The sequence below is a fragment of the Hyperolius riggenbachi genome, chromosome 6 (assembly GCF_040937935.1).
Source record: "Hyperolius riggenbachi isolate aHypRig1 chromosome 6, aHypRig1.pri, whole genome shotgun sequence".
Taxonomy (NCBI): domain Eukaryota; kingdom Metazoa; phylum Chordata; class Amphibia; order Anura; family Hyperoliidae; genus Hyperolius; species Hyperolius riggenbachi.
The window spans coordinates 284852984-284997162 of record NC_090651.1 but is presented as its reverse complement, the minus strand read 5'-3'; the positions used below and the strand labels follow the sequence as shown (position 1 = coordinate 284997162).

Sequence of the window (144179 nt, the reverse complement as noted above, 5' to 3'; positions counted from 1 at the left end):
GCCAGGGAAACAGAGGTAGATCGACGCCCCACAATGTCACATTGTCACATTGTATCAAATAGCGTAACGCCACAGTTTGATAGGTTTTCAACTGATTTTATATTGAATCTATTGAAAATCTGTATTCAATGTGTGGATGGACACGATTCCTTTCTGATCAAATTCAGATCAGAGACGGATAGATCTGTTTGCTGTATTGGGTGGCAATCTATGCGTGCATGGCCATATTTAGTGTAAAGACTAAGGGGATTGGGGCATAGGGACGGAGATCTGCCAGGTAGGGCATTGTGCAGAGTTTTTGTTATTTATCTTAAAAGTTACAAATGAAAATGTAATATTCATTTAGAGCTTCACTTGTTAAACTTACTGGCAAGCTTTGTAAGTGTGAGAAAGGCCTTAATCAGTGGTCCTCAAACTAAGGCCCGCGGGCCGAATGAGGCCCCCTGATGCATTTTTACCGGCCCCCCACACACAAAATGTATTACTTATAGATGCGGTCAGCTACATCTTTATATATTGGTGGTCCGCATATAGAATAGCAGTGCTGGCACCACCCATCCACATGGAAGCCAGAAAGCCGTAATTAGTTGGTTTCCAATCAAATTTCACATCAGGTGACACTGCTTTCCGCTGCAGGTTGTCACCTAGGTATGCTTCACTGTGTGGGCCAGCAAGACTTCTACATCATTTTATGTATACTCCGGCCCCCCAGCAGTCTGAAGTATGTTTACCCGGCCCTCGACACAAAACGTTTGGGGACTCCTGGCCTTAATGCTGGGAATACACCAAGAGATTTTTTGGCATATACTGTATTTTCCTGCGTATAAGACTACTTTTTAACCCTCGAAAATCTTCTGGAAAGTTGGGGGTCGTCTTATACGCCGGGTGTCATTGATGCCGGGTGATACACCCTATCCTGTTACCGCCTCTCAGATCTCCCTGCTGAGGGAGCGCAATCTATTTTTCCATACCGCTCTGATAAACAGGTAGACAAGGAGAGCTGACCAGTCGGATCCACTTTAAGGAGATTTGACCAATGCAACAAGTCAAGTGACTATATACTGTTATATACTGGGTAACACATACAGTACAGCACCAGTATCTGTTCATACACAGCACCAGTACGTGATTTTTTAAATTTTTATTTTAATTTGGTGTGCGTTGGAAGAGGGGTAGTCTTATACGGCGAGTATATCCCAAACTCCATATTTTAACTGGAAAAGTTGGGGGGTCGTCTTATACGCCCAGTCGTCTTATACGCCGGAAAATACGGTAGATGGTTCGATAGATAATTTCTGACATGTCTGATCTGACTTTAGATTGTTTTTTGATCGATCTCTCATGGAAGTGAATGGAAATCGATCAGTAAATTTTAAAATCGATCATAAAAATGATCAGACAGTAAATCTGCTAAAAAATCTCATTGTGTATTCCCAGCATAAAGGATACCTGAAGTGAGAGGGATATGGAGGCTGCAATATTTACCGTACTTTTCGGACTATAAGACGCTCCTGACCATAAGACGCACCTAGGTTTACAGGACAGAAACCAGGAAAAAAATATATATTAAACCAGCACCTGGTTTAATATGCACCATCCACGGTGAAGGGGCATCTTGTGGATTATGCCCCCTTTGTACCTCATGCCCCCTTGTACTTCTGGTCTCTCCCTGTTGTCTTCTGTACCCCTTGTGTCCTCCTGTGTCCTTCTCTATGCCCCTTTGTCACCCTTATGTCCTCCTCTATGCCCCGTTGTGTCCCTATATCCTACATTTGTCCCCGTGTCCTCCTCTGCATGGGCACAGTACAGGGAGTCCTGACATTGCGGTGGGTTGGAGGTTCGTATTGGCAGACGTTCACAAGTCAGGAACTCCCTGTATTTGGCTATAAGATGCAGTGACTTTCTTCCCGACTTTTGGGGGAGAAAAAGTGAGTCTTATAGTCCAAAAAATACAGTATTTCTTTTTAAATAATACCAGTTGCCTGGCATTCTGCTGCTCTGTCATGGATCAGTAGTGTCTGAATCACACACACCTTAAATAGGCATGTTTGCATAAAATAAAATACTTTAAATAATCAATTTGCATTGTTTAAAAGTAAATAAATATGGCAGCCTCCTTATCCCTCTCACCTCAACTGTTCTTTAATGAGATTGATAATAATAGGAATATCAGTCCCCAAGTCCAGGGACTTTGCTTTGGCAATATTAGAAACTTAGTAACTGTAACAGTAACGCAATATACACTTCTGCTTACAAAACATTAACAAGCAGATGTGCAGAATAAACACCAAAGAGAATAAAAATGTATTTGTAATATACAATTCAGTTCTAATTAAAAAACAAAACAAAATTGGGGCAGTCTATAATTATTTTTTAATGATTAACACATTAGATAAACAAATATACAAAAAAGTGCATGCCTTTTAAGTACTTTATCAGTCTGACCATCTGAATATTTCTATGGAAGAACAAACAGAAAACAGCTTTAGGCACAAACCACAAAATATAAACAGTAAAATCATTTTAGAAAGTTAAAAGCTACAGCATATCTGCAGTAAGGAATAAGACATTTAAATATAGGAAAATTAACAAGGAATAAATAGTCCAGGAAACGGCCTCTAGCCCACTAATATGAAGCACATGGGAAACAGCAGCAATGAGAAAAATGCAGCTCGCCTCATCTTCCACACTGACTGAGCTGAAGACTTCCCTTTTGGAGTGAATTTATTACTGTCCATTAAACCACTGCTGTGACCTTCCCTGTAATCTTCAGGCTTTCCCACTCTTTGGGCCATTCAGGAAGGACCGAAGACTCCCCTGTTTAATGCTGTCACCAGAAGCAGCAAAGAAGCTGTTCCCATTGCACCCCCCATATTCTGGGATTTCGTATCACGTGACTAATAAAGCAGGATTCTTCCTTATAACAGTATGTGGGAAAGTGAGTCAGCAGTCAGCTACCAGTCTGCTGTGCGGTGAGGTCTGCTGTGACATCCTAGTAACAGACCACAGTAACATGCTTGTTAAATTATCAATATCCATTGTTTCTGGTAATATTTGTTAAGAAATAGCGGTAAAGAAACAACTACTAACTTTCACTTTGCTAACTTTGCAAAAAAGCAAAACTGATCCAGCCCAGCAGGGACAGGGGGCGTGGCTGAGAGAGGTAATCCACCTTTGTTACCGCCTTTCGCGGATGCACCACTGCTCTCCATCTTCCTGACACTTCAGTTTTTACAGTGGAACTTCGATGAGAGGTAAGCAGGGGCGTAACAATAGTCCAGGTGACCCTCGCCATCGCAGGGGGCCTGGGAGTGGGAGCTGGGGCATTATACATTACCTGCTCCCGTTGGCAATACAGGTTGTCTTTAATTCCTCTTCAGTTTACAAGTGCCGTGCAGCCAGCCAATCACCACACGGCCCCTGTCCCTGACATATGAGACATGATACAAAACTGTCCTCACTCATCCTTAAAGGGATCCTGTATGGAAAAAAAGTGCTCCTATGGGGTACTTACCTCAGGAGGAGGAAGCCTCTGGATCCTAATGAGGCTTTCCCCGTCCTCCTGTGTAGCCCCGATCCAGCGCTGGCATCCCCTAAAATCTGCCGACAAGCTTTTAGCGCCTGCAGCACACGACAATATTTACCTTTGACATCCAGCACAGGCGCAGCACCAGCTTTCTCCTCGGGTTTCGGCGGAAATAGTCAAGCCTGATTGGGTCTACTACGCAGGTGCGATACGCCTGCACAGCAGATTGCTTCCGATCAGGCTCAGCTATCTCCACGGAAGCACCAGGGTGAAGCATGCTGCGCTTGATCTCGGAGGTAAATATTGCCATCTGCTGTCCGGGGGTAACAGCCCTGGATTGGTGCTGCACAGGAGGACGGGGGAAGCCTCATTAGGGTCCAGAGCTTCCCCCTCCCAAGGTAAGTACGCCCCTTGGAGCACTTTTCTTTATTACAGGTTTGAAAGAAAGGATACAAAGATGATCACGCCCGGTAAATTCTATCTGTGCCACAGTGATTGACCAGGTGATGCTTCAGGTAAGGGTATGATCAGCAATCAGCAGTTATTTCCCGTGACGTTTCTGCCTCCAGCCATTCTCATTGGTACATCTGACTGCATATGATTAGCGTTCTTCATGGTGTTAACAGTTTGTTTCTCACTCATGCATTTTTCAGAGCTTTACTTTCCCTCCTCCCTTTCACAAAGTGCAGGAACTGCAGCTAAATAATTAATGAGCTTTTATTAGTGTTTCAGCTGTAGCAGCAGCCTGAATGGAGTGGGAAAAGCTGTTATTGACACAACTTCTCAACTAAATACACATTATTATTGACAAGGAGCACCGTGTTTTGTTTAGATTCTTTTTTTTCTACGCTAGAAACCGTTTTTGTTTTTTTTTTAAAATATGATCAAACTTAAAACATCTTTCATATCAGATCAATTTGAATTGAATCAAAAAGCATTCTGTCTTTTGCAAAAAAAACAAGTGAAACCTCATGTTTGCAAGTTTTCAGACTGGAGAAATATATATCAGGGCAACAACCTCTTTTTAGATGTACTGAAGGGCAATCAACATCCCAAATCCATCACTGCCCTGAGTGCCCTCCTGGCAATTTTTTCACTAATCAGCACTCTATGTAAGCAAAAGGGAACAGTCAGAGGTTAACATACCTCTAACTGGCTACCGCAATGACAACAAAAACAAAAGCCTGCAAATCAATATATTTTCTGTCGTCTAGGTGGTCAATCAAAGACTTTTTTTAAAGGAAACTTAAACCAAATGTTTCCACTTACCTGGGGCTTCTACCAGCCCCCTGCAGCCGTCCTGTGCCCACGCCACTCCTCAACGATCCTCCGTTCCCCCGCCACCACTGAGTTTTGTTTTCGCTCAACTAGGAGTTGGCGGGCCACTGCGCCTGCGCAGCCCTGGCCATCCGTTTACTTGTCTGCGTTGCCGCCCGCCATAGCGTCCTGCGTCTGTACAGGACGTTATAGCAGACTGCAACGCGGACAAATATACGGATGGCCAGAGCTGTGCAGGAGCAATGGCCCCGATGGCAAAAATGAAACTCAGCCGCGGCGGGGGGATGGAAAATCGTTGAGGAGCGGCGTGGGCACAGGACGGCTACAGGGGGCTGGTAGAAGCCCCAGGTAAGTGAAACTCATTTTTTTCCATTTGGTTTATGTACTGACCAACCACTTACTAGGGTTTATTCACAAAAGCTTTTCTTTTTTAAGGCAGGGCTCACATTGTTAAAATTTGTGTGCGTTCTGCGAATATGTACAAATGTGTGAAAATGCATTCATCACACATCTAATAAAAGTACAGAGGCGCTAAGCTTGTACTGAGAACGTATGAGTCAATTGTTCTCCAATTTTATTGCCTGAGGAAGTGGGATGTGCCCACGAAACGCGTTGCATCTATCCGGAGTATGTCAATAAATTGCTTTTGTTGAATGAAGCAACATTTTTCTGTGTCTATTTTGGGAGGTAAGTCCACCACTAACACCCCCATTGTTCTCTTTTAAAACATTTTATCCTACTTTTATACTTTTGGCGCCTCTGTACAACTGTACAATCTAATAAAAGTCAGTCGAGTCGCACCTCTTCTAAAATGTGCATGTTTTTTGCGTGCATGAAAAAAAACCTCTTTAAGCATACATGTGCACATCGCATGCAATTTCCTATTGACTTTCATTATCCGTCCCATTGACTTTCATTATATATGCATGCAAAAACTTTTAATGTGAAGAAATGTATGTGAAAAATGTGTACTGCAGTGATAAGAGTGATCCCTGCCTAATTCATTACCCCACCCAACTAAAGCCTGGTGAACACTTTCAATTAAGATTGGCCAATCACTAAGTTTACCCCCTCCATGTAGTATGAGGGTCAACAGATATTGAATACTATGAGCTGATTGTGTTAGTAAAAGCTCACACTACATGGAAGTGGCAAACTTGGTGAGTGATTGGTCAATCATAATTGAAAGTATGTACCAGGTTTTAAGGTACATACATGCATGCAATTTTAATTGGCCAATCACTGACCAATTTTACAACTTCCATGTAGTATGATGGACAGCAGGGCCGGCTTAAGGGGCTCCAGGGCTGCCGGAAGAGGTAATTGCTACTGCAGCTTGTTAGCAAGGGCCCCAGGGAGCAAAGCGAGCAGGGGTGTAGGCAGCATTTAGCAGGGCCGGCGGCGCGGGGCCTCTGCAGAGGTCGGAGGCCCGGGGCAATTTCCCCCTTTGCCTCTATGGGAGCGCCGGCCCCGATGGACAGATTTTGAATACTATGAACAGATTGTGCAGGTATATTGTTGCCTGACAGTCCTACTGATCTCTTTGCTTGCAGCAGTATCTGGATTACACACTTGAAACAAGCAAGTGGCTAATCCAGTCAGAATTCAGTCAGAAACATCTGATCTGCATGCTTGTTTGGGATCTATGGCTAAAAGTATTAGGGTTTATTTCCACTGGGAGCTGCAGGCATTTCCGATGAATCTGCGGCTCCCATTCTGCTGCGTAGCCGCAGCCCGATTCCCTAAACCATGGAAGTAATCGATTACTTGCTCTTATAATCTGTGCAGGAATAGCCTTCATAGTTGCATTTACAAGTCACACAGGGTGAGAGGGGGTCTGAAGGGGGTGAGAAGCGCTATCTATTTGAGTTTTGGTTTGCAGACTATTCAGATTGTTTTATTACTTTCGTATTTATATACTTCTTTGCAATCATTCTATATTTAAACCATGATGCTGCGGCTCTTTACTGCACTCATATCACAGATCTTTTATTAAAGGCTTACCCCATGCAGTTGTGCCAAATCTTATTTAAATACTGTACAATACATTTCTATGAACAAATTATGCTTTATTCAGCCCCAGAGTCAAACACATGCCAGACCACTATCACATTCCTTACAGTGATCTGTATGTGGCAGAAATAGTCTTTGCTTCTAAATTTGGCCTCTCTAATTTGGTCTGTGTAATGTTTCAAGCTGGACAGAGCTCCACATCCCCATTCCATGCCAGTGTATGTACTTTTTTTAGTTTACAGGGACCATCTCATTTATGACCCAAACTCCTCTTACTCTCACACAGAACCTTCCCCTGGTCGGGAAGTAACCCCCCCCCCCCCCAATTATTAACACACACACCCAGGCAACTAATAATCCCCCCAGTCAACTAATAACTCCTACCAACAAAAATTGGTTGCCCGCTATGGGAACTGTGGCTACAAATTGTTAGCCACAGGTCTCAGCAGGCAGCCCTGGCAACTGCTATTTAGCGGGCGTCCATTTTTGGTCGCGCTGCATCCCCCTATTGCTACTCCACTGTCATGGAGTTAACAAGGCAATAAGTACTGAAACAGAACTGGCTGCAATTCAAGGTCAAAGGTCTTGACCCTGCTCTTTATCAGTGTATACTTCAGGGAAAGATAGATCTTTGGTTTGAGTCATTCTCAAGTTGTGGTCCTAAGTGACACCCACCACTGGCCACTAGATATCTGGAATGGACTGTGTACATTAGGCAGAAGCTGGGGTTCAGCAAGATCTGGGACCCACTAGCAGTGATTTTCTTTTTTTTAACAAATCATTTTATTGATTTAATGCAACAAAACATTGCCAGAAGGCCACATCAGGAACAAAGATAAGCTTAAATACAATCAGAGGTCAACAATATATTTAGTCATAGTACAGGATACTTGGTGTACAATAGCTCCTTTCAAGGAATTTCTTTAAGTATTGTCCATAAAGTCCAGGGAGCCAAAATTGTATCAGAAGCCTTAATTATACTTTCTCTTAGTTTAATCATAATACATCGAGTATTATCTTCTGTATTAATGCAGTGTATTATAAAGCTTATAAGAGAGAAGGAAGCAGGAAGAAAAGAACTAGTTAGGTCGCCCCCACCCCTGCCCCCCATCACCACATCACCAGGCATCATAACCGGATTAAGGTTACTAATAGTAAAAATTATAGCTTTCTTAAGAAGGAAAGTCAGAGGTAATATCTGGGTTACCAGTCCCTGGAGACCAGATTTTTTCAAATTTATTTAGACAATTTCTGCTTAAATAAGTCAGTTTATATAGCAGTGATTTTCTAAAGGCTTGTGATTTGTAAAGCTCTTGCTAATGCAATGCTATGGGGGATATTTTAAAAAATCATATCCCTCAAGTGGGATCACACACATAGCATTATATAGGCAAGAGCTTTTCAAAGCACAAGCACCGCTAGTGTGTTCAAGGCCTAACAATGATGGTAAAGCAGATTATAGTCACAGGGAGTTGGTTATCATAAATTAAATCAGTACATGGCAGTAGTTAGAAACATAGTCAGAGAAGCTGTCTCAGGAACCACACAGCACTCAAGCAGAGTGTAGCTATGCAAGCTGGATTGGTTAAAAGGAGTCAGAGACGTTGAGTCAGCAACAGTCGTCAGGCTGAGTATTACCTTACTGGCCAGTTAATGATCACAAAGCAGAGCGTGTGCAAGGCATCAGACAGCAGAAGGTTAACAAGCCGGGTTACAACAAGACACAGCAGTAACAAGATCATGAAATCAGAGCACAGTTGTCAAGCAACCATCTATCAGCAGGAAATAGACAGACAGGGCTTTTCAAACTTAGTAACACGGGGCCTGATGCACTAAAGTATGGTAAAGTTGCTGTGTTCTGGGAGGGCAGAGCAATTTTACTGTTACTAGCACAGGGGGAGCACTGGCTGTTAACCCATTAACGACATTTGCATTACCACAGTAATGCGCTCGTTGCTGTGGTAACGCACCAAAATATGCACGGCAATGCTTAGTGTGAACGAGGCCTTAGCCTTGCACAGCAAATTAAAGGACAACTGAAGTGAGAGGGATATGCAGGCTGCCATAATTTATTTAATTTTGAAGGATACCAGAGCTCAAATCTTACTTTTACCTGTGCTGATGCCTACCGCTCCCCCCAATCTCCTCTCAGCCACCCGTAACTCACCAAAAAATTCCCCGGGATCAGAGCTGGGACAAGGTCCTCCAGCACCCAAGGCTGAGACACCAAAGTGCGCTGGTCCATCCCTGCCACCTCAGCCATCACACACTGATTGCTATTAGACTAAGAGGCGCCACAGGGCCCCCAACCTCCCCAGCACCTTAATATGTAGTTATCTGGCTTGCAGTCACTGCCATGTATCCCCTTTTCTTATTTCTTTCTGCTTCAGACACAATTAGGAATGACAGCTGAATGAATTCTGCGCCCCCTCTTACACTGCGCCCTGAGGCTGGAGCCTCTCCAGCCTATGCCTCGGTCCGGCCCTGCCCAGGATCCTCTCCCGGTCGGCTGGGTCAGGACTTACTGCGCAGGCGCTGGCCAGGCTGCTCGAGACCTACAGCGCACTGCACATGACATTATATATATATATGCCGAGGGATGAGCAACACAAACCGAATTTTATGCAATACTATGCAAAGCATGCACGCAGCACTGGAGAACCCCAATCTCCATAAGAAATATATAAATACAGAGGGTACTGCAGCACACAACAGGAAAACAGTGACAGGGGCTCTTGGTTATGCTTTAACGTGTTTAAGCTCATCAACTGCGCCAAAGTGTCCCCAATCTGGTGAGTCCTACTCTAACCAGGCAAAAATGCTAGTTTTTATCAGCGTTCTAGTGGGAACCATGCCAAAAGCCCAGGGGTTAGCTAAATGGGAGAAATGGAATTAAAAACACCTCACCTCCTACTAGCTACTAACTGAACTATGAGCACCGCTCATTTATATGCTTAACTGTGCTAGAGGTGGGTGTGGTTATGCACGCTCAGGCCTAGTGCACACCAGAGCGGTTCGGCAGCGTTTTTCGATCCTTTTGCGGATGTGGAAACGCTTGGGTAATGTATTTCAATGGGCTGGTACACACCAGAGCGGGAGGCGTTTTGCAGAAACGCATACTCCCGGGCTGCTGCAGATTTTGGATTGCGGGGGCGTTTCTGCCTGCAATGTTAAGTATAGGAAAAATGCAAACCGCTCTGAGAAACGGCAGTTCAGAGCGGTTTTGCAGGCGTTTTTGTTACAGAAGCTGTTCAGTAACAGCTTTACTGTAACAATATCTGAAATCTACTACACCAAAAACGCTTCACAAAAACGCAATATGCTAGCTGAAACGGAAAAATAACAAAAAGCGTTTCAAAATCTGCTAGCATTTTGCGGATCTGCTATCGGGTTTTGGTGTGCACTGGGCCTTACAGGGGAAAATAATATAAGCCGAGGGATGAGCAGCACAAACCGAATTTTATGCAATACTATGCAAAGCATGCACGCAGCACTGGAGAACCCCAATCTCCATAAGAAATATATAAATACAGAGGGTACTGCAGTACACAACAGGAAAACAGTGACAGGGGCTCTTGGTTACGCTATAACGCGTCTAAGCTCACCAACTGCGCCAAAGTGTCCCCGATCTGGTGAGTCCTACTCTAACCAGGCAAAAATGCTAGTTTTTATCAGCGTTCTAGTGGGAACCATGCCAAAAGCCCAGGGGTCAGCTAAATGGGAGAAATGGAATTAAAAACACCTCACCTCCTACTAGCTACTAACTGAACTATGAGCACCGCTCATTTATATGCTTAACTGTGCTAGAGATGGGTGTGGTTATGCACGCTCACAGGGGAAAATAATATAAGCCGAGGGATGAGCAGCACAAACCAAATTTTATGCAATACTATGCAAAGCATGCACGCAGCACTGGAGGTCCCCAGTCTACATAAGAAATATATAAATACAGAGGGTATTGCAGCACACAACAGGAAAGTGAGTTGGTGAGCTTAACCTCCTTGCCGGTTTTCCCGACCTGAGCTCGGGGTAGAAAAAAGAAGCTATTAGCGGTGATCCCGAGCTCAGGTCGGGGTAGGCATTGCAGAGCTTTACCTTTAGTTGTGGAGTCCCGCGCGCAATCTCGCTGCACAGCGGGACTCCAGCCTCTCTCCCCGCCAGTGTGGGGTCTTTCCCTGGCCGCCGGGATCCCCCATGAGCCCGCTATTCTTCCGGGGACCCGGCAGCCAGTTGGAGCAGCGGAGCCGTGGTGGTGGCAGCAGAGCGGTGGTGGCAGCGTGACGTCATCGGGGGCGGGGCTAATATTGAAAACGAACTTCTCTATATTAGAGAAATATAGAGAAGTTCGTTTATATGTATATTAGCGCCATCTTGTGGGCAAACAGAAAACTGCAGCACAGGAGCCCAGAATGGTAAAAAAAAAATTATTTTGCTGCAGATCTCCCTGCCAGAATGATTTTTTTCAGGTTTTAGGGTCTGAAAGAGTGGAAAAAATTGCACCGCTTTTAGACCCTAAAATCTGGAAAGAATCAGAACGGCAAGGAGGTTAAGCGCGTTAAAGCGTAACAAAGAGCCCCTGTCACTGTTTTCCTGTTGTGTGCTGCAGTACCCTCTGTATTTATATACATATATATATATATATATATATACAGGATCTTCTCAAAAAATTAGCATATTGTGATAAAGTTCATTATTTTCTGTAATGTACTGATAAACATTAGACTTTCATATATTTTAGATTCAAATACACACAACTGAAGTAGTTCAAGCCTTTTATTGTTTTAATATTGATGATTTTGGCATACAGCTAATGAAAACCCAAATTTCCTATATCAAAAAATTAGCATATTTCATCCGACCAATAAAAGAAAAGTGGTTTTAAAACAAAAAAAGAACCTTCAAATAATTATGTTCAGTTATGCACTCAATACTTGGTCGGGAATCCTTTTGCAGAAATGACTGCTTCAATGCGGCGTGGCATGGAGGCAATCAGCCTGTGGCACTGCTCAGGTGTTATGGAGGCCCAGGATGCTTCGATAGCGGCCTTAAGCTCATCCAGAGTGTTGGGTCTTGCGTCTCTCAACTTTCTCTTCACAATATCCCACAGATTCTCTATGGGGTTCAGGTCAGGAGAGTTGGCAGGCCAATTGAGCACAGTAATACCATGGTCAGTAAATCATTTACCAGTGGTTTTGGCACTGTGAGCAGGTGCCAGGTCGTACTGAAAAATGAAATCTTCATCTCCATAAAGCTTTTCAGCAGATGGAAGCATAAAGTGCTCCAAAATCTCCTCATAGCTAGCTGCATTGACCCTGCCCTTGATAAAACAGAGTGGACCAACACCAGCAGCTGACATGGCACCCCAGACCATCACTGACTATGGGTACTTGACACTGGACTTCAGGCATTTTGGCATTTCCCTCTCCCCAGTCTTCCTTCAGACTCTGGCACCTTGATTTCCGAATGACATGTAAAAGTTGCTTTCATCCGAAAAAAACTACTTTGGACCACTGAGCAACAGTCCAGTGCTGCTTCTCTGTAGCCCAGGTCAGGCGCTTCTGCCTCTGTTTCTGGTTCAAAAGTGGGTTCATGCTTCCATCTGCTGAAAAGCTTTATGGAGATGAAGATTTCATTTTTCAGCACGACCTGGCACCTGCTCACAGTGCCAAAACCACTGGTAAATGGTTTACTGACCATGGTATTACTGTGCTCAATTGGCCTGCCAACACTCCTGACCTGATCCCCATAGAGAATATGTGGGATATTGTGAAGAGAAAGTTGAGAGACGCAAGACCCAACACTCTGGATGAGCTTAAGGCCGCTATCGAAGCATCCTGGGCCTCCATAACACCTGAGCAGTGCCACAGGCTGATTGCCTCCATGCCACGCCGCATTAAAGCAGTCATTTCTGCAAAAGTATTCCCAACCAAGTATTGAGTGCATAACTGAACATAATTATTTGAAGGTTGAGTTTTTTTGTTTTAAAAACACTTTTCTTTTATTGGTCGGATGAAATATGCTAATTTTTTTAGATAGAAAATTTAGGTTTTCATGAGCTGTATGCCAAAATTATCAATATTAAAACAATAAAAGGCTTGAACTACTTCAGTTGTTTGTATTTGAATCTAAAATATATGAAAGTCTAATGTTTATCAGTACATTACAGAAAATAATGAACTTTATCACAATATGCTACTTTTTTGAGAAGATCCTGTATATATATATATATATATATATTTACATATACAGTATAGTTACTTATACGTTATCCTACACACTACAATTTTATATTGCACGATACATACATAGACATATGACTGTGGTAGGGATTAGATTGTGAGCCCCTCTGAGGGACAGCGCTCTGTACAGCGCTGTGTAATATGTCGGTGCTATATACTTAAATAACAAATATACATTACATGGTAGAGACATTTTGTTTCCATAGTATATATTTTTTAACCACTAGGTGGCACTTTATGATCACTCTTTCAAATTAGTCCTGCAGTAATATTTAGCCATTCATTGCAAATCTTTATATTGACGATGCTCCTTCACATCTTTAACTATAAATACCATATTCATATTTAGGACATTCCTTTACATGTTTTCACCAGCATTTTAAGCTAATTTGGTTATTACTTACAATTTACCTTTTTCAGATTTATAGAGGCTGGATAGTGTACTGGTTAAAGGACACCCAGGTAAAAATAAACTAATGAAATAAACAATTGTATCAATCCTCCTTCTCCTAAAAATGACTATTTAAGATATTCTACAGTTTTATTTTATATTTAAATGTAATTTATAAGTTTTTACTGTTTTAATGTTTTTGCTTAATGACACACTCATTGAAATATACCAAACACACAATTGGAGAAACTCACTCCCAAACAGTTCTCTGCTGCTTTATAAAGCCTGCAGGCTGCTTATAAGCCAATGAGAAATGCACACATATAATACACCTAGCTTGCAGTGATTAATCAAGCAGAAGCTGAGCAAGTCAGCCAGTCAGTTGGAGAGGGCTTCAGTTGCATATAGACAATGGCTATATGACCAGCAGGGGGCACCAGCGTGCAGGATATTCCCTCTCATCTGCCCCCCTCCTAACTAAACTGCATGGGATACTACAATAAAATTAAAAACAAAGGTGCATGAGCCAGCCTGGGGCCCCGAGATCTCTCACTGCCCGGGGCCCCAGAACCAGCATCTAACACCATATGTGAGCGCAGCCAAAACCTTGGAGCTTCCACCCCCAAGGCCCGTCTCCTACTGCTCTAAAACTTACCAAACACACAATTGGAGAAACTCACTCCCAAACAGTTCTCTGCTGCTTTATAAAGCCTGCAGGCTGCTTATAAGCCAATGAGAAATGCACACATATAATACACCTAGCTTGCAGTGATTAATCAAGCAGAAGCTGAGCAAGTCAGCCAGTCAGTTGGAGAGGGCTTCAGTTGCATATAGACAATGGCTATATGACCAGCAGGGGGCACCAGCGTGCAGGATATTCCCTCTCATCTGCCCCCCTCCTAACTAAACTGCATGGGATACTACAATAAAATTAAAAACAATGGTGCATGAGCCAGCCCGGGGCCCAAGGCTGGCTCATGCACCATTGTTTTTAATTTTACACTCATTGAAATATGCCAGAGCTAAAATCTCTGAACTACTGATCCTTTTTATCTCTTTCCTGCTCTCAGAAGCCATTTTCTGCTAGGAAAGTGTTTTATAGTTGTAATTTCTTATCGGTGAGGGTCACACTGTAGTCTGACCCAGTCCTGCCTCAGACCGGAACTGCCACTTACATACCTGATGTTTAACTCTTTCAGGCAGAGAAAGAAAAAAAGGTTATTGTGTGCTAGGCACTGTACATACACATGTCTATCTCATCATGTCACATGCAGTATCTCAACACAGTTCCCATTCATAAATCTGAGTCCCAGAGTCAATGAACGCTGGCATCTATTAGATGCCTGCCTCATTGTATCTTCCGGCTGTTACACTGCCACGCATTATTTCTGATTCACATCCTTTAGGCCAAATCTTGTGGCCAAATAGTAAAACTACATCACAACATATTTTATTTAATAAAAATACACTTATATTTAAAATTAACTACCTGTATTTTTCGGACTATAAGACACTCCGGACCATAAGACGCACCTAGATTTAGAACACAAAAATCAGGGAAAAAATATAAAACTAGGTGCATCTATGGTGCAGGGGTATCTTGTGGAGCTCCCCCCACCCAAGCAGTCTTAGTAATTCTGTTATCCTTTTCTTCTCAATGATTCCCTTCTCCGAGGTTACAGTTATACCCTAATTGAAGCAAGAACAGGAGGTTTGTGTTGCAATATAACTGCAACATAGCAGTACCCCGTTGAAGTGCAACACTCCAGTGGCCTGCACCTAGGACTACAACCTATGGAAATCCATCACAAGACCAAAAAGCTTACAAAGACAGCACATCAAAAACAGCCAGTGCACAGCTAGCACAAACAATCAGCATTCTTGACAGTACTCGCATCCATTTTGTGTCCTCCCATGGTAGTCCTTATAGTAATTATAGGTCTTCACCTGGCCATTCAATTGCAGCCAGCAGGCAGGGTTATGAAGATGGGCACCCCAGCTACTGTCTGTTAACTTTTATCCAGGAGGAAGCTGCATTTGGCAACAGCAGCAGGGGACCAAATAGAAACCCAAACACTGGTTCGCACGACAGCCAGGGGCCCGGTCTCTCTCACTGGCCGGGGGCCCCTAAACCACCATGCAATACCTAGAGGGAATTGCGGGCGAGCCCTGTAACTCTCACTATCAGGGACTTCACCCCCATTGCCTCTAAACTAAATGCTAACTGCAACACACACAATTGCTCATTACCAGTTCAAGCAACCTACTTTTATCTGGTCAGCAGGCACCAGTCAGCCAATCAGGTGTACGGTCATACACCCTTTGCCTGCCGTACCAAATCTAGCAGGAATTGCATAAATTAGCATAGAGGTGGGAGGCTTCGGTTGGACATAATCATTGATTACATCTTTTACAGGGACCGCTGCATGTAGGCATCTCCCACACAGTCCCCTCCCTAACCATTCACCTGTCAACCACATCCTGGAAGCTGCAAAAAAGAAATTTAAAATCAAATCAAATAGAAATCCCTCAGCTCACATATGGAGACTTGGAGAGCCATTAGCGGCAGCCACGAGAGCGGTATTCAACAGTGGTGCCGCTGTTCACCTCCGCCATGCAGCTCCGCCCTCCACTTCCTGGTAGGTCCGGGCACGGGATCCTGAGCCCAGCTCACACTCTGCTACAAGCAGCCTGAACTTGCTATACATCTCGCCACAGACACAGCTCACAGCCTCTCCTCTATGCTCCTATACAGGCACGACCTTCATTCAGCTCCCTCTCACCCATTCACTCGGAATATCAGCAGCAGGCAATTCTTGATAACAGCCTCAGCGCTATGCAACTACACTAGCTGCCCAGCTTCCTGTCTCCCTTCGATCGGCATTATAGCAGTAGATAGGCAGTGGGCATCGGGCATGCAATTAAAACTTGTCATAGTACTCTCAGCCTCGCAGCTATCCTCAGGCTCCTCCACATGCTGTTAAATTACTGCGGGGATTACTGGGGGAAGGTGGAAGAGATAGCTGCGCTGGGCAAAATATGTAGCATTCGGACTATAAGACGCACTCACTTTTCACCCAAAAATTTGGGAGAGAAAAAGTGTGTCTTATAGTCCAAAAAATATGGTATTTCCCTCACACACTCCCCCATGGTACCCAAACATTTTCTTTATATATACCGTATATACTCGAGTATAAGCCGACTCGAGTATAGGCCGACCCCCCAACTTTTACCAAAAAATCCTGGAAAAAATGATTGATCCGAGTATAGGCCGAGGGTAGGAAATGCAGCAGCATTAATAATAAAAATAATTCCTCCTCCTCATCTGTCTAATCACAAATTGTAATTTGAACTCTCCTGTGTCACCTGTCAAGGTAAATAAGCTCATTTGAAAGCACAGGATGTTAATATGTCTGCTTCCATGAAAGCAGGAAGTAGACGCACTGCAGATGTATTGCAGGATTTTGTATCAGCTGTAACAAAGAATTGTTTTTCTTTACTATCTTAAGGTGCGTATCTTATAGAGCAGAGAGAAAGTACTGAGTTCTGCGTTAAAAGCTATCACTAATGGCAGCGTGCCCCCCTGCACTCCCCCACCGCAATGTGTAAAAAAAGGGAAAAAAAGCTGAGCAGCACTAATGATCACATAACTCCCCCCTCCCCTCCTGCTCGTGGCTATGTGTACAGTAATCTGTGCCCCCTTCCCGTTTGCCGCAATGAGTACAGTAACCCACATGCCCCTCTCCCCCGCTATGTGTAACTTGAGTGCCCACCTCCCCGAGTGCACCTTCCTTCCGCAGAGTGTAAAAAAAAAAAAAAAAAAAAGCTGAGCAGCGCTAATGGTTGATTAACTTCCCCCTCCCGCTCGCCGCAATGTATACAGTAACCCGCATGTCCTCCTCCCCGCTATGTGTAAAGTGCTGTAATCCATGTGACAGTCTCTCCCTGGCAGACTGGAGTGTGTTGCCAACCTTGGAATTGTCCTCCGTGTCCCCCAAGTGTCACCATATGCAGCGCAGCTTTGAGTAACTCACAGTGATCCGCGCTGTGTTCGGATGCCTCTTCCTGCCTGTCGCAGGCTCGTTGCTATGACGCCGCACGTGGTGCACGTGATTGAGTCATAGCAACGAGCCTGCGACAGGCAGGAAGAGGCATCCGAACACAGCGCGGATCAAAGTTACTCAAAGCTGCGCTGCATATGGTGACACTCGGGGGACACGGAGGACAATTCCAAGGTTGGCAACACACTCCAGTCTGCCAGGGAGAGACTGTCACATGGATTACAGCACTTTACACATAGCGGGGAGGAGGACATGCGGGTTACTGTACACATTGCGGCGAGCGGGAGGGGGAAGTTAATCAACCATTAGCGCTGCTCAGCTTTTTTTTTTTTTACACTCTGCGGAAGGAAGGTGCACTCGGGGAGGTGGGCACTCGAGTATAAGCCGAGACCCCCACTTTTGGGCCACTTTTTTGGCCTCAAAAACTCGGCTTATACTCGAGGATATACGGTATATATATATATATATATATATATATATATATATATATATATATATATATATATATATATGTATATGTATTTATTTATGGTATTTATAAAGCGCTAACACATTACGCAGCGCTGAACATTAGTTTACGTTACAGACAATATTTAGGGGTGACATACAGCAAAATGACAATACATGAATACAAGAAAGACCAGATCATGCAGTACAGTAGGAGTACAAGGTAATGCTCAGTCACTGGATGGGAGCATGGAGATTAGGCAAGTTAGGTACACTCAGATGCATAGCATGGGTTCACAGTAATGGAGGTGCCAGATCAGGTAGGACACAAAAGGAGGAGGACCCTGCCCAAAGGCTTACAATCTAGAGGTATAATATATATTATACCTCTATATATATATATTACATTAAAAAATACATAAATTCAGTAGTTGCCTTAGGGACTGAACTTTTTTTCATATTTATTTCAGAGGGGTATATAACTGTTATTTTTTAAATTTGTGGGCTTATAAATAGTGATGGATGCAAAACTGAAAAAAAATATTGGCACCATACATTGTACTAGGGAAAAATTGTAAATGGTGTAATAACTGGGGCAAATAAATTGTGTGGGTTTTATCCACAGTAGAACGTTTTATTTTAACACTATAATGGCGAAAACTGAGAAATAATTAATTTATTTCATTTTTTGTATTATTCAAATTAAAATGTGTTTATAATAAAATAATTCTTAGCATATTGTACCTCCCAAAGAAAGCCTCATTGGTGTAAAAAAAACCAAGACATAGATCATGTCGTTGTTATTAGTTGTGATTAAGTTATTGGCGAAAGAATGGGAGGAGCGCTGACAGGTGAAAATTGCTTTGGTCCTAAAGGAGAAAAACCCCTCAGTGGTCAAGGGCTCTGCCTCTGATAGACCAGGGCCCAAAACTAGGCTCTTCCTGTTTAGTAAGCCAGCATCTATTCAGTAGGAGACCTTGGGCAAGTCTCCCTAACACTGCTACTGCCTATAATGTCCTGTTCTGTGTCATATATTTACAGAATATTTAGTGTGTCATCATCATGTTAAATTCCCACTGACCAAAGTATTTTACAAATCATTTGTATGTTTGACAAATACATTTAAATTAAATGGTAGGTAAATGTACAACTTTCTCTTTGCAGGTAGTGTACAGTATGCGTCACTGCATGCGTCGCACCGCACATATAACACATGATGCAACTTTTCCTCTCTGTTGCAATCTTGCTTTTTCAGAATGTTCAATGTAACGCCCACTGTGAATGTAGCCTAACAGAGATGTATTTATTGGGAACCACTCTAGCAGGGGCACATTAATGAGGGTAAAGCGTTCACACTTCCTCCACCTTGTACGTCTAACCTTAGACCTTCGTGCTGGTGCCTGACTCCTGCAGGTACACCACTCCTGCAAACCATGAGTATACAACAAAATGGAAACAGCACACAAATGGCTTCAGCAATTCAACTGTATAAGCAGCATACAGAGGCACACGACATGTTTCGGGCAGAGCCCTTCCTCAAATGTGCACACTAATGAGGGGCCATTATAAGAACGGCATTAGCAGGGGATCATTATAATTGGGTATACCTGTGCAGGACCACTAAAAAGATGTCTTAAAGCGATCTGCAGTATTTTTTTTTATACTGTCAAACAAACCATACCGAGGGAGGTATGTAAAATGTGTGCACTTTTGGAGATAAAAAAGGCATTTACTTACCTATGGGGGTTGTCTATTTGGATGCCTCCCTCTTCTATCCCCCATGCCAGAGAGCCGCAGGTTCCCGCTGGTTATTCCCAAAGTCCCAGCAATACATGCCGGGAGATGAAGTCCCATTGATGTGGTTATAGATTTAAAGGGATACTGTAGGGGGCTTGGGGGAAAATGAGTTGAACTTACCCAGGGCTTCTAATGGTCCCCCGCAGACATCCTGTGCCCACGCAGCCACTCACCGATGCTCCGGTCCTGCCTCTGGTCCACTTCTGGAATTTCAGACTTTAAAGTCTGAAAACCACTGCGCCTGCGTTGCCGTGTCCTCAATCCCGCTGATGTCACCAGGAGCGTACTGCGCAGGCACAGACCATACTGGGCCTGCGCAGTACGCTCCTGGTGACATCAGCGGGATCGAGGACACGGCATTGCAGGCACAGTCATTTTCAGACTTTAAAGTCTGAAATTCCAGAAGTGAACTGGAGACGGGGCCGGAGCATTGGTGAGTGGCTGCGCAGGCACAGGATGTCTGCGGGGGACCATTAGAAGCACCCGGTAAGTTCAACTCATTTTCTCCCGACCCCCTACAGTACCCCTTTAACTACATCAACAGGAACTACCTCTCCTGCCATGCATTTCCTGTACCCAGCATGCATTGCAGCTGCCGGGGACATAGGATATGTGCCGTGGGAAACTGCAACATGCATCATTTTTTGCCCCCGCACACGATTCAGCCTATTGATTTCAATAGGCTGTGATTCTGCATCCGAAATCGCTTTGCAGAAAATGACTGTGATTCACAGCTAGTGGAAATACGCTCTTAATATACAAACGTGCTGCTCACCTATAGAGAGGGTAAGGAGACGGGTGAACAGAAGGGGCCATATGCAATTCACTTTTTCTCCCAAGTTTTCTCCATGTTGATATTTTCACAACTTGTCAAAAAATGCCTTTTAATCCACCAGTAAATAGGAAAACACTAAAAATAAATTTGATAGTACTTTTTTACCAAGTTTTGAGGGACTTTTTGAGTTGTAAAATGCTGAAAAATTAGTTTGAAGCGAAGATGAAAGTTACCAACAAGGAGATAAGACAGGTGAAAACGTTAATTGCACGTGTCACTTTTTCTCCTGAGTTTTCTCCTAGGAGATCATTTTTCATCTTTAAATTAAAATAACTTTCCAGCATTTTTCAACTAAAAAAGTACAAAAAAAGTCAACGATAAAGTACAATCAAAATTATTCTGAGCACTTTCTTGGTTTCTGATGGCTTAAAATGCATTTTATTGACAAAATTAAAAATATCACCCAGGAGAAAACTCAAGTGAAAAAATGAATTGCACATGGCCCCAGGTATTCAAACAGTGCTCAGGTTGGCATAAATCAGAAATGGAATAAAATTTAATGGGGCTGTAAGCAAGGTAGTAGATTTGGGGCTCTCTTATGGTCCTTTTGATAAGCTGAAGTGGAGTAAGGTCAAAGAAGGTGGCAGCAGGTGGGCCCCTTGACATCCACTAGGCCCCAAGCACCTGCTTAGGTTGCCTGGTGGATGATCCTGCTCTAGTATTAATCAACAAATCTTTGAAGTGGAGGCTATTGACATCAGGGTACTCCTGTACAGATGAACAATTGCCATCTGAAACCATCACAAATAATCAGGTGATACAAATCTAATGTATGTAGCTAGCTTTACAAAATGAGGCCCAGTTATTGTTACAATGCATTTTTTTTATTTTTTGTGAATTCAGTTTTCCGGTGCTATAGTCTGCTTGTCTTGTTTCCTTCTCTTTGCTGAGTTCTCTTATTTCACTTTTTTGCCTGCAGTTATTGAGAAATTCCTTATTTTGCTAAAGTTCCCTTTTCCTTTCACGATTCTCTGCCTTCAATGGCTGCTTTGTCTTGTGGTTGTTTCCTGTTTTGGAGTCTTTCACTTCAGCTGCTTGACGTATTTGCCTCATTTGCATTTACTTTTACAAGTATTACTAACTGCAATTGTCCTAGATTCTATTTATTTCTCATCACCATTGTTTCATTTGCACTAGCCTACATCATATTGTCTTCACAGTAACATCTCACACCTACCGCAAACCAATTCTAGACGTGTTATTTCCTTTCATCATCTCAAGCCTAAGATACACTTTTAAAGGGTGCCTGGAGTCATTTTCAACTTTGCAAAATGAGCTTAAATAGGTGCACAGCACTAAATGCAGATATTCACATGTGGTACCTGTATTGTTTTAGTCCCTCTATTTCTCTGCCTTCTGCTCAGAAGGGTATGGCAAGCATAGGCTGTGCCCAGCACTACAGATAATTGGGGGCACAGGGCACCAGCCATGCTCTATTATTCAGTCCCCAGACTAGCTGCTGTGGTGCAGGGAGCAAGCTGTCACAAGATGGTGTAAGGTGTAAGGCATTCTTCAGCTCAGCCAGGGTTCATTTCCAACATGTGGCATCTCAAGAATTCTTCCTTTTGATCTTCCCCTTTGTTCAATCAGTGAGAACGTGGGCAGGACGTTGGAGGTGCAGGAGACATAGCATGGCAAGGATGTCCAGTTATGCAAGTGAACTCCTGCAGCAATACTTTGGACTGATTTGTATATTGAAGGACTCTTGTTTAAATGTATGCAAGTTCTGTTACTGGGGGTGTGGCTATCATGCAATGTTGCTATTACTATTTCCCCTCCGAGTTGTTGCAACTCGGAGGGAGATGTAATTTGTGGTCTGGCAGCCACCAGAGCCCTGAATTACTTCTAGGCAGGGTGCGCATTGCGCATCATAGCATTGCTGCTATGACGGTTGTCACGGACGGTTGCAGGGCCGCAGGCGCATCCTGTTACCGCCCGTGAAGAAAAGCGATCGCACTCGATTCTCTGCATCGATTGCGCTTCAAATCGATACAATCTGGGTTGAGTGTGTAGGGGCAGCTGAAGTCTTTTTCTCAGCAGAGAGATAGCACCAGCCCAACTGCTGGATGGCTCTTTTGATATGCTAATGAGCCTGGGCCCAGAGAGTCCCTGGCTTCAAGCTGTGCTGATGGCCCATCCATCAGGTATAGACCATGACAGAAGCAATCTAGTTAGGAGAAAAGCCAGACCCTCCGGCTCCCTCCCAGCAGGGGAGCTGACACCTAGCTAGCTGCCCCAAACTTCAAAGAGCCTTTGCCTGGGAATGACCTGCCATAAATCCCAGGGGTATCTCATATTCCATAAACTGCTATATGTATCATATCTTCTGTGTTGCCAGGCTGGCAGACCCTCCAAACTAACAGAGCATGCTTGGCCCTATCTGGCGCTGGTTCTGAAGAAATTTCAGACCATTCTGAGGGAAAGACTGCCAGTTAGGCAGTTCGAAAGTGCCCTGCTGATACCACAAGGATCCCACCGCTGCCACCACTGTCACAGGAGCCCTAGTGGCTGACCGCACTTAGCCTTCTAAACGGTGCCAGCGCACAGATCGTGCGAACTCAGGTCGCAGTCAATGCGCAGGAACCGTTAAGAATTAGCCGCAGACAACCCAGAAGGGAGCCTGTGAGACACGGGTAATTACAACGTACACACGATTCCACGGTATCTGCCACCACCACTGGTATGGGCCAGTGGACCTGATTTACTGACTCACTAGTCCTGCGAATAAAACGGTTAAACACACGGTATTCTGTCTAGCCAACAACAAACAAACAGTAGCGTATCTTCAGAGACCCGGGATCAGTTCTGTGTGTGCTGATAAGCAGGGTAGCGGACAGTGAATGACTTGGAGAAAGTCGTTTATTCACGCAATATAAATAATTAATATATACAGACAATTATTAAAATCAACAATTATTAAAACAGTAATAGCCAGTATAAAAAATAAAAGAAGGGAGAAAAATACTTAGTTCCTGGAAAGATGTCCTTTTTTGTGGGAAAAATCAGAGTTCTGGGTTTCAATCAAAGTTCAGAGTTCAGACCAGGTGGATGCCAGCATATCCTCAAGCTGGCACCGATGAGTTCAAGATGTTTTCAGGGTGGAGGACACTGAGTTTGGCTCCTCTGCCATTCTTATGCCCCTGATTCAGTAGGAGGGAGTGAGGGCGGGCCCACACACCCCCTTAGAACATGAGATGAGTCCTCCCCTTGTCCTGGAGACCAGAAATCATGCCTTAACCATATATGGGCTCTATCTCACAGAACCGTACAGGTCAGGGCAGATTTACTAATATTTTCAGGTCTGCCTCGATGTACCCAGCAGCCTGATACCAAACATGAGGGGTGGGACCCTTGTGGTATCAGCAGGGCACTTTCGAACTGCCTAACTGGCAGTCTTTCCCTCAGAATGGTCTGAAATTTCTTCAGAACCAGCGCCAGATAGGGCCAAGCATGCTCTGTTAGTTTGGAGGGTCTGCCAGCCTGGCAACACAGAAAATATGATACATATAGCAGTTTATGGAATATGAGATACCCCTGGGATTTATGGCAGGTCATTCCCAGGCAAAGGCTCTTTGAAGTTTGGGGCAGCTAGCTAGGTGTCAGCTCCCCTGCTGGGAGGGAGTCGGAGGGTCTGGCTTTTCTCCCAACTAGATTGCTTCTGTCATGGTCTATACCTGATGGATGGGCCATCAGCACAGCTTGAAGCCAGGGACTCTCTGGGCCCAGGCTCATTAGCATATCAAAAGAGCCATCCAGCAGTTGGGCTGGTGCTATCTCTCTGCTGAGAAAAAGACTTCAGCTGCCCCTACACACTCAACCCAGATTGTATCGATTTGAAGCGCAATCAATGCAGAGAATCGAGTGCGATCGCTTTTCTTCACGGGCGGTTACAGGACGCGCCTGCGGCCCTGCAACCGTCCGTGACAACGGTGCCCAGTTTCAGTGCTCGGCTCTCAGAGCCAAGTGCCGAAATTAATTGATCCGTACTGATACTGACCCAACACTATGGAACTCCCTACCTCCACCCATTAGGGCAGCCTCCTCCTCCACAACAAATAGGACAAAATAACTGAAAACATCAGCATGCATAACTATTCAACCCCCCCCCCCCCTCCCCATCAAGTCAGTACATTACATAGTTACATAGTTATTTTGGTTGAAAAAAGACATACGTCTTTTGATCCAGAGGAAGGCGAAAAAACCCTTACAAGGCATGGTCCAATTAGCCCCAAAAGGGAAAAATTCCTTCCCGACTCCAGATGGCAATCAGATAAAATCCCTGGATCAACATCATTAGGCATTACCTAGTAATTGTAGCCATGGATGTCTTTCAACGCAAGGAAAACATCTAAGCCCCCTTTAAATGCAGGTATAGAGTTTGCCATAACGACTTCCTGTGGCAATGCATTCCACATCTTAATCACTCTTACTGTAAAGAACCCTTTCCTAAATAAATGGCTAAAACGTTTTTCCTCCATGCGCAGATCATGTCCTCTAGTCCTTTGAGAAGGCCTAGGGACAAAAAGCCCATCTGCCAAGCTATTATATTGCCCTCTGATGTATTTATACATGTTAATTAGATCTCCTCTAAGGCGTCTGTTCTCTAGACTAAATAAACCCAGTTTATCTAACCTTTCTTGGTAAGCGAGACCTTCCATCCCACGTATCAATTTTGTTGCTCATCTCTGCACCTGCTCTAAAACTGCAATATCTTTTTTGTAATGTGATGCCCAGAACTGAATTCCATATTCCAGATGTGGCCTTACTAGAGAGTTAAACAGGGACAATATTATGCTAGCATCTCGAGTTTTTATTTCCCTTTTAATGCATCCCAAAATTTTGTTAGCTTTAGCTGCAGCGGCTTGGCATTGAGTACGATTATTTAACTTGTTGTCGATGAGTACTTCTAAGTCCTTCTCCAAGTTTGATGTCCCCAACTGTATCCCATTTATTTTGTATGGTGCTAGACCATTGGTACGACCAAAATGCATGACTTAACATTTTTCAACATTGAATTTCATCTGCCATTTATGTGCCCATATAGCCATCCTATCCAGATCCTGTTGCAATATGACACTATCTTCCTGAGAGTTGATGATTCTGCACAATTTTGGATCATCTGCAAAAATAGCAACATTGCTCACTACTGCATCTACTAGGTCATTAAAGAGTAACTGTTAGCCCCAAAATTGAAATTTAAATCTCTATTGCAATGTTTTATTTACTGTTTAACCTCCTTGGCGGTATGAAAAATACCGCCAGGAGGGAGCGCAGCAGTTTTTTAAAAAAAATTTTTTTTTTTAATCATGTAGCGAGCCGAGGGCTCGCTACATGATAGCCGCTGCTGAGCGGCATCCCCCCGCCCGCTTCGATCGCCTTCGGCGATCTCCGATCAGGAAATCCCGTTCATAGAACGGGATTTCCTGGAGGGCTTCCCCCGTCGCCATGGCGACGGGGCGGGATGACGTCACCGACGTCACTGACGTCGGGACGTCATTGGGAGTCCCGGGCCACCCCTCGGCGCTGCCTGGCACTGATTGGCCAGGCAGCGCTGGGGTCTGGGGGGGGGGGGCCGCGCGCCGCAGCAAATAGCGGCGATCGGGCGGGGGCCGGCGGCGATCAGAGTGCTGGCGCAGCTAGCAAAGTGCTAGCTGCGTCCAGCAAAAAAAAAATTATGAAAATCGGCCCAGCAGGGCCTGAGCGGCACCCTCCGGCGGCTTACCCCGTGTCACACACGGGGTTACCGCCAGGGAGGTTAACTGAGCCAAAAAGGCAATGCAGAAGTTAAAAATCAATCTAATTTTTTTACTATGTAGCCTTTTCCCCAGGACGCAAAGCCGCATAACAGATACTGCTGAGCATGCAGAGCATGCCCATGTCTGCCCGATCCCCCCTCTCCCCCCAGGACCTGGTGCCGATATATTCTCACCCCAAACAGCTGACACGGAGAGAGAGCGGGAGCGGAGTACATCTACACACTTCCAGCGCCGCCACCTCAGAGCAGCCGCCGCCGAGTCACATGTGAGAGAATCACGAGCAGGAGAGAGATGCACGGCGGCGGCTGCTCTGCGGTGCTGGAAGTGTGTAGATGTACTCCGCTCCCGCTCTCTCTCCGTGTCAGCTGTTTGGGGTGAGAATATATCGGCACCTGGTCCTGGGGGGGAGAGGGGGGATCGGGCAGACATGGGCATGCTCTGCATGCTGAAGCAGTATCTGTTATGCGGCTTTGCGTCCTATGGAAAAGGCTACATAGTAAAAAAATTAGATTGATTTTTAACTTCTGCATTGCCTTTTTAGCTCAGTTAAACAGTAAATAAAACATTGCAATAGAGATTTCAATTTCAATTTTGGGGCTAACAGTTACTCTTTAATAAATAAATTGAAGAACACTGGACCCAGTACAGACCCCTGTGGGACCCCACTGCTAACAGTCTCCCATTTTGAGTACGATCCATTGACCACAACTCTTTGTTTTCTGTCCATTAGCCAGTTCCCTATCCATGCACACATACTCTTCCCCAGTCCTTGCATCCTCAACTTTTGCACCAGACTTTTGTGGGGAACAGTGTCGAAGGCCTTTGCAAAGTCCAAGTATATCATCTACAGCATTCCCAATATCCATATTAGCATTCACTACCTCATAAAAGCTGAGCATGTTAGTCAAACAGGACCTGTCTTTAGTAAACCCATTGCGGGGCCATCTTTTGCAGCAATTACAGTTGCAAGTAATTTTGGATAAGTTTGTAGAAGCTTGCCGCATTTTGCCACTATGCTTTTTGTCCATCCCTCCAGGCAAAACTGCTTCAGCTACTTCATGCCAAAATCCAATCTGCCTGATTTTTTTATACAGCGGATGCATTTCCCACAGAAGCCTGTGATGGAAAAATGCACCTGCTCTAGACTCTGACGAGACCACAATGCATCACCTTAGTGTACACTACACTGTCTGCTATGGTTGGCCACTGGTGATCTGGCTTGATGTGAATACATACGCAATTATGATTGGCCAATCACTAACCACTGAAAAACTGACCACTTTTACCACCTCCATGTAGTATGAGGAAGCGTCAAATGACGTGAAACGTGTAGGTGGAGGAGCTACCGTCAATCCATGCATACCTGCTCCTTGACCCCATGAGCCCGCTGGCAAGTGTAAGATGCAGGGCAAGGGGAATCACTAAGTACGCCATCGCTGCAAAGCAGTGATTGGCCAATCATAATTGAAAGTGTGTACCAGGCATTAGAGTCTCAATGTCACACTTATAAAAATGCACATGAATACCGGTGTCAGTGGGCATCTTATGATATATAAAATATCACCTATGCAGTGGGGAGACAGTGTGTAAATATATGCAAAGTCCAAAGCAGGTTAGCACACCAAGTAGCGTTATGTAGCTTTTATTCATCAGTGTTGTCATTGCTGTGAGGCAGACAATTGTTTCGGGGAACAGTAGGATCCTCTTTATCAAAGCACAGTAAAAGACAATGCGTGTAAATGTGTGTAATTTATATTTACAAAAGTGTGTAAATATAAACTTACAAAATGCATAAAAATCTTAACCACTTCGGGACCGGCCGCCTAACCTCCCCCCTTAAGGACCAGGGCATTTTGCGGTGGAGAGGGGTGTTTGGGGGGGCGGGCGGCCGGATCCCGTCTATGGCTGGCTGGGCAGTGTCCCCCCATGGTGGCAGGTGTCCCCCATGTAGCTGGCAGCCATCACTCACCTTCCAGGCACCAGCGATGAGCCGCAGTAGCCCCCTTCTTCTCCAGCCGGCATCTCCGCTCCAAATGACGCTCAGGTCGGGTCGCGGCTTGATGACGTCATCAAGCCGGGACCCGGCGCTGACGTCAGACGGAGCAGCGATGCCGGCCAGAGCAGAGGGGGCGGCGATCGTCGCTGGAACAGCAGGGAGTTGAGTGGATCCTCTTCTTTTCCCCCCTGCCGCCGCCGCCGCTGTCAAAGTGATCACTACGATCGCACAGCGATCGTAGTGATCACGTGATCAGCAGCCATACGCGATGGCTGCTGATCACTGAGGGGAGATGCCAGCTGTCATATGACAGCTTAATCTCCCCTCTTGGGTGCACACGATCGCGTCGGGAGCGGTTCTTTAGCGCGGACGTTGAATCAACGTCCGGCAGGTGGTGGTACCGTTCTGACCGGATGTTGATTCAACCTACGGCGGTCCCCAATAGGTTAAGGCCAGTTTAAGTCTACAGATTGGCGGCAGTGGTGCGGTGCAGCCACCGCCAAAAACAGGCCTTTGAGGATTACCGTGTTAATATGCGGTAATCACCTTACATTAACATTAAACATTAAAGAGCAGCTGTAGTGAGAAATAACGTAATAAATAAAATTGTTTTTGTTTTTTTTTACAATATTAATTTATAAATTATTTACTCAGTGTTTGGCCATTGTAAAATCTTCCTTTCCGAGTTACATTCTGACATTTATCACTGGTGGTGACATCTTTAGTTCTGCCAGATGATCTGTACGTAATGTTCATTACTGAGAGTTCTATGCACAGAGGGAGATACCACTGGCTTGGCAGTTGGAAACAGTCATATTTCCCACAATGCAATGAGGTTCACAGACAAAAAACAGTCAGGACCATGGTCATGACATCACACTGTCAAAGGGGGTTCACCACATTATCAGCCATACAGACCCCCTGATGATCTTTTTAAGAAAAGGTAAACATTTCTCATGGGAAAGGGGGTATCAGCTACTGATTGGGATGAAGTTCAATCCTTGGTTAAAGTTCCTCTTTAAAATGTGGACTAACCCATTGATTAAAGCGGAATAAAACGCATTTCTTCTAATAGATTATTTACAGCATATTATATACAACCAGCATTTTTTTTTAATAGAACAGCAATCAAAGGGTTACACACAGGACTAATGCTGGGTACACACTATGAGATTTTCTGGCCGATTTACTGTCAAATCAATTATTTCCAACATGTCCAATTTGCTTTCCGATCGATTTCCAAGCATTTTCCGATCGATTTCTGTGCACTGTAATGCTTGGAAATCGATCGGAAAGCAAATCGGACATGTTGGAAATAATTGATTTGACAGTAAATCGGCCAGAAAATCTCATAGTGTGTACCCAGCATTAGAAGCTCCCCTGCAGGGAAAGCTGGATGCATCCGAACTAGAGATGTTATCTTGTGTTTAATTGTATCAAGTGAGGAATGTAAATAAACACTTCTCAAGTCAGACAATCAGAAAGTATTTCTGCTTATGTTAGAACATGAATAAAACAGTTATAAATAAAATGCAAAGTCAGCTTTCAGAGCAGAAAAAGTGTACTTTGGGAACGTATCATTTCTAAATGAATACTAATACTTATGCACAAAAGCAAATATGATAACCGTATGGCATATAAAAAGAAGGGAAACATGGTTTTATTGAGACATCTCGAGCTCACTCCAACCTGAATTATCGCAAATACTTTCTGTTTTAGGAAAGCAAACTTTTATTTTTCTTAACATCTCAGTAAAGGGGCTTTTAGGACCATTGTAGTCCCTTACACACTCCAATGAGTTCTGGGTCACCATGAGCTTGCTGGTTAGTCTGTACCTCTCGGATTTACAAGCCCTACTCCATAGAGCCAAATTAATCCATGCCATGCACTGATGAGGATCAACAATCCGAAACAGTCTGTATGCATGTTGGATTATTATGCCTCTGTACAAATTACCAAGCTGACACATCATTGCATTCCAGCGGTTCTGGAGGTGTGTTTAGCTTCTAAGGGTACAATGGTTAATTTGCATGTATTCAGAAGTGGTGCTCTGGGAGACATCTCGAGCTCACTCCAACCTGAATTATCACAAATTCTTTCTGTTTTAGGAAAGCAAACTTTTGTTTTTATTGAATATTATGTCAGGGTTTTATTCCGCTTTAACCTATGCTCTATTTTACTATGCAAAAAACACAGACAAAAACAGACAAATGTGAAGCTTCTATTACATGAGTAGCTGAGCCTCCACAGTCACCAGACCTGAACCCAATCAAGATGGTTTGGGGTGAGCTGGACCGCAGAGGGAAGGCAAAAGGGCCAACGAGTGCTAAGCATCTCTGGGAACTCCTTCAAGACTGTTGGAAGACCATTTCAAGTGACTACCTCTTGAAGCTCATCAAGAGAATGCCAAGAGTGTGCAAAGCAGTAATCAAAGCCAAAGGTGGCTACTTTGAAGAACCTAGAATATTATATATTTTCAGTTGTTTCACACTTTTTGGTTATGTATTATACTTCCACATGTGTTAATTCATAGGTTGAATGCCTTCAGTGTGAATCTACAATGTTCATAGTCATGAAAATAAAGAAAACTCTTTGAATGAGAAGGTGCGTCCAAACTTTTAGTCTGTACTGTACATAGACATATGACTATGGTTGGGATTAGTTTGTGACCTCTCTGAGGGATGGGTAAAGTGTACCTGAGATGGGGCCACAACTAAAATCATACATACCTGGGACTTCCTCATGTCCCGTCTGGCCTGATCGCTTCCACAATGTCCTCTTCTGACTCTCCGTTCGGTCCCGGAAAAAACTCCAGTCGGCACAGGTGCAGTCCAGTACTACTGCGCAGGTGCGGAACACGGTGGGGGTCACGAGGCAAAGCCACGCATGCACAGTTGGCGACTTTCCGGGGCCAATTGCGGGCAAACGGGGAGTCAGAAGAAGACGGCGTGGGAGCAATATGTATGTTTTTTTTCTAGTGGCACCATCTCATGTTTCCTTTAAAGGACCACTATCACGAAAAAAGTAGATAGTTAAAATGTGACAGAATCGACAGGTTTGGGGCCAGTCCATCTCCTCATAGGGGATTCTCAGGGTTTTCAACAGTATTTTCTGAACAGCAGTTTAACTGCCAAAATAGTAAGATAACAGCCAGCCTCTCTAATCACTTGCACACTATTTTGTCAGACTTTGCAACTGCTGTTCAGTAAATGCTGTTGAAAACAAACAAAACTCTAAGGGCCCGTTTCCACTAGGAGCAGTGCGATGCGGCTACATAGTCGCATCGCACCGCAGGTGTGCTGAAACACATGCACGCCAATGGAAGAGTTTCCACTGCGTGTATGTGGTGTGGTGTGATCCGAAAATCTGCAACATGCTGCAGATTTTCGCACGGCTGCATCCGTCCACAGCCGCGTCCTATCTCTTCCATTCACTTCCGCATCGGGAGAGGGTGACAGCGGAAGTGATGCGATGCGGCTAGGTAGCCGCATCGCATCTCTTTAGTAGTGGAAACGGACCCTAAGGCCCCGTTTACAATCAGTAGCTCTCAGGTATAACTGAAAGGACAACTGATTTTCAAAGTAATGCCCATGTTTTCCAATAGCACCTTTCACACTTAACGTGTTTTAACTCAAATCATTTTCACAATGCACTGCTATGGAGAAGGGAAAAAAAATGCATACCGACTGATTAAACGGAGCCTGAGAATCCCCCATGAATAGATAGACTGGCCGAAAATCTTTCAGATTTTAACTGTCTACTTTTTTCGTTATAGTGGTCAAAACTATGTACTCTGTACAGCACTGCGGAAGATGTTGGCGCTACAAATATACTAAATAATAAAAATAATAATGCCTGAGCAGCAATCTTTTGCCAGCTAACAGCAGATATTCATAAAATGCTAGCTATCTAGATTTGCTGACACTGCCTCGAGCTCTTCAGTTCAGGAGAGTCCCGGGCACCCATCCTCAGCGCATAGTCACTGACAAGAGAGCCCCTAGAATCGCCATAGTCCTCGCAGCAGAGGTTGGCACATCTTCATCACGCAGTTTTTAAAAACAGGAACAACAGACAAGCCTAGAGACATGCATCCCTAGTTCCCATGACAACCATCACTTCCGGGTCCTTCCAGCCAATCCTGGAAAGGCCCATCCTTTTTTGGGCCGGAGCGCCTTTTTCAACTGTGCAGCCACACCCCCTAGATCATGTTTCTTTTGAGGAGTGGAGGGGAAGTGTCGCGTGATTGTTTACGACAACGTCACATCCGCTCTAACGCTCCATGCGGAAAGAACTCAAGGATGCAGGTCGGCTGCGTGTGATAGCGGCTGTGGCAGGCCTCCCCTGAGTGCTCTGCTCTCGGTGAGACGTTCCGGCCACGATGACCATACTGACCTCTCCATACCGACCAAGCGCTGTGCCGAGCTTCCGCCATGCAGGGCATACTGCTGATCATCAGCGGGCTGGGCTGGACTGTGGACCTTCTGTTTCTGCTGCTGGAGCTCAACTACTGGCTGGTGTCCTCACTAATATCATTGCTGTTATGGACCATCCATTCCATCCTCAGCCTGCCTGGAGCCATTGGGCATGGACTGCTTCACTGCTGGGAGGGTGTGCTGCTGGGCTTGGCAATGCTGGGGGAGTCCAGCTACAGCCTCCTGCTAGGAGCTCTGCAGGCAACAGGAGATCTTTTCAAGGGAGCTTTGGCTGGCCTTGATGGTTTGCAGCTAGTTTGGAACCTGTTGTGCCACATGGTGATCCGAAGCAGAGAGGCCATGCAGCGTGGTTTCATCAATATTGTCTTCCTTGGACAAAATCTTCATTGCCAAGTCTGGGAAGTGCTGACCATAGCAAGTAGTTTAACTGCTTACCTCGTGAACACTGTGGTAAACTTGAGTCTCATTGCCATACAGAACGTCTTCTCTGCAGTCTTGTCGCTCTGGATTTCCATCGTAAATGTGGTTTTTGCGAGTAAAGAATTGGTTTTCTCGTTGTTCTCGCAGCTGTCCAGCACTGCGGTGGCCATGGTTGTTCTTGTATGGGCCCCCTTCCAGATGGCTGTGGATGTTCTGGTGTTTTGCAGCACAGGAGTTGGTACCATCGTGTTCAAATATGTGTATGAATTTCTCCTCCTTATGCTTCTAATTTGGCTCTCTCGGATGGTGTACAGACCTTCACCTGCAATGCGTTCTTTTCAGGATGCACTAAGAAGGCTTTACCGGGTTGTACGCCTGCTTCTCTATGTTACAATGAATTCTGATATCTGGAGGAGGGTGGCCAACAGAGGTCTTCATCTTCTAAGAATTTGTAGAGCAGCCTGGACCAGAAGTGTGAACCATTTTAGAACCAGAGAACAAAATGCACCACAACAGAGGAGAGTACCGCAACCTGCAGTACCTGCACAGACACAAAGACCAGTGAGACTGATCAATCCCGTTGTGCATCCTCTCATCCGGCCTAGCAGGTTTCAGGTACCACTGGAAGCACGTCTCAATGCAGATACACATAGAAACCAGGCAGCACAGGAAGTGCGTCACAATGCAGATACACATAGAAACCAAGCAGCACAGGTGGTTCCGCCACTTGAGCCCCGGGCCAGTACTTCAACTTCTAGGACTGAATCAACTGCTGATCCTGTTGTGCGTCCTCTCATCCGGCCTAGCAGATTTCAAGCACCACAGGAAGTGCGTCTCAATGCAGATACACATAGAAACCAGGCAGCAGAGGTGGTTCCTCCACCTGAGCCCCGGGCCAGTACCTCATCTTCCAGGACTGAAACAACTGCTCATGATCCCTGGAAGCTATTAAAGCAACAAGAGGAGAACCGGAAGTGTGTAATCTGCCAGGATGAGAATAAGACTATTCTTTTATTACCATGCCGTCACCTGTGTTTATGTGCTCAATGTACCCAGATCCTCATGCAACAGCCTATACTTCAGCGCAACTGTCCACTGTGTCGGAAAATGATACTGCAGACTCTAACAGTTTACATGTAAGAAAGCATCGACTTGGGGCCAACAAGACTATTATAGAGGATGTTTTAAAAGCCATTTGTGAAACTTATATGCCAAAGAGCCTATAAATGCTATGTCACTAAAAGCATAGAGTATTTTTTCAGCTATAACACTTTATGAAACTGTGAAAAATTATTTGACTATAATGGGGTATTAATACATTTCTGTCTGTGAGAACCTGGAACCTTCTGATTGATAAAGATAGGCATTCCACATGTTTTGAAAACTGTTTTGTGTTTCTTGTTTTTGTTTTTTTTCTTTACGTGCTTTTGTTGTTTGGTTCATTTTGTTTTTCTTTTCTGTAATGGAACTCTACACTGGTGGTAAAGTTGTGTATTATGCAGTCTCTCCGCTAAAGGTTCATACACACATCCAATTTTACCACTTCCATGTAGTATGAGGGCCAACAGATTTTGAATACTATGGACAGATTGTGTAGATAGGTTCTCATACTACATGGAGGTGGTAAAATTGTCCAATCAAAATTGCATGTGTGTATTAGGCTTCAAGGGAACCCAAACTGAGAAGAATATGGATGTTTCCTTTTAAACAATACCATTTGCCTGGCGGTCCTGCTTATCTCTTTGGCCGCAGCAGTGGCTGAATCACAACCCTGAAACAAGCATGCAGCTAATCCAGTCTGACTTCAGTCAGAGCACCTGATCTGCATGCTTGTTGAGGGGTTGTGGCTAAAAGTATTAGAAATACAGTATCAGCAGGAGAGCCAGGCAACTGGTATTATTTTAAAAGGAAAAATCCATATCCTTCTAAGTTTAGGTTCCCTTTAAGGTTGGGCACACAACATATCATTTTTCATTCTGATTGATGGTAAATTTCCAACGTGTTTGATCTGCTTCCGATTGAGAAAGGGATCGATTTTGAAATCGGTACTATACAAAGTCGATCCATTTTTTGCAGTGCTGTGGAGTAGCAAAGTGCAATTTTGGGTACCTGGAGTCAAAGTTGTCAAAAAAAAAAAAAAAAAAAAAAAAAAAAAAATATAAATATATATATATATATATATATATATATATATATATATATATATATATATATATATATATATATATATATATATATATATATATATATTTATATATTTATTTTTTTTCTCATGAAGACGATTAATTTGATATGTTATTAAATTTGGGGGTTTGACTACAAATTAAGGTATACAGTAGTGCTGTTCTTTACATATGCACTCCCTGCAGAGCTGTTTTGAATTCACTGAGAATTTTTGCGCACATTGCACGCAAAAGTTATGTTTATCACCTGGCTCGGATCGTACATGATGAATGTCTAGTAGAGGAAGAAACCCCTCATTTTCCTGCAAAGTATACCTGCACATTTCACTTTGATCTATCCACAGTTAGATTGCTTAGGGCCTTATGGATATTCTTTGTTTCTACCCTCTGCATGTACTCCTACCAATGACTAGTTTTGATTTCTATTTAACAGCTACTCTGTAACACATATGTGTTTTTTTCTCGATTGAACAAAAAAAGCACAGTTGTACACTAATGCTTAAAAGTTAGAATGTCCCAACTGTCTGTTTAACAAGATGCACTGGAAGCCTGCATCAGCTGTTTTCCAGTGCATAGCTCTGTCCTCTTACGGAAAATGGCCCTGGTCTTTTTTTAATATCAGATATAGAAAAGGCAGAGGCCTTTTTCTGCAAGGTGGTGGGGCTACATGCTAGAACTCGGCTGATTATAGAGCTCTGTTGAATCTTATTATGTAGACTACATGCTAAACCCCACCACTGCATGCATGCGTTTTGTTGCTCCTGTGAAGCCGCATGAAGTAATTTGTTCTGCACAGGTGCAGCTGTGCTCACACATACGCTGCTTGGTCATGCTCATACACAGAGTTCGCCACTGAAACATATCCAACATGCTCTTGTTGGTATGTTTGCAAGGGACCCGGCCTGGGAATGGTGGTCTCTGAGATGGATCAGGAAACCTTTAACTAATCAGAGGGTTCCCTTTTACTGAGGTGTCAACCATTTTTCTTTGGAAGTTACAGGTTCACTTTAAGGCCTGTGTAGATGCTCAGTTACTGTCTCTTGGAATGATAGTTCTATGTGATAATTTTAAGAACGAACACTCTACAGAGATGCTGGTTTCCCACCAGGGCTGTGGATTTGGTACAAAAATCACCCGACTCCTCAGTTTATGAAACCTCCAACTCCAGGTACCCAAAACAGCTCCGACTCCTTAGTCTAATACTTGCCAGGGCTGTGGATTTGGTACAAAAACATCCCCTGACTACTCAATTTATGAAACCACCAACTCCAAGTACCCAAAATTGCCCCAACTCTGACTTCACAACCCTGTTGGCCACAGACAATGTGCCTGTGTTCTATGGAGAGGGGACAGTGAGCAGTGGGAGGGGATGAACAATAACAGCAATTCACACTGGTTGCTTAGTGATCTGGCATGAAGGACTATTTTTAGGTCACCTGTACTGAGGCTAGATTTTCAAAATGATCCGAAACGCTTGTTGAGATGAAAATCTGGATATACCATATTTTTTTGGACTATAAGACGCTCCTGACCATAAGATGCACCCAGGTTTAGGGGACAAAAGCCGGGTGGAAAAAAAATATATATACTAAACCTGGTGCATCCATGGTGAAGGGGCATCTTGTGGATCATGCCCCCTTGTACCTCTTGTGTATCCCTCTGTCCCCCATGTGTCCACCTCTATTCCCTTTTGTGTCCGCCTTTATGCCCCTTTGTGTCTTCCGTTTGTCCTCCTCTGCATGGGCACAGTACAGGGAGTCCCTGAAATTGCGGCGGATTGGAGGTTTGCATTGGCAGGTGTTCACAAGTCAGGAACTCCCTGCATTTGGACTATAAGATGCAGTGACTTTTGCCCACTTTTTGGGGAGAAAAAGTGAGTCTTATAGTCCAAAAAATACAGTACTTTTTCCATTGTTGTAATATAGCAATTACCTGATATCTCTACGTTTTTTTTTTTCTAGCAAAGTTTTAAAGCTGCTAAAATTCCTTTTTTTTAAGCTGCTATTGAATCAGCATATGCATTCCTTGTTCAATATACACTGTGATTCTTTCTCTCTTGATAATATATGTTAACAGCCTTTGCACACTTTGTTTTGACACCAGTCAACAATGTTGGGGATTTATGTTTATAATGTATCAAGCATTACAACGCTAGCAGTTCAATTGATAGTTGAAAAAAACAAAACAAAAAGAGATTCAGTTTTCTAAAGCAAATCTGAACTACTAAAAAATAAACAACAACTTGATACTTGCCTCAAGAGAGGCTTCCCCGATCCACCTAGACCCATCTGCTGATGGCCAGAACCCTCCTTTTCTTCAGTGCTGCACTCTGCAGCATGTAGGAGCATGGTCATACTGCGCATGTGCAAGTACGGTCCGTGCCTGTGCAGCAGCACAAAGCTGTTTCACCCCTGTACATGTACAGAGGAGAAAGCTATGTACAAGCAGCTTTGTACTATTGTACAGGCGTGACCCATACTTGCACATGCATGATACAGCCATGCTCATAAATGGAGCGGAGTGCGTCCATGAGAATGGAACAGAACAGTGTTAGATTGGAAGTGTCTAGGATTTTTTTTTGTCTAAACGGAGTTCAGGTACGATTTAAATAATTGGTCACTATCTAATAAATTTCTGATCAATCAGATGCTATATCAGTCTGTCAACCTGTATATGCCTAGCATTAAGGTGGCCTTACATCAGGCGATTTTGCGGCCGATCGACCGATTTGATTATAATAATTGGAATCGGATAAAAATTGGGGCCTCCAAGTGCATACCCAATCGACTGTGACCAATTTTGGCTTAAAATTGGTCGGACATGCTGTAAGGGGTCCCCAGTGCCCCATGCACTATACATTACCTGTCCGTGTCCGCTACTTATCCTCCGCTGTCTCCTGGCGCAGTCTTTCTTCCATACACGCGCCTCAAGTGGTTGCCGGAGTAACGGAGGCGTGTGTGTGTGTGTGTGTGTGAAGTCACAGCGCCCGCAGGTACGCTGACAACCATGTTGGGCATGTGTATGGACAAAGGACTGCACCCGGAGCCAATGGAGGATACGCAGCGGCCACGGACATGCAATGTATAGTGCACTGGGCACATTACGCATTAGGGGGCGGCATCAGGCCGTCGAGGTGGTGGATGCAGCGTCACAAGGCTGATTCCTGATCAATTTCAGCATGCCATCAGGAATAGGCCTGTGGTGTATGGGCAGCCGCCAGATCTCTCTCTAATCAGATTCGATCAGAGAGAGATTGGTCTCTTGGTCTGCCCATCATAACTAGATGTATGGTTACCTTTAGACACATCACCTTTGATACTGGATAACAAATGGATGCAACTAGTGACAAGCTGGATAGAAACTTGTATAAAGTTCATGTACAGTAGCTGCAGATGTATGTGTGGCTTGCTTTGAAGTCACAGTATTGTCAAATGCACAAAATGGTGTTGCTGCATTAGGCAAGACTGCTGCAAAGTAGTGTATAATAAATGTTAAAAATAAAACACCATTTTTAACATCAGTGAATTTTTATGTTTTTTACTAATTGTGAGGTAATTCACATCTGAGAGTTTGCTGTTAAAAGGTATTATGAAAGCAACCCTTAAAGGGGAACTGAAGGGAGAGTGATATGGTGGCTGCCATATTAATTTTCTTTTAAACAATACCAGTTTCCTGGCAGCCCTGCTATCTATTTGGCTTCAGTAGTGTCTGAATAACACCAGAAACAAGCATGCAGTTAATCTTGTCAGATCTGACAATAATGTCAGAAACAGCTGATCTGCTGCATGCTTGTTCAGGGGCTATGGCTAAAAGTAGTAGAGGCAGAGGATCAGCAGGATAGCCAGGCAACTGGTATTGCTTAAAAGGAAAAAAAATATGGCAGCCTTCATATCCCTCTCACTTCAGTTGCCCTTTAAGCGACCTACAAAAGAATAGTTATAGATACTCCCCTATGGAGAGGAAGGCTCTGGATTCTCTTAGAGCCCTCCTGGTCCTCTTTCCCGTTTTCTGGCTACCCACGCTGTCCTCTCGTTCAGATTTGATGGCTTTGGGAGTCCTCAAAAGGCTTTCTATAATTTGAGACTGAATAATATTGTTTAAAGAGAACCTGAGACGAACTTAAAGACAAAAATTAGATAGTTGCCTAATAAGAGGATCCGGAGGCTTTCCATGTCCTCCTGCGTTGCTGCCCAGGACACCCTTTACGACGATGATCATGGTCGTCCTCATGCACGAGTGCGGCCGTCCTGTGCCTGGGTGAAAGAAGTGCGGCTGCATAGTAGCACTGAGCCTTTTCATTCTACTACGCAGGCACGTCTGTACTCAGATGCAGTATGGCTGCTTTCGTAGATGAAGAGGAGCGTAGCCATGCAGCATTACTACTATGTAAGATGGAGCAAAGGGCATTACAACACTGAATTGATATAAACTGAACATTGTATTGCAATGGGACTCAGTTCTTGCTGCATGCAAGTCATAGACATGATGCCTGATTTTGTGAATTGCTGGATCTAGTATTAGCTATCTCATGTTCCCAAAGTCAATTACTCTGCTTTCATCTGAAAACCTAGTATAGAGCAGTGCTTTTCAACCCATGGTACGTGTACCATCAATGGTACTTTTAAGGGCCCTTTTCCACCTGCAGTCGCTAGCGTTCACGCTGAACGCTAGCGATTGCTGAATCGCAAAACCGGCGATTCCCCGACGTTTTGCGGCCGCGATTTTGCTATGCACTGCATAGCAAAATCGCGGCAAATATCGCTCCGCCTCGCGTTTGGGTAAAAAACGAATCGCGGTAGTGGAAATGACCTACCGCGATTCCTATGTTAAAAAGCAAACCGTAGCGATTGTAAAATCGCTAGCGGTTTGCGACTTTGCGATTCAGCCAGCGCAAACGCGCTGGTGGAAAGAGAGAGTTACTCTGGCCAGGTGGTAAGCTCTGGGGAGATGAAAAGGATGTGTCTGTGGGCTGCAGGGAGATCAAAGGGAAAAGTGATTTAGGGCTGGTCCAGTGCCTGGTGTTTTCAGGTTTGTTTATGTATAACAATGTGAAGCACTAGGCTAGCTGATAAAAGCACAATTACAGAGCAATTAGAGGACAAGCAAGCTGGTAAATATGCAGAACTTGCCTGTAGGGTTCATAGGAAAAAATCTGCCTGGTCTCTCCCCATTGTTATAATGACTGCATGTGTGGATACAGGTTAATGTTAAACAGGTTGAAAAGTTTTTGACAGTCCCTAGACTCCAGGATGGCTGCTTTCTGACTTGTGTGAGACTGGCGGACAGCAGTCCTATTACAGGCAAGTAGCCTGTCTGATGTGGGACTGCAATACAGATAAGCTTTCTGCTCCATCTCAGGCTATTCTCAGTCTCACTCCTCTCCTCTCCTCTCTCTGGGCTAGTGCATGGCAAAATCGCAAAAGCAATCAGTAGCAATTTGGGAATGCAATTTTGTGAAGTGATTTTCAGAGCGATTTATTTATTTTATTTATTTATTTTTTTAATGAATCGCTCCAAAAAATGCTACCTGCAGCGTGTTTGCGATATTGAAAAAATCACAACGCTGCTGTGAGAACACAGTCAGGGTAACATTAGCCAAGCACTTTTCAAATCACTGGCGATTTGAAAGACGCTCAGAAGCACTCTTGGTGTGCACCAGCCCTCCCTCATTCAGATCTTACATACAGAGCCGGGACCAGGTCCTCCAGCACCCAAGGCTGAGACACCAAAGTGCGCCCCTCCCACCCCACCCCCTCCTACACTGCGCCCTGAGGCTGGCGCCTCTCTGCCTCGGCCCGGCCCTGCTTACATATGCAGTACTAGGAGTGGAGTGACTGCTCTGCACAGCAAGCAACAAGCTTAGAAGCGCTCTGCCCTGTGTCCTGCTTGGAACATTATGCTGGGGGCGGGCAGCTCTTTTTAGATATTGAATGATGAACTTCTTAAGGTAGCCATACATCAGAAGATTATGGGCAGATTCGCCAAAGAGAAATTTATCTCTAATCGAATCTGATTAGAGAGAGATCTGCACCCAGAAGTGTGTGTGTGTGTGGGGGGGGGAGCTATTGTAGCTCCACATACTTGTGCGAGGAGGCATTTTCTTCATTGACATGTATAAAAACTAAAGAAAGGAACGGTCTTCAGATGTATTCTGACTTGATTCTATCAGTAAGCACGGGCACAAATGTAATATTGGTTAACACTGTATGTATCCTTAATTATTGGCCAGCCCTGCGTAATATGTTGGCGCTTTAAAAATACAATAAATAATTAATAATAATAGTACATACTTTATCCTTTTTTTTTTCACTTATTAAGTTGTTGACATCTTACAAAATCACTGGTGGTACTTGAAAATTTTCATGCAATAAAAGTGGTACAATTTCTGAAAAGGTTGAAAAGCCCTGGTATAGAGGACCTAAAATGATAACCCACCCGTGCCTGAAATTCCTGCAATACTTTGTGTGTTTATTTTATGGTTATCGTTATTATTTAGTATTTATATAGCGCCAACATCTTCTGCAGCGATATACAGAGTATATTGTCACTTAACAGTCCCGCAGAGGGGCTCACATTCTAATTCCTACCATAGTCATATGTCTATGTACTGTATGTATCGCGTAGTCTATGTATCACAGTCTAGGGCCAACTTTTTAGAGGGAAGCCAAATAACTAATATGTATGTTTTTGGGATGTGGGAGGAAACGGAGCGCCTGGAGGAAAACCACACAGACATGGGGAGAACATACAAACTGTGCAGATAGTGCCCTGGCTGGGATACAAACCCAAGACCCAGCACTGCAAGGCGAGAGTGCTAACCTCTATGCCACCGTGCTGCCCTTGTGCCACCGTACTTACCACCAATTTACTTCAAAATGCACGTGGCCCCTTTGCTAAGTTAGGCTCTCTCTATACCCATTACATTTATCACTACTAAATGTACCACCTGAGACAAAGCGTAATCATTTTAGACATGATGCATTTTATTTAAAATGTTATATACACAGGCGCTTGAGTAAGAAGTCGAGGTACTAAGTGTGAAATGTTTTAGGGAATCACGCAGTCTGATTGCTGGCTACGTGTTGGCAGTTGATCACAGTTGAATGGCCAAGAAAATCCAAGCTGTTCTATCTGAGCCTGGCACAGCTGCATTGCATTCAAACAAACTGAGCGACAAGGCTCTAACGCTCCACCATCCGGCGAACAGCTGGGAACCAACAGGGCACACAGCAGAGGTCGCAGAGCAGGGAAACATGGCAAGTTCTGCAGAATCTGTGTGAGAAAAAAGGTGTGGTTTAAACATATAGAAACTAGATCAGTTATGAAACATGGAACGTATGCATGACTTATTACTAGTACAGTGAGCGGTTCAAAAGTTCTTATGTCTAGGAAAGCCTGGGTCCATCACAGACAGAGAAGAGAATATTTGAAATTAATTTATGGGCACCACTTCATTAAATCCCTTTAACCACTTAGGATGAAAGTCCTAAGAGGTGGGAGGAGTTGGAAATGTGTACAGCATTTTAGTGCTGGCTGTGGCCCTGTTGGAGAGGCTTCCTCCTCTAACCTTCCTGTCCCAGAGACACAAGTTGTAGATGCGTTACATGCAGTACAAAAACGCAATAATTTCCAGCACAACACGACAACGTTTAAGTGTGCTAGGCTCCATTGCCTTGCATTGCTGTTGCTTAACCCTGTGGTAAAACAAGGTAATGCAACACAGGTTTACAAGGCAAGTGTAAAAGGGCCTTAGGGCTCAGACACACTATAAGCACTTTCCTGAGCGCTTTTTGGCCTCCAGAGGTTTTTGAGCTCTTTTAAAAATGCTCCCATTGACTTACTTTAAAATCGTGGTAAAATCGCACAATTTTAGCGCAATTGTGAATTTACCGCAATTTTAATGCAAGTCAATGGGAGCATTTTTTAAAAAGCTGTCAGAAAGCTCTGGAGGCCAAAAAGCACTCAGAAAAGCGCTTATAGTGTGTCTGAGCCCTCAAATGGGATTCCCCATAGTGACTGAAGTTGATAAATGGAAGCAAAGCTACCTTATATCCTCTGAGTAGTTCACTGGCAGCTGGTTGTTCAAGGAGAGACATCCATAGATTGGGGAACACTGTGAGTGAATAAGATAAATCCTGGCACAGAGGAACGTTCAGTGGCTGACATGGGTTTTCTACAATAACAAGCAATGAAACAAAAAATTAGGCTAGTTATAAACTCCATGTAGTTACCATATTTTCGACTGTTCCTGCTTCCATTATTATTATTATTATTATTTATTGTATTTATAAAGCGCCAACATATTACGCAGCGCTGCACAATAGATAAATGGGTTAACATACAAGGTAGAACATACAGAAACTTACAACAAAACAAGATCATGCAAATGATTTGATAACAATACAGTGTCATAGGTCAAAACAGAGACTGTTCGAGTCTACAAGAGGGGTAGTTGTGAGTAAAATTGCATAATCAAGCAGCATACATCAGGGAGGAGGGCCCTGCCAGAGGCTTACAATCTAAAGGGTGGGGGTGGAGACAATAGGTGAGTCTTTTGAGAGGGGGTCTAACAGAACATATTATGGTGCTAGTGTAGGGGGGTATGCGAGCGTGAAGAGCTTTTGTTATACTATTAACTTTTTCTCTAGGAGATCATTTTTCTTGTTTAGAATAACTTTTCAGCACTCTACCATTTAAAAAAAAGTACCAAAAAGTAGATGAAAAGATATTTTCTTGCGTTCTGGTGGCTTAAAATGCATTTTGCGAAAAAAGGGAATTGAATAAGGGCCCAGTATGGCTGTTGTGCTGAGTGGGATACGGTTTAGTCATTGTGTAGGAACAGCAGAGATGAACACTGTGAATTCAACAGTCAGTTTTCTGGCAACGCTGAAAGTTTTGGAAAATGGTGTCTAATTTTGCCATTTCATCACCCTAGTCAAAAAGGTCAAATCTGTGTTTTTTACAACCAAATAAAAGTCTTTTGTTCTTTTTCAATACCTGTTACCACCACAACTACCCACAGCAACCAGCCAGGGATTAGCCAGACCCCTCTCTGTGGTTTTTTCTTCAGTCAGTTGTTAGTAGTGGAAGTTATACCTAGTTTTGGACACAGTGGCCCATATGCAATTGACTTTTTCTCGTGAGTTTTCTTCTAGGATATATTTTTCACCTTTTTAAAATAACTTTTCAGCACTTTTTAATTGAAAAATGAAAATATCACCTAGGAGAAAACTCAAGAGAAAAAGTGAATTGAGGGAAAGGAAGCTGTATTTGACATAAGCAATAAGCAAGCACTGGTGTATATAATTCACATTCGGTAGTAGAAGGATAGATTTAACATAAGCTAGCATCAGTGTAATACAAATGCATTATGGAGCTGCTGCAGCTACCAGGTTTCCAGGCAACCTGATCATTACATTATTACCTGGTTCAGGTTCAGGTATTTCTGGGCATCCATGTTCATCGCTTCCATCAGAACAGTCCCACCAGCCATCACATGCCCATTGCAATGGCACGCACTTTCCGTCACTACATCTCAAGTCCATGGAGCTACATTCAGCTAGCAGTAAAAGAAGACACAGTCACTGTTCCATCAAGTACATATACAGTATGTGATTTTTGTTTTGTTAACTATATCACATTTGAATACTTTTCTCTGTTGAACCAGTTCAACCCCAAGGGTTTTTATCCTAACGGACCAGAGCAATTTTCAGTTGTCAGCGCTCCTCCCTTTTATTCCCTAATAACTTTATTACTACTTATCACAAGAAAATGATCTATACCTCGTTTTTTTCGCCACCAATTAGGCTTTCTGTGGATAGTACATTTTGCTAAGAATTTTTTTATTCTAAATGCATTTTAATGAGAAAAACAGAAAAAAAAGAAAAAAAATCATTATTTCTCAGTGTTCAGCCTTTATAGTTTTAAAATTAAACATTCTCCTGTGGATAAAACAAACACGTTTTATTTTCCCAGTGGTCCCGATAATTAAACCGTTTAGATTATGTCCCTACCACAATGTATGGCGACAGTATATTATTTTGAAATATAAGTGGTTATTTTTCTGTTTGTTCTGGCCATAATTACAAGCCCCTATGTAATAAATTAAAATTAATTTTCCCCCAGAACATATAGAATAAAAAAAGCTGAGTCCCTAAGGCAACTATTTATTTATTTTTTTTAAGCTGATTTTTTTTTTTACAAGTGTTTTTTTTTGGGGGGGAGGGTTGGAAGTGTAATTTTATTAATGATGTTTATATACTTGAAAATGTATGTATTTTGTAGGTGTAATATACTTTTTGGCCACAAGATGGCGCTAGTGAACACTCATAGGACGTGTTCCTTTTTTTTTTTTTATTTTTTTACACTTTATTAAACTGTTACATTTCCTGTTTATGTGAATGGACGTAGCCGCTGTTCGCGGTCACGTCCATTCACTCCAGGCACTGCGATTGGGTAGAGGACTGTTCGGTCCTCTTCCCCAATCACCCAGCACGGGATCCCGACGGTAATGGCGGCGGTAGCGGCGGACACACGGCGGTAGCAGCGGCGGGAATGCGCGACGTATTAAAACGTCATGTTGCTGTTAATAGCGGTAAGCATGACGTTTTAATACGTTAGGATGGCGGTAAATGGTGAAAGTGTTTTTGAACCTAACCTGGCACTCCAGCTACAGTATTTAAAGCAGACCCAAACTCCTGGACTTTACACAATGAAAAGTATTTATTCCACATATTGCTGCTGAAGAAATTCACTGTGCTGCGTTATGTTTTTGTTTAGCCAGATCAAAGTGTCTAATTACAGAAGTTTTTATCAGCTGCTGTGAATAGACTGTAGAGGAGCTCTGCATTAGCTGTCTCCCTATGCAATAAACACTGAGGCTTAACCTTTTCAATTCTGCCTGGATATTGAAACCAAGTTAAAACTGGTTGTTTTTAAAGATTTCCATAAATTGTAATGAAGATTTTTTTTTCCATAAAGGTTACCATGCTTTGGCTTATTATTATTATTATTATTATTATTATTTTTTAGAGCAGAGGAAGTTGTTTAGTTATACTGTGTTTAGTTATACTTTAATACAGAACCAGAGCTATTGAAACCATTTCATATCTACACATGACCTAGATCAGTGATGTAAATAATCTTATCAGCTAGTCTTATCAGAGGCCTTCTGATATGAGAATGGTTGGATCAGGTGAATGATCAGCCATGATATAACACAGATTTGCCAACAGAATACAATAATACAATAACTTTTGTGAAACGCTTTTCTCCCACAGGACTTGCATACAGAAGAGTAAAGGAGCCCATAGATTATTCTACTTGGCGGGCGATCAACCATCCCACTTTTCCAGGGGTTTTTAGCATCCTATCATTAAAAGGAAACCTGAGATATGCTATAGTGCCTGATTTATACTTACCTGGGGCTTCCTCCAGCCCCATGTGGGCTCCATCGCTGTCCTCCTCGGCTATTCCATTCTCCCGTGCTCAGCTGTGGTAATTTGGCCACTCTGCACATGTGCGGCCTGCCGACCAGGCCACACATGCGCAGAAGAGTTGCCAGAGACTGGACAAATAAATACTGCTGAGCACGGGAGAACAGAGTGGCTGAGGAGGACGGTGAGGGAGCCCACGATCCACATGGGGCTGGAGGAAGCCCCAGGTAAGTATAAATCAGGAACTATAGCAAGTCTCAAGTACACTTTAAGAGGGTTGACTTATTGGCAGGTTACGGATAACCTGAAGTGAGAAGCATAAGGTGGCTACTTTATTTAATTTTAAACAGCATCAGTTGCCTGGCAGTCCTGCTGATCTCTTTGTCTGCAGTAGTGTTTAAAGTTTAAAGAGAGTCTGAAGCGAGAATAGATCTCGCTTCAGACCTCATATATAGCAGGGGCACATGTGCCCCTGCTAAAACGCCGCTATCCCGCGGCTTAACGGGGGTCCCTGTCCCCCCAAATCCCCTCCGTAATGCGGGGGAACGCTTCCGCATTGGGGCAGGGCTAACCGCCGCAGCCCTGCCCCACGCGCGTCTGTCAGCGCGTATCTCCGCCTCTCCCCCGCCCCTCTCAGTCTTCCTTCACTGAGAGGGGCGGGGGAGAGGCGGCGATGCGCGTCTGATAGACGCGCTGGGAGGCAGGGCTGCAGCCGTTAGCCCTTGCCTCCAGGAAGAAGAAAACACCGACCAAGTCTGCGACCAAGGTTTGCGGGGGGTGGGTTGGGGGTGAAGGGACCCCCGTTAAGCCGCGGGATAGCGGCGTTTTAGCAGGGGCACACATGCCCCTGCTATATATGAGAGCTGAAGCGAGATTTAGTCTCGCTTCAGTGTCTCTTTAATGCATGCATTAGATTAAAGCCGGCTGAGGCAGACGATAACGACCGCCTTAACCGATAGTCTGGCGTGTGCAATCTGGCAATCTGGCAATCTGTCATGTTGCCACCTGGCAAGCGATCCACCAGACGGGTTAACTTGCTCAAGCGCCAGCCGATACCTTTGTTGGTGTTGCTCACCCTGCCCACCGTGTGACATCATATTGGTGCTACACCATTGGCCCTCCGCTCCTTGCATAGCAACAGAACGCGCTTTCAGCTGTACAGCTTACTTCCCTTCTGCACAGCCCCGGCCCAGCAATGTCACCTGAGGGATTGGGTCCAGATCCCCAACAGGCGATATCAATCCAGAGTTTGTACGGGCCTTAAAGGGGCACTATGGCGAAAAATTGTAAAATTTAAAATATGTGCAAACACATACAGATAAGAAGTACGTTTTTTCCAGAGTAAAATGAGCCATAAATTACTAAAATGAGCCATAAATTACTTTTCTCCTATGTTGCTGTCACTTACAGTAGGTAGTAGAAATCTGACAGATATGACAGGTTTTGGGCTAGTCCATCTCTTCATGGGGGATTCTCAGGGATTTATTTTTTTCAAAAGCACTTAGTGAATGGCAGTTGCTCCGTCCAACTGCCAAAAAACTGTGTAGCGAGCAGGGAGGCTGGCCAGCATCATTGTTTAAACCTTTTTTTAGGGAATATCTTTATAAAGAATAAAAGCCTTACTGAGAATACCCTATGAAGAGATGGACTAGTCCAAAACCTGTCACTTCTGTCAGATTTCTACTACCTAGTGTAAGTGACAGCAACATAGGAGGAAAGTAATTTATGGATCATTTTACTCTGGAAAAAAATGTACTTTTTATTTGTCTATGTTTGCACATATTTTAAATTTTACAGTTTTGCGCCATAGTGCCTTTAAAGAGACTCCGTAACAAAAATTGCATCCTGTTTTTTATCATCCTACAAGTTCCAAAAGCTATTCTAATGTGTTCTGGCTTACTGCAGCACTTTGTACTATCACAGTCTCTGTAATAAATCAACTTATCTCTCTCTTGTCAGACTTGTCAGCCTGTGTCTGGAAGGCTGCCAAGTTCTTCAGTGTTGTGGTTCTGCTATAAACTCCCCCTTCCAGGCCCCTCTATGCACACTGCCTGTGTGTTATTTAGATTAGAGCAGCTTCTCTCTTCTCTCTTATCTTTTACAAGCTGGATAAATCGTCCTCTGAGCTGGCTGGGCTTTCACATAGTGAGGAATTACAGACAAGGGCAAAGCTGTTTGCAGGAAGAAAAGAGCAGCCTGAAACTTCAGTGCATGAGAGATGCAGGGGGAAAGAAACACACAAATGATCTCTTGAGATTCAAAAGGAAGGCTGTATACAGCCTGCTTGTGTATGGATGTATTTTCTATGTGTGGACATACTGTACATCAACCTACTTCCTGTTTTGGTGGCCATTTTGTTTGTTTATAAACAAACTTTTTAAAACTGTTTTTAACCACTTTTAATGCGGCGGGGAGCGGCGAAATTGTGACAGAGGGTAATAGGAGATGTCCCCTAACGCACTGGTATGTTTACTTTTGTGTGATTTTAACAATACAGATTCTCTTTAAATCACACAACTGAAACAAGCATGCAGTTAATTTAGTCAGATCTTTGTCAGTGACATCTAATCTGCATGCTTGCTCAGGGTCTATGGCTAAAAGTATCAGAGGCAGGGCCGGATTACCGACCAGGCAACAAAAGCAGTCGCTTGTGGCCCCCATTCAGAGTCAAGGGGGCCCCATCAGCACATAAACCAGCCCTCGCCATCCTGTCAGCGGTGGCTGGATGGTATAATGGTTAAAGGGACTCTGAGCAGTGCAGTAACTATGGAAAGATGCATATCATTTTAAAGCTCTCTTTCTCCTCTTTCCAATGATATATAAACGCCGCCCTATGCCTTTTAGTTTTCACTATTTTCGCTATCGAAATCGCAGCCCCCAGGCGTAGGGTGGCAGTTTATCTATCATTGGAAAGAGGAGAAAGAGAGCTTCAAAATGATATGCATCTTTCCATAGTTACATTGTAGTACACAGGACGACTTTTCTCCAAAGTCGGCAGCTCGATTCAGCACAATGCAATGAAATATAAGGAACCCAGGGGGATATAATTACAAACATCATGCTGGTAGGTGTGAGGATGTAATTAATTAGTTGTGGGTATGCTTAAAGGCATACCCACAGGCACTGCTCGGAGTCCCTTTAAGGGCTCTGGCTCTGACACAGGAGACCAGGGTTCGAATCTCGGCTCTGCCTGTTCAGTAAGCCAGCACCTATTCAGTAGGAGACCTTAGGCAAGTCTCTCCAACACTGCTACTGCCTATAGGGCGTGTCCTAGTGACTGCAGCTCTGGCGCTTTGAGTCCGCCAGTAGAAAACCGCGATATAAATGTTTCTTGTCTTGTCAAATGATGCCGTGCGCTGCTTATTGTCTTCAGAGCCAGGCTCTCCTCCTAGGTCCCCCTCCTGCTACTGTGCGCTCTGCCACTGCCCACTCCTCCCACCCTTCCCACAGAGAACCACAGCTGCAGCAAGAATGATAGCAGCAGATGGCAAACGCTCACTCACCTATCCATGATCCAAGCGATAGAGATCCCGTCATCTGAAACCCATCTGTCTCTTCTACAGTGCAGCCGCTCGCTCTGAACTTCCTGAGTCTCAGATCAGATAGGAAGTAGGAAGTAGTAATAGTAGTAGTAACAGAGCGGCAGCACTCTAGAGGAGACAGATGGGCTCCGGATGACGGGACCTCTATTGCTTGGATCGCAATAGGTGAATGTGAGTCATCTGGTGCTGTCATTCTCCTCCGCTGCGGCTGCCTTCTCTGCTGGACTATCGTATTCACTGGGATGGAGGCTGCATGGTGGCTGTCTAGTTTGGGAGGAAATCAGTTGTTCGGTGGTGGAGGTGGTTATGTAATTCTGTCTGGGGAACGGCTTCTGGTTTGGCGGTGTCCAGAGCTTTCTGCTATTGCCAGGCTGGAGATGCATGGGGAAAGTGCTGCTGCTGTGATATCTGGTGCCCTCTTCACAGGGGTGCCCCAGCCCCTGAGTGCAAATGTCCCAGCCATTCATCTCTCACTCTGCATTTTGCCGCTGCTATTCCGTGCATCGTGCACTCACAGAGTAAAGCGGGCTGTTGCCCATAGCAACCAGTAGCTCGGCTGCCCCGGTGTGTGCGGCATGTTGCTGTGCAGCTGCATCTTCTAAAACTATTACGACATGATGGGGGGGGGGGGCAAATCAGTTACTTTGCTTAGGGCCCCATTTAGCCTTAATCCGGCTCTGATCAGAGGCAGAGGAGAAATTAATATGTGAGCCTCCATTTGTTTCTCACCTCGAGTTAAACAATGTTATTTGGGGTTTGGCAAATGCAGGCTACGTTTTGTTACAGAGATACGTCACTAGTTGTCTCTGTGGGGCTCACAAAGTAACATACCAATACCAGTACATTCTAGAGCAGATTGGGGAAGGTCGGTTAGCCTTCTGGTATGTTGTTGGCATTATTGTTACACACATCTCATCCACACAAGATGAAAGATGCCAAGAAGCATATTTACTGTATATTTAATTTGCGAATATGCACAAAATTCACAGCACATCTTTACAGATGTACGTAGAGGTACACTGAATTGAATCCTAGCACAATAACTCTGAAAACTGGTTAGTGCAAGACAGGTAAAAAGGACGGCGGACATTTGGGTGCTGCCATAGGCTGTAATGTGAATTATGGCTATAGCTGTGCTCAGAGGGTAAAAAGACGGTTTTACATTTATGCGCTTTCTGGGTTTATGTGAATGTTTGCATTGAGTTCTTTCACCGATACTGTTTAGTAAATGATATTAGAAATAGCGGAAAATTGAATACTTACCTAACAGTAATTTTCCTTTCCCGATGCATCCATGGCAGCACTACGGGTATTGGCCCCACCCCCCAATACCCCACAGGACAATTAACTATAAAGGTGTAACTGACCCTCCCCTTCGTGTCTTGTAACTAGTACTTCACCGAACAATGGGTGGGTCCCTCGTGCTGCCATGGATGCATCGGGAAAGGAAAATTACCGTTAGGTAAGTATTCAATTTTCCGCTTTCCCTATGCCTCCATGGCAGCACTACGGGACTTAACTAGCACAAAAAAAGACGGGAGGGCAACTGGAGCAGGTAAAAGTAGATTACAACTTTAATTATTACATTTCAAATAACAGAAGATGAAACACTGGAAGATAAGACTGCTCTTCCAAATTCTAAACTCGTTAAAGTAGATGTATCAACTTGATAGTGTCTAATGAAGGTATTAATGGTACTCCAATTAGCTGCTTGGCATATTTTTGCTGCCGAGACGTTGGCATGTGCTGCCCATGATGCTGCAACTCCCCTGGTTGAATGTGCGTTGATCTCTGTTGGCGGTTTCCTATTTTTTGATTTGTACGCATCTCGAATGGTCCTGGTGAGCCAGGCGGCTATGGTCCTTGCAGAAGCTGCTTCCCCTTTGCGGTATCCTGCCGGAACTATGAAGAGTCTATCTGACTTTCTAATTTCTTCCGTGGATTTGATATAAACCCTCAGTGCTCTTGCCACATCTAGGGAGTGAAGCAATATTGAATCCTCTTGGTTGAAAACAGGTAGTGACCACTCTTGGTTGATGTGTAGAAAAGTTGGGACTTTAGGTAGAAATCCTTGAACTGGCCTTATTTGAACTCTGTCTTGAAAAAACGTTAGGTAAGGTTCTTTGTGACTCAAGGCGTGTAGCTCTGACACCCTTCTGGCCGATGTTATTGCCACGAGAAATACTACTTTTAAAGTTTTGAACCATAGCGGGCATTCCTGGATGGGTTCAAAGGGAGCTCCTGATAAGTATTCTAGGACTAGTGGGAGGTCCCATTTAGGAAATATAGATCTTGAGGGTGGACGTAACCTCATTACTCCAGCCACAAATTGTTTAATTAAAGGGTCGAAGGCCCACTTATGACCTGAAAGGGCAGAAATCGCAGAGATTTGTACCTTGATGGAATGGAACGAGAGTCCCTTATCTACACCTGTTTGTAGAAAAGACAGAACTTGATGAACTGGAGGTTGCACTGGGTCAAACTCCTTAGTCGTCGCAAATTCCAAGAAGATTTTCCAAATTCTGTGGTAAGTTTGATTGGTGGTCGACTTCCTTGAATTTAGTAGAGTGGCAATTACTGATTCAGAACAACCTAAATCCTGCAGTCTCCCCCTCTCAATTTCCATGCCTTGAGCTTGAGGCGAGAGGGATTGGGGTGCAATATCGGACCTTGAGACAGTAATGTTCTGGTGACTGGGATCGATAATGGTTGGTCCATCGCCATCTGATGAGTCATAGGAAACCAAGGCCTTTTGGGCCACGAAGGTAAGATTAATGTCACCGGTTCCGATCTTAGTCTTCTCAGTAATCTGAGAATTAGAGGTATCGGGGGAAAAACGTACCCCGTCTGGAACTCCCATTGAGCTGTTAGAGCATCGTATGCCTCTGCTTCCGTTTCCGGATAACGGCTCATGTATCTGAGACATTTCCGATTTGCTTTGGTAGCCATCAAGTCTATTTCTGGAACCTGCCAGTGTGTACAAATTTTCCTGAATGCCGACTCTTCTAATTCCCATTCGTTGTTGGAAAGATCCGTTCTGCTGAGATAGTCCGGAACTATGTTCATGCAGCCTGGGATGTAGATCGCCGCTAAGGATTCCACCAATGGCATTGCCAGTGTGAAGATTAATTCCGCCTCCTCCATGAGCGACTGGCTGCGTGACCCACCCTGATTCTGGATGTAGGCCACCGCAGTCTTGTTGTCCATTTTCAACAGAACTGGTTTCCCCCATATTAGGCTCTGAAAGTGACGGAGTGCGCAGAAGGCTGCTCTCATCTCTAACTTGTTGGCAGGCCAAGTTTTCATAAATGGGGCCCAGGTCCCTTGTATGACCTGAGTACCACAGTCTGCCCCCCAACCTTTCGTGCTGGCATCCGTGCTGATCACTAACGGTTGTCTCGGATGTAATGGGGTACTCCTTTCTAGGTTTGTGGATTTCATCCACCAGTGAAGTTGTTTCTTCATCCGCGGAGTCAGCATTATAGTCTGATACAAGTCCTCTCCATTCCATTGGGCCAGAAATCCGACCTGTAGGGATCTGAGATGCCAGTGCGCCCATGGCGTCATCGGTATTGTGGAAGACATGGTGCCCAGTACTTGTAGACAGAATCTTGCCTGAGCCTGAGATGCCAGTAGTAACTGAAGAATTCTTTCTTGTATAATCGGAATCTTCTCTTGGGGAAGACATACTTTGTTGGTTTTTGTCTTGAATCTGGCTCCCAGGTATATTAAGTCTTGTTTTGGCTGGAGATGACTTATGGCGTAGTTTATTAGCCATCCAAAACTTGTTAGCATATGTATCAGAATGTCTCTGTGCACTAGACCCTCCTCGGCTGAATTCGCCAACAACAGTACATCGTCCAGATAGTGATACGTTCGGATGTTCTGAAGTCTTACAAGGGCTATTATCTCTAGCAGCAATTTTGAGAAGGTTCTGGGGGCTGTACATATGCCGAAAGGCAGACATACAAATTGGAAGTGTGAGTCTCCCACCGAGAACCTGAGGTACTTTTGCATATTTTGTTGTATCGGGACGTGCAGATACGCGTCCTCCAAGTCGATGGAAAGCATGAAGTCGTGCGGTCTTACTGACATAATTATGGTGTTTAGTGATTCCATCTTGAACTTTTCTAGAGTGATGTATGAATTCAGGTTCTTTAGGTCTAAAACCGGGCGGAGATCGCCCGTCTTTTTCTGAACGAAGAAGAGCCTGGAGTAGAAGCCCTGATATCTTTCCGAAGGGGGAACTGAGATTATAGCTTGCTTGTCCAGTAGATCCTGTAAGTATTTTTCCAGGATGTGTCTTCTCGCCTGAGATACCGGAATATTTGTTGCTATGAAGTGATCTTTTGGTGGAGCTTCTTTGAATGTCCAAAAGTGACCCGAGGTTACTGTTCTTAGGATCCAGGGTGACTTTATATGTTGTCTCCATGTGTTGCTGAACTTCTTCAGTCTGCCCCCTACCGGGCTCTTTTGGACAGGCGTTTTGTCAAAAGGACTTCTTGTTATTTTGAGAGGGCTGCGCGGTCCTTTGCTTTGCCATTCTATTGCCGGTAGCTTGTGTCGATTGCCAGTTGTTACGGAAATTACGTCCCGGACGATAGGATCTGGCATTCCTATATCTTGAGCCCTGAGCTCTTTCTTGTGGAGGGTTATATTGCTTCTTGGGGCGTCTGTCCTGTGACAACAGCCCCGACTTTCCGCCGGTAACTCTGGAAATAGCTTCCTCTAATTTCTCTCCAAAAAGTGCTTTCCCATCGTATGGGATTTTGCACCATAACTGGCGTAAAGTAGGTTCGGCCGACCAGGATTTTAACCATAAGGCTCTTTTCCCTGTAACTGAGTAGAGCATGGACCTTGCTGTGCCTCGGACCACATCAATGGCTGCCTCGCCGACAAAGTCCGCCGAGACTTTAACCACTTCCCGACCGCCGTATGTACAATTGGCGGCCGGGAAGTGCACCCCGCAAGGACCGCCGTATTGACAATTGGCGGCGGTCCTTGTAGGGGCATGGGCGGAGCGATCGCGTCATCAGTGACGCGATCCTCCGCCTCCGCCTGGCGCCGCTCACCCGCCGCAACATCCCGCCGGCCATACGGAAGCGCCGGCGGGATGTTAACCCCGCGATCGCCGCATACAAAGTGTATAATACACTTTGTAATGTTTACAAAGTGTATTATACAGGCTGCCTCCTGCCCTGGTGGTCCCAGTGTCCGAGGGACCACCAGGGCAGGCTGCAGCCACCCTAGTCTGCACCAAGCACACTGATTTTCCCCCCCCCCCCTGCCCCAGATCGCCCACAGCACCCATCAGACCCCCCCCTGCCCACCCCCCAGACCCCTGTTTGCACCCAATCACCCCCCTAATCACCCATCAATCACTCCCTGTCACTATCTGTCAACGCTATTTTTTTTTATCCCCCACCCTGCTCCCTGCCCCCTCCTGATCACCCCCCACCCCTCAGATTCTCCCCAGACCCCCCCCAGACCACCCCCCCTGTTTACTGTATGCATCTATCCCCCTGATCACCTGTCAATCACCTGTCAATCACCTGTCAATCACCTGTCAATCACCCATCAATCACCCGTCAATCACCCCCTGTCACTGCCACCCATCAGCCAGCCCCTAACCTGCCCCTTGCGGGCAATCTGATCACCCCCCCACACCAATAGATCGCCCGCAGATCCGACATCAGATCACCTCCCAAATCCATTGTTTACATCTATTCTCTCCTCTAAACACACACTAATTACCCATCAATCACCCATCAATCACCCCCTATCACCACCTGTCACTTTTACCTATCAGATCAGACCCTAATCTGCCCCTTGCGGGCACCCAATCACCCGCCCACACGCTCAGATTGCCCTCTGACCCCCCCTTATCAATTCACCAGTGCATTAATTACATCTGTTCTTCCCTGTAATAACCCACTGATCACCTGTCAATCACCTGCCAATCACCTATCACCCATCAATCACCCCCTGTCACTGCCACCCATCAATCAGCCCCTAACCTGCCCCTTGCGGGCAATCTGATCACCCACCCACACCATTAGATCGCCCGCAAACCCGCCGTCAGATTACCTCCCAAATGTATTGTTTACATCTGTTATCTTCTCTAAACACCCACTAATTACCCATCAATCACCCCCTATCACCACCTGTCACTGTTACCTATCAGATCAGACCCTAATCTGCCCCTTGCGGGCAACCAATCACCCGCCCACACGCTCAGATTGCCCTCAGACCCCCCCCTTATCAATTCGCCAGTGCATTAATTACATCTGTCCTTCCCTGTAATAACCCACTGACCACCTGTCAATCACCTGCCAATCACCTATCACCCATCAATCACCCCGTCACTGCCACCCAACAATCAGCCCCTAACCTGCCCCTTGCGGGCAATCTGATCACCCACCCACACCAATAGATCGCCCGCAGATCCGACATCAGATCACCACCCAAGCGCAGCGTTTACATCTATTCTCTCCTCTAAACACCCACTAATTACCCATCAATCACCCCCTATCACCACCTGTCACTGTTACCCATCAGATCAGACCCTAATCTGCCCCTTGCGGGCACCCAATCGCCCGCCTACACGCTCAGATTGTCCTCAGACCCCCCCTTATCAATTCGCCAGTGCAATATTTACATCTGTTCTCCCCTGTAATAACCCACTGATTACCTGTCAATCACCTATCAATCACCCATCAATCACCCCCTGTCACTGCCACCCATCAATCACCCCCTGTCACTTCCACCCATCAATCACCCGCTGTCACTGCCACCCATCAATCAGCCCCTAACCTGCCCCTTGCGGGCAAACTGATCACCCACCCACACCAATAGATCGCCCGCAGATCCGACATCAGATCACCACCCAAGCGCAGTGTTTCCCTCTTATTCTCTACCCTAAACACCCACTAATTACCCATCAATCACCCCCTGTCACTGCTACCTATCAGATTAGACCCCTATCTGCCCCTAGGGCACTCAATCACCCGCCCACACCCTCAGAATGCCCTCAGACCCCAGCCCTGATCACCTCGCCAGTGCATTGCTTGCATCTATTCCCCCCTCTAATCACACCTTGAGACACCCATCAATCACCTCCTGTCACCCCCTAGCACACCTACCCATCAGATCAGGCCCCAATTTGCCCCGTGTGGGCTCCTGATCACTCGGCCAATCCCTCAGATCCCCCTCAGACCCCCTTCCGATCACCTCCCCAGTGCATTGATTGCATCTATTTTCCCCTCTAACCACCCCCTGAGACACCCATCAATCACCTCCTGTCACCCCCCTAGCACTCCTATCCATCAGATCAGGCCCAATACAACCTGTCATCTAAAAGGCCACCCTGCTTATGACCGGTTCCACAAAATTCGCCCCCTCATAGACCACCTGTCATCAAAATTTGCAGATGCTTATACCCCTGAACAGTCATTTTGAGACATTTGGTTTCCAGACTACTCACGGTTTTGGGCCTGTAAAATGCCAGGGCGGTATAGGAACCCCACAAGTGACCCTATTTTAGAAAAAAAGACACCCCAAGGTATTCTGTTAGGTGTATGACGAGTTCATAGAAGATTTTATTTTTGTCAAAAGTTAGCGGAAATTAATTTTTATTGGTTTATTTTCACAAAGTGTCATTTTTCACTAACTTGTGACAAAAAATAAAATCTTCTATGAACTCGCCATACACCTAACGGAATACCTTGGGGTGTCTTCTTTCTAAAATGGGGTCACTTGTGGGGTTCCTATACTGCCCTGGCATTTTAGGGGCCCTAAACCGCGAGGAGTAGTCTAGAAAACAAATGCTTCAAAATGACCTGTGAATAGGACGTTGGGCCCCTTAGCGCACCTAGGCTGCAAAAAATTGTCACAAATGTGGTACCGCTGTACTCAGGAAAAGTAGTATAATGTGTTTTGGGGTGTATTTTTACACATACCCATGCTGGATGGGAGAAATTTCTATGTAAATGGACAATTGTGTGTAAAAAAATCAAACAATTGTCATTTACAGAGATATTTCTCCCACTTAGCATGGGTATGTGTAAAAATACACCCCAAAACGCATTATACTACTTCTCCTGAGTACGGCGGTACCACATGTGTGACACTTTTTTACACCCTAAGTACGCTAAGGGGCCCAAAGTCCAATGAGTACCTTTAGGATTTCACAGGTCATTTTGCGACATTTGGTTTCAAGACTACTCCTCACGGTTTAGGGCCCCTAAAATGCCAGGGCAGTATAGGAACCCCACAAATGACCCCATTCTAGAAAGAAGACACCCAAAGGTATTCCGTACGGAGTATGGTGAGTTCATAGAAGATTTTATTTTTTGTCACAAGTTAGCGGAAAATGACACTTTGTGAAAAAAAACTATTAAAATCAATTTCCGCTAACTTGTGACAAAAAAATAAAAACTTCTATGAACTCACCATACTCCTAACGGAATACCTTGGGGTGTCTTCTTTCTAAAATGGGGTCATTAGTGGGGTTCCTATACTGCCCTGGCATTTTAGGGGCCCTAAACCGTGAGGAGTAGTCTTGAAACAAAAATGACCTGTGAAATCCTAAAGGTACTCATTGCACTTTGGGCCCCTTAGTGCAGTTAGGGTGCAAAAAAGTGCCACACATGTGGTATCGCCGTACTCGGGAGAAGTAGTATAATGTGTTTTGGGGTGTATTTTTACACATACCCATGCTGGGTGGGAGAAATACCTCTGTAAATGACAATCTTTTGATTTTTTTACACACAATTGTCCATTTACAGAGGTATTTCTCCCACCCAGCATGGGTATGTGTAAAAATACACCCCAAAACACATTGTACTACTTCTCCTGAGTACGGCGATACCACATGTGTGGCACTTTTTTGCACCCTAACTGCGCTAAAGGGCCCAAAGTCCAATGAGTACCTTTAGAATTTCACAGGTCATTTTGAGAAATTTCGTTTCAAGACTACTCCTCACGGTTTAGGGCCCCTAAAATGCCAGGGCAGTATAGGAACCCCACAAATGACCCCATTTTAGAAAGAAGACACCCCAAGGTATTCCGTTAGGAGTATGGTGAGTTCATAGAAGATTTTATTTTTTGTCAAAAGTTAGTGGAAAATGACACTTTGTGAAAAAACACAATTAAAATCAATTTCCGCTAACTTTTGACAAAAAAATAAAATCTTCTATGAACTCACTATACTCCTAACGGAATACCTTGGGGTGTCTTCTTTCTAAAATGGGGTCATTTGTGGGGTTCCTATACTGCCCTGGCATTTTAGGGGCCCTAAACCGTGAGGAGTAGTCTTGAAACGAAATTTCTCAAAATGACCTGTGAAATTCTAAAGGTACTCATTGGACTTTGGGCCCTTTAGCGCAGTTAGGGTGCAAAAAAGTGCCACACATGTGGTATCGCCGTACTCAGGAGAAGTAGTATAATGTGTTTTGTGGTGTATTTTTACACATACCCATGCTGAGTGGGAGAAAGATCTCTGTAAATGTACAATTGTGTGTAAAAAAAATTAACAAATTGTCATTTACAGAGATATTTCTCCCACCCAGCATGGGTATGTGTAAAAATACACCCCAAAACACATTATACTACTTCTCCTGAGTACGGCAATACCACATGTGTGGCACTTTTTTGCACCCTAACTGCGCTAAGGGGTCCAAAGTCCAATGAGCACCTTCAGGCTTTACAGGGGTGCTTACAATTTAGCACCCCCCAAAATGTCAGGACAGTAAACACACCCCACAAATGACCCCATTTTGGAAAGTAGACACTTCAAGGTATTCAGAGAGGAGCATGGTGAGTCCGTGGCAGATTTCATTTTTTTTTGTCGCAAGTTAGAAGAAATGGAAACTTTTTTTTTTTTTTTTTTTTTTTCACAAAGTGTCATTTTCCGCTTACTTGTGACAAAAAATAATATCTTCTATGAACTCACTATTCCTCTCAGTGAATACTTTGGGATGTCTTCTTTCCAAAATGGGGTCATTTGGGGGGTATTTATACTATCCTGGAATTCTAGCCCCTCATGAAACATGACAGAGGGTCAGAAAAGTCAGAGATGCTTGAAAATGGGAAAATTCACTTTTTGCACCATAGTTTGTAAACGCTATAACTTTTACCCAAACCAATAAATATACACTGAATGGGTTTTTTTTTATCAAAAACATGTTTGTCCACATTTTTCGCGCTGCATGTATACAGAAATTTTACTTTATTTGAAAACTGTCAGCACAGAAAGTTAAAAAAATCATTTTTTTGCCAAAATTCATGTCTTTTTTGCTGAATATAATAAAAAGTAAAAATCGCAGGAGCAATCAAATAGCACTAAAAGAAAGCTTTATTAGTGACAAGAAAAGGAGCCAAAATTCATTTAGGTGGTAGGTTGTATGAGCGAGCAATAAACCGTGAAAGCTGCAGTGGTCTGAATGGAAAAAAAGTGGCCGGTCCTTAAGGGGTAGAAAGCCCTAGGTCCTCAAGTGGTTAAGATCTTCTAGTTTCAAAATTAGCTCATCCTTGTCCATATCATCTAAGATAGCTTGTTCAATCTTGTCAACCCAGACTCTAATAGCCTTTCCAACTGCTGTCAGTGCTATGGCTGGCCTGCACGCGCCCCCTGCTGACGTATATATCTTTTTGTAGTCTTGATTCATCTTCCGATCTAGGGAATTAATAAAGGTAACCGAGTCTTCAATGGGCAAGGTTACGTGTTTTGCTAGTCTAGTAACGGCTGCGTCTACAGTTGGGGCGGTATCCAATAGCTTTGTCTGCTCTTGTGGCAGTGGATATAATTTTGTGAGTCTGTTGCCTAGGTGGGTTTTTTTTTCTACTTTTTGCCACTCTTCCTGTATGATGTTCATAATTTCTGCCATGACAGGAAATGCCAGCCTTGTTTTATCTAGATGTTTGTAATAAGTTTTCTTTACTTTCTTTTTGGCCGCCTCCCCCTCATCTTCATCTTCCCACTCGAGAGCCTCTCTTACTGCTCTGATAAATGGATCCACCAGAGTGAAGTCAAACCCCACGTCTATGTCGTACAGAGCAGTTTTACCTGCCGAAGTAGAGGGTTGATCTTGAACCTGAGGAGCTGGGAGGCTAGAGATGTAGTTGCTAACTGATTCTTGCACAGCTTTCTGTATTATATTTGTCACATCAATTGGATCAGCTGCCGGTTCTTTCCCGATTTCCTGAAAGCATTTGGCACAAACCAGTTTGCCCGACATGACTGGGTTCCCACATGCCCAGCAGAGTTTTTCCTTTCTTCGATATTCTGGTGATCGGGATCTTGATCTATCCTTTGGTTTATAGTGTGGCGATCTGCTTCTTGAGCGTCTTCGATAATAATCCCGGGAGGCAGAGCGGTAGGACCTCTCATTTCTTCTCCACGTCGGGCTGAAATACAGTAAAAATGCTGCATAAGCACTCCAGATCATATGTTAATTCATCGCACTTACCTACCACCTCCTTACCATGATAACGATCGCTGGTCTGTGAAGGGCAGTGAGGCATCCATAGAGGTGGCGAAAGACAGCCACACGCTAGAAAGGAGGGATAGGATATTACTTTTATGTAATAAAGATATAAGAAGTCAAGGGGTAACATTATTGCAGGCTGTCTAGTACCTGTAGCCTAAATGTATATAATTTGCCAAAGAATCCCCGTGTCCGGAGCGCCAGCACAGACATCCAGCTTGGCCCCAGTCTGAAGCAAACTGACAGCTTTGTTTCCTTCCTTCCAGCGCTTTAAATAGCGCTGACGTCATAAGCCACGCCCCCTCCGCCACTCTGTTGCGCTCCACTGCCGCTCTCCAATAGGAGACCAGCGCTAAGCGGAAGTGGTAGAGCGACCATACTGTATCCTGTGTGTGGAACGCGGAGAGGGCGGTCTGGAACGCACGCTGACCCCGGCCTGAAAGAAAGAGAAGGGAGGAAAGATGCTCACGCCAGCCACCCGCATCGAGCGGCATGTAGAGCCACACGGTGATCCAGTTCCAGGTACACGCTTTAGTGTTAAGGATCCAGCACCAAAAAACGGACCCCCAAGGCCAGCAGAACGGGGTCCCCACCAGCCAGTCCGCTTTACAGACCTTGTGAGGTGGCAACGCAGCAGGGGAGGCAGCCTGCGCGGTAGGCCACCTGATGCAGCCGGTAAGGAGGGGGAAAAAAAAAAGTAATCTGCAGGAATCTCCTGCGAAAGCAGGGCCGGTTCTAGACAGGCACATATAAGGGGGCAGCCAGAAATTTGCAGGGGGCATAAAAAACCCCTGCGCCGCGCTACGCGCGGCGCGCCAAAAAATGGGCGTGGTCATGCAGCAGACCGTGGGTGTGGTCATGGGTGGGGCCAAATATACATGACTTTAGCAGTGGTGTTAAAGGTCTGCTGGGATAGTTTGAGCTCTGCTGTAGTGCATCCCCCAAAAATATATGTGATCTGACAGCATTTCACCAAAAATACACTGCCAAGTTGCTGATGTATGGCACCCTTAAAGGAAACCAAAGATGATTGATACTGTTTTATACATACCCAGGTCTTCCTCCAGCCCCATGCACACAGATCGCTCCCACGCCGCCGTCCTCTGCTGCCTGCTGCTGCGGTATTGGGTCCCGTTAGTTCAGCCAGTCTGCGCAAGAGGAACTGCGCTCTTTACGTATCTCTCCAGCGACCACCGAAGAGATACGTAGAGGGCGCACTTCCCTTGGGTAGACTGGCAGAACTAACGGGACCCAATACCGCAGCAGCAGGCAGCAAAGGACGGCGTCGTGGGAGTGATCTGTGCGCATGGGGCTGGAGGAAGCCCCAGGTATGTATACAACACTGTCAATCATCTCTGGTACACTTTAAGACATTCTTAATAGGAGACCAGCAGCAGCTACAAATGATTAAATTAGGATACACAAAGCTTAAGAAGCTAGGACAGGCAGTGAAAGGGTTAAAAGAAAATGCAGGCTGAAGTGAGCAGAGCAGATAGAAGAGCAGAGGGCAGGTCAGTCAGTGAGACTGAATAGTGAAAAGAAGGGGGGTGAGCCATTACACAGAGTATATCTGACCTCTGTGCAGATTGTTCCTGCTCCCTGAGCTGCAGATAGGAATCAGTTATTAATAAAAGAGTATCCCCCTGCCCACCAATCATCACAGTGATGTGGGCACAGGGTCCTCAGGTCAGTGTGGGAGGTCAGGGGACTCGTACATTATACACAACATAGCGCCGTCCATCAGCAGCACACAGGCAGTCTGACAGGCTGTGTCCTGTGTATGCAGAGAGCTGGGCGGCTGGGACTGGAGACATAAATCACTTGCCTTTTCCTCTCATGTCTCCCCAGCGCGCCCATCCTTCTCATTCAGATACAGAGATACTTGTGGCTGGCTGGCCGGGATCACATGGGGCGGGCAGCCAGTGAGAGAGCAGAGTGTCTCACTCCTCTCTCACTGGCTGCCTGGCCCCATGTGATACCCGACCAGGCTACTGAGTGTCTCTATCTCCGCCCTCTACACACAGCACAGCGGAGATAGAGGAAATGTGTCTGCGTTCCATGGACCAGGAAGCAGCAGCATATTTGAGGGGGCAAGAAGTCTATTTGAGGGGGCTCTGCCCCCTCTTGCCCCCCCCTAAAGCCGGCCCTGTGCGAAAGTCCTGTGAGGTGAAGGACAGGAAAAAAAGACACGAAGGGGAGGGTCAGTTACACCTTTATAGTTAATTGTCCTGTGGGGTATTGGGGGGTGGGGCCAATACCCGTAGTGCTGCCATGGAGGCATAGGGAAAACTGATTTTCATTGAACAAATGTTGTATCAATTTATTACGTGGGAGGAGAATAGTAGCCGGAGTGCTGGTGGACAGTCCATGCCTTTATCTTTATTGTCAGGGAAAAGTTTGTCAGCCTAGAGTGGGTGTAAAGTCCATTGGTCTTCGGACTTTGCACCTACTTTTTTCCTGTGAAGCTCTCTGTTATAAATAAACATATGAACTGTCTTTACAGTGCCCTGGCTGCTATTGTTCTGCCACATATTGTGTTGCCTGAGTTTACTGTGAGCATGGAGGGTCCGAACACTCGCAATCCAGCGCAGGAGATTTGGGCGTAGCCGGTGCCTTCATAGACCGTAATAGAAATTACGGCTATAGCGGCGCACAGTGAGTAACTTCAGCGCCGTCAGAAAACGGAGCTGAAGTTACTTTTAACCTCCTGCCGACCGCGTCACGCCGCCAGGCGTGGCCGCGGCAGCAGCCCCAGGACCGCCTAACGCCGATTGGCGTAAAGTCCTGGGGCCAGCTAATGCAGGAGATTGCGCGCAGTCTGCGCGCGCATCTCCTGCTTGGGGGGCGGAGCTCTGCCCCGCCTTCAGGCTCTGAGCGGCTATTGCCACTCAGGAGGATGTTAGACGGCGTGATCGCCGTCTATTTACATGTACAGCGCTGCGAACGGAAGCAGCGCTGTACTGGGGACAGCCGTGTGACACGGCTGTCCCCCTGGGACACTGGAGAGCGATCGGCTCTCAAGGGGCAGAAGCCTATGACAGCCAATCGCCATAACTGGCTGGCTGTGGGGAGGGAGGGAGGGAGGGAATATATTTAAAGAAACATACTGTTTTTAATAAAAAACAGTAACAAAAATATTTGTGAAAAAAAAATAAAAATCTGGGGGCAATCAGACCCCACCAACAGAGAGCTCTGTTGGTGGGGAGAATAGGGGGGGGGGGGGGGGGAATCACTTGTGTGCCATGTTGTGCGGCCCTGCAGCTTAGCCTTAAAGCTGCAGTGGCCTATTTTACTAAAAATGGCCTGGTCACTAGGGGGTTTAGCACTGCAGTCCTCAAGAGGTTAAGACACAATCATTCGACCTCCAGCAATTGCTGGAAGCCAAATTATTTAATACCCCGCCATCCACGTCGACCTAGAGGGGGAATACTAATTAACGTCGCCGGGAACTTGTGCAGCAGCAGGATAAGCCATATACCGGGTGTATCCTGTGCCCAAGTCTTCCGACGGCTAATGCTCTCATACTCTGGAGGGTCAACCTGCTTTTGATATGGAATTAGTAGTATCTGATGCAATCAATGCCAGCCACTTCTTGCCTTCTCTCTTGGTAATCAAGCAGATTCTATTTTTAAGCATAAATGTTATTTTATTGCTGTCTTGGAGATATCTATTTCCAGCTCTCAGAAATAGATTACCGCTGACTGGCTTCTTTGCAGTTGATGAGGGCACTGCGGGTAAAAATGGAGTGCTGGTGGCTGTGGGTGGCACAACATTGCAAATAAACCATGTTCAGAGAAAGGCTTCCTCCTGTGAAACATGGGTGGGGAGGAGGAAAGGTCAGTGGAAAAGACTTGCTGGGGCACACATCCAGGCAGGGCCAGATTATCCACCAGGCAACACATGCACTTGATTAGGGTCATAGTCTAAGGGCCCCCACCAGCATGGTAAGCTCTAAATCTATTTAAAAAAAGGACGTCTTATTTGTGTATGGGGAGTTGTATAGAGTCTTACCACACCTCCTGTACCCCGGAGTCACCCTCTGTTCTTCTCCAATTCACCTCGTTCTGTCCCCCCGGTCGGCACGGACGGTGACCCAGACATACTACACGTCCCATGCGCAGTATGTCTGCTAGGGCGCCTTAGTGGACATACTGCGCATACGCAGCATGGTATTTTGGGTCTGAGGTCACCAACCGCGCAGACCAAGGGGACAGAACGAGGACAATTGGAGAACAACGGAGAGTGATGCTGGGGCACGGGAGGTGCAGTAAGACTCCACTTACACACATAAGGCCAAATTGGCTACTTTGCTTAGGGCCCCATTTTGCCTAAACCACTCATGTGGTTTGAGTTGGATTATCTACGTCCAGAAGGACTTCAGTTCCTGTTCAGGGATGTAGATAATAGTCTATTGCAGCGGACGCTGTTCCCATTCATTGATCTAAGTTCCCATGTCAATGATCGCCGGCATCAATGAGATGCCTGCAGTCATTGTAATGATGAAAGTTACACATACACGATTAACTTCCTGTCAGCGTACTAATAGTGTGTGCAGAAAGATTATGTGTGAGGACCTCTTTTGGCCAAATAGTAAAATTACACCTACATACATTTATTTTTAATAAAAAGACCTACACATACCACACATATTGTCTCTATGCCAGACCAGCGCTCCACCATAGACCGTATGAAAAAAATCACCACCACCAGGAACACCCTAAAAGATCCACACTCACCAACTGAGGTGGGCCAGTGGTTACAGTGGCCTTATCTCGCCTTTGGGGTATTTACCAGGCTCCCCACACCCTATGGCAGCCAGATGCTACTCAGATATCTCCTCTTGCCTCTTCCTGGATCATATGTATACCTCAATGCAAACAAATGCTATCATTGCGCAGGCATCTTATCATATCAAAATATTTATTAAAAGGTTCCACTCACATATTACAGGTAGATGGTAAGTGTAACGATTGGGGGCTGCAACTCAGACGTCTGATTATTTGTGATCTGCAGAATCACCAATAATACAGACGCTATACCTGATTATGTGGTGATCTGCAGTATCACCAATAATACTAGTATAGCTAGCTGAGAGTAAGGTGTGGTGTTAGGTGCAACAGTATAGACTTCTCCAGAGGAGCTGGAGGGTCTACCAACACAAATAACAATACCTTTACCAGAGGAGCTGGCAAAGTACTAATAATGAAAGAATTAACGAAGTTTGGCTAAACCTTACCAGAGGAGCTGGTAAGGTACTAACAGCACAAATGACGGAATAGTTTAACTAGACCTTCCCAGAAGAGCTGGTAAGGTACTAACAGCAGCAAATGACTGAATAGTTATACTAGACCTTCCCAGAGGAGCTGGTAAGGTACTAACAGCACAAATGACTGAATAGTTTAACTAGACCTTGCCAGTGGAGCTGGCAAGGTACTATCAGTCACTGAAGCTATGCAAGTAAGTCTGAACCTTACCAGAGGGGCTGGTAGGTTCTAATAGCTAGAGCACCTCACCAGTGGCTATGGCCCACTGGTGAGTAGAGTAGTCAGACAGGCAAGATTCGATAACAGGCAGGTAGAGATAGTACAAAATCGGCAGGCGAGAGAGTAGTTAATATCAGGCAGAGGTTCAGCAACTAAAGTCAGAAAGGCAGAGGTACAGAATCGTTTAGCAATAGCAAGGTCAGAGAGTAGCCAGAATCATACACAGGTTATCAGAATACAATGTAATAATAACTAACTATACATAGATGTATATTGCAAACACTGCATATACATCTATCATCAACAGGAACCTCACTAGGTCTGAGCGGTAACACGAGTGTATTCGCAACAGCAGACGAGTTGCCAATGATCTGTGAAGGCTTAAGAAGCCGAGGAGAGCCCAGCGCCACGCCCCCTAGCAATCAGCCAATCCGAGCGGCGCGAGTCACTCTTGACGTCAGCCGACCGGCAGGTCAGCTGACGCGCCTTCTTCCAGCATAAAGGTCCTCTCTCCGCGCGCCCGCGCGATACAGAGACCCTATGAGCAAGAGACAATGCCGTTCCCGGTGTGCTGGACGCCGCCGGGACGGATAAGGCCTATGAACAGGGAACAAAGGCGGCTGCGGGTATAGCCTGCGTATCCGCAGCCGCCATAGTTTCAGATGTTACAGTAAGCCTGTGGAGTATAGGAACGGGCTCCACCTCGTGCATCCTCCCGGGCTGGCCGCCGCAGCTGTAATCCAGGGTTCACTCGCTCCACCACGCCAGGGGGGTGAATCAGTCATTCTCATGACGAAATCGATAGGGAGGAGTCACATGTGGAAGTAACACGGACGGAGTGGTGGGACGCGGTGGCGTGGTGGAGCGAGTAAACCCTGGATTACAGCTACGGCGGCCAGCCCGGGAGGCCGCACGGGGTGGAGCCCGTTCCTATACTCCACAGACTTACCATCTACCTGTAATTTGTGAGTGGAACCTTTTAATAAATATTTTGATATGATAAGATGCCTGCACAATGATAGCATTTGTTTGCATTGAGGTATACATATGATCCAGGAAGAGGCAAGAGGAGATATCTGAGTAGCATCTGACTGCCACAGGGTGTGGGAGCCTGGTAAATACCCCAAAGGTAGATAAGGCCACTGTAACCACTGGCCCACCTGAGTTGGTGAGTGGGGATCCTTTAGGTTGTTCCTGGTGGTGGTGATTTTTTCATACTGTCTATGGTGGAGCGCTGGTCTGGCATAGAGACAATATTTACAAGAAAGGACCAACTCAAGCCTTTTTCCAGAAGCTTACCCATAGGACTTTGTGTAATAATAGGGACTATAATTTTACCTAGCAAACACACCAGGTTGGTGTGAGATTGCTGTATAAAACAACATATATGTTGCGGATTATATGAATCATATTGATTGTATTCAAATGCATTCTTGAACCATATTGGTTGTAATAGGAGTATACATTTGAGCGCTATTTAAGTTTGTGATTAACATACCACACATATACAATTAAAATTAACCCCTTATCGCCCACACTCTCCCATAGCTGCCCAAATAAAGTATATGCATAAAAAAAATTACTATTAAAAAAACCCCACATAAAATAGTTACCTTAGGGACTGAACTTTTTTAATATGTATGTCAAGAAGGTATACTATGTTAATTTTTAAATGATGGGCTTTTAGTGATGGAATGAAAACTGAAAAAATGCACCTTTATTTCCAAATAAAATATTTGCGCAATACATTGTACTAGGGAAATATTTTAAACGTTTAATAACCAAGACAAATGGGCAAATAAAATGTGTCGGTTTCAATTACAGTAGCATGTATTATTTTAAAACTATAATGGCTGAAAACTGAGAAATAATGAATTTTTTTCAATTTTTATTTCTTATCTTTCCTGTTCAAATGCATTCAGAATAAAATAATTCTTAGTAAAATGTACCACCCAAAGAAAGCCTAATTGGTGGCGAAGAAAACAAGATATAGATAATTTTGTTGTGATAAGAAGTGATAAATTTATTGGCAAATGAATGGAAGGAGCACTGAAAGGTGAAAACTGCTCTGGTATAGAAGGGAAAAACCCTTCAGTAGTAAAGTGGTTAATCCGGCTCTGCTTCCAGGCCCTCCCTAACTTGATAGCGTACTGGTAAGACTGTTGCCTTTGATGAGGGATTTGAGCCTTTGACCAGAGTTTGAATCCCAGCTCAAGCCAGTACGATAAACATTAAGGAGTATTTGGGCAAGGTCCGCTAATGATCCTGGTCGCCCGTGGAGCACGTCCTAAGTGGCTGCAGCCCTGGAGCGCTTTGAGTCTGCCAGGAGAAAAGCTGATATAAATGTTCTCTGTCTTGTCTTGTCTTGCTACCTCATGTTAGTGATGATGGGATAGGGGAAGGAGTTTGAATAGCTCATAAGGTGCTCTTCAGTCAAGCAGTATCTGACATTTGCACAGGACATCGGCACTGCAATCTCAAGCAGTCAGATCATAAAAAGAATAATCAATCCAAAAAGAATTAGCAATCAAACACCTTACATGATATCAATCACTATTTATCTGTTTGCCTCACCTTACAATATATAACAATCACTTAGAAGAGGCTCCCTAAGCATTTTTTACGTGATAATCCAAAATGGTTTATGTGCATTAAAAACAAGTATGAGCACCCTAGTTAAACATTTAAAGAAGTTTGCCTTCTTAAAGAGACACTGAAGCGGAAAAAAAATATGATATAGTGAATTGATTGTGTACTATGAATAATTACTAGAAGATTAGCAGCAAAGAAAATATTCTCATATTTTTATTTTCAGGTATATAGTGTTTTTTCTAACATTGCACCATTCTATAATATGTGCAGATTACACAACACTCTGCATTCAAAATGATTCTTTCAGAGCAGTCTGTGAACTAATGACCTCTCCTCTGGCAGAGGAAAAGAAAACTGTTCACTTACAGTTGAGATAATAAAAGTCAGAAGACAGCCCTCACCATGACTTTGAAAGTCGTAGAGATTAATGGCTTTTTTGCATAGAGATAACAACTGGAGTTTCTCAACTCTTCCTGCACTGGAAACAATTACACTGATGTATCTGATCTTAATGTTTTATTTCTTAGCTGTGCTACACATACAAATCATAATATCATAATTTTTTTTTCGCTTCAGTGTCTCTTTGAAATAGAAGTTATTAGTGATTATTCAGGTTGGAGTGCCAGACTTGGCCAGAAGCACAGCGGAGCTGATATTAGTTATCTTATTTCTCAAACTGTCACATTAAATGAAGCATACAATTTAGTAATCATTAGCATATAGTGATGTCGTATGTTAGTAAAGCACAACATTAAACTTGGCTGTTTTCTATCTAAAACTCCTAAAAAAAAACAAGCATTTTAGCACAGGTACATGATACAAAGTGTTCCTCCAGCTCCAGGGGCAATGTGATGAAAAGTAAAAACATATTGGATTACTCAAAAATAAGAATAAGAAATAACAAAATAATTTTAAATCCTAAGAAAGTTTATACTGCCATCTTGTGGAAAAGTTTATTAGTACAGATATGAACATTGAGATGAAGGAAGGGTTGATTTCATGTGCTCAGTAGTCCCATTAACCCCCTCAGGGTGCAAAATACTGATAAGATATCCAAAAGGTCTTTCTGTCATTGATGCAATATCCGTTGTTTTTATGGCGTCATAATCCAGTTATTGAAATCCCTATTATGATACTGAAAAAATGACACTGTTTCTGAAGTTCATTTTTAATGTTTTGAGCAACAACTATTTTATTTTTCTCTAAAGGCAGGGGTCTCAAACTCGCGGCCCGCGGGCCATTTGTGGCCCTGGATACAATATTTTGTGGCCCTCGCCGGCAAAAGCTTCCTTATAGTTTGCTTCAGTGCTCCCAAGTAATCCGCCGCAATCCCGCCACTAAACAAGGGCTGCAGAGCCCCCAAATCGCCCGGGGGGCAATCCGCCGGCATTTCCTGGAAGGGGCAGAGCTTTCAGCTTCAGCTCTGCCCCTCCTGAAGTCAATCGCGGCGGATCGCCGCCTCTCCCTGCCCCTCTCTGTGAAGGAAGAGTGAGAGGGGCGGGCAGAGGCGGCGATGCGCCGCGATTGTGAAATTCCTTATGCGGCCCAGCCTCATCCTGACTTTGCCTCCTGCGGCCCCCCAGGTAAATTGAGTTTGAGACCCCTGTCTTAAGGTCTTGTAACCATTGTTACCACAGTTGCAGTAAACCAGGTAAGTATGTTCTGACAATCTAGAACTGATCAGAGGCACCCACACGCTGTCTACTTTGCTGCAAGGCACTGTGCATAACATTGACCTGAGGAAGTGAGCTGGCACCCACGAAACGCGTTGTCTATTTTGTGTTTTTAATAAATATTTTTCCAGTACTACTGGTGTCCTAGATTCCAGTACTACTGATGTCCACAAAAGAGATTACCTCTCTTTTTAAATATTAGTATTATATAGAATATTACAGTGCATTGGGTGCCACCATCCCTATGAGAAAACAGAAGATTTCAACTGTATTAATAATCCAAATCAGTAAAAATTCTATGAGGTAATGCAAGGCATGCTGTCATCACTCTCCTCATCCCCAATCTTAGGACAGCTCCACATTATCTCACAGAGGTCTTTCACATCAGTTATTGGACATAAAATATTCAGGAAGTAATGCCACTTACCATTCGTGTCATTCAACGTTTGATACACTGCGAAAAATCCAACATGTGAGACTTCATCATCGGCTACAAACAGAATAGTCATCTGTGCCCCAGAAGACGTAAGTGTTGGTGGGATTTCAGAGCCGCAGAACCTTATGAAACAGGCCAGTAAACAAAGGTAAAAGTAGGTTTCCCTGGAAAAATATTGATCTTCGTGATAAACTATGACTTAGTCATTTAAAATTCACTTCAATTGTGATACAGCCAAATGTTAATCTAGAGGCCCACTTGCGGCAGCATTTGGTGATTCCGGGCAATTTAGAAATTACGACTTCCCATATCGCCGAAGTACCATGCTTTGTGCCATAATTCTGTAGCAATCACGATTTGGCCCTCATTGGACTGAATGCAATGGCTCTAGATTTTTGCAATCAGGCTGCGATTGCAACGCTGTTGTGGCCATAGATTTTTAGACAGCGTGAGTGCTACTGAAAGCTCTCTATTGAGCCCCTGGCCTAAGGCATTTTGGGCCCAATTTAATTATAATAATTGCTAGTTTGAGAGTTAGTAGTAGTTTAACACATTTGAATAGATACATGATTCAGTTAAGAAAAAGTGTTGTGAGAAACTCCTTAGACAAACTTCCCTACTAGAAGCACAGTCTACTTACCTTCCCATTAAACTGGCAATGCCAAATCCAGCACTGTCATGTACTTCAACATAATCAAAATTGCAGCCTTTTTCTGATTCCATACTAAAGTTGAGGAACTGAAGTTGAATGGTAAGTCCTTCTGGCACGGAGATAAGCCACCGACACACAGTCTTACTGGGATACAGCGCAGGATGATTGGGGGAAAAGAAAGACCCTTGCAGCTTATGTAAAGATCCGCCACAGCCTGATTAAGAAAGGAAAATAATAAGTACTTTATGTTGTCTCATATTATTAAAACTGTCTAGATAAGATTTTTCTGTAGATCTCATGCAAGGTATGCAGCCGACAGTTAATGATGCATAGTACTTCTCAGATTGGTCTATAAGTACATGTACCAACTACACCTTTTGTTAATGGATGTTCCATCCATGAGACCAGGTGAGGTGAACAAAGCCTTGTATCAGACTGCCTGCCCTGGCCCTTAGCTACCTTTGCCTATAATGAGGAAATAGTACAGGGATGCAGAGGTCGCATCATTTCACGTTACTCCTACTACCTATATTTGGACACAAAAGAAAGGGAGAAAGGTTCAACAATCTAAAAAGTTTGGGAAATTTCATGAATCATTTTCCATGGACTGACTGACATGAACTAATAAGCTAACCACCCATAAAAAGGTTGCAAATGCAAAATGATTAAATTTTGTTAAAATGAATGAATACTGCATGACTTGGGCAACTTGGCCGCTGTACCGGGCTGAACAGCTGAGCGTGGAGGAGGACAGGGAGGGACATAAAAAGAACAGTCTTTAATTTCAGCTCATGTATCTTTGAAATCAAAAACTAGTCATTATTTTAGTTTTACTAATAAAGTGGAGAAAGGTCCTTATTTCCATTAAAGCAAACCTGTGATATAATGAATTGTATGAGTAGTATGGATAAGGAATAGAACATTAGTAGCAAAGAAAATAGTCTGGTATCTTTATTTTCAGTTATATAGCTTTTTTTTTTATAACATTGCATCATTCTGTCATAGTTGCAGATTTAAAAGCACACTCTGTCTTTTAACTATTAAACAGAGTAGAACTTTACCTGTTAAAAAAAGTAGAGCTAATGACCCCCTTTAACTTTCCTGCAGTAAAACCTTCTATCAAGCTGTCTCTCACTGTTTATTTGCTGTTTAAGTGCTTCAGAAAAACGACTGTGTTCGACCCAGTTGGTGGAATAGCTCAGAGAAGCTCTTCTGCATAGATAACAACTGAAGTTTCTTAACCACCCTGGTGTTCTATTAAGATCGCCAAGTTGGCTGCATGAAAGCCCACTAGAGGGCGCTCCGGAGGCGTTCTTCTGATCGCCTCCGGCGGCCAAAAGTAACACGGAAGGCCGCAATGAGCGGCCTTCCGTGTTTTGCTTACTTCGTCGCCATGGCGACGAGCGGAGTGACGTCATGGACGTCAGCCGACGTCCTGACGTCAGCCGCCTCCGATCCAGCCCTTAGCGCTGGCCGGAACTATTTGTTCCGGCTGCGCAGGGCTCAGGCGGCTGGGGGGACCCTCTTTCGCCGCTGCTCGCGGCGGATCGCCGCAGAGCGGCGGCGATCAGGCAGCACACGCGGCTGGCAAAGTGCCGGCTGCGTGTGCTGCACTTTATTTCATTAAAATCGGCCCAGCAGGGCCTGAGCGGCACCCTCTGGCGGTAATGGACGAGCTGAGCTCGTCCATACCGCTAAGGTGGTTAACTCTTCCTGTACTGGAAAACAACATGAGACTCTTTTCTTTGCTACTAATGTGCTTTTTCTTAGTAGTACTACATAAACTTAGAAGTTTATTTTAGCTTCAGGTTTTCTTTAACTCTGTGTGCTTTCTCTGCTCTAAAAAGCAGAAGGCTATGCTGTCTTTGAGCACAGCTTGAAATTCAATTTAATTCAATTCACTTTATTGTCATTGTGAAACACAACGAAATTACTTTTCATGACAACCCCACGGTGCATATAGGGAACATAGTGATAGTTCCCTATAGATCCCAGAGGGATCCATAACCTTAGACAGTCTTGCCTGATGTATGCAAATGTCAGGATCATGTTTACATCGTGTGACATAAACCATATCAGAAATAGCATGAATAATTTATCTGGCTCTAAAAGATTCAAGACTGATTGGAAGTTGCTGGGTGACTGAATGTCCCCTGGAAGGGGGTGCATCCTGTACTGATAAAACTTTGGCTTCAAGTTAAAGAAGAAGGGTCAGACAGTGGAACTAAAATCAGTTTATTTACTTAATTTCTTATGAGAGCATGGTTAATAGCTAACACAAAAATTATTTTTGCGATTTTGGTAAGAATGTATTTTTACCTTTTAAGAAATCAAATGTACAGCTTTGGCCCCACCGCCTTTCTTTCCTCAGTGGCCAAAAAGCATACTGTTACAATGACTTACCAAAAAGCATGCTGCTACAGACCCAAGGTGAGGAAAAGAAAAGAAAAAAAAACAGTAAACCTTGTGCCACCTTCTGGTAAGCTGCAGTGCCACCTTCTGGTAAGCTGCGACAATAACATATGCTAACGCAGTTGTAACTGAAGAATGATTTAATTGCAATACTAAAAGTTAGTACAAAGCCTGGAACTGGAAAGAGTGAAAATAAACATCACTTGCTCATTCAGTAGATCAGCTATTCCAAAATTATTTTTCTTTTATTTTGGATCATCCAAATTCTATTCAAATTCTTGTTACTTTGTTCACTATTTTATTTGCAAATACAAATGACCCATGTACAGATCTTACATTAGTTCAGACATACCAAAATGCCTCTGACTGCAGTTTTCCTCATCTGTGTGGTCTGCACAGTCTGATATTCCATCACACAGGGCTGGGAGCAAGAGACAGACTCGTCTATCACACAAGAATTCATCCCAAGAACAACTTCCTGCCAAAAACAAAAGTCTTCTTTGTGAAAAAAAAAATCTGCAATACAAAGGCCCTTCCTTATTCAATCCACTTTTGCCCCTAAGTTTCCTCCTAGGTGATATCTTCGCACCTTATCAATAAAATGCTCTTTAAAGGGACACTGAGCAGAGGCATAAAATTAAAATCTGGACTTACCAGGGGCTTCCTCCAGTCCCCCGTGAGGTCTCCCAGCATGCTCTAGGTCCCTTCTGTGGTCCAGTTGTTGGCTCCATTAATCCATCGACTTTGGCTGAGGTTATGCATGCGTGGCCTGTGCACGCACCTGGCATGTCATCACGCCAAAAACGCCCTGCGCAGTTCTACAGAGAACCGCGTATGTGCAGGATGCTTACGCGACTGGCGTGATGACGTGCCAAGCGCATGCACAGGCTTCGGGGGCCTGGAGGAAGCCCAAGGTAAATCCAGATTTTATTTTATGCCTTTGCTCAGGGTCCATTTATGCCACCAGCAAGCAAGAAAATGCTCAGAATAATTTTAATAGGACCATACACCTACTTTTTGATACTTTTCCATTGCAGAGTGCTGAAGAGTTAACAGAAGATGAAACATTATCTTCTACAATAATACATTGTGTACACTGGGTTATCAGTGGCGGCGCTACACTGGTGCACTGCCTCATCACTGTGCCCTGCTGAGTGCCACCCACTTTCCTCCCCCCTCCCCACTCAGATAAGTACAGTAAACTGTTTCCAGGCTCCAGCAGGAGAGGGTCAATACCCTGAAAACTACCCACTAAGATCAGGGATTACTAAAATAAGGAATTACACACACAGTATTTCCCTCCCTCCTGCCTCTCCCCCCTCCCCTTGCTTGTAGAGTTGTGAGACAAAGGTTGGGGACTGGGATAATTTGTCGGTGATCTGTCCATACAGGAGCAGCTTTCTAGCATATCTGTAGGTAATTGTTCTTTAATAATAGCACCATCATTTGGACAATCTGGTTTGCTCAAAAGCCTCTGAAGTCTGTATGTTAGTGTTGCATTTGGTTATTATTACTGAACGAGTCAGCCTTAGTTTTATCACCCGAGTCAGGCAAAAATATCTAATGCTCGCCTTATAAACATTGATTTTGATCACTCAAAAGGGCCCCACAAGCCAACTATTGCCCCCCCCCCTCCCCCCCCCAAGAAATTTTTTTTTTGAAGCTGGAGCCTCCACTGTGGGATATAGAAAACATCTTGATATAAGAATTGTCATTTTCTTGGTTTTAAACTAAATGGTAGCTATGGCACAAACCATATGTGTAAAAACTACACAGAGTAGCATAATAACATACCCTGAGATGGTTCAATCATTTTATATTTTGCAGAGAAACCTGCTCCTCCAAAACGTTCATTGGATACAAACTGGACTTTTAACCAATGGGAACTAGAAATGAATGTAGTGGGTGTTACAGAGCCACAGTACCTAGAACAATAGTGACAGTCATCACACATGTAAAACCCAAGATTTCTAATTTGGACACTACACGTTATGAGAGATACTAACCTACTGGAGGTATTGCCATCCCTGATCTCCAGCCAGTCAAACAGGCACAATCCATTACGTTCCACATCCAAGTATTGGACTTTCATCTGCACACGTCTTCCTTCTCCTGCCTCCAGAATCCAGGAGCAGTGAGAATTGGGAGGATATTGGAAGGGATAGTTTGGAGAACTTAGTATTCCCTCAGATTCACTCAGAAATCCACCACACACTAGGAACAAAGATCACATATCTCAAAGAAAATTAAAATACTGTTTATATTGGCGAACTGCACCTAGATGTTTCCTGATGATGCCTTCCTATTTCTTGCATGCAGCAGTTATTTTGTATGTTTATATGAGAGTTACAGTAACTGAACAGACATCTCCATCTCATTTCAGTCATTTCCTGCAATCTAGTTCAACTCAACTGGGCAACATTTACAGTAAATGGCACTGTTTCAATTCCTACTACCTGTTCTTCATGGCGTATTGCAGTGTTTCTCAACATTTTATAGCATGTACCTCTTTATTAATGATGACATTGGCCCAGTTCTCCCATTTATTATTAACTTCATATCAAGTACCCCTTGATTATATATTTTGTTAGTAGAACATTATTTTATGGTTTCAAGTAAAACACCTACTCTTGTTTCTAAATTACTATTTTTGTTTGTTCTCAAAATGTATTATAATGGATTGATTATGAGAAGTTCAAGTACCCCCTGTGCCCAGCTAAAGTTCCCCCATGGAGGACCATCAAGGCTTCATGTTGGAACACTATCTGAAGCAATGAGGATCCTTGGCAGCAAATTGAAATAATCTCTGTCAGAATATGAATATCCTTTCAGGGCTTCCTTGAGTTTGCCATTGAGGATTACTATTGGTTACCAGGAAGAAGAGCACAAGCTACAAACACTAGAGGGTGAATCTGACACTGTGGAAGACACAGAGCCCTGGTGCAATGTGTCCAGCCTCGGAACAGATAAGATTCTCTTCCACCACCTCTGCTGCCATTATTCTGGGAAGCAGGGAGGTAAGGCAGATGGCCAGGGGGACCACTAGACACCAGGGGACTCATTATGGGATAGTGAGGGCGGACCATTAGACACCAGGGAATGCGTTATGGGAAAGGGAGGAGTACCACTAGACACCAGGGGGTTTTATGACCCAAGTAGAAAACTGAGATTTTGCTTTGGTAGGCAATTTAGGAGCAAACAATCTTACACACACACATATATATATATATATATATATATATATATATATATATATATATATACACATATATACAGTAAGCTCCATCAGCAGGCATGAAAGTGTGCCACATCCTGCATTCCAGAGAATAATGAAATGCATCACTCACCGGGCGGAGGCTCTGGAAGTTCATTGTTCACAATGGCTTCAGAAGAAGGACGTACACTGTGATTTGCCACTAGAGGTACTGCTGTTTCATCATTTGTCTGATTTCCTGTATTAGACATATAAACATACATATATTATGAATAATATTTTCTGATATAACCACCAAGAGTTGGTGTATTTAATATGAACTTACTGTAATGAATGTGTATGCAAATTCAGAAATTATACAAAGGGTTAAGTTTGCTGTTACCCTTCTGTGTAAACTACCCCTCTTGTATTAGTATTTAGAAAGGATAACTGGGATGTAGAGTGTGGCACATGCGATAGGGAGGTGGTCTGAAACATCATGCCCTTTTGTCTATTTGGTTCAGATGCAAAATGTTGTACTATAGTAGTAATGCACTAAAGCAGTAATTTACTGATTTCTGATCCAGCTAAAGTGGCCTTCTTTGTTGCAGTTAACCCATTGTAGACTGCCCATTCCCTGCTCCTGGCAGCCATGTCCCCTTAGGGAAGCTGACAACTCTGCCCACCTAAGTCAAAGCTTTCTTCTGACTGAAGGCCTATAATGACCATTAGCCTCTAGCAGGTAGTCATAGTTTTGGAGGACAGTACAGTCTGAGGTGTAATTCCCCCCTCCCCATTATCTCCCAACTACAATAACATTTCTATAGCGCTTTTCTCCCATAGAACTCAAAGCGCCCCCTTAGGTAAGTATCCACATGACCTAAGGGGGTGCGACCCCCACTACCTGCAGGTACGGGGAACTAAGCAACCTGGTGCATGAGTAGGAGAGCAGCACCTGTGATTGGTGAAACAGGTACAAAGTCACTGATATTTTGCAACAGAAAAGCTAAAATTATCCTGAATAATGACATATATTTCATTTTCAGTTACACTCAGGAACAGACTAAGAAATAAAGAAAATTGTTCCCAAATTGGACACTAAAAAGGATAAAGGTCTGCTGGGGGCTCTAACCCCTTCCCACTCATCTGAAAAAAAAACCCAAAAAGTTTTCTGGTATTCCACTTTAACAACTGCAACAACAAGAAAGGAAGAGCTGAAGGAGGCGGGGGAGGGGGGGGGGGGGGGCTAGGTGAGTGATGGCTGGTAGGGGCAAAAGGAGGCTAGTGACAATCAGATTTCCGCTAGTTTTGAGGGGGGACAACAGAGCCCAGGGGGACTGACAGAGGCACCAGAAGGACACAGAGGCATGTCATTCGGCAGAGAACATGCCTCTGTGTCCTATAATCTATATAACTATCTGCCTCGGGTACACTTTAAATACTGATAATGCATATTGCCTGGCTGCCCTTTTGATCCTCTTCCTCTTTTGTAACCATGGCCCCGGAACAGGCATGCAGATCAGAAGTTTGACTTAAGATTGACTGAATTTACTGCATACTTGTTTCAGGTGTGTGATTCAGACACTACTGATGCATGAAAGAGCAGCAAGATGTCAGGCAACTGGCATTGCTTTTTTCATATATTAGCTGGCATTGCTTAACAGGAAATAGATATGACAGCCTTCGTATCCCTCTCACTTTAGGCATCCTTTAACATCAAAATAAGAATACTCACTAGACTTTAGGATGCCAAGGGTTAGGCTAAAAATCAGCAGCACAATGATGATGGCTATAACGATGAGTATGGTAAGACGAATATGCGGAGGTCTTCTGGTCTGTAGTCTTCTGTTCTGTAAAGAAACTGAAGAGTTCTTTAGTTTACCCAAATCTAGTGAAGGTGGGTCACATGCAGGAAAGTATCCGCAGCAGTGGTGAACTTTTTTCCTATAATGTCCAGCTTGAACTTTTAACCAAGTTCAGCCAGGCTGGTATGACCAATTATAATTGAGGTTACGTGTGCATGTGGAGGGTTCACTTGGGAACATGAGGTCATGCACAAACATGATTCCACAAATGTGCATTCACATTCTGACACAAATCGGGGTTGGGAATATCAGTTGGAATACTTGGACCTGATATACTTCAGGAGAACAAAGAAGAACATTAAGGATCCTAGAGACCTGTCCAGGATTTATTAAAAGTTGCCCTGGCCTGTACAGTAGCTAGGTTGGCTGATTAGTGATTTTGCAATTGTACTTTATAGCCAATTTTCAGATAAATATATTATTTTAGTTTTACTTCCCTAGCTGGATGCGGTTGAAATAAAAATATAATTTGTAGACAATTACAAAATGATCCATGTAGCCTGGATTTACAGTACAATTGAATGCAAATGATTGGGCATGCCTGTCCAAATGACTTACTACTTTTAGTTAATTTGCTAACAATTAATGTTAACAATAACATATTTACAGATGTTAATGCACATTTCTAGGTTGTATTTTATGACGTTAAAATAAGAATAAATAAAACTGTAATTGTGACATGGAAAATTTGTATGCTCCAAGTTGTTGGGTGTGGTCACCACTTTTGCAGCATACAGTATACAAAAATCTGAGACGTGGATATGAGGCAAGCATTGTTTAAAAAAAAAAAAGTGCAATATATACAAGTCCAGAAGTGTGGCAAATCATAAAAACAGATTGTCCCATTGCTTGAACATTAGTCTCAATGCTGTCCACTTGGTGTAATAAAATAGGCAGTACATTTTCCTTCACCAACCCAAAGAGTGATCCTATGGAGCGACAGAAAACCACAACATGTTGCATCTGAGCACCCCCGCACTCACATATGACTCTATGGAGAGGCTGCCTGTCCGCCCGTTCGGTCAATGCACAAGAGCAGCTGAAAGGTGGTGAATTCACTGCCTTCAGCTGCCCATCAGAAAAAGGTCTAACAGTGCTCAGATTGGCAGATCAAATAAATTATATCATTCAATTAGGTTCAAAAGCTTTTTCTTACCAGCGCTGACCTGATAGGATCGTGTGACAAAATCTCTGTCTTTGTAGGCTCCTGGTAAAATGATCTCAGGTCCCAGATCAAAGGCAATGTTACAGAACTTCACCTGTCAAAACAGATCATTTTTTACTTATATTTATTATAGTTATTATGTAGCTTGTTTAAATAGATAATCCATTCATATCAGCAATGTCAGGATTATTAGAGGTACAAATTTATGAAAGTTGTGTTCTTCTTCACAGATGTTGTACTTTTTAAGTCCCTAGCAAGCAAGGGAATAAATCTGTATTTACTTTTCTACCTACCTACCTACCTTTTTTTTAATTGCCAGGTGCTGAACATACATTTTCTAGATAAGATTAACAGTTAACTGAATAGGGGTAAAGGTATGTACTGGTGAAAAAATTCTGAAAAGTGGAGAGAAATGTGGAGGGGAAAACAATTTTCTCAGAGCTTTACAAATAGGTCCCTAGATCTCTAAAGTGCTTGATGTTTCAGACTGCTAAAAGAACCACTGAGCACATTCTTATCCGAAAATGGCAATCACGCTATACTATGTGATGGTTACACAAAAAATGTACCGCAATGGGAAAACACTGCAAAATTGCAATCAGATCAGTTTGCGAGCATGATCACAATTTACAATGGAAAAGGGCTCTAACTACCTTTTAATTTTAGTCACAATCATGTTTTCACCATGACACTTGCGAACCCTCACCACTCCAACCCAAAGAAGACAACTTCAGTACATGTATGTATATCAGAAACGTATCTGTTTGCATTCAGTTATTTATAATATGCCTGTACATATTTCTTACAGTTATTTGATCCAGAAGAACATTTGAGAAAAATCAAATTGTGTGCATTCCTTGCTTTTAAATGAAAACTGCTCCTTCTTATTGATATATGCCACAGTCCATAGGGTAATATGAGTTCAACATGTACATAACTCTCTACATAACTTAAACTTAGAAGTTCCAAGACTCCTCCACTTCCTCCTGACCCCATAGCAGCACCATAGACCAACTCAAGTGCTCAAGGGCTGAGGTCCTCATACATTTTTGGAACAGTTTAAATGAATTGATTGGACTGGATTAGGCAAGGTGTAGTTTATCAAGTAGAACACATTTCTCCCTTCCTCAGTCCATCCTAAACACTGGCATTGCTATGGTCCCATTGACCATTAGTAGTGCACCATTCTTAGCTTACCTCATCTTCAGATTGCCCATACGGAGGACTACAGATGTTCTCACTCATTGCTTGCTCTCCTGGCTCTGGGTTTAAAGGATGCATAAATATTAAGCTCTTGAAATGCTGAGTTATTTCCATGAAGGGAAGAAAATATTCTACGGAAAAGTAAAAAAAACCGATCATTTAAAAGTGTGCTCTTTTTTTAACCAACAGTATAATTCTAAATTGCAGCATTTGTGTGCAGTACATATGTTGTAGCAAACACTTGGGCTCTTCACATAACAGCAAAAACATTAAAACCACCTGCTTAAAATCGTGTGGATCCTCCTTGTGTTGCCAGAGCAGCTCTAATTTATTGAAGCATGGATTCCACAAGATCCTCTGAAGATGTTAGCAACAGACACTTTAAGTCCTGTACATTGTGAGGAGAAACCTCACCTCCAACTAAGATCTAGGGAATGTGGAGGACAAAGAAAATATGATTCATCAAACCAGGCCACGTTCTTTCATCGCTCCAAGCAGGCCCGGATTTACCTCACAGGAGCTTATAGTTACAGATGTCCTGGCACCTTAGATTTCACCCTCCATGTACCTACAAACCCCCACCAAACTGCACCACCAGTGTGCTGGCTGTCCCAGGTGTCACTTCTTCCTTACCTGTCATAGGTAGCTACAGGTGCTCCTCAGTATTAGGTAGCCAGAAGTACCCTCAATGTTAAGTAGCTAGAGTCACTCCCAAGTATTAGGTAGCTAGAAGAACCCCAGTATTAAGTAGCTAGTAGTGCCCCTGACTGAAGGAAGAGCTCATCACTGGAATGCCAAGAATTGGGTGAGTAATTTACACTCTCATCAGGATTCTGCATAGGGAAAGAGAGATAGGGGCACTCAGGGAGGGGAGTGAGCCTCCTTTCCATTATCAGGTGCCTGTAGGCATGAGCCTACAGTGCCTTATGGTAAATCTGGCCCTGGCTCCAAGGTGTAGTTCTGGTACTCTCATGCCCATTATAGGCACTTTTGTTGGAGGGCTGAGGTCAGCATGCATAAGTTGATGACTAGTGTGCAGTTCTGTATCAAGCTGTGAGGCACTGTGTTCTCATGGTCAGTTATAAGGTTTTAAGATCAGCCAATTTGGACATGTTCTAAACCAATCACATAGCCATCACAATTTAGCCTTTGTTAAAGTAATTTAGGGTTCAATTAACTCAGCATTAATGCATTCAGTAGTGCAGAAAACAACTATTTTTTCTAAACATCTGGTCAAGTTTCAATTCACTAAGGCTGTAACTGCATGGAAAAGTAAAAGTATAGACTAGTGAGGTAAATAACCGACTTGTGAGGTAAATACACTAGCAACACACAAAAAGAGCACTAAACTGAGATAAGTATCCATAGCCATGTATGAAACACCAAACTTACATGCAAAGAAAAGACATCCATGGCAATGTAATCAAAAAAGCTAGATATCCATCCATAATCAATAGCAAAAATCTTTATTAGGAATCAAGTTAATAAAACCAATTAAAACCATCGGCAGTGAATACAAGTTATAGGCATGCGAAAATATAGAAAATGTGTGCTAGTAATCACAACAGATCACATCCTCCAGGTAACCACAATAATGACTGCAATCGGGCAAGAGTTAGCTAGCTTGTTTGATTACATTGCCATGGAAGTCTTTTCTTTGTATGTAAAATTGTGTGGTAAATATCTCAATAAATGTCAATTCACAAAAATTAGAGCATTCGGTAAAACAAGTGAGATGTTCAGCATTTTACCTACAGCATAGAGCTCTCTGTAACTAGCCATCAGCCATCCCGTAAAATGAAAAGGCAAAAGAAACAGTCAATAGGAGGTGTCACCCCTTCCTACTACTGACTCCATTGGTACCAATGTACTGCCGGGCGGGACATCAGAAAGTATAAAAACTATGAGATGCAGGAGCAGGACACATTCATAGAGGTTTCCCTATTCGCCTTTAGACGTCACGTGCACATGTAAAGATAGAATCAGAGGAACTAAAGGAGATCTGCAGCCTAAAGGGATGCTGGGGATGCCATTTTACTCTTGTACTTCACTGCAAGCAGTAACTTACAAAGGATTGGCTTATGGCAGACTACTTGTACTAGAAGATTCATCACAAGAAGTTGAAGAACATCACCGTAGCAGAACACAGCTTGCTGCCGAGACCTATTCCACAGCTGGTTAGACTTCTTGTTACCAAAAAGGTCTTAGTGAATTGAAGCCGTGTTTTTCAGTATATTACCGCATGTGTGAAAATCTTAGTGAAATCTGTAATCTGTTGCAGATGATCTATCTAATGGGACAGGTTGAATAAATGAAAACGTACACACGTCAATGTGCAGCATGACAAAGAGCTTTACTGGTATGCAGATGCCAATTAAAATTTAAAGGACAACTGAAGCATGAGGGACATGGAGGCTGCCATATTTATTTCCTTTTAAGCATTACCAGTAGCCTGCCTGTCTATCCTGTTGATCCTCTGCCTCTAATACTTTTAGCCATAGACTCTGAACAAGCGTATGCAGATCAGATGTTTCTGACATTATTGTCAGATCTGACAAGATTAGATGCAGGCTTGTTTCTGGTGTGATTCAGACACTACTGCAGCCAAATAGATCAATAGGACTGCCAGGCAACTGGTATTATTTTAAATAAATGGCCTCCATATCCCTCTCTCTGTCCTTTAAAACACATCCTTTGTAATGTCTGTGAAAGCCCCCACTTTTTCACATCGTTGTCTATCCAAAAAGGGTATTTTAAAGGGAACCTAAACTGAGAAGGATGTGGAATTTTTCCTTTTAAAATAATACCAGTTGCCTGACTCTCCTGCTGATCCTGTGTCTCTAATACTTTTAGCCACAGCCCCTGAACAAGCATGCAGATCAGGTGCTGTGACTGAAGTCAGACTGGATTAGCTGCATGCTTGTTTCAGGCCACTACTGCAGCAAAAGAGTTCTGTAGGACTTCCAGGCAACTGGTATTGATTAAAAAGGAAACATCCATATCCCTAACAGGTGAGCATTTTGGTTCTACATTGCAATTCTTTACTTTTTCTAAGTGCGCTATGCAGCTCAAGTTACTTGAAATAAAGAAGTTAATTATAACAGTGACAAAATTCAATTTTCAAGCACACAAAAAGGCATCCAGATTACACTATTGCAAATCTATCTATCTATCTATCTATCTATCTATCTATCTATCTATCTATCTATCTATCTATCTATCTATCTATCTATCTGTCTGTCTGTCTGTCTGTCTGTCTGTCTGTCTGTCTGTCTGTCTGTCTGTCTGTCTGTCTGTCTGTCTGTCTGTCCATCCATCTGTCTATCCATTCACACTCACACACAAGTCATTTAGCAAAGTCAACATGCTGAAAACAAAATGTACCTGCTTGGAATGCAAGTGTTTTCTGTCCCTTTTGTTTCACTTTGTAGGCTAAAAGGCTTTATGCAGAGTGCCAAAGAAGGGAGGGAGGCCTGTGAAAAAATGTGCCAGACTGCTTAATCCGAGTCATGTGAGTAACCCTCCCCATAATGCCAAAGATTCCACTTTTCGCCAGTTCAGCTCAGCAGTATAAACATCATATTAACTTTTTGTTTTTACAGCAGACTATTATTATTTTATATTTTATGCAAATGATTTAAACATCTTAGCATTGGTTTACTTTATTATAACACTAAGAAATACTACTGGAGCTATGCTTTACTTCTCCCTCTGTGAGGCTGAAAAAAATTAATAAAAATGATAGTAAGAATTTATAATTTATAACCAGCTGAAGAGAGGGGAGTATATTTGCATATTGATTTTTGGTACTATTCCGTTAGCAAGGCGCAACCACTAGGCGGCGCTAAGTAATGTAAAATGTTATCCCGCTCGGCCTGCAAAATCCCAGCGGCGTTAATTACTATTCCCCCTCCAGGCCGCCATGGATAGTAGGGAAAGATGTGACTCTGCTGTCAGCGATCGCTGGCGAGGGAGATTACATTTTACATTACTTAGCTCAGTTGCATCGGGCTAACAGAGTTTTATCGCCACCTAGTGGTTGCGCCCGGCTAACGGAAAAGAACCTGATTTTTTATGAGCTGAGATTTCTTAAAGGGAACCTGAGGTGAGAGTGATATGGAGGCTGCCAAATTTATTTCCTTTTGATCAAATCCAGTTGCCTGGCAGTCCTGCTGAACCTGCGTCTCTAATAAATTTAAGCAATAAACCCTGAACAAACATGCAGCAAATCAGGTACTCTTACTCAGGATCTACTGGATTAGCATTATGCTTGTTCCAGGGTTTTGACTCAGACACTACTTATGCCAGAAGATCAACAGGACTGCCAGGCAACTGGCATTGTGTACACAAGGAAATAAATATGGCAGTCTCCATATGCCTATCACTTTGGTTTCCCTTTAAGCAGAACTCCCAACTAAAACATGTGTGATGGGAGTGTCAGGGCTGTTTGGGATACTTACAAACACACTCATCTGTGCTACATCTACTACTATGTCTGCCCATGTCTGTCCCATCTCCACCTCTGTAAACTGCCCACCAACTTTCATATCTTACCCACTTCAGCTGTGTCCTCCATCACTCTCCACGCTCCCTTACACTGCACTACCTTTGTTACTGTACTGGTGTCCTAACCACCTCTACTGACTGCTTACACTTCCACACTCAATTTATTGCTTTACTTTGGGTCCTGTATGGTCTTAACCAGACCCTGAAAGGATAGAGGGGCTTAAAATGTCAGACTTTGTCCAACACTTTGATCCCCATAGGGGGATGCAGCACCCCTACAGCAAATGTTATGTGCCCACATATCATTTATATTACATGGCGCAGAAGCGGAGGATGGGGCCAGCGGCGGTCAGTGATATGAATGGGCTGACACTGTGCCAGATTTTATCCAGCAACAGTGCCATCTAGCGGCAGTGAGTTATCCTATGGACTATGTCTGACATTGGACCTATGGAGGAAAGAGCCAATGTCAGACATAGTCCCAAATAGAATTGGAAAAGGGTTAAAGATTCACCCTGCATTAAGCCTAGTACACAGATCACATTTTTATTGGCCAATTGGTCAGATTGGTCAATCAAAATTGGATGTGTGTAAGCACCTTTAATTACTTAACCACTTAAGGACCGCCTAACGCCGATAGGCGGCAGCGGGTTTAAGTGGTTATTACATGGAAACGGCTGCTCGATCGAGCGGCCTTTCCATGCCAATTCACGGAGGGTGTCTCCGTGAACAGTGTGCGAGCCACCGATCGCGGCTTGCACGCATAATGTAAACACGCGGGGAAGAAATCCCCGCTGTTTACATCATACGGCACTGTTGCGCAGCAGTGCCGTAAGGCAGATCGGCGATCCCCGGCCTCTGATTGGCCGGGGATCGCCGGCATATGATAGGCTGAAGCCTATCCTACAATGCGCAGGACGGATATCCGTCCCGCGCCGCTCTGATAGAGGAGGGGAGGGAGGTAAGGAGAGAGAGTGCAGAAAACGCTGCGCAGGGGGAAGACCCCCCCGCTAATCACAACTAGCCGGCGGCGACCAGACCCCCCCCGGCAGGACATCCCCCTAGTGGGGAAAAAAGGGGGGAAGTCTGGTCGCCCTGGCTCTAATACATTTTGTTTCCATGTTGGGGAAACCTGTACTGCTAGAGATATCACAGCTGCTACTGCTAATGCCCATAAAGAAGATGCTAATGTCCGGCTGCTATGGCCACTGACCAGGAACCAGCATGCAGCCAATGAGAAGAACCCCTGCACTGCGTATTTCCTGTGAGTGAGAAACTCAGAGTGTTAATGGAAAACTCCCAGCTCATAGAAAATACCTCACACATTTTTTTTAACATTAAAACTTTTAATAAATAGAGTTTGCAGACACTTGTACAGTCTAGCATCACTGCAGTATGTTGGCGGTGGGGCGGTTGGGATTGGTCAATGTTCCCTCCTGTAAAGTTCCTCTAAATACATAAAAAATAAACTGACAACTACGAAACAAGGATTTTTTCAAAGGGAGTCATGTACAATCACAGTCTCCATACTCTACAGCAGGGGTCTCAAACTCAATTTACCTGGGGGCCGCAGGAGACAAAGTCAGGATGAGGCTGGGCCGCATAAATGATTTCACAAAAAAAGTCCTCAAATGTCATTATAACAGTTTTAATTATTTCTTCTGAACATGAAGTGTCCTACCTTATAGTTCGCTTCAGTGCTCCCATTACAAGTAATCCGCCGTGTCCCCGCCGCAAAACGAGGCCTGCAGAGCCCCCAAATCGCCCGGGGGACAATGCGCCGGCATTTCCTGGAAGGGGCAGAGCTTTCAGCTTCAGCTCTGCCCCTCCTGGCGTCAATTGACGTCCTCTGCCCGGCCCTCTCACTCTTCCTTCACAGAGAGGGGCGGGGAGAGGCGGCGATCCGTGCGGCAAATGACATCAGGAGGGGCAGAGCTACAGCTGAAAGCTCTGCCCCTCAGCGCAGTCGTGGATGTTTGCCCGGGGGATTTGGGGGCTCTGCAGCCCTTGTTTAGCGGCGGGGATGTGACGGATTACTTGGGAGCACTGAAGCGAACTATAAGATAAAATAGTTCGCTTCCGTGTCTTTTTTGCTTTTGCCGGCGCGGGCCACAAAATATTGTACCGAGGGCCGCAAATGGCCCGCGGGCCGCGAGTTTGAGACCCCTGCTCTACAGATTTCCTTTAGCACACACAGTATAATGTAAACATCATCATAATCATTATGTACAGCAATACAAGGATTTGATACAGTTTTATCAAAGAAAATAGCAACACAAATCTCCAAAGTGGGATTGCATCTGGAGAGCAGGAAAAACTGACGTCAATAAGCTGTCGTTTCAGTATGTGTGCAGTTCTGTCATTACACGTAGGGTTTTTGTCCTGCCTCTGCTCACAGGTTTGTGTTTGGCTTCTAGTTTCCATAGCAGGATCCTAGCAACTAATCACCAAAGCTGCAGGGACTACACACTGGTCATTTGCTGATAAGTAGGATCTCTGCTTATAGGCTAAACTTATCATTGTACTCTCTAGCTCACTCCTGTCACTTCTTCCTCTGCTAAAACTGCTCTAGTGGTAAGTCTCTCCTGTTACTGTTTTGAAACCAGAGCTTCCAGCTGTCCCCCTTTTGGAGGGACCCCCTCTTTCTTCCTCACTTGCTCCACTTTCAGGACTCATGTACAGATTTAAGTTATATTTTTTTCCTTTTGATGTTGCATGTATATAAGCTGTCTGTACCACCAGCCTGCAAACTAACAGGTTATAAGCCCGACGAAAGCTGCAAGGCCGAAAGCTTGCTTATTTTTATTCATTTTTAGTTAGCCAATAAATGGTATCATCCTGATTTAAAACTTCTTAGATTTAAGTAAATACATGCATTTTTTTTCTACTGAAAATTTACTTTCTATCCTTTAAATTGATATATTTCTTATTTTCAAATGTTAATATTAAAGTAGACCTGAGGCGACATGTGACATGATGAGATAAACATGTGTATGTATAGTACTAAACATATTAATAACCAGGGTGTTTTACTTGTTTTATTTTGCTGCCTGAAAGAGTTAATTTTTAAGGATGGAAGTGACAGCTTCTGCCTTGTCAGGAATATAGTAAACATCACTGATAAGCAAATTACAGTCATAAAAGTTGTCCTGGCAGAATACATTTTTCTACATATTTCTGAGAGCAGAGGGAGAGAGAAAAGGGTCAATATAGTTCATGTATTTTCATTTAGAGATACTTAATAGACGTCAACTGAGCAGTGACAACAAAACATTCAATCTACTTTCTAAATGTTTAAATGTAAAATAAAATCCTGGGATGTCTTAAAAAAGTCATTTTTAGGAGTAGGAGGATAAATATAATTGTTTATCTCATCAGTTTATTTTTACCTCGGGTTCAAGGAAAATAAACAAGGAAAGAAAGGACCAGTGTGGTGTGAATTATAAAACAACATATTTTTCTTATGACATCTTTATAGTATGCTTGGCTAGGGGTGTGTCGGGGCGTGGTTAGAGGTGTGACAGGGGTGTGGCTTAAGGGTCCTTTCTGATCTCAAAAGGTTGGGAGGTATGATGGTACCATCTATCAGGGCCTGAGCCAGTACATACAGTTGTATCTGCTTCTGTCTGCTCTTCAGCATCTGTAACATTGATGTGTAACTGAAAAGCGGACACAACTGCGTTAGTGGGCTCAGGTCCTTAGTGTAAGCTGTATATTTTGCTGTGATATATTTATTATACCCATAGACATATTTCCTCCAATTTACCAACTAATGCTTTTATATAATTCAAGCATAGGTTTTCCAAACTGTCATTCATAATTTGCCAGACTAATAGCTTTTATTAAAAGTTTCCACTTCTGCGGTTACGGTCCGATTCCCGGCCCAAGAATTCGGACGTGATTTAGCAGCCTATTGAAGACAACACAGAGCATCCAAATTCGTGGGCGAGGAAAAATCTGACGACATGCAGCATAATCTCGCGTCACTTGTGCATAGCGCAGCTAGATTCGGCTGTGAGACGCTTAACAGCTGTGTCGGCATCGTGTCTTGCAGGACGCATGCTGAGCGCAATTAAAACGTAGCCTAAAACAGACACATGCTGGGAGGAGAGGAGGAGCTCCACTGATTCACTACCTGAGAAGGGACAATCTACTTGCTATAGCAGCTGAGGAGGTACCCCACCTCCTCAGCTGCTATAGCAAGTAGTTTGTTGGAGCATGCAGATTTATGACTGCCACAACTAGTTAATTATCTATCATGGAATGTTCCTCTTCACTATTGCAATATATTGTTGGAACAACTCACTGTGCTTTATGCTATAGATGCTAGCTGTGTAATGTTGGTTACCTTAATATTATTTACCTGTTAAAAAAAAGTCCACTGCAGCCTTAAAGGGATATTTAATCCAGGATTAAAAAAATATTTTATACTTAACTTCTACCAGCCCCCTGCAGCTGTCCTGCACAGGACACTATTGCAGACGGGAACATGAAGAAGGATACAAGTGGCCAAGACTGTCGGCGAAAACTAAACTATCTGGTGTTGGGGGACCGGAGCCTTCTTGAGTGACTGCAAGGGCACGGAACAGCTGCAGGGGGTTGGTAGAAGCCCCATGTAAGTGAAAATGATTTTTTGATCCTGGCTTAAGTATCCCTTTAAAGGGAATATAGTCGAGCTGCATAAAAAAAAAGGGTATCTACTTACCCGAGGCTTCCTCCAGCCCCTAGCAGCCACTATGTTCCTCGCCCGCAGCCCCACCCTCAGCTGCTGACTCCCAGTCCCCAATGGTGCAGAGGCTCGCCAGGTCGTTCTCTACTGCACCTGCGTAAGCACCGCTGTCAATCACTCTCACGTGGTGTGGAGTGTACTGCGTAGGCGTACTGTACTTTACTGTGTACTGTGGAAGTCTCCACTTTTTAAATTAAAGGAATACTATCGATTCACATATTTTTTTCAATTGACACAGGAATTGTTTGGGAAGTGCTGCTAAGTACTGGTGTATACATTTTAGTAGCAACTTCTTTGTTTACTGTTAGCAAAATACATTCAAACTTTACTGATGCCAAAACTGAGCTGACTGAGCCATGAGGAGAGGGGAAATTCCCCTCACACTTGATCAGTTAACTCTGTGTGTAGCTCTGTGTGTGACAGAGAGAGACAGGACACAGGAGCTGCAGCTGTTGGGAGCTCTGTTTCTGACTGAAGTGTCTGAAGAGAGCAGAGAGAGGAAATGTAACTAATTGTCACAGCTTTTTCATACTGTTTTTGCTTTCAGAGTTTGATATGTTTGATATTTGCTTTCTGTAGTCTGATATGCAACTCTGGCTGTGTGTTGAAGCAGACACCCCTTCTGCAATTGATTTGTCCCAATATAGCTAAATCCTACCCTAAATAAATTACAGCTTTTGCATCTGATATTTAACATGAAAAGTAGGAAAATATTTACACAGCTACTTAGACATTATTTGCACACTGTCATTTTAGAACACTTGGGTATCGATAGTATTCCTTTAATGTGGCTGGTCTGAGGACCAGTACAGCTTTCAAGCTTCATGATTTTCCTATGCAGAGTTGTTTTCATCTACTGTTTTTGTAGTGTAGATACTCCCCTCCCAGACTGCGCTAAGCCCTATCTTCTCCCCATAAAAAAAATTCCAACCTGCCTCCTAATCCTAACCCCCACCTTGATGAAAACACCATCCTAACGCTTAATCGGAAATTCCTCTTAATGTAAATCACTACTTGCTAACCAAGCTTAACTCCCTCACAGAAATAGAGCTTTTTGTTCAGCCAGTTGTATCCATATCCAGTTTCAAAAGCATTGGAAACTTGAAATGATAGAATTGGACAATCCACCTTCTGTTAGGAATTTCTGTTTAGGTATGTAAAAGTATTTGGTGCCTTGACACCTTAAAAAGAAAGCACAAAGACAATGGGAGCCTAAATAGCGTAATATGTTATTAAAGAGGGAAATAATGTGTTATGACAAGAGGTTACTTACAAAGATGTTTTTTGGGGGGCAACCGACCACTTGAAGCAGGTGGAGATGCATGACCTGACTCCACACGGGGTGTCTGACCTGGACTCGATGCGGTTGCTCTCTTGGTAAAAAGTCAGTGGCCTTTACAAGGGGTACCACTCCAACAAGGGGCTCGCGTGATATATACAGTGGCTTGCAAAAGTATTCGGCCCCCTTGAAGTTTTCCACATTTTGTCATATTACTGCCATAAACATTAATCAATTTTATTGGAATTCCACGGGAAAGACCAATAACCAATACAAAGTGGTGTACACGTGAGAAGTGGAACGAAAATCATACATGATTCCAAACATTTTTTACAAATCAATAACTGAAAATTGGGGTGTGCGTAATTATTCAGCCCCCTTTGGTCTGAGTGCAGTCAGTTGCCCATAGACATTGCCTGATGAGTGCTAAAGACTAAATAAAGTGCACCTGTGTGTAATCTAATGTCAGTACAAATACAGCTGCTCTGTGACGGCCTCAGATGTTGTCTAAGATAATATTAGGAGCAACAACACCATGAAGTCCAAAGAACACACCAGACAGGTCAGGGATAAAGTTATTGAGAAATTTAAAGCAGGCTTAGGCTACAAAAAGATTTCCAAAGCCTTGAACATCCCACGGAGCACTGTTCAAGCGATCATTCAGAAATGGAAGGAGTATGGCACAACTGTAAACCTACGATCGCGGACTTTTGTGCACGCAATTTGCTGCATTGAATCAAGCCTTATGTGTGGCGGAAGACTAACACTGCACATCACTCTGAACACACCATCCCCACTGTCAAATATGGTGGTGGCAGCATCATGCTCTGGGGGTGCTTCTCTTCAGCAGGGACAGGGAAGCTGGTCAGAGTTGATGGGAAGATGGATGGAGCCAAATACTGGGCAATCTTGGAAGAAAATCTCTCAGAGTCTGCAAAAGACTTGAGACTAGAGTTGGGCCGAACCTCCGATTTTAGGTTCGCGAACCGGGTTCGCGAACTTCCGCGGAAGGTTCGGTTCGCGTTAAAGTTCGCGAACCGCAATAGACTTCAATGGGGATGCGAACTTTGAAAAAAAAAAATAATTATGCTGGCCACAAAAGTGATGGAAAAGATGTTTCAAGGGGTCTAACACCTGGAGGGGGGCATGGCGGAGTGGGATACACGCCAAAAGTCCCCGGGAAAAATCTGGATTTGACGAAAAGCAGCGTTTTAAGGGCAGAAATCACATTGAATGCTAAATGACAGGCCTAAAGTGCTTTAAAACATCTTGCATGTGTATACATCAATCAGGTAGTGTAATTAAGGTACTGCTTCACACTGACACACCAAACTCCACTGAACAGAACAGGTATGCAGTGGCGGGTTCACTAAACAGGTATACAGTGGCGGGTCCACTGAACAGAACAGGTATGCAGTGGCGGGTTCACTGAACAGGTATGCAGTGGCAGGATCACTGAACAGGTATGCAGTGGTGGTGGGTGGGTTCACAGAACAAGTATGCAGTGGCAGGATCACTGAACAGGTATGCAGTGGTGGGTGGGTTCACAGAACAGGTATGCAGTGGCAGCAGGATCACTGAACAGGTATGCAGTGGTGGGTGGGTTCACAGAACAGGTATGCAGTGGTGGGTTCACAGAACAGGTATGCAGTGGCAGGATCACTGAACAGGTATGCAGTGGTGGTGGGTGGGTTCACAGAACAATTATGCAGTGGCAGGATCACTGAACAGGTATGCAGTGGTGGGTGGGTTCACAGAACAGGTATGCAGTGGCAGCAGGATCACTGAACAGGTATGCAGTGGTGGGTGGGTTCACAGAACAGGTATGCAGTGGCAGGATCACTGAACAGGTATGCAGTGGTGGTGGGTGGGTTCACAGAACAGGTATGCAGTGGCAGGATCACTGAACAGGTATGCAGTGGTGGTGGGTGGGTTCACAGAACAAGTATGCAGTGGCAGGATCACTGAACAGGTATGCAGTGGTGGGTGGGTTCACAGAACAGGTATGCAGTGGCAGCAGGATCACTGAACAGGTATGCAGTGGTGGGTGGGTTCACAGAACAGGTATGCAGTGGCAGGATCACTGAACAGGTATGCAGTGGTGGTGGGTGGGTTCACAGAACAGGTATGCAGTGGCAGGATCACTGAACAGGTATGCAGTGGCAGGATCACAGTACAGGTATGCAGTGGGCTGAGGGCTCACTGAACAGAACAGGTATGCAGCCAGGAAGAAGTTAAGCCTAACTAATCTTTCCCTATATGAGAGACTGCAGCAGCTCGCCCTACTCTCACAAATGCAGGCACACGAGTGGCTGTAATGGCCGCCGCTGCCTGCCTTATATAAGGGGGGTGGGGCTCCAGGGGCTAGTGTAGCCTAATTGGCTACACTGGGCCTGCTGACTGTGATGTAGAGGGTCAAAGTTGACCCTCAGGTGCATTATGGGGCGAACCGAACTTCTTCCGCAAAACGTTCGCGTGCGGTACCCGCACGCGAACCACCTAAGTTCGCGCGAACCACGTTCGCCGGCGAACCGTTCGGCCCAACTCTACTTGAGACTGGGGCAGAGGTTCACCTTCCAGCAGGACAATGACCCTAAACATAAATCCAGGGCAACAATGGAATGGTTTAAAACAAAACATATTCATGTGTTAGAATGGCCCAGTCAATGTCCAGATCTAAATTCAATCAAGAATCTGTGGCAAGATCTGAAAACTGCTGTTCACAAACGCTGTCCATCTAATCTGACTGAGCTGGAGCTGTTTTGCAAAGAAGAATGGGCAAGGATTTCAGTCTCTAGATGTGCAAAGCTGGTAGAGACATACTTAGAGACACAGACAGCTGGCAGTTTAATTGACCTGAGGATAGGAAGTGGGCTCAGACCCTACGAAATGGGATGCCTGTGCTGTTTAGCTACTTCTGTTGTGCTGTTTAGCTACTGCAGTTTCACACCTTAAAAAGCTGGGAGGTCGACAACTAATTGTGTTGTTTTTCTCTTATAGAAATGCCACCTAAGTTAAAGGGGAAATCAAAGAAAAAGAAAATGAAAAAGTCGAAAGGTGCACCAGGTACTATGCAACCAATGTTGTAAATATAGAACATCTGTGTTTTCGAATTTACTAGCAATCTCTGCGTTCTTAGCATGTGCATTCTGAATGATCAGGCACAGTCTGTAGATAGAGATATCTTTCTGGTTGTATATGACTTCGAGTTGCCGCCATATTTACATACACACAAAGTTCATGATATCAGTTTTGTAATTGTAGGCCACACATTTCACATTTATGTCGTGCCACTTGTGCCAAATTATGTTTCATCAAGTTTATAGCAAAAAGGATTTAAAACAATCACTTGTGTTAGGCCCCGTTCACACTTGCGGTTTTGTCAAAACCGCACCGGATGTCCGGACCGCACCGTATCCGGACCGGACCTGATCCGTACGGTTCCTATCCGGATCCGGTCCGGATCCGGTCCGTTTGCATCCGGTTTCCGTGCGGTGTGAACACGGTTGCGGTCCGGATCCGGTTTCTTAAGGAGATAACAACCTGTTATTACCTGGGGTCTGGGAGGTCAGCAGAAGGGTCTGGGGTCATTGTTGGAGACAGGTGGACGTGTGGAGACCATCCGTGGATACAGAGACTGCAGTTGGGACCATGGATCCAGGCATTTTTTACTCGTATACCTGGGAATTCTCTGTTGTTCGCCTCCTCGTTATCAGACTAATCAGACATGTTGCTGCCTAGAGCTCCAGCATAAAATCGCTGCTGCCCCACCTGAACGCTGGGCCCATGTGGTCCCCATCCAAAATGCATAGGAAGTGGGGTAGAACGTCCGGTTTTTGTAGCCAGTGTGTTGTGCGCTCTCCGGTTCTCATTGGTTTCCATTGGCCGGATGGTGCAGTCCGGCTCCGCCCCGGATACGGCTGCCGGAGGAGCCGGACCAAAAAATAGCGCATGTTGGAACGGACGCCGGAGTCCGGATCCGGTCCGGATCCGGTCCGGCTCCGGTCCGGCAGAACGGACGCATGTGAACGGACGCATAGGCTTTCATTGCTATTGCCGTGCGTCCGTTCCGTCCGTTCTGCAAGCGGTCCGGCTCCGGCACGGCGATTCCGGACGGCCACCGCTAATGTGAACCGGGCCTTACTCATCTTATATGAATACAGTGTTTCACAACATTATTATAGCATGAACCCCTTTTTTTTTTTGCACAGGACAGAAGGAAACATAGAGACATGCACCCTGTATGTACTGTATTTAGAGAGTTTAGCCTGTTTAAGTCCCCCTCATTTTTGTCTAATCACAGGATGTAATCTGATCTCTCCCCTGTGTCACATGACTGCCACGGCAGAGATGGCAGATAAGACCATTTGAAAGCACAGGATGTTAACAATATGTCTGCTTCCATGAATCAGGAAGTAGAAACAGTGAAGATTTATTTTAGGATTTGTATTAGCTGTAACAAAGAAATGTTTTTTGTTTAACCACCTTGGCGGTAGTCCCGAACTAGGATCGGGGCGTAAAACTGCAGCTCAGATCGGTAATCCCAACCTGTGCTCGGGTAACCACCGGAGGCTGTGTGCAGAGCAATGTGCGCAGCAGGTGTTTCTGCATACCTACCGGCCGGGGATCCCAACATCGACCACCATTCTTCTTCTGCTCCTCCTAGGCTTTGCTTCCTCCTGGTGAGATCGCCGGCTGTCATCATGACGACCGCCGCAATCTCACTTTAGAGTTGCAGCGCCACCTGGAGGATGGAGGAAAAACTGCAGCGCTGGAGCCAGGGAGGTGAGTGTTTGTGGAACTGCTGCAGATCTCCCTGGCAGCATAATTTTTTCCAGGTTTTAGGGTCTCAAAAGGGTGCAAAAAAATTACCGCTTTTAGATCCTAAAATCCGGAAAGAATCATAATGCCAAGGGGTTAAAGGTTATTATGCTGTTGTGTATCTTTTAAGGCAAAGAGGACGTTCTGAGTTCAGGTCCGCTTTAAAGACGGTATTTACCAAATCCCCTCTGTTGTAGATAATATCTCATGTCCTGTTTAATGCTTTGTTCCATGATTGTGCATGAATGCCTTTCAAACCTTGATGGTTTTAATTGACTTAATATACTAGTACTTTTCAGGTTTATTTATGATTTATATTTCTTTTGTATCTGAAAACTTGCTCTAGTTGTGATAAGTCCACGTACCTCGTGATGCAGAACAGAAGTGCCTCCTGGGGTAGGAGTACGACACGCCGAGCACCCAGGTATTAATATGCCATTATGTCCTTTTGTTAGGCGCAGAGGAAGAGAAATACAGAAAAGCCATCCTAGAGGTCGATATTTTACAGGATCATCTGGGTGAGTCGTTCACACTTAGGGCTTGATTCACAAAGCCGTGATAACTCATATCACGGCCGCGCTAGCATTTTGCACGAGAATGTTCGCGCTAGCGATTTGCGCGACGAAAACCATTACGCACGTTATAGAGCACACAAAACGCTAGCGTGACTGTGATATGAGTTGTCACAGCTTTTTGCATCAAGCCCATAATGTATTATTGTGGAAAAGCAAAGTTCACCTTAGTGCTGTTATTTGTTAGTTCCTATTAGATTGTGTTACTCCAGGCACTTGACTTAGCGGTTCTATGCAGGGGTGTAACTATCATGTATGGGGCCCTCCTACAAAAAAAGATTGCATGGAGCACCCTGCGTCCATAGTCCCCACTCCCCCTCCCGGGGACCAGGCAGGCAGACGATAAACAAACAAACTCACCATCCCCTTCCACCATGCTGAGTAGCACAGGGAGCGTTATATTTATCTGCTTCCAGCACCGCGGATCTCCATGTATCACAGCAGCACTCTCTGCTGCCATTCGCCAAGCCCCCGATCACATGGCTCACATCGGTCATGTGATAGGGAGGCGGTGAATGACAGCAGAGAGAGCGTGCTGTGATGCATGGAGGAGATCCACGGCAGTGGAAAAGGTAGTGAATGTAATATTTCCTGCTTCCAGTGCTGCGGGTCTCCTCCATTCACCACTCTCTCTGCTGCCATTTACTGCCTCCCTATCACATGACCAATGCGAGTCATGTGATCGGGACCTCTACAAAGGGCAGCAGAGAGTGCTGCTGCTGGCATACACGGAGATTCGCGGCCCTGGGAGCAGGTGAATATAACGTTGTCCTACTACACTTCAGGCAGATGGGAGGAGGAGGGGCACTCAAAGCCCCGGGCCCCCCTGCAGTTGCGGGGCTTGCAGGGGCTATTGTTACGCCTGTGCTTGTATGTAAAGGTTTACGTAGCAGCTAAATGTTAATCATAGTGAAAGCATGCATTGCGTGGCATAACAACCACTATAGTAACAATGACATTTTGCTTGCTCAGACCTGGCCAGGATTATATCTTAATATGCCCTTGTTAATAACATTAAAGCTTCTGTTTACAATGTTTAAGCAATTAAGGTGTGTTCTAGCGGCAGTCATAGAATATATCCAGAAATTAACCTTTTGTCAAAATAACAAAAGCTGCTGTGGGTAACACCTATTAGTAACTGTAGATAGAAGTGTTTTGCTAGAAATACACAGTCAGCTGACCAGCAAGGCTGGATTTATACCTTTTCTGCCCCCTAGGTCAAATCTTTGGGGCTCCTTTTCCTGGTGCAGCGACCAACCTCTCTTTCATGTATTGTCCCCTTGGGGAGTAGCTCTTCTTTTCCATGTCTTACTCCCTATTTGAGTACTCCTTTTTTTCCATTCATCTCCCCCCCTGTTCCATATGCTGCAACTCTTCTTCCATGTCCAGGCCAGCTACCACCCTAGGCCTGGGCCTTTGTAGCCTTTCCATAAAACCAGCCCTACAGAACCAGCCAGGTAGCCACCACAACAAATGTTTCTAATATGTGGAGAAAATTTCCAGTAGGCACGCTGTATTCAGGTTAGGATCCTGCCTATGATGTCTGCAAACATGAACAGGTATAATGCTTAATGAACATGTCCTTCATCACCAACATGGACATCAGCATCAAGGAATAATATCTACCTACTCACTAGTGCTGTGCCAGACATTCAGGCCTTCCTTTATACAGTCCTTGCTTACATAACGCCTGATCCAAAGAGTGCTGAAAAATTATTTTAACAACTTAGGGCCTGTACACACTCTGCACTTGCGCTCGCAAAGCCTTTATGAAAATAGAAAAATCGCATTGCACCAGTGTGTACAGGTCTTCACGATGTTTATTATTTTTTAAAAGACCTAGGATTAAAAAGCACATGCAATTTTAAAAGCAGCAGTGTGTACAGGCCCTTAAGGACCACGGTCTTAAACCCCCCTAGTGACCAGGATATTTTTACATAATGGGCCACTGCGGCTTTAAGGGCTCGCTGCAGGGCCGTACAACTCAGCACACAAGTGATCCTCCCCCATTTTCTGCCCACCATCAGAGCTTTCTAGTGGTGGGCTCTGATCGCTGCTGGGGTGTTTGTTTTTTTGTAAATATTTGTCTTTTTTTTATATAAAAATTATGTTTTTTTTTAATCTACCGGATTCCTTGCTTTCGCGTGAGAAGGTCTTTAAATGGTTAAACAAAAGATGAAAAATTATCTACTAGGAAAAATAGTGAATTGGATCGGGCCCATAGTCAGTTTATTGTTGGTGTTAAATTTCAACAGCTCTAGTAAAAACATGTTAGTGGGTTTTTTTCTCTAATAAAAAAAGATTTTTTTTGTGTGTGTTTCTAAATTTCACCAAATCTCTCCCCAGCGTTGCGGAGGCAAGTGATGCGCCAGGCACTAGAGCACAAAGATGAAATGCGTGGAAAGGTTCTGGAGCTACAAGAAGACCTACAGGAAGAGAGAGATGAGAAACAAGCCATATATAGCGGTACATACTAGTCTAAGATATAAGGAAAGCTTGGGGAGGTACCAAGTATAATAAATCTGCATATAGAAAAAACACTCCGCAACTTTTGGATAATAAATTTCAATAGAGCTGTAAGCTTCATTCCTGTTTTACTTCTGCACGGAATGCTTATGTCTATTGTAGTAAAAGAATAATGTATGGTAACGCATGTAAACGAACATTTTTGATTTTTTACAATAACTACAGGTATGTCTGTAAGTTACGACTTGATAGTATACTCCAAAAGCATATCTGTATGTGAAATAAGGGTTTACTACCATATACATTATATCATCCACATCATATAAAATCTAACTTAAAGAGAACCCCTGACCAAGAATTGGACTTTATCCCAATCATTAGCTGATACCCCCTTTTATATGAGAAATCTATTCCTTTTCACAAACAGACCATCAGAGGGCGCTGTGTGACTGATATTGTGGTAAAACCCCTCCCACAAGACTCTGAGGACCGTGGTACTCCTGGCAGTTTCCTGTCTGAACCTTGTTGCATTGTGGGAAATAGCTGTGTACAGCTGTTTCCAACTGCCAAAAAAGCATGCAGCAGCTACATCACCTGCCAACAGTAAAAATGTCACCATATAATAAATGTCAGAATGTAAATCAGGGATTTAAAAGATTGTACAATGGGCAAACACTGACTAAATCATTTATACATAATTATTGTAAAAATTAAGCACTTTCTTTATTACATTATTTTCACTGGAGTTCCTCTTTAAGGTGCCCATACATCAGATGATATGTGAGCAGATCAACCAAAAGATAGATCTCTCTCTGATCGTATTTGATCGAAGAGAGATCTGTTTGCTAGCCCATACGCCGCAGGCCGATTCTTGGTTGATTTCAGCCTGAAATCTCTTGGGAATTGGCCTTGTGACGACACCTCCGTCGCTGTCCCCACAGGTGCCCCGTGCAGTATACTTTACCTGTCTGTCTGCCACTGGCTCTGGCCTCCATCCACATACACACGCCCCCGTATACCCCGGCAAGCAGATGGGGCGTGGGTATGTGGACAAAGGACAGAGAGCAGAGCCAGCGGCAGACACCGGCAGGTAAAGGATACTGCAAAGAGCACCGGGAGGGCACATTTTTTACTATGGGGGACAGCGCTAGAGGTTTTTGTGCGTTCATCCCGATATGGAACGCCATTAACGCCGCACACCCGATTGAGCATGTCAGCCCTACATCTTGCAGCCTGACCGATCTATATATGCAACCAATATCGGACTGAAATTGGTTGCATTGTCGTTTGGGCATGCTCTTGATTCTCGCCTGACGTATGGCCACCTTTAGTTTTTCTTGCACACACCATAATCACAATGTTAGCATTCCCTGTGGAGCGATAAACCCCTAACTTATATACTGGTCTTCTGTCAGAGTATCTCTATATCTCTATATTTCATTTTTGATTTTCTATAGATACATTTAGATTTATATTTTATTATTTTTACAGTTCTGACATTTTGCACAGCACTTTATAGAGTACATCGATCAATGGTGGAGCTCACAAATCCTGGTTGACGCTGTAGTAATGCTGGTCTGTAGATTAGGAGGAGTTCTGTGCATAAAACCAGGAGAATGAAGGTGGCCATACATCATACAATACATACCCAGGTAAATCAGTACTTTCCCAGCTGAAGATCCATCAGGGAATATCGATAGTGTAGCTCTCCAACCTTAGTAAATCAGGCTCTGCGTTTCCACGGAGACAGGCTGTATTTCCGCACTGGGCCTTGGTTATGTTGTGCCAGTTTACATACAAATAATACTTAGTGGGCATTTATATATTTTTATGTATCTCAGAAATGACACGTCAGCACCAAAGCTTGGAACAGCAGACCTCAGCGCACATACAGGCCTTGGAAAAAGAGGTGGCCAAATTAAAGACAGAGCTATGTAAGTAATTCTGTTTTCCAGTGCTGCAAAAATGGCTTTTCAATTTAAGGTTATTAGCAATTAAAATACATTTCCAGTTTCCAGCTATGTATTTCCACAATTGACTAAGCCCAAATTGCATTTGTTTTCTAGCCCTGAATCTGTACTGTGTGTTGCACTAGTTTTCTGTACAGAAAGCCCAGGTACTTTCCCCTTCCTGCAGGGATAATTAGCTGCATAGATCAGGAACTACCAGGCCAGCATTGTCACCCAAGGGATCGGGTCCCAATCCCATCAGTCAAAGGTGTGTACGCACCTTAAGGCAGAGTTTCAGTGAAGATTGGACTAAGATTAGACTTGGGTGAAGGGTTAGGATAGGGTTAGATATATGGGCAGAGGAGGTCCAAGGTTATTAGAGAGCAATGGAGGAAATTATATCAGGATTGGCTTCAGTCAGAGGCAATAAAGATGGAAAATGCCAGGAACAGTTTTCTCTTTTACTATATAAAATTCACTGAAATAAAAATCTGAACAGTACTGTACAATACATATATTATGTAAGTAGAACAAGTATTTGCCTACTTCTATTTATATTTTTTTTTCCTGGGATAGTATGGCTGTCTCTCCTGCTTTAATACAGCATGCAGGGTGGAGAACTTCAAAGCTTGGAGCTTATCTTTACAAACTTAATTAGGCAAACATTTGCTCTCACTGGGATAATGACAAAGCATTTATGAATACTGCCTCTTACAATAAACAGCCAAGACTCAGGAAGCATTTCATGTGCTGAAGGAGGAATCTGAGCAAACCATACAAGAGAGAGATGAGGAAATCACAAAGCTAAAGGGGGAACTGGAGAACATGGAGACAGAATATGGGACTATTCTGCATGTAAGTAATGTGATCTATGTTATTATTACTATGATAAGCTTTTACTAACATTAAACGCATTAAACATATTACTTTTTTGTCATAATCTATTCTCGCCTCCACTAGTGATAAGCCAACATGTCAATGTTCAGTTACTTTGATAGTTCCAAACTGGTCAAATTGTCTGGATTTCAACAAAATCCAGAACGAAATACCACTGGGAAATATGGTAATTTGATAGGCTGCCCTAAAGTACCCCTGACCTGTTTCCCCTCCCCCTATATACTTTTAATACTGTTCTATTATTGGTGCTGTGACTGTCACAGAACCATCCTCCCCCCTCCAGTGTCCCCTGTAGTCCCGTTCTGCTCAGTCATAATCTTCGAGTGAGCAGAACGTTGAATGTGGGCGGGGAGGAAGTGGCAGTTCTTCCCATCCTCTGCCGTCCATAGCTCCACCCCCTCCACTCGCCACTATAGTTCCACATATGATTCACTACACACAGCACGCAGGAGAGCTGTGTTGTGTGCGGGCTTGTGGTAATTGAGGTCAGATATCCTTTGTACATGCGCAGAAGACCCAGACTGGACCTGACTGAGCCAATTACCAGGGTTTTGCAAGTGGTGTTGTACAGGCCATTTTTTTCACAAAGTATTTTAGCCCCAGAAGAATCTGAAAAGCAGAAAAAGGCCACAAATGTCACCATTAACAAAAGAGGGGTATTCAAAAGTGGGTGTTATGTACGGTAAGTTACTGACTTATGTAATTTTGCTGAATTTTTCCCAAGTTTGATCATAATTTTCAAAATTACATTTTTTGAATAAAGGATTGAGTTTGTACCTAACTATCTTTTATGTGACATTGGTCCAAGCTATAGGACAAATCAAAATGTATTCTACAACTCGTTATGATTAAAATGAGGTCACACATACATTATTTGATACTTCTATATATGCACAGCAATCCATTATTCTCAAGGTGCACATATGGCTTTTTTGCAATTTATTCAGATGGGGCTGGTTAGTAAATATGGACGCAGGAGTCCCTCGATTAAATAACGGCACTGGGACTGCCCACTATAGAAACTGCGGGTGCCATTGTGCTTGCTATTTTTATATTTACAGTCGCTTTATTTACAGCCGAGGCTTCTATAGTGGGCAGTCCCATCGCCCACTATTTTATTGGGCAACTTTGGTGTCCAAATTTTACTGTTATAACTGATATTAGTGTCGCTTTATGTGAGCGCCTAAGATGGCACTCATATTTATCGTGACCACTCACAGAAACTCCTATCACTTCTGAACACAGATCTTTGGGGACCATCGGGAGTGCACTCAGGCGCAGCACCTGGTTCAGTGCACGGACGTGACTTTCACGTCTTTGCGGCTATTGCAGCCATGGACATGAGTCACGTCTGTATGGCTGAAGCAGTTACTAGATGTTAAGCCTCATCTACACATAATTTTTTGTCCGATTCGATTCATTGATTCGATTCAATCCAACATGTCTGATCGGAATTCGATTCAGTTTGCCATTGCAAAACAATGGCAAATTGAATCGAAACAAATTGAATCCCGATCGGACATGTCGGATTGAATCGAATCAATGAATCAAATTGAATTGGACAAAAAATTGTATGGTGTAGATGGGGCTTTAGATTTGATACAAACAAAGGCTATGTCACAGTGGGCATTGTGTCCCTGTAACAGCAGATACAACGCAATGGAAAATTTGTACCACACATTATCCGACCATTGCGTCTCATACAGTGAAGCATACAGTCAATGAAATGTATGTGTCACTGTTATTGTGTGGTGCGTTTTGTGGTAATGCACTGTATGCAGTGCGTTGGGATGCAACACACATTTAGACTGCACCACAACGGCCGCACTGTGAGGGCCTGAGCCCACTAACACAGTTGTGTCCGCTTTTCAGTTATACATCAAAGTTACAGATGCTGGAAAGCGCATACAACTGGGTTAGTGAGCTCAGGCCATGAATGTAACCCAAGACTGGGTTCACAGGGGTCAGCTGCATAATGCATGCATTATAGTGAGTGTGAACTGCAATAGAGGCTGGCCATGGACTTGCCTGCATGCAGCGAAATAGAATAATGCGATCCGTTACAACGCAGTACTGTGAACAGCCCCATAGATTTGCATGGGCAGTAAGTGGATATGCAGAATTATTCTGCAACGCAACTGATCTAGGCCTTCATCTTATAAGAATGTATTGAAAAGTAAGGCCTTTTCAATCGATTTTTAATCATTTTACTGACATTTTCAGCAACTACATTTATTTGGTCAATTGTCAAGCTGCTGACAGACCGCCACAAAGTAAACAAGTCACAGATGCTGCAGATCACTACAAATACCTTGAGTGCATGAAGGTGATCACTGTTTAATTTTGTGACAGGAGTAAAAAACTGTCATACTAAAGGTCTCAATAAGGGCCCATTCACACTAAAAGCGCTTTTCTGAGCATTTTACGATTGATTAGCGCTCTTTAAAATCACTCCCATTCACTTTTAATAAAATCACGTAAAAAAATAAATAAAAAATAAATAGCCACAATTTTCATGTTTCATCTTTCAAAATTTTTTTTAATAACTTTATAGAGATCTAATTTCATATTCAGGCCCCTTTTACACTTGCAGGTGAAACCTGCGTTGTGTTACCTTATTTCACCCGCAAAAAGCAATGGAAGTCCATGGAGACTTTCACAATTCTTGCGGTCCGTTGTGGTGTGCCATAAGTATTCAATCCGACACAAGAGCTGCAGCTCAGAGTGGTAATCCCTTGTTTTTAGGGTCTAAAAGCTTGTGAAAAAAATTGTACAGCTTTTAGACCCTAAATCTGGAAATAATCATAACACTAGAGAGGCTAACGCACAAAGCTTAGTGTAATGCAAGTCTATGGGTGATGAAGTAAACTATGAAGCATGGTGCATCGCGGCAGGCATGCACAGACTGATGAGAATCCCAGTGACGTACTTTCTGCCCAGCAGGGAGTAGATCACTGAGCAGGGGGCGGGGGCGGTGCTATGCATAAAAAAAAAAAAAAAAGACTTGGGAAGCATGCTGAACAGGTGAGTTAGTGAATGTGCATGTGAAGTAAAGGATCATGTGAGAATTATTTTTTTTTTACTTTTTTGTCCAATTGTGTTTTTTATTTTCCAGTCGTCCCTGGATCTGCTATTGTCAAAGCTCAGCATGTTTGACCAGAAATGCACAAGCGAATCTCTTTTGATCCATCAGCAGTACAAACATATGCTGCAAGACTGTGGATTAAATATCCTGGATATCTGAGCCATGGGAGTTATTTACTACATACCACAGTGAAGAAACTGAACAATGAAATTGCTGCTAATTTTGTATTAATATGCTTTTATATGTAAATAAAGCTCACTAACATTTAGGGGTAGAGTTGTCCATAGAAAGGACAGTTGTATCAAATGTAACAAGGATATTATCCATATCCCTACTATTTTTTATGTACAGCGTGCCTAGCTATAATAATGCAGTGCTATGCAGAAAATGTTAGATCTGCTACCAGGGCTCATCCCTCATGACCACTTTTTCACTCATTCCACTAAGACCGCTATATTTAATAGAAACATGAACGGAGGAGGAGCATCATTTCATGATTCCATTTAAAGAGAACCCAAGGCGGAATTTTTAAATCTTGATAGGACCCAGAGGCATGTCATGTGCACATTGACATGCCCCTGTGTCCTATCGCCGCTGCCAGTCCCCCCTGCACTCTGCTGTCCCTCCTTAAACGACTTATGAGGCGAAATTACGGAAAAAAAAGTTCCACGCCGATCCGCCGGGACCATCAGGGCCGGCTTCCGACCCCACGGCCCGGGCTCTCCTGCCTCTCCTAAAATGGCCGCTTGCTCTGGCCGCGGCGTCCGCATAGCCGCGAGTGCGGCTGCGCAGCTCTAGGGCCAACCCCCCCCCCCGATCCACGCTACGTAGCGTGGATAGGGGGGGGTTGGCCCTAGAGCTGCGCACTCGCGGCTATGCGGACTGGGCAGCCGTGGCCATTTTAGGAGAGGCAGGAGAGCCCGACCCAGGCCGTGGAGTCGGGAGCCGGCCCGGGGGGCTAATGAGCGGGGGACCCGGTGGATCCGCGCGGACGGCGTCCTCCGTGCCTTAAAAGATGATGCAGATGATTAACTTTTTTTCGTAATTTCGCCTCGTAAGTCCTTTAAAATGTTGCCAGGCTAGCGACAATCTGCTTGTTGCTAGCTATTCTGTTTACCTGAGGCTTGTCAATTAGCCTCCTCCGCATTGCAGCCTCCATTACAGTCTCCCCCCACCGCCCCCGCCTCTGCTAGCTTCCTCCAATCGGAAGCCAAGCCGCACCCCAAGAAGTACGGCAGCGGCGATAGAAGGCCACAGAGGCATGTTGTGCACATGACATGCCTCTGAGTCCTATTAAGATTTAAAAATTCTGCCTTGAAAAAAAGGACACCTGAAAGGAGAGGCGGATATAGATGCTGCCATATCTATGTCCTTTTACACAATACCAATTGCCTGGCAGCCCTGCTAATCTCTTTGTCCGCAGTAGTATCTAAATCATACGCCTTAAACAAGCATGCAGCAAATCCAGTCATGCATCTGATCTGCATACTTGTTCAGGGTCTGTGGCTAAAAGTATTAGAGGCAGATGATCAGCAGGACAGTCAGGCAATTTGCATTGTTTCAGTGGTAATAAATATGGCACCATCCATCCATACCCCTCTTAATTCAGGTGTCCTTTAAAAATGCCTGTCTGGCCATAATAAATAATGTATTTATAATTCATTGTCCCAAAACAAGCGTATAGATTAGGTCCTCAAATGCCGCTAGCTGCATTGCTGCCATAGGTGTCTGTCCCAGACGGACACTTCTGAACACCACTTCTCCTACCCATGTTAGTCATAAGATCCCCCATATCAGAATGAACCACTGTATTTTTAATGGTGGGCACTCATTTCTGCAATATTAGTGGGAGGCCCCTAAACTCCTCACTCTGTGGAAACAAACCTTATAAATGCCTCCGTATTTGTTTTGGGCACTATTACCAATTATAAAAGTTGGATGCCTCAGAATTTGTGTTTCTTTTCTTGCTATGCTTGATTCTTCTCCTCATTCAGTCAGCATGCCAGAGGAGATATATTGATGATGTATTTTGTGTGTGGCTGGGGCCGCATTCAGCTTTCATTGATTTTGTCAATATACTAGAAAGATAATATTCCATTATTAAACTGATCGTACATAGTAACTATACAGAAAAAGTGAAAAAAAAAAAAAAAAAGAGGGAGGGAGTGCTCGGGTCAAAGAAAGCGTGGTTAACCCCGAAATGCGTAGTGACGTCAGACGGCAACGTGCAACATGCGCCCAGCTCCCGCCGGTTAGACATCCCTCCTGTTTCTCCCATCATACTGCCAGCCCTGGCTAGGCTTCAGGCAGCGAGAGAGGACCTACTGGCAGCTGCTTGAGACAACATTAGAATTATAAGTGCAATTTTAATTGCGTTATTTTTGATAAAATGAATGCACTATTGGAGCACTCCCTCCCTCTTGTCTTTTTCTGTATAGTTACTGGCGCCACCCAGCAGTGAGAGCTGCTTCAAAAGCATAGGACATTCATTAAAGGGCCATAGTAGACAATAGCTCAGTGCAAGTTTATTTACTTTATCTCGTACATAACTGCAATATAGTCACAGTCCTTGACACTGTGGTGGCTAAGGAGGGTGACAACTTTTTTTATTTTTTGATTAAACAAATTACAGTTCTATTTCATAATATGCAAGTTTCTCTCTAGGTCCAGGTATGTTAAAGTATGCCAGGCGGCCAGTATACCAGGGTGGTTAGAATTGTAATACATCAGGAGCAACTAATATTAGGACAGCACAAATGAAAGACAAATTCCAGGAATGCGGTTGCTTCTCTAGAATCTCAGACTGAAGAATAGGGCCTAGTCACACACGGCCTGCTTCTGAACCAGTACTGATGAAGGGGTCGCATAGGACCACGCTATGCATGGAGCATTTCACTCCTCCACTATTTAACACTGAGGGCTTGTTTCCACTGTTGCGACGCGATTTCGGCCGCATTCCGACGCTTGTAAAAACTCATGCGGATGAGTTTCCGCATGCGTTTTTACCCGCGAAATTAACCATGACACTGCCAGGGCTAAATAAAATTGAAAAAGATGCGAAATCGCACGCGAAATCGCGGGTAAAAACGCATGTAACAAACGCATGCGTTTTTACTATTAAATACATTAGCGGCGATTCGCACGGATTCCCGACGCAGGCGAAATCGTTGGCTCTTTTGTGCGTTTTTTTCACGCTGAAAAAACGCACCTCAACAACGCTACAGTGGAAACAGGCCCATCCACTTGCATTACATGTGCGGATCTGCATGCGTTGGACGCATGCAGATTCGCGATAGTGGGAACGAGCCCTAAGGCTTGGTTAACACTGGAGGCAAAAATGCACTGATTTATGGATCAAAGCTCAGTGGAGGAACAGACACTCAAAACAACAGATGTCATGGATCGTATAATATTGTATAGCAAAGGAATAGAGGAATCATTTACATTTGTATGCTTTAATGGATGTTGTATAGTTCAATTAGCACAACGCAAAGTCTCGACCTGCAAGATTTTCCCAGGTAAGCAGATGTATTTCCCATAGAAGTCTAATGTGGAAACGCATCTGCAGACAGACCTGAACTGACCACCAGTTCTGTTCACAGTTTGCTCCGGCTGGCAGTTTGTATTCCAGCTCCAGTGTAGCCAGAGCCTAGAAGTTAGTTTCCACTTTGGACTTTCTCGATATGCTTATGTACAACAGCACAGCTTCATGTTTCCTTTCTCTGCTTTATTAAGCCATGCAGTTTTTATCTTCTTGTACAGCTGTACACACTGTGATTTATAGCATTAGTGTGTAGGAGCATATTGACCACTAGCACTTTTTATGGGAAGCATCAGAATTGCTTCTCATAGATTTAAACAAGTAGATGGTGTGTGGCAATGGCAAATTACTAAATTCTTTAACTCTTATATATATGAAAAAAAAAATCACTGTCATGCTGTTGCTGCAATTATTATTAGATACAGAGACACTCAGGTCCCAATTCCATCTTTGCAAAATTCATTTGGTCCATGTTTAAGCTGCATAAAAATTGCATACAGATTGTGCCTTAGTGTTTAGGATTAGTGTTTCTTGTGCCTGTTGAGTGCCACCTTGTGGCTGCAGCTCAGGCGCTTTGAGTCGTCGGCCAGGAGTAAAGCTATTATGATCTTATTTTTCTTTTCATTTGAACATTCACCAGTACTGGTCTCGAGCCACAGGAGTCATGTAGGAATGCATTTGTACTTGTGTTGCCGGCTTTCCTGATTGTACAGTGTGCTGAACTTCTTATCCCCACTATTTGTTTTGTACCGTGCACAGCAAGATGTAAGATGTTGGCACTATATAAATAAATCGTCATTATTTGCATCTCATCGACCATCCCTAATTTTCTACATATAGGAGGTAGAGAGAGCGATATATATGCGCAGGTGCATTTGCTGGGACCTGAGAACCGAGTTTACTATATCCAGAGGTTTCCTATAACAGGAGTCTACAGTATAAATTATTATAATAAATAAAAGACTAGTCTTGTCAATAAAAACTAATTTTATTGTTTGCAATTTGGCAGTATCAGAAGGTCTTTCCTTATCACTAAATCACCTACTGTCATTGTGATAAAAATGATGAGCCATAACTAAAAACAATGTCATAAAAGCAATGGCCAGATCATAAAAACACATTGGTTGGTTATAGCTTTGCCCTTCTCTGGCCCCCAATCCGTATGAGATCCACAATGTTCTTCAGGAGACTGCAGCTGCTGATTTTCAACTTCCTGCAGTGTCTTGCACAGGCCTCAATGCATGCTGGGAGATGTAGTCTGGATGCGAGCGCAGATATGTTTTCACATCCATGGACAAGCGAGACGGGAAGTAAAACATTTGTTAGCTGCCGTCTTTCGCAAAAGAACATGGGGAATTCCATATTTCTCTCACTTCGGTTGTCCTTTAAGGCTTGTACAGACACTAGAAAAAAACCTCAGGCAACACAATTGTTGTGCAAGGTGAGATTCTAGCATGTGTAGCGGTATGCCACAAGATGTTTTAGCAATTCGCCAAGCCAAATGACTAAACAACAAGCAACAAATGAGCACATTGTAGCCACCCATGCCACAGGAGACCGTTTGTGTGCCGCCCAGCATCACTCCTCTCCACTGGCCATTGCACACAGCTAACCTATAGCCAAGCAGCATGTCTGTATGTTGCTCATAACCCGAAATATCACCCTTATGATTAACCATTGACTGTTAAGGGTAACATTTATTGAAAGTATGTAAGCACTTTTAATTTTGGTCTATAATTAATGGGGCACTAACAAATAGTGGCAATGCAAGATGCATGTAGCTCCAGCATAAAATATCCAAATGGACCTTAAAAATATATTAAAAAAAAAATTGGAGTGTTTCAGATATTTTACAACTTGGTTATACACAAATATAGAACAGGAGTGTGCTTTGTAATGTAAAGGATGGGAACAGTGCAGAATTTCTTGTGACTGCGGCATAGGCAAGACTTCATGGTGTAATTATTATTGTATGTATTGTAACTCAAGCCCATCTAAAACATGAGGCCTGCAAATTAAATGTGCATACTGGTGATGAATGGTAACCTGTAGTGATTTGCTAAGTTATTGTTGGACTGTAGAGGACAGCTGGAAATAAGTCATCCTAGAGACCTGGCCTAAATTTACAAAATTGTCTTCTATTCGGTGGTAAATTTTGTAACCTTCACTTGGGTGATATCAGAGCATAGAGAGGGCTGCCAAAAGAGAAACAGCAAGCATGTTAATTGCAGTCACATGCACTGTCCTGTATTCATAGGTTTTATTTAAATATCCAGCTTCATGTGGATTTTTTAAAAAAAAATGTTCATACCACAAGTTGTGTATTCATGTGCAACAACACACTGAATACTAATCCTTTAGCATACACCACTATGCTCAGATATGACCCAGACAGGCCAGGTTTACAGAACTACTTCAGTTTCCAAATCTCCAGTTTTTCAGAACATCAGTGAATCCGGTGCATTGTGTGCATGTGCTGGGATGCTCGTCATTCTTCTCTGGTTGGTGGCATTGTGTCTTTCTGTGCCTCGGGCTGTGAGGTCGTTTCTTCTACCTGCTTAATTAAAAAATAAAGTTAGGCCTCTTTTCCATGGACTGTTGATAGGCAGTGAAATGCCTCTCAAACTCACAATTGTTTGCTGCTGCCTGGTAACTGCTTACTGCTGCCTGGTAACTGCATAACTACTTACTGCTGCCTGGTAACTGCATAACTACTCACTGCTGCCTGGTAACTGCTCACTGCTGACTGGTAACTGCTGCCTGGTAACTGCTTGCTGAGCACACAGTTCCACTACCTGAGGAAAAGAGGCCTTAGTGTTATAAATAGCCTTCAGTGTGCCATTATATAACATTCATATACTGCGGCATTGTATCCTAGTATAGAAACGTTGCTATGCTACCTGCATTAGGTCTGCATGTCATTTTCGAGCATTAATGGGCAGCACAGTGGCTTAGTGGTTAGCACTCTTTCCTTGCAGAACAGTGTCCCCGGTTTGAATCTCAGCCAGGGCAACATCTGCAAGGAGTTTGTATGTTCTCCCCGTGTCTGTGTGGGTTTCCTCCCACATCCCAAAATGGGGGGGGGGGGGTGCTCAGCGACAGGGGACAACGGAATAGCGAGGGAAGCCTCAATAGGATCCTGAGGCTCTCCTCTACACTTTAAGGCTTCTTTCACAGTGGGACGTTGTGTTTGATGCGACGTTAAAGTCGCACAACGTGCCCCTAACGCTGCGCATGTAGGTTATAAAATTGGACGTTATTTTGCATAGCGTTGTGTCTCTTGGTGCGCTGTTTTTGTCGCATACTCATGGAACAAAAATGGCGCATGCGTTACATTTAAAAAAAACAAAACAAAAAAAAAATACCTTACTAAGCATGTGCAACACACACAACGCAGCAAATGTATTGCTAAACGCACAGCATGCAGCACTTTCTAAATATTGCTACCCGTTAGACAGTATAGGTTAGTCAGGTAGGTGCCTCCAGTACTGGTAGTCAGTATAGTTGCACCCAGGATAGGCTAGCTAGGTAGGTGCCTCCAGTATATGTAGCCAGTATAGGTGCCTCCAGTATAGCTGCCCCCAGTATATGCTAGGTGCCTCAAGTAGTTGTCCCCAGTATAGGTATAGGTGCCTCCCAGTTTAGATAGCTAGTTTAGTTGCCCCGAGTATAGGTAGCTAGCTAGTATAGTTGCTCCCAGGATAGATAGCAAGTATATTTGCCTCCAGTATAGGTGGCCCCAGTGTGCGCTGGAGTAGAGCGGGCAGGAACAACTCACCTGCCTTCAGCCAACACGCGTCGTTTATCTCATTCTTTCCAGGCATCATCACGTTAATAACAGCGCCCCCTGTGATGACATCACAGGATGCGCTGTTACCAACGCGACGATGCCTGGGAGGAAGTAGATTGTAGCCGCTTGTGGCCGAGGGAAGGAGAGTTTCTGCCCGCTCTCCCCCACCGATGCGCTGACTCCTAAAACGGGATTGTGCATGGTGTGATTGCCATGCACAATCAAACCACGGTATACTGTCATACCGGTATACCGCGGCAACCTTAATGGTCACACGAGCTGTACTGTATTGCTATAGCTAGAAATAAAGTCATACTACTGCCATACAGCATAGCTCATAATTAGGGATCATCCAGAAGGATCAAATAAATGCAGGGTTAAGAAAATATTTATGCAAATTCATGCAATTTAAAAATGGACCAATCAAATCCCACCTTGCTTTTGTGCAATCAGTCAATTTTCAAACCTCATATATTTGCATAAAACATTTGCTTAATCATGTATCAACTCAGAATTATTTAAAACAAAAATTTGCTTTCCTAAAACAGAAAGAATTTGCGATAATTCAGGTTGGAGTGAGCTCGAGATGTCTCCCAGAGCACCACTGCTCCAATGAGTTCTGGGTCACCATGAGCTTGCTGGTTAGTCTGTACCTCTCAGAATTATTTGCATCTCCTTGATCATATACTACACTACGGATGATCAATGATATGCAAATATGTACGAATTTATGCAAATTTATGTAATTTTTTTATGCAACTATATGCAGCTTGAAATTGGACCAATCAGTTTAAACCTGGGTGGGACTTGATTAGTCCAATTTCAAGCTGCATATATTTTATTAAATAAAAATTAGATAAATTCATCCAGTTTTCAGTCATGGCACCATACCTGTATAGCTTTAGATTCTGGTAATATTTTAGTAGCGGACTCTTTTGCGTCATTGGAGCAGGTTTGGTCTTCATAAAAGAGCAAAGGGGAAACACCAAGCTGATGAAAAAAAACAAAACAAATACATAAATGTCCTGATTACTTTAATATCAATATGCAAAGCAATTTTTGAGGGGACAAGGCAGGCCAAGGTCAGACGGTGGGCATGCGATATAAAACCAGCAGGTTTTTTGCTAGTATAATTTAACAGGCGCTAGGCAACGCGCCATCCACAGCCGTGTGACACGCACAGCGCCCATCGCGACCACTGCCCGAAGCCCACCCACCGCACATGCTAGGTAGGCACCCCTGACGCACGGACACAGGACGACACAGAGACAAGCCCGTTATTAAATACCAAAACATTAACGCTGAGGGAGAGATTTGCTGCTTATACATATCTCTACAGAGCAGCATTACAGCCATCCTAATAAACTCACAACCAATAAAGAAAACATTCAAATAATTTTATGAGACTGTATCTGCCAGATCAGTTCATTTCGACGCGCGGCTCTGAGAGCCGAGCGCCGTCATAGCAGCAAGGCTATAATGCGTGCCCCGCGTAGCGGTAATTAGGGGCTCCAGCGGCTGCCAGACCCCGAATTACATCTCCCTCCGAGTTGTGACAACTCGGACAGGGAATAGTATTTAACGCCGCCTTTGAGTTTAGTGGCAGTGGGGAAAGTCGTCATTCGGCTCTCCCCGCGCCGAACTGAGCGGCACCGACATAATATGCACCCTGTATCTGCATACACAAGTATGGTCCACACCTCCACAGCACCACAAAGCTGCACATACACAAGCGGCTACATGCTACTGCATGGGTGTGGACTGTACTCACTCTTGCACACTACTCAGCAGTTATACAGACTGGAGTGTGGCCCAAACAACAAATATGACCATAGCTTGTCGGCTTTGTTTAGAGGGCCCTTGTGCAGGAACTATGGGCTGGAGAATGATTCTGGAAGCCTCTGAATTATCCAGGGGCTTCCCTCTACTGAGGAACGTAACTTTTACTTCATTTCTCCCTACAGGGTCAGTTTAAGCATTGTAACCCCCCAACCCCAAAAATATGATTAGGCAGAATCTCCCCACATGTAACAATTGTAAACCCACCATCACAAATTTAAAGTAAACCTGAGATAGCCAAATAAAAAGATTTTATACTTACCCGGGACTTCCTCCAGCCCCATGAGCACTGACTGATGTGTCCCTTGCTGTCCTCCGAGTGCCTCTGGTATTGGTCCCGGTAATTGTGTCAGTTGGGCCCGGAGGGGCCGCGCACGCAAAGGCATGGCCATCTCAGGTACACTAACTATGCTGCCCAGAAACAGCTAGGTGAGGTACAGGTAAGTGTGGGATACAAAAAAAAAAAGAAAAACTGGACAGGTAGTCCAGAGTAGAGTAGAGGGAAAAAACACAGTATGGGCGATAGGACAGGTGACGGACACACAATGGTGGGATTAGGACAGGTAATCGGATTGGGAGTAGCACACAGGTAATAGAACAAGAAAAAGGTGGAAACACAGTAGTAGTGGTAGGAATAGGAGATACAATTATTGTGGAAAGGAGAACAGAAGCAGTTGCAAACAAGTACCCTGTAGAAAGTCTCCCTTTTGCTAGCAAGACTGTCATATCTTGCAGAGGACCTGTTCTGTTAGTCAGAATCACCCCACCTATTCCAGGGATGGGTGAGGAGATTCTGACTGACACCATGTACAAGACAAATAAGACAAATAACATTTATATTGCGCTTTTCTCCTTGCGGACTCAAAGCGCCAGAGCAGAGCAGAAGCCACTAGGGCGCGCTCTATTGGCAGTAGCAGTGTAAGGGAGACTTGCCAAAGGTCTCCTACTGAATTAGTGCTAGCTTACTGAACAGGCAGAGCCGAGATTCGAACCCTGGTGTCCTGTGTCAGAGGCAGAGCCCTTAACCATTACACCATCAGCCAACTGCTACATGAACCCTCACCATCTGGTTCACTAGGAAAAGGGAGACATTATCTGCAGGGCCCAACCCAGGTTAACTGGAATGTCTGGTTATTGTACTGCAGTGCTTATCTATGCAAATACAGGTACACACAGCTCAACATCAATAGCTGCTACACACATCATATAGTCACCATGATGCTAACATGAAAATGATGTGGCACATTACCTCACTGAAGAATCTGTCGCCTTCATTGCTGATAACAAACAGGGTTACTTGGTTTCCACTTTCCTGGATGAGACTGACAATGTCTTCATGCTCCAGATCCTCCACTATCTTGCCATTCACGCCTAACAAACGGTCTCCCTCACACATGCCGGCATCTTCCGCTGGCAGTCCTGGATCCAGCTCACGTAAGAATTGTCCTGGTTACAGGCCACAGGAAGTAAGGGAAAGTTAAAAAATAGGTCAAAATTGCCTTGTTAACATATTGAAGTATTTCTAGATACAGCTTGATCTATCAGACCGCTTACAGAGAAAATGGAGTTCGTATTCAAGGTGTGTTTTTCAGTTATCTAGATGTTCATGGAAACTCGGAAGATGGTAGCTGAAGGTGGTGCTCTGCTAGATTTGGTGATGGCTAGCAGTTTACTAAATGGAGAAGTTTGGGGAAAATATTTTGCCATCCTTAAGGCTATCCAAGATAACTGGTGTATATAAAAGCTTTACTTACCTTGGTCTTCTTCCAACCCTATGGTCTCTCCTGTGGTCTCTCCACACAGTTCCGCTGTGCTCCAGTGTTCACCTGCACCCTCTGTAAAGATTGCCAAACTGCGGCATTCACAGAACACTCCCAGCTAAGCACAACCCGCCGCATCATTACAGAGGGGACAGCTAAACACTGGAACACACCGGAACTGCGTTGAGGGAACACAGAGACTTCTACGGGCTGGAAGAACCAAGGTATGTAAAGCTTTATATTCTCCAGTCATTTCGGATAGCCTTTAAATTTTTGGTAAACAAAATGCAAGCAAGTGGCCCTATATGGCTGCCGTTTACGTTTGCCGTTTTAAGTCAGCTGGATGAGTAGGGTTCAACAGCTCATGTACAGTTAGTACCAATAATAAAACTCAGGCAGCCCTGCATTTACTTAAATGGAACCTAAACTGAGAAGGATATGGATTTTTCCTTTTAAAATAATGCTAGTTGCCCGACTCTCCTGCTGATCCTGTGTCTAATACTTTTAGCCGCCCACAGCCCCTGAACAAGCATGCAGATCAAGTGCTCTGACTGAAGTTAGCTGCAGGTTTGTTTCAGCTGTGTGAATAAGCCACTAGACAAGACTAATAACATTTATATATTACTTTTCTCCTGGCGGACTCAAAGCGCAAGAGCTGCAGCCAGATTTGGTAATGGCTAGCAGTTTACTAAATTTTCTCCCTGAATCTTAATGGAAGACTATATGCAGCATAGCCAGACATGCATGAGCTGTCATAGGACTGCTGGCACACTGCCACCAGAACAATCGCTTTAGCCGGCTAAAGTCCAAATTCTGTTAGGAGCTTTAGACTGCTGTCAGTTGCCAATGATTATATTATATTGCTGATATGAGAGTCAGCGAGTCAGATCTCATGTATTATCCTCAGATGCGAGAGGAAGAAGATTTACAATGTAGATCGGTAATCACATATTTGGGTTGCTGGAAGCTAGAGGTTTCCGGGATTTTTTTTCTTCAGACTGTCCTCCTACTAGTATAGCAGATTAAAGGCTCCCATCAGCTCGCACTAAGGGATAGTCAATGAGATGAAAATAACTTCGGGTTTAATGCAGCATTATGCAAATTTATGCAGCTTGAAGAAGACCCACTCAACCTGCTGAGGTAAAATTCGATTGGTCCATTTTCAAGCTTCAAGAATGGGAGGTGGGAGAGAGAGAGAGGGAGAGGGAGGAATTATAACACCCAAACTGGAGCTTTTTTAAAAAAAAAAAAACACGCTCCCATTGACTTGCATTAAAATCGCAGCAAAATTATGGCGATCTTTCGAAAAAATGTTGTTATGCAAGTCAATAGGAGCGCGTTTTTAAAAATGTAAACGTGCTCTGCAGTGTCTCTGTCCTATAACCCAGGGGTTATAATTAATCTCTCTGCCACCTTCCTCTCTACCCACAAGGAGTCTGGTTCCAAATAAAAGGCTAGTGTGCTGATTAAGGGCTCTGCCTCTGACGTAGGAGACCTGGGTTAAAATCTCAGCTTTTCCTGTTCAGTAAGCCAGCACCTATTCAGTAAGGAGTTCTTAGGCTAGACTCCCTAACACTGCTACTGTCTACTGAGGATGCCTAGTGACTGCAGCTCTGGGGCTTTGAGTCCACCAGAAAGGCGCAATATAAATGTTATTGATCTTGTCTGTCTGCGTCTACTGAATATACAAATACAGGTTTACTTCAACTTACTAAACGTAGAGGGATACTAGTTTATGCCGTCCTCCAAGATACACTAAGGGGAGGAGCAAACCTCTCTGGGTTGGCGGCAGGAGCGATCCGATCTGGGTGTTACCATGGTGGTGGTGGGGGGGGGTGACACAGGAGACATCCTGCAGCCACCTGAATGCAGAATTTTGCAAGCGGAAGGATCCGCTGCATGCCATTAACTCACCTGCTACACCGCCTGAGTCCAGCTCAGTGACATCTGTAAGGCAGTACTGAAAATTTAGCACTATAGGATGGTAAAACAAACAATCATAGTACAGGCGGTTGCCAACTTACAATCAGGTTCCGTACCTGGCGATGGTTTGTAAGTAGAGTCCTGCCGTGTTGGTATTATGTGGATAAATCATTTATTTTTGGTCATATAGTATACACTAGGTTTTCTATGTGCTTTTAAAGTGTTTTAAATTACTTATAACAGTTTATACAATGATGTAACATTTAACAAAAAAAATATGTAAAAAAAAAACAAAAAAAAAAACAACAACACAGTATTGTATATTTTGTACATAAAAACGACTTTCTTTGTATGTCTGAAACCTGAGTGGTTTGTATGGAGGAGACTGTAATAATAATTACCTAGTCCTCCAATGCACTTTTCTTGCCTGAGAAGGAATCCATAGCCCTGAGAGCCACGACAGATGTGGAGTTTTCTTGCTCGGTAAGGTATAAAGGACACATCCGCTAATGCCATGCTTGGCGTAACTCTGTGAGATTCATACACGTCCCATGCTGAGGCCTCCAAGACTAGCAGGACGACACGCGGACCACCACTTTGCAGCTTAGAAGTGAAAAGCAATACAAGCACTGCATTATACTAGTCCATTAAAATGTAGATTTAGATACAGGTGAATTTAATTACTGAAAAATACTAAAGAGTAAATATGTTGGTTTTCCACTGTCTCTTTAGTATATGATACAACCCACACACTCCTAGTTATTGTTATAAAAATTTATATTTGAGATTTTTTTTTTTTTTGGGGGGGGGGGGGGGGCGGCATTTCCCCAAAATAATTGTTGAAAAACAAACTTTATTTTATGGATGCAATTAACTTATGGACCACTAACACGCAGAATTTCAAATACATGTGTGCACATGCATACAAGACCCAGAGTACATACATGTCCCATAGTAAAATACACTGGATTACTTTTCTCTGAGAAGCCCCCCCCCCCCATGAGAAGGTGGACTAGTCCAAAGCCTGTCAGGTTAAAACTAGGTACAGTAGGTGGCAGCAACTAAAGCTTGAAGCTCCTTGCAACCTTGCTCGCCTTATTCGTGTGCCAAATGATAGATTTTTTTTTCTGGTATCTAATAATATTCTACATTTACTTTACACTGTAAGTGTAAATTGTTGTATAAAAAATGCTTTAGTCATTCTGGATTTTTATTCTATTATTTAGTGTATAAAATGGTACCTTCTTAGTCAGCTGACTCAGTGTGAAGCTTGTGACACTTTCACCATTGACTTCAAAAAGACGAGCGCCAGTTGGAACACCAGCCTTTTCTGCCGCACCTCCTTCTTCCACCATGACAAGGAATGTACCACGGACACCTGTCAAAAGAGTATATACTATATAAGAAAATCACTTGGCCAATAAAAAAAAAAACCTAAAAAGAGAAACTCCATACACAAATGTAAAAAACAAACAAAAAGCACATGTATGCACAAATGGATATTGTGCGAGAGAGTAGTGGAGCACTCCTCTATAATGCTTCCGGAAGTGCCTCGGTAGAGCCAGCTGCACTCTGGATTACTTGCAATGAAAATGGAATGAACCGGCACCATCCAATGTATTTTGCTCTTTTATTGTCTTCAATTAAATATAACACAGCATAACAGCAAACATGGCAACGTTTCAGGGCAGCCACCCCTTTATCAAGCCGAATTGTCTGACCAAATGTCAACTGACACAAAACACCTTTATATACCCAGAGTGTTCAAAAAGTGACCAATTACCATTGCGATACATAAATTCACCAATTGCATGGTCCGACTCAGCGAACCTGATGGGGAACTGACACGGTCACACTCTACAGGTACATTAACCTCCCTGGCGGTCTATTAGGAACCGCCAGGGGGCAGCGCAACACTATTTTAAAAAAAAAAAAATTTTATTATCATGTAGCGAGCCTAGGGCTCGCTACATGATAGCCGCTGTACAGCGGCATCCCCCCGCCTGCTTCGATCGCCTCCGGCGATCTTTAATCAGGAAATCCCGTTCAAAGAACGGGATTTCCTGAAGGGCTTCCCCCGTCGCCATGGCGACCAGGCAGGATGACGTCACCGACCCGGGGGGAGAGAAAGAAGTGGCACGTGTAGCACACCGCGTCGAAAACTGGGGTGAAGTCGTGTGGCACGCGTAGCACGCCGAAAAATATGAGGGTTACGTTGTGTGGTGGGCGTAGTCGAAAAATGGGTGTGGCCATGGACCAGAATGTGGGTGTGGTCACAAGTGGAGACAAATTTACATGAACTTAGCGATGGTGGGATATTAGATTAGGACAGTGGTGGCAAACCTTTTGAAGGCCGAGTGCGCAAACTGCAACCCAAAAGTCACGTATCGCAAAGTGGCAACAGCAATTTAAACTTTTAACTCATACATGAACATTATAGAAAATCCAAGTAGAAAATAAACTGTGAAGATAAACAATTTCATCCATCCTACTCCTGAAAAATGTATTTTTTTTTTTTTTTTTTGGACCCACGCAGTTTTATTTTCTGTTTTAAAAAGCTAAAAAAGTAGGTTTAATGCTATTGTCTCTTATGATGATTTTTCATCTTTTTCCATAGTCTCGCAGTTAGCAATCATGTGACCCCCAACAAGACAAATTCAGCAATCATGAGGCCTCCAACAAATAATGAGGCCCCAAACAAGACAAATTCAGCAGTCATGAGCCACATAAATAGACAGCATTTCACATAAATAGGCAGAATTCCCCCTTAATATGGTAGACACCTCTCACCTGGCTTCTGAAATCTCCTCTGCTGGCTGCTGTGCCTGGCAATACTGTTTTTGGCTGGATTGGGGATGATGTGTGGGCTGAAAGGCCTGGCGGCGATGCTGTGCCCTGGCTGGCGGCGATGCTGTGCCCTGGCTGGCTGGCGGCGATGCTGTGCCCTGGCTGGCTGGTGGCGATGCTGTGCCCTGGCTGGCTGGTGGCGATGCTGTGCCCTGGCTGGCTGGCGGCGATGCTGTGCCCTGGCTGGCTGGCGGCGATGCTGTGCCCTGGCTGGCTGGCGGCGATGCTGTGCCCTGGCTGGCTGGCGGCGATGCTGTGCCCTGGCTGGCTGGCGGCGATGCTGTGCCCTGGCTGGATGGCAGCGATGCTGTGCCCTGGCTGGATGGCAGCGATGCTGGGCTGTGCTTGGCTGGTTGAAGTAAATGCTGGCCTCACTGGTGGTGATGCTGGGCTGGCTGGCCTGGATAGTTTAGGTAGTGACAGGTGCCCCCTAGTTTAGGTAGCACCAGGAGCCCCCCAGTTTAGGTAGTGACAAGGACCCCCTAGGTTAGGTAGTGATAGGCACCCCCCAGGTTGGGTAGTGACAGGATCCCCCCCATCATCATATGAGTAGGATGAATGAAATTGTTTATTTTCACAGTTTATTTTCAACTTGCATTTTCCATAATGTTCATGTATGAGTTAAAACGTTTGTATTTAGTTTAACCACTTAAGGACCGCAGTAATTTTCATTGATCTGTGCTGGGTGGGCTCTTCAGCCCCAGGAAGACTGTTTGTAACCCCACACGTATCAGGGTTTGACATGTGGTGGGGTTATACAGCAGCAAGAAACAACTTGTCTAAGCTTGGCCACAGCCACGCTCAGATGTGACCCAGTGCGGTGGCCATCTCTCCACCACCAAGCGCTAGCAAGTGCCGGACCAGTGCCCGGGTCAGCTGCCAGGTGATGAATTCACCACCTTCAGCCTCCTGTGCTAGAGACCTTTGTCCCTGCAAAATGGACTGGATACAGAGCTACTGTAAGACAGATGATTAATAATGGTCAAAAAGGTAAGTGTTATATAAATGCTTTGGTTTTTGTGTCTGACTTTTTTGTGGGGGGGAGGGGGGACCTGCTTCTGAGAGCAAATTCTGAGATCTTATTCGTTTGATTTTAAAAAAAAAAAGCCAGTCAAAAAGTGTGTTTTACTGCCTCATACTCTGCCTGCAACATCTCTTCCATGTCATGGTTTTTATGCCACTGGGTTTCAACATTAACTACTTGCCGTGCGGCGGCAAAGTGGTAGTTGGAGGTGCCTCCGTAATTTATCAGGAAAGGCCGCTCGCGCGAGCAGCCGTTTCCTGTTAGATCACGGAGCGGGTCTCCGTGAATAGCCTGCGAGCCGCTGATCGCGGCTCGCAGACTAAATGTAGACGCAGGAGACGTTTGTCTCCTTTGTTTACATTGAACGGCGCTGCTGCAGCGCCGTAAGGCAGATCGGCGATCCCCGGCCAATCAGTGGCCGGGGATCGCCGCCATGTGACAGATAACAGCCTGTCACAGGCTGCACAGAACAGATAGCGTCCTGTGCAGCCCTGATCGCCAGGGGTGAGAGGGAGGGGGGGAATTTCGCCACGGAGGGGGGCTTTGAGGTGCCCCCCCCCGCAACACCCAGGCAGGCAGGAGCGATTAGACCCCCCCTGCACATGATCCCCATAGGGGGGGGGAAATAAGGGGGGCGATCTGATCGCACTATAATCAAAATACAATATCAGCGCAGCCAAGCAAATCTTAACATGTGGAACACTACATATATCGCAGCCAAAGTCCAACGTCTCAGCAAAACGTCTTCAATTAACATAAATAGTACACTTCAGCGCGAATTCACTTGTGTCCACCACCGAAAACACCATAAAAATAATACGCTTACCAGATTATCACAGACCTTAACTACAGGGTCTGCAATATGGCTTAACCAGCTGAGCGGTCTGGACGAGCTCAGCTCGTCCAACACCGCCAGCGGCTGCCGCTCAGGCCCTGCTGGGCCGATTTTAATGAAATAAAGAGCAGCACACGCAGCCGGCACTTTGCCAGCCGCGTGTGCTGCCTGAGCGAGCAGCGGCGAAAAGAGCAGCGGCGAAAGAGGGTCCCCCCAGCCGCCTGAGCCCAGCGTAGCCGGAACAAAAAGTTCCGGCCAGCGCTAAGGGCTGGATCGGAGGCGGCTGACGTCAGGACGTCGGCTGACGTCGATGACGTCACTCCGCTCGTCGCTATGGCGACGATATAAGCAAAACAAGGAAGGCCGCTCATTGCGGCCTTCCTTGTTTATTCTGGGCGCCGGAGGCGATCGGAAGATCGCCTCCGGAGCGCCCTCTAGTGGGCTTTCATGCAGCCAACTTTCAGTTGGCTGCATGAAATAGTTTTTTTTTTATTTAAAAAAAACCCTCCCGCAGCCACCCTGGCGATTTAATCAGAACGCCAGGGTGGTTAATGAGGTCAGCAGCAGGTATCTTCGCAGCCGGCCTCCTCTCCAGACAAGCCGAGCAATCTAATCCTCAATTGCAGTATTTCACCAAAAATCAGGCATGCAAAGAGACAAACGCACATCTAAGCGTATCTACAGCGATTTTAATATCTCATTTAAAAAAACATAAAGGTTTACAGTCCGCCTCGTCCGACCGGTTTCACTGTCAAAGTTTCATCAGGGACCCTGATGAAACTTTGACAGTGAAACCGGTCGGACGAGGCGGACGTGTGGCTGGACGGCGTCTTATGTTTTAAGTGCTGTTTTTCCTTGTGGGTCCCTGTCATAAGGGCCCAGATGTGAGTGACTTTTTAAAAAACCTTTATGTTTTTTTAAATGAGATATTAAAATCGCTGTAGATAAGCTTAGATGTGCGTTTGTCTCTTTGCATGCCTCATTTTTGGTGAAATACTGCAATTGAGGATTAGATTGCTCGGCTTGTCTGGAGAGGAGGCCGGCTGCGAAGACACCTGCTGCTGACCTCATTAAGCCATATTGCAGACCCTGTAGTTAAGGTCTGTGATAATCTGGTAAGCGTATTATTTTTATGGTGTTTTCGGTGGTGGACACAAGTGAATTCGCGCTGAAGTGTACTATTTATGATCTGATCGCACTGCCTGCAACCTGATCTGTGCTGGGGGCTGCAGAGCCCACCCAGCACAGATCATAAAATAACACGCTGGTCCTTAAGGGGGGGGGGGTAAAGGCTGAGTCCTTAAGTGGTTAATATGCAGGGGGTTAGTAAATTAAATTGCAGCCAAAAGGCACTTGAAGACCGTGGTGGCTCCAGCTTCAAATGTTTTTTTGGGGGGGGGGCGGGGGGGGGGGGGGGGCACGGTGGCCAGTTGGTGGGGCCCATTAGGGTGTTCAAAATCAATGATTGTATGGCGAGCTTTAGATATCGTCTGCCTCAGATGATAAAATTAAGGCCAACTAGTTCAGCAATAATAGGAATTAAATACAAGGGATTTTGCAAGAAGAATTGTGAGGTATTTATTGCAAATAGATAAGACCCTTGGTACATAGACTGTGGCTAACATGGAGAGTTCTTTACATAATCTTTCCTATTCACTGTATGCTGTTGGAGCCTGGGAACAGTTAACTGTATGTTATTGATCAGGGGGGCACTCAGAGGAGCACAGTGATTCTAAGGAGGGTCCAGTGCCCCAGCATACCCCATTGTAGCGCCGCCACTGCTTGTGGGCAGCAGCTAGGAGGCTCAACTGTAACAAGCATCTGGCAAGTTCAGCTGTCCATGGATGAGGGTCCTTATAGATTTTGCATTGGGGACAAGGGAAGCAATCATATTTAAGGGTTTCCTATCTTTATATTCCGGACCGTGCTGATGGCTGTGCGGCTCTGACAGGACAGATTTCACGCACTCACACCGTCCTCGCCAATCACAGTGATCACAGGACTGAATAGGGAACGGACTGCTCTGGTCATTAAGAGGCAAGAGCCGTCTGGTCGTGAAAGGGTTAAGTTGGCAAAGCTGTACTTTGCAGTGTTTTTTGAAAAGGAACTTTTGGCTCAGTTCATCCTTTTTGTAAATTCCTAGTAGTTATGAATCTTCATAGGTTAACTAGGAACACCATATGGCTTATTCCAAGTTACTGAACTTTGACCTTAGCCCTGTGTTGTGACTAGCACTGTTGCAGCACATGCAGCTCTGGAACTGTGTTTGCACACGAGCAGATAAAACTGCCACAGATTAATTCTATTAATATTGGACCTTACTGAAGTTGTATGAAGCATTGCTTACCACCTGTTATACTTGTAGTGAAGCCAAATCCCCGACCTTCATCCCGTACAAGGCAGAGTCGAGGCCGGGGGCAAGACTCCGGAAGACTGTTGTGAAGGATAGACTGGATTGGAACATCATTGTCACGCAGTCTTTCATAGCCAGCCTCATCAATAACACTTAAGGACACATGGTTCCCACTATACTTCACCTTTTGTACTACCTGAGAAAACAAGATGTACAGGACACACCGATAACACGGACAGTTAATAGTTTTCCTATGCAAAAAGTAGAACAAAGTTCAGCTTATTCCATATGTACGAGCAGACTGTTTCACTGGGGTCACAGGCAGCATGCTCCTCAGTAGAATACTCAACTTGTGAAGAAAGACAGAGAGGGCACTGCTCCTTTAAGAGCCCTTTAGTGAGGTATGGCTAAGTACAGGCACAGTGGATGAGGGAAGTTTGACAGCTGTTTCGCGACCTTGTTGCTTCCTCAGAGGCAGTAGAACCACTACTACTGCCTCTGAGGAAGCATCAAGGTTGCGAAACAGCTTTCAGGCTCCCCCTCTCCCCGCTGTACCTGTGCTTACCCATACCGCAATAAATGGCTAAATGGCTGTTAAAGGAGCAGTGCTCTCTCTATCTCTCTTCACAAATTTATTCCATGCATGCCAAAATGACATTCCAAGGCACTTGAACAGGTTATTGGAGTATAGCACTCTCGGGTCCTTTTTTCCCCAGAAGCAACTGCATTTAAAGGATACCCGAGGTGACATGAGATAGACATCTGTATGTACAGTGCCAAGCACACAAATAACTATGCTGTGTTCCTTTTTTTCCTTTCTCTGCCTGAAAGAGTTAAAACATCAGGTATGTAAATGGCAGTATAGAAGTAGCAGTTCCTATCTGTGTAAGGACTGGGTCAGACTACAGTGCGACACTCACTAAGAAGAAATTAAAACTACAAAACACTTTCCTAGCAAAAAATGGCTTCTGAGAGCAGGAAAGAGATAAAAAGAGTTAATAGATTTTAGCTCTGGCAAACTTCAATGAATGTGTCATTGAGCAAAGACAATAAAACAGTAAAAACTTAAGTAAATTTAAATAGAAAATAAAACTGGAATATCTTAAAAAGTCATTTTTAGGAGAAGGAGGATAGACACAATTGTTTCTTTCATTAGTTTATTTTCACCTCAGATGTCCTTTTAATGTCTTGACTACTTATAAATAGGTTTAGGCTTCTTGCACACAGGGACGTTACAGGCGCACGTTAGTGCAGCCTGTAACGCTCCCCCAACGCACAGCAATGTAACACAAGTGGGCTGTTCACATTGTAACGCAGCAAAGTGCTGCATGCTGTGCGTTCTCCGCGGCTAAGCCGCGTTAGACTGTTTGCACATGCTCAGTCATGTTGGGGAGGAGGGGAGAGCGGCAGGGAACATGGCTAATTAATATTCACTGCACTCAGTGACGTGCAGTGTTTACTTCCTGGAGCGGCCGCTCTGTGCGGCGAATGGCCAGGCGGGACCACGTGATGACGCATGCGTCCAAGAGTACGCATCACGGACGCCAGAGTGAGCTGCACAACGCGGCTCACTCCGACGTCCACACCAGAGAGCACCAGGCTTTGCGTTAGGTGCACGTTATGTGCCCTATAACGTCCCCTAAACGCAACGTCCTTGTGTGTAACTAGCCTTAATCTGGGTTAGGAAAGGAAATTAACCTATTAAGAATTATCAGGTCAGAAAGAATGTATAAGAATATGTAAACACACTAGGTAGAACTGTCACCAGTTATCACATAAAAATCTTTTGACCTTAAAATCAGACTCCACAAAGTGATTGCTTTGAGACACCTATCCCTGAAACCAATGCCTGGGCATCTCACACTGCACCATGTCCACCCACCACTTACCAATACACCAGCACTGGCTACACAGCTGACAGTACAGATCCCACTGCAGCAAGCTTTTCAAATATACAGGTTTAATTTGGCAGTGGAATGGTACTCTCTCAAAGAATTAGAAATGCATCTACCATAATTTGCACAAACATTTGGTACACTTAGGGGCTGGTTCATAATCCGGCAATAGATTATCCTACACCTTGAGTACTTCTTGCACTAAATCCCGTACAAAAAGAATTAATTCCAAAAATCTGTCACTGTAATCACACAAGTATTTCAGTAACCTCTCAGCAGCCCAGAATATGGTTGATAAGCACTGATATGACCCAGGCAACCTACTTACATTTTAACAAAACCTGACCAGCCTTGCTAAATCACTTAGGAATCCCGTAGCAAGTCAAGTATCTTGTATGTAATCTTACAGCTACCCAGGACCGGATTTACCATAAGGCACATGCCTACAGGCGCCTGATGGAAAGGCGGCTGTATCCCCTCCCTTAGTGCCTCCCTCCCTATGAAGAGCCCTTAGCAGAGCATAAATGAGAGGTTACTCCTCCAGCTCTCAATATTCCACTGACGAGATCTTCCTTCATTCGGGGGCACCACTAGCTACTCAATACCTCTGGATACCTAATGTCTGACATAGGTAACTAACTACCTTAGCAAGGGAAGTAGGTGAGAAGTGACAGCTGGGACAGCCAGCACACTTGCGATGCTGTTCGGTGGGGGTTTGTAGGTTCATGGAAGGCGAAGTCTAGGGAGCCAGGACGTTTGGGCCTATAGGCTCCCGTAATGTAAATCTGGGCCTGCAGCTACCTAAAGACATATTTAAACTATGGGAAATATATGTAAAGTGAGTGTAGAACCCCCCAAAAAAAAACAAACAAAAAAAAAAAAAAAACCTTTGGAAGGGAAGGTTCTAGATCCTATAGAGACCTGTCCTCTCTTGTTCCCCTCATTCCAGTGCAGCCACCCAAGTTTAATCTTCTGCCTCAGGTGGCTTCAGAAGCACTCTTCCCCGAGTACTTCCAAAGACTCACAGACGTGTATTCGAAAAATTGGTCAAGTACTCTAACCAGAGGTGACAACACTGGAATGAGCGGAGCAAAGAAGGCAGGAAGGCTCTATAGGATCTAGAGCCTTACCTGTCCATAGGTAAATATCTGAATTCTTTTTCTGCCTTTATACTCACTTTAAAAATACCGAGAACACATTATCTTACCTCCCAACTTTTTGAAATGAGAAAGAGGGACACTTAAGCCATGCCCCCGCCACACCCCTAGTTACGCATACCATAAAGATTTTATAAGAAAAATGTGTTTTATAATTCAAACCACATTGGTACTTTCTATCCTGGTTCATTTTCCTTCATATTAACATTTTAAAATTAGTAATATATGGGAATAAAGTTTAGAGTCGAACACATTTTTTAGTAGAGGAATATATATATTTACATGGAAAGAGGGACAAAGTCCTGAAAGAGGGTCAAATGAGGAGGAAAGAGGGACAGAGCTCCCAAAAAGAGAGACTGTACCTCCAAAAGAGGGACAGTTGGGAGCTATGCATTGTCATATTCACTCTGTATAAAGCTGTTTAGTACTGTCGTCTCACCCTTAGGTGCTCCTGTTCATGCACATACTCTCCATTGATTTGTAGCACTTGGTCTCCATTTGTTAGTCCTGCAAGATGGGCGGGGCCTCCAGGGATCACCTGACGCACAATGTGACCTTCTCTGCTCAACTCCGTACACAGATGGAAACCAAAGCTACTGCTGGCATCTTTTCTCAGCACACAGAAGCGGGCTGATGGATCAGGGTGTGTCCCTTGAAAGAGAAAGTAAGACATCAAAGCAAGAAGGAACCCAGTAAAATAGAGCCATGATCACTAAATATAAAGCAACTCATGCACAAAGAAAACTAACAATATTTTTCATTTTCAATGTTAAGAAATGAAAAACAAAGTCCTGAGAGTCAATTTTTTAATTCTGCCACAACACAACTAGTAAGTCCCTTGACTACAAAAATAAATACGTAAACAGGTTTTGTCTCCGTTTATGCTTATGGAGGTAAAACATAACCCAAAGATCTTCAAAGTTCTCTCTAAGAGATAACTCTATTTGTAGTTTAAAAATGACTTTTGCAGCACATATTTTTGCCCCTTTCACTTATGTAGAACAGAATTTCTATGCAACCCCAGTACTTCGTGGTCGTGTTTTGTAAAAAAAAATAAAATAAAAAAATATAATAAAAAAGTTTCAAATTTTTTATTTTCTTATATTAGAGGTTTGTTCTTTTTAAAGTGAACCAGAGACGAAGCACCCTCATGTATTTTACCATATAGTGTATATCAGTGGGAACTTAAGAGCAGGCCCGTATTTACATCACAGGAGCCTATAGGCACAGATGTCCTGGCACCCTAGACCCCGCCCTCCATGAACCTACAAACCCCTGCCGAACCGCACCGCAAGTGTGCTGGCTGGCCCAGCTGTCACTTCTCCCTTACTTCCCTTGCCTGTCATAGGTAGCTACAGGTGCCCCTTAGCATTAGGTAGCCAGAGCTATCCTCAGTATTAAGTAGCTAGAGGTGCCCCCAAGTATTAGGTAGCCAGAGGTTCCCCTGACTCAAGGGAGATCTGGTCAATGGAATGCTGAGAGCTGGATGAGAAACCTCTCATTTACACTATGCTCGGGATTCTGCATAGGTAAGGGAGGAGGAATCCAAAATCATGCGCCTGTAGGCACATGCCTACAGTGCCTTATGGTAAATCCGTCCATGCTTAAGAGAAAACACCTACTCTGCACTGTTTCATCCTTCACTGCTCAGCCTGCTTGTTACCAGCCCTGATAAAATCCCAGACTGAGCATTCAGTCTGGCTTTGCTCAGGAATTATTATAGCTGAGTCTGTCTTCTCTGATGTCTTTTCAAGCCCAAGCCTGCCCCCTTCTGGCTCTGCTTTCCTGTTCTGTATATTTGCAGCATCACAGAGAGCTGTGATGAGATGGGAGGAGCTGCTAATGTAAGGGTATACTGAAAAACATTTTTATTTTACTTTATCTAAAATTTATTTGTTAGTCATAAGAGATTTTTAGAAATGGCAATTTCATTTTGCACACAGCCCCCTAAATATGCTTTTCTATGAACTGTGTTTTGCATGGAGTTTTAGTAAAAAAATAAATAAAATAATAATAAAAAAAATAAAACACGAGAACGGTGAATATACCAGGTATAGTATTTATTTTGAAAAATCTATTGGTACCAAAGCGTTCATCTCTGGTTTCCTTTAAGAAAAACAAATTAGTAAGCTAGGTTTGGTATCTAACCGCTTCCCGACTGCCTAACGTGGAATGGCGGTGGGACATTTTGCGAGGAACGAGATTTGACGGAGTGAGCTCCCATCACTGTGCACAGTGGGACTCAGCCACCAATCGGCGCTGGCAAGCAGTTTTCTTATTTTATTAGGTACCGTATTTACCTAAGTATTTCCCTAGCGCTGGCATCTCCTGCAGCGCTGTACAGAGTATATTGTCTTGTCACTAACTGTCCCTCAGAGGGGTTCACAATCTAAGTGTAAGTGTGTAAGTGTGTGAGTGTGAGTGTGTGTCTTATGCTGGATACACACGGTGTGTTCCCGCACTCGATTTCCTGCTCGGTTTATTTCCAACATGTCCGATTTGCATTTCGATAGATCGTTAGGTCGATTCGCATGTAAAGTATGCCAAATCGACCTAACGATCCATCGAAATGCAAATCGGACATGTTGGAAATAAACGAATCGAGCGGGAAATCGAGTGCGTGAACGCACCGTGTGTATCCAGCATTGGTCTATGGCCAATTTAGGGGGAAGGGGCCCATTTCTCCAAAGTTTTCTCTTGGTGACATTTTCTCACCTGGTCAAAATGCCCTTAAACCACCAGCAAGGAAGAAAATCCTCAACAAGATTTTGATAGTACTTTTTCACCTGAGGTGTGGCACTTGGTGCTCAACTGCAAAGTGCTGAAAAGTTATTTTAACCCTGTGGGCGATACAATTATATCGCCCAGGAGGTGGCGCAGCACTATTTAAATTTTTTTAAATCATGTAGCGAGCCCAGGGCTCGCTACATGATAGCCGCAGCGCAGCGGCATCCCCCCACCCACTCCGATCGCCTTCGGCGATCAGAGTAAGCAAGAAATCCCGTTCATGGCGACGGGGCGGGATGACGTCACCAACGTCGTGATGTCAGAGGGAGTTCCGATCCACCCCTCCGCGCTGCCTGGCACTGATTGGCCAGGGTGCGCAAGGGGTAGGGGAGGGGGGGGCTGCGCGGCATGGAGGGTAGCGGCGGATCGGCGGCGATCGGAAGTTACACGCAGCTAGCAAAGTGCTAGCTGCGTGTAACAAAAAAAAAATTATGCAAATCGGCCCACCAGCCTGAGAAATCCTCCTGCGCGATATACCCCGAGCTCAGCTCGGGATTATCGCTCAGGAGGTTAAAGATCAGATGAAAAAATTATCTCCTAGGAGAAAACTAGCCCTCCTCCACATGGTCCTCCAGTTTTTGCATTTTTTTTTGTTAGCTGAGTCTATTACAGACAGGTAAGTAATACTGCTTTTTATAGTTTGGATTCTTTTAATGTGATCTGATGGGGGAACATCTGAGGCCTGCTACCGTGTAGACTACTAAGACATCTACAAACAATTACAATGGTTATTGGAGATTAGCAAATTAGTTTAAATATTTGCAGATTGCTTATTGTGAATTAGTTCACTGCTTAACAATCAGTTTGCCTTCCTGGTTAATTATTGCAGGATGCTACTACTGACAAAACATTAAAGATACCTGGGTCTTCTTCAAGACACAGAGCAGGATTATCAATTCCTAACTTGGGGTTAAAAGGAAATCTCCTAAAATAACAAAAACAGAAACAGATCATGAGGTTATAGGCACTGAACATGACCAGTAAAAGTATGTCACATAATTCAAGACAAAAAATAAATAAATTATAGTTTAGATAAATGTGAAAGCCCAGCCACCCAAATAAACCAGGAGTTCACATGTGATGAGTTTGATTCAACTTTTTTTTTTTTTAATTAGAGATTATTGTACTTTTTTGCTGTTATAGGTTAGTGCAGAGGAATGGAATTCAAGTTTCCATCCACCCTACAGACTATTAATGTATATCCCTACATTCCCTAATGCAATCATAGACCTGATTTACAGGGGCTGGAGAGCTGACACAATGGAGAAATCATGCACTGGATTTCTTGACAATTGTGTACAAGGTAGCAAAACCTTGCAAGTCTGGCCTGGGTGATATCAGACTACAGAAATAATTGCCAACTTCTTAGTATTAAATAAAGGTTAAGCACTGTTTGTGGAGAGGCGTAGCTAAGGAGCTCTGGGCCACAGTGCAAGTTTTACATTAAACTTGTAAGTGAACAGAGGCGCTAGCAGGAATAAAGGAATAAAAACAATCACTAAAAGTTTTAAAATATGCTGGGAGGAAGTGGTGGACTTACCTACAAGTTTATAGCGTCCACCCTTGGTGGAAGGGGGACCCACCCCTACTTTCTATCTACAGAGAGCGGCATCTTAACCCTGAGTGAGGACAGGTCTAATCTCCTCACCTGCCTTCACAGTGATAACCTCAGCGGTAAAGGTCCGTACACACGCCGGACTGCAGGAAACGACGGGTCCGTCGTCACCTCCCGCTGGGCGGGCGTTCCAGCGACAGTCCGTCGTGTGTACAGTCCGTCTGCAGACTGATACGGCTGTATCTGAGTGATCCGCCCGGCGGATCGCTCAGAAACAGCCGTATCAGTCTGCCGACAGACTGTACACACGACGGACTGTCTGCTGAAAACACGCCCAGCAGGAGGTGACGACGGTCCGTCGTTTCCTGCAGTCCGGCGTATGTACGACCTTAACCCTCATTCGTGAGTATAACTTTCTCACATTACATTGTACCACTTGATCTACCGCATACTACACTATATTGGGCTCTCGGTGTCTCTTTGTTAAGTTTTACATTAGGCCCCCCAAGTGTGTATATATATATATATATATATATATATATATATATATATATATATATATATATATATATATATATATATATATATATATATATATATATATATATATATATATATATATATATATATATATATATATATATATATATATATATATATAGTGTGAGACAGGGGTCACACTTGTCTTTCAGTGTTCTTACACTTATCAAAAAACTGAAAGACAAGTGTGACCCCTGCCTTACAGCAGCTACTGTAATTTATAGAAAAAACAAAATTGCGCAGGATGTCAGGTTTTTTTTTCTGCATGCAAAATCTGCATTCAAGTGTGACCTAGCCCATTGTTTAACATGAGTTCTCAGCAGCACTGTTTCTATGGGCGTGCAAATAGTGCAGTTGCCCGGGGTGCCAGATTGAGTGGCAGGGGGAGCGGGCATAGTAGTTATAACTCACCTGCCACGATCCCTGCACGCACGCAGCCTCTCTTTCTCTCCCAGGCATCCATTGCATTGGTAACAGTGCCTCCCTGTGATGACGTGACCGCATGCCATCACAGGGGGCGATGTTACCAATGAGACAGACGCCTGGGACAGAAAGGAGATAGAGGCTGCGGGGGATCGCAGAAGGCGAGTTGTAACTATGCCCGCTACCCCCGCTGCTGTGCCTATACTGGAGGCACCTACCCATGTAACCTATACTCGGGGCACCTACCCATGTAACCTATAATCTAACCTATACTGATGGCAATTATATGGGCTACCCTATACTGGAGGCACCTACCTAGTTAACCTATACTGGGAGCAACTATGCCTGGCTACCTATACTGGGAGGACATATAGCTGGCTAACTATACTGGTTTTACACCCTCGCCCTGGGTGCAATTTAGCCTAGAAACTGCCCTGGTTCTCAGTTGAAATCAGTTTTTCTGTGCAGAAAACGTGCACGAAAGCCAAGTGTGACCCCTGCCTGAAAGTGCACCAAAACCTGCCAAGGACAAGTTACCACAGTGTCAGGAGGTGCAAGAAGGGGGATGGGGCACAGTTTATTAATGATTACCACTATTCAAAGCATCTATAGAAGCAATTATTACCAGCACAGGAGCAATAAAGAGCTAATACTGTGGTTGAGGGAGGGCCCCTCTGGCCCAAGGGCCCTGGTGCGTTCGCAACCTCTGTACCCCCAATTGCTACGCCATCGGGTTTGTGATACTAACAAGTTCTAGGAGTTACTGACCTGCTTGAAACTGTACGTGATTGTAATACGTGAAAATGTGAATATAAGGAGGCAATATTATCACTTAAGGGGCTTGATTCACTAAACCATGATAACTGCTATCACAGTCGCACTAGCATTTTGCACACATTACAACGTGCGTAACGTGTTTCACGTGCAATCACGAATTTTTGATCGCAAACTGTTGCGTTTTTGCACAAATATTCGCATTTGCGCGCAAAACACATTACGTGCGTTGTAATGTGCGCAAAACCACTAGCGCAACTGTGATAGCGGTTTTGGTTTAGTGAATCAAGCTCAATATGAACATAGAGCAATGACTCATAAATAAGACTGAGGCCTGGAACCCACTACAAGTCGTAAACCGCTAGCATTTTTTAATTAGCGTTTTGTAAGCGATTTTATGAGCATTTTCCGGAGATTTAAAAAAAAAAAAAAAAAAAAAAAAAAGTGTAAACTTTTTGCCAGCAATTAGCGATTTTAATTCGGATTGGTCCTTTCAAATGATTATAATTTTTTTTTACAGTTTGCAGTATTTTAAAATCGCACACAAAAATTGATATGTGTAGCGATTCATGAGTGATTTACCAGCGCTTACAGCAGGGGTCTCAAACTCAATTTACCTGGGGGCCGCAGGAGGCAAAGTCAGGATGAGGCTGGGCCGCATAAGGGATTTCACAAAAAAAGTCAATCAGCAGCTCCCGCCCGCCCCTCTCTGTGAAGGAAGAGTGAGAGGGGCGGGCAGAGGCGGCGATGCGCCGCGATTGACATCAGGAGGGGCAGAGCTGAAGCTGCAAGCTCTGCCCCTTCCAGGAAATGCCGGCGGATTGCCCCCCTGGGCGATTTGGGGGCTCTGCAGCCCTCGTTTAGCGGCAGGGATGCAGCGGATAACTTGGGAGCACTGAAGCAAACTATAAGGAAGCTTTTGCCGGCTCGGGCCACAAAATATTGTATCGAGCGCCGCAAATGGCCCGCGGGCCGCGAGTTTGAGACCCCTGGCTTACAGTATATACACTTTATATTGGAGCACAAATGCTCCCAAAATGCTGCAGGTCCTGCGATTGCAATTTTGCTAATTGCAATAGCTTCTGTGGAATTTGTTTCATTTACATTGCAAGAGTGTTTAGGGAAATTGCTAGCGATTTAAAGTAATCACTAAATACTCAAAGGGTTCCAGCCATTATGGAGTTTGTAGTATGTGGACATAAAGAAGCATAAATAAACAGGAGTTTAGGATTGCAATGTGGAAGAGGCACTTAAAAACAATTTAAGTTAAAGAGGTATTGTCAGCCACAAAGTCAAATTCCATTTACCCACTGCTCTGTGTTTATAGTGCAGCCTGCAACCTTACCCTGCATTGCAAGCATTCCAATCTAATCAGAAATGTTTCTGCTGTAATAAATCTTATCTCAGTCAGCCTGGTTCTATTTGGTACATTGCTGACAAGGAAGCTTGTCATCTCCCCTCCCAAATTCCTTCTTCTCATTGATTGGCTGAGGGCAGTTCAGTGAGCTGCTGAAATATGATCTATGCTGTGGTAACATGTAGGGAAGGAAAAAAAAAAAAAAAAAAAAAAAAAAAAAATGGGGAAGAAATGACATCAAGATTGGATTCAATCAGAGGTAGTCAAGATGGAAAATGCCTGAAACCGGTCTCTTTACTGTATAAAATTCCTTGAAATCAAAACGTGGATAGTACAATACATATGTTATGCAAGTGGAACATGTAGTTATCTACTTATATATGTGTTCGTTTTTTCCTGGGATAGTACGGCTGACCCTGTTACTTTAATACTACACCCTAAAGTTTTTGGACAGCAACAAGGCTGCCTAAATGCAGTAAAAGTGGGATTAAACTGCCCACATTAAATATTCAGTACTATTCTTAGGCACATAAAAGATCATTTTAAACTATCCACTAATTCCCCCACATTTAATAACGTTTTTAATGTTTAACTTGAAGTTGAGAGTAGTACAGCTATGTACTAATCTTGCAGCCAGCAATACAAATCATTGCCAGGCAGGAGAAGCACTCTGCCTCTTTGCACGGCCCCCACACTGTGCTCTCCCAAACAGACACATTGCTGTGGCAATGGCTGACCATCTCTGGACCAAACTGCCTAGCTTCTATGTGCCTGGTATTCAAGCTGCATATATTTCCATAAGATTAGCATAAAAATGTGCAAGGACTTGTAATTATTTGTACCTCATTGCCACTGGCCATCCCTATTAATTCTAAGGGTTCGTATAGACGTCCGATAAAGATCGTTCGTTACGAACGATTCGTGACGTTTACACGATATTCAAATTAGACTGAAAAGATTGTTCGTAATGAACGATTGTGTACACACGTGAGCGATATAAGTATAAAGTACTGAACGACGAACGATTAAAAAATGCGTGCGCAAACGGAAGTGACGGTATGACAGGCAATAAGAACATGCGTTATCGAACGATCTTTGTACACACTGCAACAATTGAACGATTATCTTTCGAATAAATCCGCCGGGTTGGATCGGTCGGATTGAACGATAACGGTCGTTATCGTCCAAAAAAACGATCGTTGGAAAATTTGGAGCGCACGATTATCGGTCAGATTGTCGTTATCGTTCGTTTTCGAACGATCGTTATCGTACGTGTGTACTCAGCTTAATACTAAGCAGGTATTTGTGTGTATGTATGTATTTACTACGTGCGTGCATGCGAGAAACTACATGCTAGTTACAAAAAGCACACAATCGCACATATACCACAACATAAAAAAATGACAATGGATAATGAGCAAAAATAAGGCAAGCAAAAAATATACTGCACAACCAAAAAACAAACAAGTTGTAATGCTGCATAGTATACTGTAAAGTATACAATATGAGTGTGCAAATAACCCATAGGCTCAATAATGCAGAAAAGGAAGATGGTTTAATACATTTACAGCTTGATTCACAAAAACAACAATTAAAAACCATTATTCGGCTGCTATGCATGCTACGTTTGCTCCTATTATGTTAATTAACATTGTTGCTGCCGCACTAGTGAAGTATCACTGTCTCGATACTCCACAGCAGCGGACAGTATTTAAAAAGGGAACCGAGCACCTTTTTAGCACTCAGGACATTTCTATAGCACATGAAAAATGCATGCCAACAATCTGTTTCATTATTAAAATAAACGTATTTTACCTTGTATTTTTCAATCAAAGGAATTTTAATAGCCCGTTTCAGCAGCCTGACCGTCCGCAGAAATCTCAGGAAGCTAATTGTTTTATTGAGCTAATTACCCAGAAGAAAACAATCTCTTTTCAACAACAAAGGGGGTGGGTAATTAGGACTGTTTGAAACACACAATGTTTTTAAAGAAACAGTCCTAATTACCCACCCCCTTTGCTGCTTTGAATAGTGGTAACAAACTGGTCCCCTCCTCTGCTCATACTGTGGATGTCCTTGGCAGGTTTTGTTGCGCCAAATGAATGGTTATGGGTAGAACTGGGGGCAATGTAAAACTTTCATTGGAAACCAAAGCTCCTTAGCTATGCCACTGCACTACTGTATTTTTGAATAGAATACCATTTTTTTGCTTATACGTTATGGTGCCCATGCATGATACAATAAAAAACATTTGATTTTCCAGTTTATTCAATCTAAATGATCAAATGAAAGTTGGAAGAAAAATTTGAACGATTATTTTGTTTTTTCGAGAAAAATCTGATCGGACAAGCTGGAAAAATCTTTATATTCGATTGAACAGAATAATCGAACTAAATTATCTAAAGAAAAAAAAATATGAATTGTACCATGTATGGGCACCTTTAGATAGATAAAACTGGATGGGGAGGCATCTTCTGCAATCGGGTGTATGAAATGTTGACATTCTCAGAGAGGGTGGTTGGCTGAAGTACTGCAGTCAGGCCCGGATTTATATGACTGGAGCCTATAAGCATAGAGGTCCTAGATTTCACCCCTCCTACAAATCCCCACCTAACCACACCACAAGTGTGCTGGCTGGTCCAGCGGTCACTTCTCCCTTACTTGTCATAAATAGCTACAGGTGTCACTTAATATTGAGGGTACTTCTGGCTAACTAATGCTAAGTAGCTGGTGGTGCCCCCGACTGAAGGAAGATCTTGTCAGTGGAATGCCAATACCTGGGGGAGTAACCTCTCATTTAGGTTCTGCTCGGGACTCTGTATAGGGAAGGCGGGAGCGAGGCACTAGGGGAGGAGAGTGAGCCGCCTTTTTATCAAGTAGCGCCTGTAGTGCCAGTGCCTTATGGTAAATCCGGCCCTGACTGCAGTGAGCAAGTCTGTTATAATAAAAACTCATATGCCTTGCTGTATGAAATATATTTGTGACATGGCCGGCAGCAAAAACAATTTGAAATATAGTATCATGCTACTGAAAACATCCCCTTTTTACCCAGCTATCTCTGCTTTCCTTGCGTCCTATTATAATAAACTCACAGCTGCTAAAAACTACTACTTTTAGACACACCCACTTCACACAGCTATTTTCTTCTCAGCTTATAGCTTAATGTGCATTCCCATGTACTACAACTGAGAGGCATGACAGTTCCTGTTTTATTGTGGTTGTTCATCAGAGGTAATACAGCAATAAAAACAGAAATGACGCCTCAGCAGAGATCCTAACCATTCCCAACCTTATCCAATGAATTAAAAAAACAACACACTCAACACACACACACACACACACACACACCTCTGAAAAAAAGGAACTGCTAACCAATGCGAACACACACCTCTGAAAAAAAGGAACTGCTAACCAATGCGAATAATGAGGAGGATGAGTAGGTAAGATTAGCAGTAGAACCTCCTATCAGGCAGTGTTGTGTACCCTGATGTAGCACCTTATGGAAACCTTGAAGTGGAAGTGATAGGATGGCTGCCATATTGATTTCCTTTTAACGATGCTAGTTGCCTAGCAGTCCAGCTGATCTCTTTGGCTGCAATGATGTCTGAATCACTCACCTGAAACAAGCATGTGGCTAATCTAGTCAGCACTGTGTTAAGAGCCAAACTTTGAGTGCCTTAAAGAGAGTCTGAAGCGAGAATAGATCTCGCTTCAGACCTCATAGCTAGCAGGGGCATGCGTGCCCCTGCTAAAACGCCGCTATAGCGCGGCTTAACGGGGGTCCCTGTCCCCCCAAACCCCCTCCGTGCAGCGGGGGAGCGCTTCCTGGTTGGGGCAGGGCTAACCACCGCAGCCCTGCCCCATGCGCGTCTGTCAGTCTTCCTTCACTGAGAGGGGCGGGGGAGAAGCGGCGATGCGCGTCTGATAGACGCGCTGGGAGGCAGGGCTGCAGCCGTTAGCCCTTGCCTCCAGGAAGGATATCTCCAGCGACCATTTTCCGACCAACATTTGCGGGGGGTGGGTTGGGGGTGAAGGGACCCCCGTTAAGCCGCGGGATAGCGGCGTTTTAGCAGGGGCACACGTGCCCCTGCTATATATAAGACCTGAAGCGAGATTTAGTCTCGCTTTAGTGTCTCTTTAAGCTCTTAACACATTGAGGCACTTGATTTGGCCTGAGGACGTGGGCAGGGACCCACAAAACGCATTGCCAGTGCTATTAAAGTTCATTTTATATGAATTTGTCTCCATGGAGGTAAGCCACCTCAAACTTTATTTTACTGTTTTTAATTAATTTTATCATTCTCTGGCCGCCTGGGGGGAGTGAAAGACAAAAGGAACAGCTGCTGTTAAGGCTCATACACACATCAGACCATAGTCTTTGGAAAATGAAAGATCACAGACCAAATTTACCCACTTCCATGTAGTATGAGAGCCATACCTACACAGTCTATTCTATGGAGCTGAATTCCCCATCAGATAGAAATCTTTGCAAGATGCTGCACACAAAGATGCCGTACAGACACAAAAGATCAGTATCTGCAAAAGATCTGTTCCTGCAAAAGATCCGTTCCTGCAAAATGCATTCATAGTCTATGAGATCTGCAGATCATCATACACACCTTGTTTAACAGACATTCATCTGCAGATCAGATCCACCAGGATGGATTTTAAGATCTGCAGATGATTGTCTGATCAGCAGATGAATGTCAGTTAATCAAGGTGTGTATGATGATCTGCAGATCTCATAGACTATGAATGCAATTTGCAGGAACAGATCTTTTGTAGATACTGATCTTTTGTGTCTGTGCAGCATCTGTGTGTGCAGCACCTTGCAAAGATTTTTTTCTAATGGGGAGTTCAGCTCCATAGAAAAAACTGTGTAGATATGGCTCTCATACTACATGGAAGGGGGTAAAATTGGTCTGTGATCTTTCATTTTCAAAAGACTATAGTCTGATGTGTGTATGTGGCCTTAGTCTGCCTCTTCCTGCTGCACAATATTCCTCTAACAAGACGAATAATTAGAAAGGAGCTAGAGAGACAGCACAGCTTTTTCAACACAAGAAAGGTAAAAAAAACAAATTATATATATATATATATATATATATATATATATATATATATATATATATATATATATATATATATATATATATATATATATATATATATATATATATATATATATATATATATATATATATATATATATATATATATATATTCTTTTTTTTCTGCTTGTCTGTGGAAAATGAGCAAGACCAGTCCTGCACATAGAAGAATATGTGTTTGTGTTTGTGCAAACAACCATAAGAACCCGACAGACCACACTCAGAACAAAAACACTGTATGTGAGATCTGCCATAAACACATGTGTATCGGTTTGGCACACCCATCTGATCATTTTTGGATTGAGAAATAATTGGAAGGTTGGCCACTGACCCCCTCATATGGGCTTACTTTAATAGCATCTAAAAGGGCAACAACAGACTAAACCACTTGGTTAGGCGTGACAAGAGGCAATCCCCCCCCCCCCCCCCAATCCCATTCCATCCCTCCCTTATTCAGAGGAGCAGTCAGATGCAGGCTCTTATTTGGTGAATTTATATCCCCATCTCTAGTAAGCAAAGAAATTAAATAGATTTAAGAGATTACAATCAATCTTTTAACTCACATTGTTAATTTCAGATCATCTTCAATCCCTGTAAAAGAAGAAAATCTTGTTTAATTACTGAGCACATGAGACCACAAGCATGAGGGACCATGAGCCACAAATCACATAGAAATGTTCTTTTTCTGTGGTGTTTGAAGTGAAGTGCTTATCAAAAGAGTGTGACAATTTTGCAAAATCAATTTCAATTAAAATTTCGTTGGGCATACATTTTAAGAAAATGGGCAGTAAATTCAGCTGATGGGAAACAGTTCAGATTTAAATAAGACTTCTTATAGGATATTCCATTGAAAACCTGCGTATGGCCTGGAACCCACTGAAAACAGCAAACGCGAAACGCTACCGCTAGAGTTTTGTCTGAGCGGTTTGCAAGCGGATTCATGCGTTTGCGGTCGCGTTTTGCAACATTGTATTTTTTTGCTCAGCGGTTGCGTAGCGTTTTGCGTTTTTATCCTGATTGGTCCTGTGAATTATTTTTCATTTTGTTAGTGTGCTGAACCGCAAAACGCTAGCAAAACCGCTCAGTTTAGGTTTTGCTGAGCGTTTCCGCTAGCGTTTCAATACTTTACATTGAAGCGCTAACGCTCCCAAAATGCTGCATGTCCTGCGTTTGCGTTTCTGGGAAACGCAAACGCTCCTGTGGAAGTTGCCCCATCCATTAACATTGGCCCAGCGTTTTGGCAAAGTGCTAGCGTATCGCAACGCTGCCAAAAGCGCTCCTGTGGGTTCCAGCCCTTACAGAGATCCATGATTCTAATACTAGCGACCATAGAGGATTACCCTGCATGTTGGGGTTATGGGAGATTAAAGACATTAGTTAGTCAATCCTGAATGGGGGATCCAACCGTAGTTTCTGCATTGCCCAAAATGTAGAAGTAGGCTTTTATTTATTCTATTAAAGAGAATCTGTACTCTAAAATTCTTACAATAAAAAAGCATACCATTCTATTCATTATGTTCTCCTGGGCCCCTCTGTGCTGTTTCTGCCACTCCCTGCTGCAATCCTGGCTTGTAACTGCCATTTTTAGGCAGTGTTTACAAACAAAAGATATAGCAAGTGATAGGCTGAGAGTAGGTCAGTGTGATTCATACAGAGTATGCAGGGGGCCTGGAGAGGGTGTGTATAGCTTCTATCCAATCACAAGCTGCACAGCACATTCCAGCCTGACTGCCTCAGCCCGACAGAGGAGAGAAGATTAGATCATATAACAGAGATAATACATCCACTGTGCAACTAGAAAAGGCTGCAGTTAGACAGAGCACATTAGAACAGGTATAGGAACTTATAGGAT

At 44.0% G+C, this 144179-nt stretch overlaps 4 protein-coding genes across 8 annotated transcripts; 2 read left to right on the top strand and 2 right to left on the bottom strand.

The window, feature by feature from the left end:
* Positions 1-32571: 32571 nt before the first annotated feature.
* Positions 32572-34576, top strand: RNF26 (ring finger protein 26). The gene has a single exon (XM_068242857.1). The coding sequence runs from the start codon at positions 32770-32772 to the stop codon at positions 34330-34332; it is 1563 nt and encodes a 520-aa protein (XP_068098958.1). The 5' UTR covers positions 32572-32769; the 3' UTR covers positions 34333-34576.
* Positions 34577-42337: 7761 nt separating this feature from the next.
* On the bottom strand, positions 42338-85985 carry MFRP (membrane frizzled-related protein). 3 transcript variants are annotated; one of them, XM_068240964.1, is made up of 13 exons: positions 85897-85984; positions 82507-82643; positions 81301-81403; positions 80015-80140; positions 78434-78538; positions 77093-77300; positions 76881-77011; positions 75439-75564; positions 72663-72888; positions 72014-72144; positions 44800-44934; positions 43421-43548; positions 42338-42647 (listed from the first exon to the last, which is right to left on the bottom strand). In XM_068240964.1, the coding sequence occupies exons 2-13, from the start codon at positions 82624-82626 to the stop codon at positions 42423-42425; spliced, it is 1764 nt and encodes a 587-aa protein (XP_068097065.1). In that variant the 5' UTR covers positions 82627-82643; positions 85897-85984; the 3' UTR covers positions 42338-42422. The 3 variants fall into 3 exon arrangements, with proteins under 3 accessions (XP_068097065.1, XP_068097066.1, XP_068097067.1); XM_068240965.1 differs by having other exon boundaries at positions 80015-80129; positions 81311-81403; XM_068240966.1 differs by lacking the exons at positions 42338-42647; positions 43421-43548; positions 44800-44934 and adding an exon at positions 60688-61758 and having other exon boundaries at positions 85897-85985.
* Positions 85444-107106, top strand: DRC12 (dynein regulatory complex subunit 12 homolog). 2 transcript variants are annotated; one of them, XM_068240968.1, is made up of 8 exons: positions 85444-85523; positions 85944-86023; positions 96027-96092; positions 98303-98365; positions 100766-100885; positions 102727-102819; positions 103559-103689; positions 106847-107106. In XM_068240968.1, exons 3-8 carry the CDS (start codon positions 96029-96031, stop codon positions 106973-106975), a joined length of 600 nt encoding a protein of 199 aa, XP_068097069.1. In that variant the 5' UTR covers positions 85444-85523; positions 85944-86023; positions 96027-96028; the 3' UTR covers positions 106976-107106. The 2 variants fall into 2 exon arrangements, with proteins under 2 accessions (XP_068097069.1, XP_068097068.1); XM_068240967.1 differs by lacking the exons at positions 85444-85523; positions 85944-86023 and adding an exon at positions 89497-89592.
* Positions 107107-111381: 4275 nt separating this feature from the next.
* Positions 111382-142915, bottom strand: NHERF4 (NHERF family PDZ scaffold protein 4). Of its 2 annotated transcripts, none has more exons than XM_068242854.1 (9): positions 142891-142915; positions 133428-133492; positions 130220-130431; positions 126723-126924; positions 120911-121047; positions 120071-120272; positions 117236-117432; positions 115039-115137; positions 111382-112914 (listed from the first exon to the last, which is right to left on the bottom strand). In XM_068242854.1, coding segments are annotated over exons 1-9 (1185 nt in total). In that variant the 5' UTR covers positions 142893-142915; the 3' UTR covers positions 111382-112845. The 2 variants fall into 2 exon arrangements, with proteins under 2 accessions (XP_068098955.1, XP_068098956.1); XM_068242855.1 differs by having other exon boundaries at positions 111382-112911.
* Between the last annotated feature and the right edge of the window lie 1264 nt (positions 142916-144179).

Coding starts and splice junctions, on each gene's coding strand:
- RNF26 (XM_068242857.1), top strand. CDS start 32,770: ATGCAGGGCATACTGCTGATCATCAGCGGGCTGGGCTGGACTGTGGAC.
- DRC12 (XM_068240968.1), top strand. CDS start 96,029: ATGCCACCTAAGTTAAAGGGGAAATCAAAGAAAAAGAAAATGAAAAAG. Junction 98,366..100,765: donor TATTTTACAGGATCATCTGG/GTGAGTCGTTCA, acceptor ATCTCTCCCCAG/CGTTGCGGAGGCAAGTGATG. Junction 102,820..103,558: donor CAAATTAAAGACAGAGCTAT/GTAAGTAATTCT, acceptor TACAATAAACAG/CCAAGACTCAGGAAGCATTT.
- NHERF4 (XM_068242854.1), bottom strand. Junction 130,432..133,427: donor GTGTCTTGAAGAAGACCCAG/GTATCTTTAATG, acceptor TTCTCTTTCAAG/GGACACACCCTGATCCATCA. Junction 120,273..120,910: donor TGAGTCAGCTGACTAAGAAG/GTACCATTTTAT, acceptor TTCACTTCTAAG/CTGCAAAGTGGTGGTCCGCG.
- MFRP (XM_068240964.1), bottom strand. CDS start 82,626: ATGGAAATAACTCAGCATTTCAAGAGCTTAATATTTATGCATCCTTTA. Junction 81,404..82,506: donor ATGGGCAATCTGAAGATGAG/GTAAGCTAAGAA, acceptor CTGTTTTGACAG/GTGAAGTTCTGTAACATTGC. Junction 42,648..43,420: donor AACTACTCAGAGGATATAAG/GTAGCTTTGCTT, acceptor TTTCTCACACAG/ATTCTGCAGAACTTGCCATG.